Genomic DNA, 144,179 nt, shown 5'->3' with positions numbered 1-144,179 from the left:
GACCCGAATTTCAATGGCCATGCGGCCAGTACTAAAATATTTACGGGGAGGGTATTTATTATTACGCCGGTAATAAAGTTTTGAAGTCACGGCCCCCTCAACAGACACTAACAAACATTTCTTTCTGCGGGCAGCCGACCTCCTGTTATTTCATATCTTCTACCAGAATGATGAATTAAAATATGATTGGGCATGGCTGCATAATTCGGTGGCCCAGAACGAAAGAGTTACAATTCAACATCTATGCTTTTCAAGAGGAGAGTTTAGAGATTTAGCAGTTTATACATTGCTTCTCAAAAATTGACATGTTTCATAATTTTTATGAAAATTGGTGTGTAAGCGAATATGATTTGGTTGTTATAATGTGGAAAAGAGTTACAACTCTTAAGGCTAGCCTTTTGAATGAAGAAAAGCGACGAATTTCAGAACAATGAAAACTGTTTGAATGCATTAGATGTTGTGTTATTATTTCGGAGGTTGTAGAGGTCGGCATATGGTAGACATTGACATAAAAATCTCAAAAATTCATGTTTTGAATTGTAACTCTTTCGTTCTCAGCAAGTAATAATATCTTGGCTGTTTTGCCTTTTCGTTTCGCCCATATCGGGTGCCCGTGCTGGACAGAAATCAGTTCGTTGGGTTTTCGAACATTGAAGCATCTCATATTTTCCTCCTCACAATTGGCAATTGTATTTCCCCGAACAAATTGAACAAGCTTGCGTTATTCAATTTCTGTGGCTGTCTCGCTTGTCCTTTTCTTTCTCACACAGTGGGGCCCTGCTCTTTGTCTACCTCAGTTGAGAAACGGAGCCTTCCCTCGTTGTGGGCTACTGGTTCACGGACTGATAAATGTAATCGGCGCGATAAAAGCACTTTGTATTGGGTCATGGGATCATTGCCTGGTCGAGTTCAATAAATTCATTAAACTTCTATCAGTCTGACGTAATTTTCTCTTGGTGAATAACGAGATTTTCTCTTTGCTTGCATCGAATTTTTATGTAGCTTATTAGTAAGGGCATTCGTACTGAATTGTCCGCATGGCGCGGGGCTCTAATACCACCTCATCGTATAGTTACAAGATGAGGCACTTAGTTTAAAGCTACGTTGTGATAGGCAGAACATATCGGTTAACTCTCACAAGTTGTTAACTCAATGCTAAGGATTCAGCTGCTATAACATTACCTGAGTTCAATCCCAGGCGTACCAACATTACATGGAAACATACATGTTTGTTGTGGCAATATGATGGGCAAACTTAAAGGTGAAACGATATATATTAAAATGTGGGACAATTCGCGGCGTATTACTCATCCTGCACAGCCTGCACTTACTACATGAGCTACTTGTAATACGCAGAACATTACAGCAAAATCACTCAAACCATTTATTCAGTAACTTCTTAATAAGTTGCCTTTACAAAGGTACAACCCATGAGTTCAGAACATTTGTTGGACAAAGACCGATTATGGAAGTTTTCCATAATCTATAACGCGACTGGAAACATCTGGTGTTATAATTAACACAATTGAGAAAGTAGTGAAAAAATAACAGCACACCGGAGATGGCAAATATTTGAAGTGTTGTGCAATGTGATCAATAAAGAGACGAATTCTTAAATGACGGTAAAGTACCTTTCACTTTCATAAATTTCATCGCAATATGAATCTTGTCTTGCTGTTAACACATCAGATTTTCTCTGCTAATGTACCTACATGTGTAGATGGTGGAGACAATTACAGTGACACAGCTATGAATTCGAAGACCGTACTAACAAGGTCCGTAAGAATGAAATATAAGTGTACTTTATCGTAATATTTCTCCTACTTGCAAATCTTCTGGAGGACACTGACTAGTTCGCTACACTCATCATAGAACACCCAAGTCTCATTTAACCTGGAACGTTCCGGCATGCTCTCAAGTGATGTTTAAGAGAGGACGAGTAGTTGAACCTTCGCTATTTTGCAGTGAAGTTATGAATTTTCACAGTCAACATATGTGTTGCCACACGAGGAATCTTCAAATGAGAGGACAGACTGTCTTGACACGATCCTCACCGATGCTGGTTAGTCTACGTGGTTCATTCAGGTGCACCTAATCTAAAACTCGATGTTAGATATGATATTATGTATAGGCTGTTTTTTATTTAATTATTAATTTAGTCTGATTTGCTCGCATAAGGGACAAAGTATCTACGTTGTATGCATTAAGCCTTACTCTTTCGTTTTGGGTAGCTTTGAGTTGTTGATGATTATCAGTCCAGGTAGCAACAAAACAGATCACTCCATCCCACTATGACAGCCAATAATACACAAAGAAGATGAATAAACGTAAGTATTTTCCTTTCAACACTATTCAATGTTTTGCCCGGCTTAATGGCTCAGACTGTTATGGTGCTAGCTTTCTGAACCCTACTTGGTAGGTTCGATCCTGGGTCATCGCGTGGTATTTGAAGGAGTCCAAATACGTCAGATTGCTGTCGGAAGATTTACTGGCACGAAAAATTACTGCGGGAGTAAATTCCGGCAACTCGGCGCCTCAGAGACCGTAAAAGTAGTTAGTGTGACGGAAAGCCAATGATATTATTATTATTATTTCACACGGACAAATTGCAGTTGACCGCGGAGCCCACAGTTGAGATACCAAACCTGCAAACACAACAGATCATATCCTAACAGCTGGCGACTTTATTTATAAATATAAACTTTATACCTGCAATCTCGTGCGAGGAGATTTGATTACCCAACAGCACGTAGGCTTCGTAATTTCTCTCAAATAGGTTTTTGTGTAAAGCTTCAGTGCCGTGTTTAACATTCAAGCTGACAACTACTGGAAATGTAATCAGATGTCGGAGGAAAGAACATGAGCGGTTCCGTGAGAATGGATAAAATGAACACTCGTTCTTTTCATCTTGGATGCTAGGATAAAAATCAGCCCTGCATGTTTCATACGGCCACTTTGCAGTTATTTTGTGACCAGCTTTTACACTGAGAAATAAGTATGTAATTAGTGCTGTCTAGAAAGCAATTCCCAGCGTGATCTTTTCCTTGTGTGCTACAATTTTAAGTCTCGTTTGGAATCTGTTGGTATTAGTTGTTTCAGTATTCCCTTTCCAACAGTCATTGTTGCAATTTCAGTTCTTTATATATTTGGGTAAATGGCTGCTCGGAAAAGAATGCCTGATAGTATCGCTGTCCACAAGAGCTTTCCTCCAGTCGTGATGTGTTCAGAGAATATATCTATTGTTAAAATAATGACCTTGGCGTTCAGATATTTTTGATGTGCAAATTGTAATTTCGGCGCAGTTTCAGCACGCACCTCCACAGTGAGTAATACCTTTTTATTCAACGATAAAGTTCTTCATGAAGAGAGATTTACTCCTTTGCAGACTGTACACACAGCACGATTGTCTAAATAAACTAACACTGTAAGTTGTGTGATGCAGGTTATAGTGTGTGTGTTCCGCACTGAATACATTCCGCAAACACCAAGAGAGTTCATTCTGTAAACGTAATCGGTTATTCAGCTTGTTTATCAATACGTGGAGCCCCTGTCTCCCTTGATCCTGTTTCTGTGCCTGTAGGCACCACGTTCTACTCGTTTTCTATTATTTATATTTCTATTATTGTGCACTTGTAGAAATGTAGTCAGGTGTAGGAGGAAAGAACATGAGCGGTTTCGTTAGAATGGATAAAGTGAACACTCGCTCTTTTCATTTTGGATATTAGGACAAAAACTTGTCACTGAATGGTTCATATGGCCGCTTTGCAGCGAGAAGACGGAATTTGTGTTGAAAAGTGGAATGAGCACCGTAGTGTGGCGATGTTACTGTGGTGCTAACTGCAGACGCAGTCCGCTGCACCACAGCCATACGCCAAATACGGCGGTCCTCGCTCTCGGTGGAGCCCGGTCTTCTGGTGAGCGTACCTTGTCGGAACAATGCTACCTGCACGCATGCGCAGTGGAGACATTCCGGCCTAGTCGTTCTGCAATAGCGCAGAAGGAAAATCCATCTTCACGAATCCCTCTTATTCGGCCTCCATCAACAGTGAGCTGTTCCTACTGGCCTCTTCGTCGTCGTAAAGGCATTCTTGACCCACTCACAGTCACTCTGTCCAATCTCACAGGTAACTAACGCTCTCGCACAGTACAGCCTGTAAAGCAACCTGATGTGCAAAGTCATATGCCCGCTACTAGGGCCACGCTAATGCGATTTGCGGGGAATTTTAATCACCTTCATTTTTCACATGTGTAAACACGTCTACCATCAGTCGTTAATATAGCATAACTCCTTCTTGGTGTTTGGATATTTTAATTCCACCATTGCATAACAATAGTTTTACGCATTTATATCACCTTTTACAGTTTTTAGAGATACACCGAGTGCAAAAATACCTTCCCTCAGTTCCTTACCTTGAATAAAAATCTAATACACGAGACTGGATGATTTGACCTCCAGCAGACTGAAGTAGGAACGTGTAAACAAACACTTTGTGTATTTCTTACATTATTTTTGTCGTTCACATTGTATATTTCAGTTCAATATAACAATGCGTATTACAGTATAACCTCAAATTATATATTCGAATGCCCTATTTTGCCTTAGATACCGTTATTATTGATTGTACATTTCCTATAAATTCTGCTGCAAGCCTCAACTAATGCTGTATACGGAACTGATAGCAATACAAGGTAGTGGAACCGGGGATATAGGGATCTTGAAGTGTATATCCATCAGTGGTGGGCGAATTCGCTTGAATCTATATTAGAAAGTCAGCTGGTTGCGGTGGTGATTTTTGTTTCGAGAGGAATTTCAACTAGGTAATCAACAGCTCTGAACAAATTAAGTGAGAATAATGTGGTGATGAGAAGGCTGAATATATGCCTATCAATCCCAGTACCCCTAGGTTATGCGCATGTTGTTCATTCACTTCCAGAGAAAGATCCAACGGTGAGCTGCTATTGAAGTGTATTCTTTTCCCTGAAAAGTGTAAGATTAGGCCTAATTATAAACGAACTGAAATTTTCCTCTATCCTGCATTTCCATGATTATGACTCGTGATGCGGCTCCAAAATATTGTTATATTATTGTAAGATTTTATGAATAAATATGTAAAAATTCCTGGTATTTTTAAACTGGAACGCCTATTCTTAAATAGTTACGTATTCATTCCAGGAAATTGGATGCATTTTACAGTTGATTTTCATGAGAAGAACTTGGGTAGAAGAAAGTGGTTCAGTAGTGTATCAAATACAGCTCATTATAGATAATCTCTCATCCTAAATAGCCAGCGGTACAGTACACCTCTGTTCCTTTTGTAAAAATGTCCAATCACATGAATTATTGAAAGAAACGTATTTTATCTGTTTAAATATGTTTAAATATTTATGAAAATATTAATCTAATATATCCTGGATATCATAAAATACAAGGTCACTCATTAAAGAAGAAAAACGTCATCCAAGTCTTTACCAGGTCGTAATATCTCAAGAATGGACGCATTAGAGCTATGATGTTGCGCTGAATAAGATTAGCAGTTGATCGCGTATCGCCGGAAATACGAGCATTCCGTTGGCCAGTCTCTTTGATAAAATTGAAGACCTCGTCACCCCAAATAGCAGTCGTTTCAATGGTTACTGGCACGAAGAGTTTGTCCAACAAATCCCTGTATTTTATTTTTTTAGCATATTTCCTACTCGCGGGTGCTCCTCCAGCAGTCAGTGATGAAAGGGGAAGATTATACTGGGCAAATGTGTCGGCACAGGTAAAATCGCACAAGAGAGATTTACCTTTTTACCATGGCACAATTGTCATACCATCTGGCTATTCATCGTCTGAACGGCAGCAGCTAGTAGGGTCTCGCACAGGAGAAAAGTCTGCTGAAACAGAACCCGCAAGATGACATCGTTTATAGTGGAGTGGCCTATGTGTCTTCCCAAAAGGAAAGGCCATGGAGGCCATGTCAATCAGCACAGGCACAAAAGCTGAGCACCGGTGAGGTTAGAAGACGGCTGCTCCCAAGCGTAAAGCCACAACTCTCATTGGAGAGATGAAGACCAAGAGAAGGCGACGGCTATGCTTGGAGCAATGCAGCAGATTCAGGAGAAGAAGCAGCGAGGAGAAAGGCTTTGTCTTGAAGACTACTAGTTGGCTGCTGCAGAAGCGAGTGGTGATGACTGATAACAGCAGCATCCCAAACAGCTTGAATAATTATTTTGCCAATATCAGGGGGAATTACGCCAACCAAGCTTGACCACCAAGATGCGCTCTCTTGTAGGGCAGCACCAGGGTCCACGCATCCACTAGGTAGAAGATGAGTCTCGACAAGGCGAACAGAAACGTGGAAAGACGCTAAAATGGCAGAATCGCCATATCCGCAGCACGACAAATGCCGAGGCCTTCAGAACGAAGAGGAAAACAGACGGTGGCCAAGCATTTCCACTCACGGAGCACTTGAGGATGGTTTCGCGCCCAGTTTTTAACACAAAATCGAATTCTCCCAATATTGGGGTCTCACGTTGAGACGGCGAACAACGCGGGAAGTACATCAATCACAGGTTGGAAAACGAAGTGCGGAGCAAGAAGAAGGCTTAATGTGACGAAACCATGGAAAGACGTGATAAAATGCTAAAGTTTCGTCGTACTTTCAGCCAATAATTTGCACAGAGCTCCAGGGGATAGCGCTGCGCCAACTGTGAAAGTATCGGCTGTTATTAAGAGACGAATTCAAGGTGAAGAAGCATTAAACTTCTCGTACGATGGACGCCCAGAAAACCCACTTCGCTCATAGAAAATTTAAGATGTAGACCAATGTTTGCAGCTTGTGTGGGAATGTAATCCAGAGATGAAAGGACATAGTCAGGTTCATCATCAATGGTAACTTCATCCAAATACCAAACGTTTAACTCGGTATTAATGGAGTTGACAATCGACTGAAGAGTAACTGCGAAAAGAGCAGGACCGAGTGCGTCACATTGTGAAGGGAAAGATCACTTGTCTGTTAGCTGCACTGCACTGATATACACAAGGACGGATGGAAGCAAGGAAAGTCATTCTTCGCTGCCAACAACATAGCATCACGATGGAACTCGTTGAAAGCATTACTAATTTAACGAAAGCTTTCTGGCAATGATGAGGAGCCTATCCATAGATATGTGCGGCACGGAAAGCATTGGGAACACATACCCCAAGTGTGTCCATAGCAGGTATACGAATTCTGTAACCTAAGACTTTCGCAGCTAGTCGACCCAAACCGGTATCGACAGCAGTAGGGCGAATGCCACCACATTTATTCTTCAAAGCGGTGAGTGAGGAACCAAAAAATAGAGGCGAAGCTCGAATGGGACTCCGCCAGAAATGATGAAGTCAAGTAGACCTCGGGAAGATCTCATGAGTTGCTCCTTAGAATCATACTTTTGACATTGGGGAAGGTATTTCAGGACCAACGGATGAAGGCAATCCATTCCACCAGCAAATCCAGAAGGAAAATAAGAAATGGCATAAAAATGTTCTGTGGTCGTTTAAACCGTAATAAAATTCTGCTTTTGGTGTTCTCGTGGTCTGGAAATTCGGCACGATATGTGAAGTTGTTCCGACACAGCGCTATTCGTGTGCTAAAAGAGAAATGGCTTGTCATGGATTGTGCAAGAGATGATTGCGACGGTGCTATATAACAGTCAATAGTTCGAGTTCTTGCCAACTTGCTGATGCCGTATTGTTTTGTATTACTCTTCACTTTGGAGCGCGGCTTTGTAGATGATTATCTTCCAAGTGTATGATGAATGTCAAAGAAGAGTTAAACAATATTTCTGCACTTCAGGACTCGGAACAGTTGGAAGAAATTAACGGAAATCTCGTCACTAATGCCGCAGGTAATTTAAATAACACCAATACACGTGAAAAACTAACTTATACACCAGGAATTGTCAAATGCCTTTAAGTGAGCAACCATTAGTTGAGTATGTCGTGTATCAGAGTGATAATGTCGTTTATACATGCCATGTTCCCCGTCGTGTTTTTTATTTCCCATTCCATGAGCTGAGTGACTGATACATGATAATTATCTCCCTGAAAGCTACTGGTAACAGCTAAATGTTTGCTCAACGTTGTCCGTTTTCAGCTTCCCTCGTGACAGTTGAAAGTATCTGTCATTAGTGAGCGATGGCTCAAATGAAGTGTTATGTGACGGTTAAGCCATGATGAGAAATATTAAAGAAATGTGAGGTGTATATCATTTGAATAACTGAAATCTACTTCCAGAGTATTCGTGTACAAAGTAAATTTTACACATTTTCACAACCATACAAACAACTTAATTATATATTGTTAAGCCTTTCAGCATTCAGTCGGCAAGCCTTGTAACCTAGATGACGTGTGTTTAGACCTCTCCCACTATATCTTGGAACCGGAAATATCCTCTCCGCCCTACGAGGTATGCTTATCTTTAATGTATCATATATTTAATTTACTCACGATGAGTAATATTCTGCGGTCCCGCGTCTCATTTGGTACGCTTGGGCAGGCTTGGAGAGGCTTCTGTTTGGTATGGGCTAGCATGCCGTGTTGAGTGAACGATCAGCCATGATGCGAGTGAGATGGGTTTGGTGGGCACATAAGTGTCTGGCTTCAGTCTACATTACGAACCCGAGATAAAATCCGTTCTTCCATGGACACAACTCTTCAGCAAGACTGGGTACCAAAGACTTTAAAAGTAGGCTTTATTTCATTCATCACGGGTGCAAGAAGTTTATATTTATGCTGAAACGAGTCTTCATTGATTTGTGCTTTTTTATATTTGCACAAGCATTCCAGACACAAACCATGTATTCGGTACTCATCTGTTGACAACAAGTGGAAATAAATAGCTCACACAGCTTTTTGCATTGCTTTCACATCGTGTATGTTGTTCCTGATTGCCATACCATAATGACACTGAATATAATGTATTCTCTTGACACTGAGTCTATTTTTACCACAAAGTGGCTTCCCATCTTCCAGAGTTTCCCCTTTCGAAACAGCTACCGCCTTCCTCACCCTACTTCCCATCAGTTTAATATGCTGTATGCATTCCGGTTTTTCAGATACGCAGTCAGTTCCACACGGTTGGCTTTCACACACTGCCTATTAAACACTGGAGTCGCCATCTCCGAACTATTTTACACACCGAACACTGTACTTTTGGACAGAACGACTAAATATTGCTTTCATTCCAGCAGTCTCCATACTGCCACTTCAACCATTTAACTTTTTACCACAGGTCACTTCATGTATCTTGCTCTACTCGATTTCCTATTACTTGTCATTATGTTTGTTCCTAACAGCACACATAGGACTGTGCTTGCGAATTGCTTCTATGTCCGACACTTTGCCTCTGTCCACAGAAACTACCCTCGATACACCATGAAGGGACTTCATCCATGTGCCACCACAAGATGCACACAGTCATACTCTTCTCACAAACAACACTGACACTCTTCCGAATGGCAGTTCTTAGAGCAGTGAATCTTGCACGAGTTGGTGGCATATTCATAATGCCACAAAATACTCCAATACATCTCATTCCGTACACAAATCGAAGTTTACTTTATATTGCCAATTAGCAGACCTTGAAGTGTTCACTGACTTACTACCTTTGCAGTTATTGCACACTGTTTGGAGATTACAAGCAAGACCTATTCTATGGTCAACACTGTGTAAAACAACATGCAATATTTATAGCAGAGAGAAGCTCAATGTCAACTATTTAGGCCTATGTCATATTTCACACGCTCTCCGAACAGTCCAAGTTTCAGTTTCTGATGGGAGGAATTTGGTGGTGTGGTTTTCACTGGGAGAACGATATTTCCAGCATTGTCTCCACCAAAGTCACCCCTCATTGGTAAAGTAGGATTTCTAACCTCATTTGGGAAACGGGTGTTGTTTCTTGATGTAATATTCCCTATTTTAGTCTTCTTAACTTTCTTAAAAATCCTAGATGATCAACCCATAGCTGATTAACAAATACACTGATAGCAAAATATTTTAGCTTACGTATTTTACTTGATATTTACATGGAAACAGTTTTAACCATAACAAATCACGTAAGAACAAACACACAGCCTTCTAGATCATAGCCCCAGTCTTACCTGCAAGAATAGTGCAAAGAAATAACACTTTTTGAAAGTAGTACCTGCAGGAAATGGGAATACAACTTACAAGCAGGCAATTACTCTTTTTCAGGTAGGCGTGGCAGAAACGCACGTACGTGAATTTTCATTGTTTTGCGGCACTTAGGTACATTTTTTCGCCACATAACTTTGGGAATATGTTTATGAGACTCTGTGCTATGAAAAAATAATTTCTTTGAAAAATGTATTTTCGAGTCATATATTTTTCCTACCTCTCCCCTAGGAGGCAAATGCGACGAAGGGCATAAAATTAAAGACTCCCTATGTATTCGCAAACCTAATACCGTCGTGGACGGAGAAGAACAAGTGTTGACCAAGGGAGGTCAGGTAGGATAGATGAAAGTGAAGAGACTCGCACAAGTAAGTGGAGGCAATACCTGGACTCAGCTAAAAGCCCTGTGGTGGCCAACCCACAATCCAAAATGAAGATCACGTTGGGCGCCCTTTAGTCAGCTCTTACGACCGGCAGGGGATAGGTGGTTGTTATTCTACCACCCCAACTCACAAAGGGTGCTATGAGGTTGCATTCGGGAGATAATGTGTTCGAATCGAACAGTCGGCAGTACTAAAGATGGTTTCCGAAGATTCTCATATTCACGCCAGCCTATACCTTAATTCAAGGCATTGCCACCTCCTTCCCAGTCCTAGCCCTTTTCCATCTCACCCTCACCGAAAACCTTCCATGTGACGTCAAACAAGTAGCAAATAGTCCGATATCGTGAGGAGGGTCACTTACATTGCTACTCACGGGAATGAAATATGGTCCCAATGAGGTTGTAACCTATCGTAGGTCTCCTTCATTTTTAAAGGATTTCCGTCACAAATACTAATTTATATTGACATTTACTCTTAACCGCAACAGCTATGCAGGATTCCGATTTCGTGGGCTGATCGTATGTCACTGTATGACGATAATTCTTATGTCCTTTCCAAATGGTGCTAGAGGATGAAACGGCGCTGTTCGCACTATATGATTGCAATGCTCTAAGCTTTCGACTAATGGTCCCTAATTCTTCACCCGTGATTTGTTAATGTATATTCTTAACATTTTTCGTCATTCGAGAACCACGTCCCTTTGATTACGTGACCACAGCAAATATGGAGGACGTACGTTAAGTTAACTTCAGCCAGAAAGCACTTCCGCCTCTCTATGTTATTCTAGCTTACTGTAACTAGCTCTGAGGCCTTGATTAGGTCTATACCTCTTGTCATTAAATTAATGGAAACTCAGTCTAACTATTGGTATTATGGTCTCCTACTACTTCTCCTACATTCGCCTCACATGACCCCTCAACTGAAGGTGCTATACGCGTTTCCCTTCATCCATAACAGTTCATTCATAACGTAGACTTTATCTCCTCCCTCTAACTCCCTGCCATTGTTACCATCTACCGATTATTCTCGCTACCTTCATGTGTGTTACTTATACTTTGTATTCACCCACCACTCACTCCCGTACAACAAAACTGGTCTGCAAACAGACAGGCACAACGATAGTGTTGTGCGGGACCTGACTTTCACCTTAGAGAATAATTCCAGTTCACTGCACAAGCTTTGTTGCACCCCGATTCTATCTCAGAATGTTAATTTGCTACCTTGAGAGTTGTGCAGGCCATGGATCTGTATAAAGGGAGATGAACACGCAATAGAGGCTCTCCATCAATACTTCACATCACACCCTGCACGGTTGCTAGATTACCATAAAATATTTTACTGAATGACATATTTATACACACTTTATTTCAACAGAGACAAATTTAAGTACCTTTTTTAAATACTCATTATTTTCCACTCGTGAGAAACCTTTTCCCGAAAATGTGCAATTCTTGAATCAGTACTTCACTGTTGTTTGATATCTGAGAACTTGGCAACTATTATTTTGTCATGTTATTACAATGACGGAAACATTGAAGCTTTTTCAGAGTCTGTTTGGTTAAGCTCGGCTGATTGTGATAATTTTTAGGATATGCACACTCTCATAAATCATAGCCTGAGTGATGACCTTCATAATTGTCACATGTTGACAGGTCCTTAAACATTACATGTTCAGTCTGTTGTTGTATGCAATTATCACACAAATTTTAAGCTCCCATTCTTCAGCAGGATTCAATTGTGCAGGATGTTAGGTCTTTACCCATGAAATGATTAACAGGATTAAGGGATACAATTTGCTGCAATGAACCAAATAAAGAGGCACTAGGAATGCCACAACACTTTTTGCTGCTGATGTATAACACAAGCAATCCCATTGAGCTCACCACCACTGTAGACTGTAGTCCGCATTACATACCCAAACTTCCTATAAACTAGCCACATATTTTTCACATGTACCTAGTGCAATTAATGCTGGACTTTAAAAGAGACAAGTTTTCACTAGGATTATGAACAGCCACATTCATTGAGATGAATATTCGCTGAAATGTTCTGGGCATGATTTTGGTTTTAAATTACGATAACTACTGGCTGACTAAAAAATTATTTTTTTAAACACAGCATCATGAGAAGTGAATAATTTCATAGCAGATAGAGTTTAGTCCTGCTCATCGCCGGAATTTTGTGAGTTTTACCACAAAGATACGGTATATAGATTATTAACATCAACTAGAATTTACAAATTGATCATTACTTTCTTCATAAACATCTAACAAACAAGAGTGAGTTGAGTTTTATGTCAAGTGCAGCTTTAAATGTAACCTAAAAGCTTTTCAGTCAAGTTCAATATAAATATTACACTACGACATACCACATTATTAAACAAAGAATGACATGTTTCATGTTTTAGTGGTTGTAAGTGTTTGTAAGTCCTGCCTAGCAGGCATTGTCTCGAACGTGCGCTTAATAATAATAATAATAATAATAATAATAATAATAATAATAATAGCAATGATGATGGCTTACTTACTTCTGTCATGCTTTGCACCTTATTCCCTGCTGTTTTCACACAACCACCTGCCACTGTCTGTACATGTCAGGCATGCTCTCATGAACACCGCAAAAGAGAATATGTACGGTACCAAATTAGTCATCAGTTTCCTTTCTCACTGGTAATCTATCACATATTAACCTTGATAAGTCATGAAATATCTAATAATGTCTTGAGTTACTGAAGATCACCGCTGTGGTGGAGGCTGAGACGTGTTCTATGATTCTCTGACGTCGCAGGACATCTGAAGTGTTTTATTCAGTGTAGTGTTCATACTATTCTTATTCATTATATCATGACAAAATCTGCGAAAGCCCCGTGGACCGCGGGTTTCCAACCCCTGGTCTAGACTATGGAGCAAATAAATCAAAGCAAGGAAATTATAATAAGCCTACCAGATGAGCAAGCACACCTATAATAAGAAGAAACTCTCCATCAAAACTAAAATCAGGCACTACAAGACGTTAAAGCAGAAAGTCTCTATGCTACGGAGTATACGTTCTCCATGAAAACAGCAGGGTCAGGGGGTGTTATGGATAAACAATGCTAATAGCAGTAGCGTATCCAGTATTTCAGTTTGGAAGGGTGCCCATTAAGGTAGGTTTTCATACAGAATTTCATTTTGATAGTTGTCCAAACTTCCAGAGAGTCTATGTGATAGACAGTACCTATTAAGGAAATGAGTGTCCTCGGCTCCAAGTAAGAGCGGTGGGTTGGGGCGGACTCCGGATGCTCGAAATAATAATATACGTTATATATAAAATGCTTCATAAAAGTACATTCGTTAAAACTCCGGTTGTGTCTCGACTCCTTGGACCCCCTCCCAACTCTGGATACGTCCTTGTCTTAATCTGTTATTCCCATCCCCACATAACTGCAGCATTTCATCCTCGTATATTCCGAATACAAGTGAGATGAATGTCAGAATAAAGAGTTTGAGTAAAGATGTAATATTCTGGTTTAGAATAAATACGGTAACATTTTTGTAATAAAGGTCGTGTGATAAGCTATAAAGAAGCGATGTTTTATACAAATGTGGCGAAGAAAGGCTTATAGGTGTAGATATTCTGTTAGTTGGTAAAGAAAAATACCTATCACAACCTATGCTGGGTAGGGTTCACCTCGTCCCATTAGTTTCCTTCGGAAGCCTGGGATACAGAATATAGTAGCATAAAGTTACGGTTTTGCGACGCTAATATACGAGTGCCGTACTTTCTACTTATAAATGTCCCGCATAAACTAATGATGAATGGGATGTCTACTGACTGATTTTCACAGGGGCGCTACTACCAGGAGGCAGATTACGTCAGAAATAGAAGTGTTAACAAACGGACGGTCGTCGCAACATGTTCCTCAGCGCTAGTCGTCTAATGTAACCCCTGCATTAATAAATCTCGTTTCTTACCGCACAGTACTAGGCTGGTGTATGGTACAGCGGCACTGCACTTACTGTCTGCATATCGGCAGTGGCTAGTTTGTTTAGCAACGACGAATACACAGACATCATTTTTATTTATGGAGAATCTGGTCGGAATGCAGCCGAAGCTCCCAGACGATATGCATAGGAGTTTCCATATAGACGTCTGCCTTCTGCAATCGTATTTCGGCAAACAGTATTAGTTTCATATAAACAACTCTTTATATAATGGAATGTCTGCTCGTGTAAAAGTAGTTATAAAATTTCCTTTTCTGCATCTTTAGTGTATTTACAAATGCACCCCTGTTATGGAACGTGTGCGGTTAAATGACAGCTGTTCCTTGCACAACGTCCGAAATACAGCACGTTGTAGCACTCCTTCGAAAATGCTGCAAGTGATTAGGCATCCCATGCATCAATAGTGCATGCGGGATGTTTGTAAGTAGAAAGTACGGGGTTCGCGAGCTGCCAGAAACCAACGACACGGAGCTGTTGCTATGACAACACCCTTTTAAGGGCTATCTTCCCAATCCGGGATTTGAATCTGCGAACTCGGACTCAGAAGGACAACTACACAACCAAATGAGCTGCATCAAAAAGATGAATTTCTACTGATTCTTACAAATATAGGCAGTTCGTACTTTAGAAATGTTTTATGAGGAGAATTTTGCAACTACCCTAAATGCACGAGACCGGACGGAAGAACTAGCTGGAGACTAAAGAGCCTTGCTTTTCCAAGTCGCAGCGAGAGCGCAATGTTATGTCTGTAGCGGGATCAGATAGTCATTTTTCATGCTGTGATATCACAGCTCTGTCAGCAGGATACATGCGCGTTCGGTTATGTAAAGGTAAGCAGGCATTTTTAAATCGCCCGCAGTTATTACGTCACAGCTCCGCCACTACTCCAAGGGGGAGACGACAAAGTGTCTGTGTGAGGTTAGGCCAAGGTTCGGTAACATACGTGTTGACCACACCTACACGTCACCTTACTAGTTTGACTCCGCCAAATGGAACACGTCTGAGGTTAGGTTAGCGTTCCTCGTAGCGATGTTAGGATAACACGTCAAAACCTCAACTACCAGTCACCTAACCGATTGGACTCCTTCAAGGAGAGCCTGTGTGTGAGGTTAGGTTAGCGTTCGTGTGCAAGGTTAGGTTAACACGTCATAACGACATCTTAACCTCACCTGCAGGTCACCTAACCGATTTATGGCACCTCTACGGGCGCTCGATTGATTCGGCTCCTCCAAAGGAGCCCGTGACCTTTCCAACTCAGCTCCTCCAATGTGTACACGTCCGATCCGTCTCCACCAAATTGGCCCGTGAGGTTAGCATTGCCCTCGTACGTAATGGTACGACGTCATAACCTCACCTAGCGGGCAAAACCACTCCAGGTTGTCCAATAAAGTTAGAAATGCCCTCGTGCGTATGCGTATGACGTGATAACCTCTCCTAGTGGTCGAAAGCACACCATACATTCCCTGACCAATTAGGCCTCTCCAATGGAACCTGTGAAGTTAGGCTTGCTCTCGTACGCAAAGTTATGACGTTATTCCGCGTTCAGTGGTCTATGACCTACATAGCCTTACTACTCAACTAGGGATCAATGACCTCATGTTAGAATCGACATAGCCTTACTACCCAACTAGGGGTCAATGACTTCGTGGGAAACTGCTGTCTCGGCACCCATCGTTTTAGAACATACATAGCTCATACTCCTAGCGGAAGAATTTCTAATTAAGAGTGGCTTTCCTTCCGTGTGTGGATATGTTGACGGTATTCTCGATAGTTTATGTGCTCCTACTGAGCATGACGATAGAAGATGTTGATAGACATGGGCATCATTCTCTCAATGTTATTTTTTAAGTTGCCGAAAATAATGTCCCTTTCTCCTTTACGACTTCTTGTAATTATCGGTCTTTCGCATTATCTAAAATCAATGCTTTAAAACTACCGTTACGGCAATTATATCGTCTTCACCTTAAAAAATAAAATAACATCGTGGAGTATTATAAAGTCTGGGGCCTGTTCCACGAAAGAATTTCGCAACTTTTCAACTTAGCACTTCGCACTTTTCAATGATTGCAAAGTGCAAAGTCTTTCTGGTCTACCCTGATCTAGGTATTACTTTTCAATTTCTTCACAAAGATAAAAGTCTTTGCGTAAGAAAGACTCGATGAAGATTACTCCATGAACAAACGTTATTCTATTCCATGGTTATGTTTCATTTTTTACAGTGAAGGCGAAATAATTGTGGTACCGGTGGTTTTAAAGTTTTAATTTTTGAAAATGGGAAAGAAGGATAATTACAAGAAGCTGGCTGTGCAAGATAGAAGTTGTTAACGAGAAACGGGACATCCTTTCCGGCAACTTTAAGAATAAAATTTTGAAAATTATGCCCATGTCTATCAATATAAACTTGTGTGTGCTCAGTAGGAGCATAAAAATTGACACATAAGCCACCATTCATTAGAAATTCCTTCGCTATTTTATGTTGATTATCAGGACTACGTACTATGGTAGGAAATATAACATTTAGTATAGCATCTCCGATTTTAGTAATAGTCCTGCAATTTTTTGTTGCTACACCGTAGAGCCGGGCACCATTTCCTCACCAATGTAAGCATACAATTATTCTTTTCTTTTTCCGAAAGGGATTGACTTCCTTCTGCTGCAGGTTTCAATAAACGACCAAACATTTAAAGAATATAATCAGCTTGTATTGGTGTGAGACGGAAATACTCGCGAAATTCCGTCGAAGTGATGTTATGAAAATTAATCCTGATTTTTGTAGATTCTCTTTTAGGATTCTTAATCACTATCCTCACTCGATGGTAAAACAATCTCTCGTCGTAACACGTTTTTACCACAAAATCAAATTCTACGCCAAGAAACGAGTGTAGATACTTGTTAATTAACAGCTGAAAAGGCAATCGATTCTATGTTTACTTCATTTCATTGCACTTTGTACCGATGAAGGAACATAACAGGCTTGAAAAGTGAAAATATTCCTAACTTTTCACTTTGCAATACAAATATGAAAATTGATGGTGGAAAAAAGCATGAATTGAAAAGTGCAAAGTGAGAAATGAAAAGTTGCAAAGTTGGTTCGTGGAGCAGGCCCCTGATTATGGACTAAACTCTTACGCAAAGACTTTTCACTTTGTGAGGACATTGTAAAGCAACGCCTAGATCATGGTGGAACAGAGAGACTTTGCACTTTGCAATAATTGAAAAGTTCGTTGATGAAACAGGCCCTTGTACCGTCGTTTCAAAAGTATTGCCCCGCACTGTTGAGACAACCCACTGCGACACAAGGCGGTGAATTGCCGTCTCGTGAAATCATTGGGGCTGCGTTGTGAAACAGTTCAGATGACTCCTTGACGTCGTCATCCGAGCTAAATTGTTTGCTCTCGGAGCATTCTTTAGCTCACCTTGGATTTTTTCGTTGGCGGCGACCTGGCATGCTTCCACTGGAGGCTTTGTCGTTGTGAGTCGAGTTCGAAGTGATAGCACCATGTCTCATCCCCAGCGACCATTCGTGCCAGGAACTCATTCCCTTCCTTGCATAGCGCAGCAGATGTTCCAGAGAGAGATCCATTCGACATGCTTCCTGCGCTGGTTGAATACTGTGAGACACCAATTGGGCGCACTTCTGGCGAAATTTCAATCTGTCCTTAATGACGGTGTGAACAATTGTGATGCTCATTCCGAACTCTGCGGCAATGGCTGCTACCGTAACTTGCCGGTCATGCATAGTGAGGGTATCCACATGCTGGACAATGGCATCGGTAATGCGATGTGGCGTTCCAGATCGTACGTCATCGGCCAACGACATCCGTCCTTCCCTGAATCGCTTGAACCTTTCAACGGACATTCAGCGTTCTCCGTACATTTGTGTCTCTATTTCAATGTTTCCAGAACGACTGTATGTAGTGCGCGTGCTCGCTCTTGTGAACCCACGTCCCACCAGCAGCCAGTTTAGGACCTCAGCACTCTTATGGGGTTCCCACATTTTCTGCAGGGAATTGAATTGCGATCCTTACATCGGTTTTCATTTTATAGTCTCCGAGTCATTCCCTTTTGAATGGCCGTCACACATGGTAACAAGCAAAACCATCAATATCTACTGAAGATCCGTCAGCGCACTCGGTAGGACCGGCTTTCTTTTTATACTCCCTCCCAAGGAAAAGTCGTATATACCCTACAGGCCTGGACCGACTGAAGTTATTTTCTGGTTACGCCACTGCATCATCTCACTATTTAAGGTACAAGGTAAGCCCGAAGAATGGTTGGATACTCAATATACACAGCCATAAATGATGTGGATATGGTTCAAAAGTACTAAAGAAAGGGAAATGACGGGATCTGCGGTTTTAAGTAGAATCAGAATCAATAGAACGTGAAATCCCATTTTAAAAATGTTTGCATGCATCGGCTGGGATTCAAGCCTCCGCCGTCTTGATGAGACAATGGAACCACTGGAACTGAGTTATCAGGCCCGCCAATTACAAAATAGTTACCTGCACTTTTGATTGTTCAATTTCATGTTCCAATTAGTCCCCGGGCATTTGAGAAAACGAACTGGCCTATCTATACAACCTAGGCACTCGTCCGCGATCATTTATTACTAATACATGCTAGTGCTGCTGTTAGAATAACTTACCGAGGATGTATATAGCTTTGAATTCTTTATGACAAAATGGTCCAAATTACAAAAGTCACCAACATGGCACAAAATGAGGAACTAACGTGCAGCTGACAATTCTGTCACAGTCTTCCAAACATTGCAACTCAAACACAGCACATGATTTTCTCAACCACGGTACAAACCGGCAATCGCGACCGCGCTGTGCAAGTGTCCCTTGGATGTTTTTGTTTCTTGGAACCGATGTACAAAAGCTTACGCGACGTCGTAAGCTTGCAACTGTTTCCTACCGTGGTCCCGTGGTCACGTACCGGCCCCTACAGCGTAATCGCTTGCTAATTGCCCTTCGCCTCATCTGTTGGCATTTGTGAACACAAGGTTATATTCCGAATACTGAGGCCTCCAAGTAAATATTCCCGCGCATCATAATCCTACTTTTCTTTCATTCAAGCTTCTTCAAGCAATACAGACATGGGAGTATCACGTATAGCCCTACTGAGCCTTACTGGCAGATTCTTTGTCTCTACGTTTATTTTAACATTTCGGCGTAAGTTCTTAATTTATTCGTACTATACGTAAACCAACGGCTAATCCTCTCTCTAGTTCACGAAACCTTTCTTTAGGGGGTGGGGCGGCCCAAGGACAACAAGAAAGGCTGGCGCGGGCGCGCTCACGAACGAGCGAAGTCACATTACCCGTACAGTCTTTGCCAAACAACTGCGCTTATTTGAATTATCCTTGGATTGGCCTTCTTTGTTTTACAAGAATTCGTACACTGTAACAGTAATCTCTGCATCATATATGGCCAGCTATATTACGAATCGTGAGCGACGGGAAAAGAAGTAATCGTCGTGAAAATGCAGAGGAAATAAACAGATAATTTGAGGATTGAGGGGTGTCTCTTAGATATTTATATTTTAATCAAATGATCACCACAATTCTTTGTGATTGAAAATTTTACTTTTTAAGTAATTTGAAATATACTGATTAGATCAATTAATTAAATTTATTTCATACAATACACTTCCTTCACATTTGTTACTACATGAGATAACACAAATAACTTACCAACTTACCTGAGTTTTCCATTGTCCTACTTTCCTCCTCGGTCCTATTGAAGAACAACGTGAAATAACGGCTGTATTAGTTCATATATATTTCCATGAGTGAAGTCATTTATGTTAAATACACTACAGTTGATGACCCTGACAGCGAAGTGGGATGTGTGGAGAAGGTTTTAGAAAATGGTAAAATAATTACAAAGGAAACAAAAGCAGAGTTGAGAACCAAAATCAAACTCAGAAGTTTGAAATATTCTACCAGTTTTCATATGTAACTCATATGTTAATTCATGACAATGTGGGCTGAAAATATTATGACAATGAATTTTCTTCCCAACTCTGGTAGCTATTTGAGTCAGCATTCATGCTGAAGTAAAACAATGGCATTTTCTGTACGTACATTAATTTACAATCTAAATGGCCATTCCATATGAAATTCAGCCAGGGTCATATACAATTTCAAAGTAAAAATATAGCCACCTCCACATCCCGTGTTAAGCTTTTTAAAAATTTCATAAGTTTCCTGCCAGCATTACACATTTTTTCATAATTTATTTAATTATTCAATATTATTTTACAACCATTGTCACTAATATTTACAGATTTTATGGCCACTTTGAAGGAACAAAAACAATATTCTTCAAATCCCATTCTAGTATTGAAAACTTTCATACAGTTGATCAGTGTCTGTGAAGTCGATTTCTGTACAAGTCCCAGCTGATTCATGCAAACTAAAATTTGCCCTTAAAATTATCAAGTATGATCTGAATTACTAACCTTACAACACAAATTGCAATGAAAGATAGTTCCGAGGGTAACATAAGCGTGCCTCTGACTCAATTAGTTTGAACTCAGGTGGTATTTCAACATTCACAGTTTTCTTACTTCGCAGCCATGAAACACACAATTCACAACTTTGTTGACATATTTCTTGCCTGCAATCTGACTTAAAATTGGAAGTACTTCATCCAGATATATGCTGTATTGAAAATTCTGATTTCAAACCTGAACTGAATGGTGTAATGGGCACAGAGGTATGTGGTTCATCACAACATGGTAATAGTGTTGTTCAAGAAACATTTCCATCCTTGCCTGCTAACAACACTACAGACTTAAACCTGAGATTCCTCTTGCTCTCAGTTAACTGCAAGAATTATATGTGGTAGTTAGCTCCACTTAACTTCTGTAGCATTCCCTGTAACACATCCTTCTGAAACTTACTAATTAGTTGGTAATCTATCTTGTATGCAAAAAGCATATACTGTATGAGATGAATGAACGAATCTACAGTTATAACGAATGCCTGAAAAGTTTCTGCAGAGAGAAATTCATTAATAGACATATTATTTCTCCATGTCTTTAACCACAATGGCAATTTTTGTAATAGTGCAATTGAAAATCCCCACCCTCTCTAAATGGTTCTCTAAAATTGTCATTTAATTTTCCCCTTCAAATACGCATTTTACATTTTCCACCATGAACAAACAATGTGTATAAACTGCAAAGTACCTTCAAATCCAGGAAGAAAAATATTTTCCTTAGACACACATACAAGTGCTGCAATATTTTTTCCACGAAAATGGCCAGAGCTGGGTTTATATTTTATTTTTCTATTGAGTTTGGATATAAAGCCTTAATGATGAAGTATGTCCAAACTTAACAAGTCCATTATTTCCATTTTGATAGAGTTTTTCCAAATGTTTGAATTTGGCATTAGAAATTTCATTAAAATCATTGAGGCAATTACTCACATTTCTTTTACTTATCCAGTTGTTACTAATACATTTAATTATGAGCACAGCATCAAATACAAATAAGAGTTTCCTGTCACTACAGATTATAATTACTGACTGGCAGAAAGGTGTACCTTGAGGTAAGCCAATATAATCATTTTGAAAGTAGCGAGGGCAGTGTAGGTAACTGAAAATGCACAAGTACTTGAATTAAAAGTGAAATAGTAAATTAAAAGAGAAATTACTTAATTAAATATATCAAGGACTGCATTTGTCACTTAAAAGACTCAAGTACCTCTAATTTAAAGTTCAAAAATAATTTAAAATCAGTAAATTAATTGATTCTTAAATAACAAGGACTGTTTTAGTCAGACCAAAGAAACAAGCACAAAGGAAAAGACTTCCTCTAATTTCAAGCACAAAAATAAATTAAAATCAGGGAATTAATTAATTTAATACAGAGGACTGTGTTAGTCAAGGAAATGAAATGAGTACAAAGGAAAACCCTCCTCTAATTTATAAGGAAGGAATGAATTAAAATTAAAATTTAATCAACAGGTAAGTTAAAGAGCTAATGAGAACTTCTTACAATATAATAAGCTTTAACAGGTCCAGATTCACCAACTGGCAGAAAGATTTGGTAGAATAAATGACTCATCTCAATGAACTGATTCCTTTCAAGGTTATGAATAATTCCAGTTTTCACCAGTATTTCTTCTCTTTTTGTCCACATCAGGACATAGTAAGGGAGGCCACAGAGATTTTTCCAAGGGATCGGATCTCAAATGTACATTATAGAAACGTAAATTAACATAGAATATATCACTTGTCACAAAGACAAGAATGGGTCAAAAAGAAAAGGAAATTAATAAAACAGGTCACAATAAGGACGGGAACATTCACCAAACTTCACTAAGAAGTAAGAGCAGAACTAGCTCAAATCTTCACGGACACGCCCACACCAATCAATTATCAATAATCATCAACATCGGTTGCCATGGAGACGACAACACACACATAAGCCACCGAAGTGACCAATCACAGAATAATATAAGCAATATGGCGAACCCAAGGCGGAAACTAAGAAACACAAGAAAAGAATGTAATAACAGCGAAAGAAAATTAAAGAGAGAAAATAATAGCACAAAATCTGAAACTGAAGTAGAGATTCCGATTCCTGGACAAAATCCCCTGTGGTCTCTATAACTTTAGTGGATGACACCCAGTAAGCAGCTTAATTACATCCAAGATTAAATAGGTACCATAAATACATTTTTCTTAATCACATTTTTTCTTTAAGTAATAATAACAGTAATGGCGAAGTATAATTTCCCAGAATAATGTAGTAACCTTAACAGATTTCGAAATTACCAGCCCCTTTAGTAGGTTTTAACAGTATAAATGAACAAGCAGTTACGTATTTATTTTACAATTTTTAAAATAATTTATTTAAACTGAAGTTCGAACTAAGGTAGCAAAATTTCATAGAGGTCCCGAAGTCGAAATCATTTCTTCTGAACAAATTAAAGCCATTAGTCGTTTCTGACCAGCCCCAGGAGGAATGATAAACTTGATATAGGTAACTTACATGGAGTCTTTGGAATAATACATGCAGTTACTCACTCCTGCCAAGATTACAGGATAAAATAAATAAAGGTGAGGACGTCCACAGACTAAATAAGAATCAAAGAACTGAGGGCATAAAGCCCTCGTACCAAATGACTTATCCAGGCATAAAAGCATAGGCCGAAGCCATACACTCAAGCGTCGCAGGACTGAAACGCGTCCGCTGGTATTTTTATTTATTATTACACGACCTAATATCCCCAAATAATTATCATAACGTCATTTAGTGGTCGTGAAAGTCTACGTATTAGGATTACATCCGTATTCCATCATGGCTAACAATGAACTTAGCTCGGCCGGCTAGGCCACACGAAGCAGAGGCTACTCCAGATCCCGGCAAGAGATTTGATTGGCAGAAGAGAAGACGAGCCTCCAGACAGACTCGCACTAAAGGTGACCCGAAACGGGACCAGAAAAATAACTCATGGCGAGTAGTGACATACAAAATACATTAAAGGTAGAATATAACTCCTAGAGCGGAGAGGATGCAAATGAAACTTAGCGACATAGAGCTGCACAGAAATTAGCAGCGGAAAACAAGTAGGAATTACATTCCCAAACGCCACAGATTTCCCCGGCGATACAGAATGTAGTGGGAGAGACACGGTGACACCGTACAAATGTCATGTGGCTAACAGGTACAATTGTTCCTACATCTTTATAATTTGAAATTACAAAAGATAACAAGCATATTTGTGCATCTTTAGCTACACAGGTTGGATTGTCTTCACTGGACCCGAAAATTGTGCCTGCATTAAAATTAAGTTTAGGATTTACATATATCTCATCAATATATACATTCACAATGAACTCATTTTCGTTCAGCAGTCTTACCTTACTCTTTAAGTAGTTCAGTACTCCAGTCAGTCAGAGAAACGGAACCTATTAGTTCCCCAATGTTCCTCGGGTGGTGTAAAAGTAACAATTTTCTATTGTACAGAGCGATATAAGCAGCTGTTGAATGAAGGAAAGGAGAAAAACCAAGTGACATAGTGTGACCTATATATTGCTTATTGTTGACTGACATTTTCCATAAAAACAACGGCTCTTTCAGGAAATCTAAAGTTTCACATTTGCTATCAATTTCTGATAATGTTTTAACCAAATAATCTATTAGAGTACCACTGTTACAACTATTGCTATATTGTTTTCACGAACTCTAAAAGCTCATCAAGTATATCCACTGAACACATTATATTTTACCGATATGTGTACCGAAAACATTAGCAGATATGGAGGAAGACGAACTCAATGTGGCAATTGTAGCGAGCCTGAAGTCAAACCTAGAATTTATTAAAGGTGAGCTGATTTCTGGTGTTGATGATGTCTGTCTGGGAAAGGATGGAAACTGCAAGTTCATGATGGAACCGTTTATTTGCTTTTAACAGATCTAACTGCAGTATGTAATGTGGTTATTATGAACAAAAAATTGGGGTTAGATAAGATCCCAATCATTTACATACATTACGTTCAAAGTTGAACGTGTTGATAAAGTCATAAAGGCGGTTTGTGTTGCATAATTTTGTGAGATACAACACTTTGCCTGAAAATAATGTAGATGAGGACATTGTCAAAATGTTTGAGAACCAGTTGCTTCCATTGGCACACAACAAGGGAAGGAGTGCATCCCGTGCTTTTATAGAGAGACAGAAGTTTACCAATTATTTAAACACGGTAGGAAGTGTGTCGTGGCAAGCGTATAAAGTTTCAAGAGGGAACTGCCGACTTACTACGATGATAAGAAATTCCGGGTGACCTACATTGTTACCCTTTCTCAGTCTTATATGCAAAGTCAAAGATATACCTGGGGAAGCCGTACTTATTGCCTTGTGTGCTGGCATATTCTTCACGTTGTATAATTGTTTTTAATGTTCTTATTTATGAAGATGATTTATTGTATTACGATTATTCGTTTTATGCACATATATGCAATTTCCTGAACTATTTTCTAAAAAGTAATTTGTGAATAAATTGTTTTGATAGTACTTACCATTGTTAGCATTCACTTCCTTGGCAATTTCGCTCGAAATAGCTAGTTTTAATTTACAGTGGTCTGCCAAATTATTATACTCAGAACAAATATTTGCCTTTTTGAACAGTAAAGCAGTTATATTTTCCATTGTTAGTTCTATAGCTTGCCCATTCATGAGTTATTTGTTCTTTGGAGGCTGCTACATATATCAAGACGTTGGCAAGTCCTCAAATAGTGTTGTGTCATTGTTGGTCAGCCTGGAACTTCAGCCTTATTGGCGTGCAAGTTGTGTATTACTATTGTCCTTTGGTTATTGCGGTCTATCTCTTCTATTTTAAGGTTAGTAATTACAAGTTACTTTTACAGTAAGGAATGCAGAGTACTTAGTAATAAAAAGGTGTGTGGAAAATGCATTTAATCCGTTGTTATTCTCTGTTTAGGGATTCTAACCTACAAATTGAGATGGGGAAGCGTTGTGACTTAAGCCCTCGCAAGAAAGCCACAATTTCTACACTATTATCCCACTGTCAGTATAACCAAAGGCAGATTGCATCAATCGTGGGAGTTTCACAGTCATCGGTGAGAGATATTGCCAAAAAAATGAAAACAAGCACACCTCTTGACTCATGCCGCAGAGGTCGGTGTGGCAGAAAGAGGATAACTTCGCCTAGAACGGACAGAATAATTTGCAATTATGCAACAAAAAATCGTCGTACACCTGCTAAAGTGTTAGCCAATAAACTTCGGAATGCTGGGATTGCTTTATCGCAAAGAACTTTAGAGCGGCGTTTCAAAGAGATTGGTCTGAAGTGCCGCCGCCCTTTAAAGAAACCAAAGTTGACAACTGCTATGAAACAAAAAAGGCTTCAGTGGGCTAAGGATCACAAAAATTGGTCAGAGGAAGATTGGAATAAGGTTTGTAAAATTGTACATGCAATTTCTTGTGTTCTCATGATATAAGATAGTATATATTAATACTTTCTTACACTGGCATTTTATTTTTCAGGTGCTTCTCAGATGAATCTTCCATACAGATCCTTGATGATAAAACCGAGTTTGTTCGACGCCGCACCAATGAAAAATTAAATGAAGACTGTGTTGTGGAACGGGTGAAACATCCTCTCTCCATAAAGATTTGGTCTGTGATTAGCAGCAAGGGTAATGGCCCTCTGTATATTGTTCAAGGCACAATGGGGAAGGATAAGTACGAGCTGGTGCTAAGGAACAAACTTCTGCCTCAAGTCTCAGAATGGTTCCCAAAAAATGATTTTACCTTCATGCATGATTCAGCACCATGCCACAAGGCTAAATCGGTAACAGCATTCCTACAGAATCAAAAAATTAATGTATTGGACTGGCCAGTCAACTCGCCTGACATGAATCCTATAGAAAATATGTGGAAGGCACTGAAGAAAGAAATTACTAAAAAAGGTGTCATTACAAGCAAGAACATGCTCCTAGAAAGACTTAATGAGGTTTAGAACAGCCCATATATGGAGGAACAGGCAAGGAAATGCATTTCAAGTATGCCAAGAAGGGTCTCTGCACTGATTGCGGCTAAGGGTGGCTTCACAAAATACTAAACGTTTGATCATTACAAAGGCAATTGTAGTTAAGAAACTGTTTTGTCTATGGAAAATGGTAAATAGAATATGTAAAATATGAATGAAATAAAGAAAATGCACGAAATTTTACCAGAAATATATTTATTTTGCCAAAATGTTAGCAAATCCATGTATTTTCAATCTGAGTATAATAATTTGGCAGACCACTGTAGTCTTCACGTAGTCTCCACATCGTATAAAACAGGCTTTCGGTTCGGAAACATATTATTTCAATCTGTCGGCATGGGTTACAAGCATATAGCTTGTGCAGGAGAGGGCTACTATGCAAGATGTTTGCAAAATGCTGACATACTTACCTACTTATACTATGGTTCAATGATCTTGCATTGCTCCACTATTAGACCTCGGGTGCTGACTCTGCATAAAAAGTGTTGACTCATTTCCGCTGCTCGCCTCAGAAGATAGCAGAAGGTGCGCGCGCACATGTTGATCTAAGCATTCTCTAGGTATAAATACGAGTGTAAGACAATGCATCCTTGCTTGCCTCGTAAGAGGCGGCCGTGCCCTGCCCCGCCCCCCCTCCCCCAGGGCCATTGCCTTTTCTAGAGGAGACATCGCTTCGGCGGTAGGCCTCTAGGGAGCCTATACTCCCCCGAAGTCAATAAAGCATGTGGATGGGGCCGGTAGAATAACACCCACGGTATCCCCTGCCTGTCGTAGGAGGCGACTAAAAGGGGCCCCAGGGGCTCTGAACTTTGGAGCGCGGGTTGGCGACCACGGCGCCTTAGCTGAGTCCTGGCTTTGCTTCCACTTACATGTGCCAGGCTCCTCACTTTGATCTATCCTATCCGACCTCTCTTAGTCAACTCTTGTTCTTTTCCGACCCCGACGCTATTAGATTTGCGAGGGCTAGGGAGTCTTTCATTTTCACGCCCGACGTAGCCCTTGTCTTCTTTTGGCCGATACCTTCATTTTTCGAAGTGTCGGATCCCTTCCATTTTTCCCTCCGATTAGTGTTATATAGAGGATGGTTGCCTAGTTGTACTTCCTCTTAAAACAATAATCACCACCACCATCAGTCAATAAAGCATAATCATTTACTTAGGTTAGCCTAAGATAAGAGCCGTGGAATTTCAAAATATCGCGCCCCCACGTGTCTAAGGTAGCATGCATGAGGTTTAGTGCCGTCAAGATGGCGGTACAGAGGTTAGCGATGCAAGATGGCAGCTGTGAAAAATGCACGCGGAATTTTTCAAATTGCCGCCACCACAAGATGGCAGCACTGCGGTTAGCGATGCAAGATGGCGGATGACAGCTGTCAAAAGCACGTGGCTTTGTTTAAAAACAGGAGCACGTGGAATTTTTCAAATTGCCCGCCACCACGTGCCTAAGGTAGCAACTATGAGGTGTATTGCCCTCAAGTTTACATCAGTGAGGTTAGCGATGCATTGTTGTCCTAAAAAGTAAGATTGGGGACCGTCAAGATGACAGCTGTCAAAAACGCACGTCGTATTGTTTACAAGCAAGAGCACGTAATAATGACGTCACGGGGTCAATAACGTTGACCAAGAGATGATTTCACGGTCACGTGACCTGGGTGAATGACCTTGGGGTCAATGCCTTTGGATGACCTTGTTGACGTCAGCAAAATGATGACGTCATTGCCTGGATTGGGATGTACATAGCCCTACGACTGACTAAAATGGTTACAGCCGTTTTTCGGAAACAATTCGCGTTACCCACTCAATTGTCTTGTTGGATACTCAATCCCATGCCCACTACGGTCGTAGCATTATCGAATTTCCTTTCTGACACCAACACATTCCTTAATTTCGGTCCCTTTGTCCCTCCCATTGAACTATAGGTAATACTGGAATGCTGACTGCAGTGGTAGCTCTCCCAGAAAACTGCTTCCTGTTCCGTGGCTAGTCACGCCCCCTCGTGTACGGCAAAGTTGACAAGATATAGTACACGAACTTTTTCTTGAGCCCTAGTTCCCATTCACCACTATGGAGTTCAGGGCTCAAGAAAAAGTTCGCGTACTATAGAGAGCCTGGAAGTTAGCTGATGTGTTACGTTTGATGGATTCTTTTGGTAATATCTGACCGTACGTCAAATTTGTGATTTAATCAAGATTCTTATTTCATGTGTAGCATACTGTTACACTAACAGGCAGCAGAAGAAAACAGGTGTGAACTCACAAAAGCTTCGTTTCCACAAGTAAGCAGTCTAAGCACTATCTCACTGCAAAGCTATAAATATGGTATTTTAAAACGATAATTACTATTTTCTTCCGGTTTGGCTCTTGTCTTGTATTCTATGTTTATCGAGATATCTTACATGATATTCTGGCATATTAAATGTCTTACGTTTTATAGGTTATAGTCAGAAAGATACTGTTATAAAATTTATAACTGAAATTTAAAATCCGTGGGCGCCCACCTGGTGGCCATGATCCTTAAGGCGCTGAAGTCTAAACGGTCTGACACCGAGGTTAGCCGGTTCGAGTCCCGTTGGTCGAAAAAATTTTCACCATCAGAATGTTGGCCGGCAGGGTAGGGGAGGTGGTGGTATACAATTTCTAATCACTAGACTGCGTGCCAAAAGCCTGTATTAAATTCCAAACCTCTCCGCGGTGCTCATATGGAGTGAGGGCACAGGACGCTGTTGGTGATTCGTCTGCCGGATGGAGACGTTAAACCTTGAGCAGACCCCTCGGTGCTATTCGACAGGAGTAGGCTATGTGCCGGCACCGGGTTTCACCCTCTCCCTACTACCATATATCACGTCATTCATTTCATCTCATTAACTCCTCTGGTGAGGTTGACGTCAGGAAGGGCATCCGGTCATAAAAACCCGACAGGACATATTCATCTCACCTCATACCCGACCCCTAGCGAAACGGGACAAGGGTTGGACAAACAAACAACAACGATTGTAGATTTCCGTAGAAACGTACGGAAATATTTAAAAAAATGGGTTATAGCTTTGAGAAGGATAGATTGGACTCTAAGAATGGGAGATGTTCGATATATTTTAAACTTCTTTGGAATCATTTCAGAAAAGACTAAAGAAAAACCGATAGGGAATCTGCCACCTGTGCGGGTGCCCTAAATGCAGATCAATAGTGATTGATTATTTTGTTTACTAAGTGTATATCCCAACATGAAGTTGTGTATTGTGTATGAATATATACACGCATACGTGTGCTGCCTTTGTCCTGATAATAAATTTGGTTCAAACCTGATTACAATGTATTTTCAATTGACCATCATTCGCAGATATTTCCCGTCTAAAATCACTAGGCTATAATTTTGTATTCATATGTTTCGTTCGTATGGTGTCTATTTTATTGCCTTTTTAGTGTAGGTATCGGTCTCTAAAGCCAAGAATAACGGCCGACAGGATTCGTCATGCTGACCCCACGACACCTCATGATCTGCAGGTCTTAGGACTGAGCAGCGGCCGCTTGGTAGCCCCTGGCTCTTCAAGGCTGTTGCGCCAGGGGTTTGGTACTTTTTTAGTGTAGATATACGTATTTACTGTATTGTGATATCTTAAAGAAAATTGTTTGAGAATAATCAGGCCTAGAAAATATTTCCATTTTCCCCAATATTCCTAGCCATTTTCGGTTTCAAATTGCTATTAATCTTCTGAAAGATATATTTCACCGCAAATGAGGTGAAATTTGCAAGAGACATTCCGCCTAAATGTTTAAAATTCGCTAAGATACCTGTGTCTCGTCTCATGTACGTATACGTTAGTCATGCTTCCATGCCGTACAGCTAGTCGCGCCCATTGAACTATAGGTAATACCTACAGTTCAGTGGTCGCGCCTGGAGCCGCAATTCGCTCCCATACAGTCAGCGTTCCAGTATTACCTACAGTTCAGTGGTCCCTCCCTTTTGTGTTGACCGGTCATGTTCGTGTGGTAGAAAGTCGCCGAGATAGGTCATTCTGGCGTGTAGCTTTGTTTGTACCTTCTGTCCTGGTGTTACTTCTGTGTGTTGTAGATTAGTAGTTGAATTCATAACCTGCATTTTAACTTTATCTCTTGGGTTTTGGCCTCTTATAGGGTCTGTGACTGTTACACCGCTATCACGCGAAGCCCATCAAATTATCAAGACAAGACTTTTGACTTCTATCTATGTGCAGTAGTTAGCTGGAGATAAGTGAGTTATACCGGGTGTGTATTGCCCCCTTTATGCCGGGCTCAGCTCGCCGGAGAGCTAGGGTCTCAGTGGTGGACCGTTCGCTATCGGCTGTGCAGAAAATTTTAAAGGCAGGGATAGATGAAGGACTAGCGACAAATGAAAGGAGACTAAAATAGGTTTACACATTTATTAAACTAACACTCTTTTAAAGAAAACAATTAAATTCACAAAATCTGGGTTTGATTCTTGAAAAACATCTTCTCCTCGTGCTTTCATTCATGAGGGATCTCGCTCAAATAAATTTTCAGTGATTGTTCTTTTCTGCAATAATAAATATAGAAATCATTAACTTACTGAAAAATTGATTGAAAAACAAAATTATATATGATATCCTTCTCCTATGATGACAATCCAATTATTAAAATTAAAAATCTTCCCTCCTGGGTTTCACTTATTTTCCAAGAAAATGATTATTTTCTCCTCCTTATTTAAATTATTGAAAATTATTTAATTCATTAATTTATGATTAACAAGTCTTCCCTAGACTTTCCTTTCCACAATTACTTCGTTTTTATAATTATTGATTGAATAAACTTCTTCTAATAAATTTTACTTGAACTTATATCATCCTAACTTTTGCTCAATTTTATGCAGAAAGTGACTGTACAATATCTAACAATTAAATCTCGTGACATCAGTCCACGGACGTTGCCTTCTCTTATTCACTTTGAGTTAGTAAATTAGGCCCTAATCAACCTTAAATTACGATAAAATCTTCTAAAGATTCAAAATTGATCCAATTACGGACACGCGAAGTAATACAAGTCGGTCAAAACTTTGACGCACATAATGAAAATTACCTTCACAAAATCGTACATGAAATATTCAAAAAACACAGATTAGGATCAAATTTCACATCACACATTCACACATGGGTACACGGCATTATTATAACATTATTTACACGAACACTAACCCATTATTATTAATTTTAGGATTTACTGCAAATTAGGGAAATCATTCTCTAGATGACACTATCACACACATCCCAGGTATCAATTCAGAATGTGATAGAATTAAGGTTATCACTTATACAAAGAAATTAACTATACAACGATGTTCAAGGAGTATTTTAAACAGAAATCATCCTAATTTAGCGAGTAGAATAATTATAACACAGGTCAAAATAATAGAATACGCGCTTACGGTACATGAGTTGCGGCATTTATTTTTTTATTCATCATAATGTCGTGGCTCTCAATTATTCTGCACTGAAGCTCGAAGAAATCATGTCCAGTGACACATCTCTTCCCAAAATTGACTCTAATGGGTGCATAAATTATTACTCAAAATATAATGCCCATCTGCAAGTCATACACAAATTCATAGCGCAGAAATTTACCTATAATTCGTCGATACTCCGTCAGGAGAATTTGCCATGTCCCAGGCTTACTTTACATAAAGTGAGCACACGATAATACTTTCCAAAAATAACTAACTTTAAACTCATGACCTTATTAAATCATTTTAGCCCGTAATTAGCTTTAATTATTTTTACTCATTATTATTATTATTATATTCCTGACCGTGCATAATCTCATTCGCAAAGTCGTCGTGTGAAGTTATTCGGATGACTCTAAATAAATTCGAACCCATAAACATGTCGTACAATCGTAGAATGAAATTCTACACGAAGAAAAACACTAGAACACTGTCCTAATTTGTTTCAAATAACTTTCAAATTATTTCAAAACTAATCAAAATTAACGCGGGGTTCATTTAATTTTTATCTCTCCTGTCTTCTAAATTCTTAGGACAGTTAAGGTCTCTCTCGATGACTCACACTCATTTCTAACTAATAGAGCAAACACACACTCATTCCAAGGTTCAAACTACCTCTCACCAAAGAAAGAAGAATGAAAAATCAAACTACTGCAAAACTAATAGAAATCTAAATGAATAAGTAAGGCTACGCTTACAAATATTTACAAAGATAGAAAGCAATTGAATTCTTAAAGAATACTCATGTGACTGGTGTGAACTGGATTGTGGCTGATGACCTAGCACGTGGTCACATCACCTTCCATCGAACGAAGTCTCGCCCATGTCCGATGCCTTACATGTTTAGTGACTCATGGAGGCGTTGACGATGTGCAGGAACTTGCAGTATTCTTCGTGGAGCTGGATAACCATCTTGCCGTAAACTCGAACTCAGGACCTTTCTTCTTCCAAGTTCTTGTAGAAAGCTGAAACTAACAAAAAGTCTTAGAAATAGCCCAGGATTCACTCTCGATGCTTTATAATTTGGCTGAAGACACTTATCTTAGGACAACCCTAAATAAATCGTAGTGAATTTTTCGAGTGTCTGAATTGCTGTTTATACAGTCCTCGATGCCTTCTCCAATGTAAAGTCTTCCGATGAAGCAAACGACGTCCAGTCTCTTCGGTTGCTGCAGTCAGAGTAATGCTCAAATTTAGCGTTCAGAAGTATAAAACCCTCTACCAAATTTTCCTCTGGAATTACCATTAATTTCCTGTCGTAAGACATAGGTGTGTCTCTTAATTACATCTAATTGGTGGATTTGTTGAATTCCAGTGAAGGTTGTCACTTTTATTGGCTGCTCCAGTTTTACGTCACTTGACTTTCCATTTATTGATCGATTGAGATCTGGCTGCTCGCCGTGTCACGTGGTACGCACACATGTGTCTGAAGGCCACATAACAGGAATTACACCCTGCTTCCTCGTTCTCTCTGTAGGTCGGTAAAACCGGTTCGCGAAGTAACTAGCTCGCACTGGCACGAAATACAGAATCTCACCCTCTTGTCGATTAAAATAATGTCCCAACACGCTGATGAAATAAATCATTTTCTTTTTAATAAATTATTACCACTTTTGAAGGGGACAGTATGTATACGGTCGAGGAACGACGCACTGGTTATATATACATTTTTTAGGGTTGTTTATAGTCGCTTTAACTCCAAGGTCTTATCGCGACTCTTACATATGATTACAGAATAATAGTAAATATAATAATAATATTGTAATTATAAAAATGTAAAGAATAAAAGTATAATGTAATTACATTTTGGAGTGCAAGCCAGTGTCTTTGAGGAAGTTGATGACTTGATGACTCAGTGCTGGAGAAGACAGTGTCAGTTCCATTTCCTTAGGTATGTTGTGGTGTTGGCGCCAATGATCATACAGTTGACATTCTGAGATTATATGCTTGACATTGAGAGAGCAGTTACATTTGCTGCAGGTGGGAGGTTGTTTCTTTTCTAGGAGATAGTTGTGGGTGATCTTCGTATGTCCTATTCTTAGTCGATAGATTAAGACTTGTTCATGTCTGGTAAGGATATGTTCTCGTAGATATCATTTTAATTTTTTGGAGGTTGCTAGTGGAAGTTTTAAGCCAGTTCATTTTCCATTGTTCGTGTAGTTTGATTTTGATATAAGCAATGATATCAGAATGTGGCGTGGCATTTTGACGGTCGTTGATTGGAAGACTAGTAGCTTCTTTTGCTGCTTGATCAGCTGATTCGTTGCCTGGTATTCCTCTGTGAGATGGTATCCACATAAAAATAACATTTTTTCCTGCAATCTTGATCTTGTGGTACAATATACTATACTGCCATAATCCAGTTTGGCTCTGATTGTGGCTCTGTATGTGTTCATTAGGACATGGTAGTCTGCTCCCCAGTTTTTTTGCTGAGAGAATTTTCATGATATTCATTCTTCTTTGACACTCGTTTTTAAGGTGAGCTTGTTATCAAATAGAAGTCCTAGAATTTTAATAGTTTTAACTGATTCAATTTTATGGTCTTCCATATATAATTCAGGGTTAGCGATGGTATGTTTATTTTTGGAGAAGAGAATACATTTGGTTTTAGTTTTAGAAAATTTGAATCCTGTGGTTTTAGTCCAGTTTTGAATATTTACAATTGATTCTTGTAATAGGAGTTGAGTCGTCATAATGTTTTTCCCTGGGCAGAAGATTATCAAATCGTCAGCAAAAAGGCAACACTTGACTAGTGAGTGGATGTTAGAGACTATACCATTAATTGCCACAAGAAACAGTGTTACACTGATAACTGATCCTTGTGGGACTCCATTGTTGATTACTTCTTCCTTTGACAGCATTCCATTTACTCTAACTTGAATTCGGCGCATTTGGAGAAAATTATAAATGAAATATAGGATATTTCCTGATATATTATGTGTCATTAGTACTTTGATTACATAGTCTTTCCATACCATGTCATATGCCTTATTAATATCTAAACTGACTGCTATTAGGTGTTGGTTATTGAGGAACGCTTCCGGTATTTCAGATTCCAGACTTATCAAAGTGTCTGTTGTGGAGTGTGCTTTACGGAACCCGTTTTGCACATTACTGAAGAAATGTATGTGCTCGAGATACCAGCGTAATCTTTTGTTGACTATTTTCTCCATGAGTTTACACATCGCATTAGTTAAAGCAATAGGGCGATAATTTTCTGCAATTGTGTTGTCTTTCCCTGGTTTGGGTATTGGAACTACAATGGCATTTCGCCATTGGTCAGGAAATGTCTTAGAGCTCCATATGTGGTTGAAAATGGCCAGAAGATAATTTATTGCACTTAGTGGAAGCTGTTTTCGAAATTCATAAGGGACCGTATCTGGGCCAGGACTAGATTTGCCACATTTTTCAAGTTCAGTAATTATTTCCTGTAGTTGAAGAGCATCGTTTAGATTATAGTTGGGGTCAGAGATGGCTTTCCTTAGATCAACGGATTCACTGGATTTCTTTGTATGGAGAAATTCGGGATCATAATTTTTGTCACTAGAGATCTCGGCAAATGTGTCAGCTAATTTATCAGCGATGTTTTGAGGTTTGTCTATGAAGGTTCCATCAACAGAGTTTCTGAGGGAAGTAATGTAGAAGTGATTATATTTGCCATTTATTCTTTGAAGTTTATTCCACATTTCCTTTTGTGGGGTTTGGGAATTTAGCGAGGAGACAAATGTTAGCCATGAATTCTTTTTGCTGAGTTTAATTTCTTTTCGAGCGATTGCTCTATACTTCTGAAATTGAGCTTTATTTTCAGGTGTTGGTTTTCTTTTGCAGAGGTAGAAAGCATGATTCTTATTCTTAAATAGCCTGCTTACAAGTGTCATTCCACCAAGGTACTGTTTTCTTAAAGAAATTTGAGATTACTTTTGGAACACTCATGTCCGCAGATTTAACAAGAACTTACGTGAAATCTTGAACAATGGTATTTATGTGCTTAGAAGGGAAATCATTTGGAGGGGTTAAGTCTTTTAAGTGATTATTGACTGTCTGCCTAAATTTCGTCCAACCTGCCTTATTTATGTTCCATTTAGAGTTGTTAATAAATGAGGAGTTGACAGACGAATTTTCATTATTGATTAGTATCGGGAAGTGGTCACTATTTCCTTGGAGTGTTGAATAAACAGACCAGTTGAAAAGGGTTGCTACGTCCGGTGTGCAGATTGTTAGGTCTATACTACTACAGGTGCCGTGGGCTATGTCAAAGCAAGTTGGAGCAGTAGAGTTCATTAGAATTAAATCAAATTCATCAAGTATCTTTTCTATCTCTTTTCCTCTTGCATCAGAACTATGGCTACCCCATAACGTGTTGTGGCTGTTGAAGTCTCCTACTAGGATGAATGGTTTAGGTAGTTGGTGGATAAGGTTTCGTAGATCGTCACCTTGAAACAAATAACTGTTTGGAATATAAACATTGCAGATACATAGAGAAGGTGTTAGATGGACCGAAATTGCTACAGCTTCCAAATTAGTGTTAACAGTAATTTCTTTGGCATAGATATTGTTGTTGATATAAGTAGCTACTCCTCCACTCGCATGATTCACATTATTTCTATTTTTGTGGTAGACACTGTAGAGTCTTAGACTGGCAGCAAAGTCGTTCTGAAAGTTTGTTTCTTGGAGACAGATAACAGATGGTTGGTGTTTGTTTATTAGGAGTTGTAGATATTCTAACTGTGATCGATAACTGTTAAGATTCCATTGGAGTAATGTTGCCATAATAATGATCAAAAGCAGAATGAGGTTATCTCCATTGTTATACTGGGAAGGAATTGTCGTCACTGGAATAGTCTGGCGTTACATTGATATGCGTTGGGTCTTCACTTTGACTGGCGGATTTCAGTAGTTTTTTTACTATTCGAGTGCTTTTGTTTTTTATGCTTTTATCGGTATAGTAAGGATAGAGTTTTTGAAGGGCTTTAGCAAGACCTTCTATGTCTTGTGTGTAGTTTGAAGCAATTTCTGATATGTCCTTGGCACCAACTGGAGCTGTAGGTAGCTGAGGGGGAATATTGATGGGTCGGCTTCCATAACTTGTTTTACTGGCAGGAGCAAATCACTTATTGATTTTTGCGTGTCTGTCTTGGGTTTCTTGGAAGTGTGATTTGTCTTACGGTTTTCGATTTGTTCAGGAGAGGCCAGTATGGATTTGTTGCTATCAGGAGGATTTGGATTAGTTGTTTCACTGCTAGCTAGTGAAATTGGCCTTTCACATCCAGGAAAATTCACTGTTGTAGGGGTGGCGTGTGTTTCCATAGGTGCTGCAATTTCTCTCTCAATTTGAATTCTGGAGGAGGGAGGATCATTACAGACTTGGCTAAGTGCTAAGTCAGGGTTGGTCATTGAAGTGGCTTCTTGAGTAGGCCTATCTTTTGGGAGTGAGCTAGAAGAGCTAGAAGTACCGATGTCTGTTTTGGGGTTTTCGACCTGTGACTTTTGTGAAATCTCTTGGAGCTGAGGAAAATTATTCGAAGAGGATTCATCTTTTGGAAGTGATACGTTGTTAGGACAATCTTTGGCCAGATGTCCTTCGGTATGGCAAAGAAAACAAGTGGGTGAGTCGGATGATAGGTAGATCCAGTAGTTTGTACCATCGTATTCGAGATGAAGGGATTCGGGGAGTTTATCAAAGTCTTCATTTTGAATGTACATTTGTCTTCGAAAGCTTAAAATGTGGGAGAATCCTGGAATTGACAAACCGGCTCTGATTGGGTTAATTCTAGACATGATTTTCACACCGAGTTGTAACAATTCCTCTTCAATAATATAGTTTGGGATCACAGGACAGACGTTGGATAATATAATACGCTTGTTTTTTGTTAGAAGGGGTCGTATTTCCAGTGATACATTGTTTATTAAGATCTTAGGGTTTGTCAAAAGCAGATCTTCGACATTTTTCTTACTAGAGAGAAAGATGCATATCCTTCCGTTCGATATACGTGAAACAAACCGAATGTTGCTAGGGGTTGTAAGTTTACCTATAGCTAGCACATAATCCTTGATACTGATCCCGTCATGAGATTCGATTACAATAGCTTGTTCTTTGGAGGGGTACGACTGTATTGCAGCAGAATAGCTTAACCTTGAATTACGTTCGATACTAGGCCTACTTATGACGGTTGTCATTTGGTTACCTGATGCACTGTTAGGATGTGGAGGGTTATTTACGGTGTTGTTATTATTATTTGTTGGCTTGCATGGTGTCTGTTGAGGAAAAATATCATTGATTTTTCATTCATTGAATTCGATAGATGCCGACCTCTATCAACAGAGGTGGCCATTTTGAGTAGGTCAACAAGGGTTTTAGGTTATCTGTATAGTTCTTCACTAAACACCACTGCCTGCTCGATCTGCATCCGATGGCTGCTTATACTGCCTGCTCATTACAACATTTTAACATGGCACTAAATGAAACACTCCGTTTACAAATACCCACAGCAGGTGGCAGCACCAACCGGCTCCAGACCTGTCGGAATGAAATAGCGGGAAATAGGATAGACTATACTTGTTTTCAGTGAAAATGGTGTACTGCTTCGTGCCTTTCTGCAAATCAAAGAAAGGGAAACCAGAATGCCGTGATATTTCATTCCATGATATACCTTCAAGTACACAATTGCGTCGAAAGTGGTTAAGTATTATATCCAGAGAAGGAAACAAGCAAGGGAAGTAAATGGATACCTTCTGATTATTCCGTGGTTTGCAGTCTACATTTCGTAAATGACGATTTCAAAGTGACCAGCAAAACGCGAAAATTAAAAACAGGATCTGTACCCAGCCCTTTCCCTGATTATCCAGCTTATAAACAACCGCTAATTTCAGCGATGATTAAGAGAAGGGATTCAAGCACAGAGACGTCTAACAAGAGCTCTTCAAACACCATTGCAGAAAATGGTAAGCGTAAGGTTTGAAGTATTACATACTAAGTAATATAATATCTGGGGACACTGTACTGTTAATGTGAAGGTACAAAACAGAATAATATGCTGTCATAGATTCCATTGTCCGCCTCTGTGGTGTAGTGGTTAGTGTGATTAGCTGCTAACGCCGGAGGCCCGGGTTCGATTCCCGACTCTGCTATGAAATTTGAAAAGTGGTACGAGGGCTGGAACGGGGTCCACTCAGCCTCGGGAGGTCAACTGAGTAGAGGTGGGTTCGATTTCCACCTCAGCCATCCTGGAAGTAGTTTTCCGTGGTTTCCCACTTCTCCTCCAGGCAAATGCCGGGAGCTTCCTTCACACTTCCTTGTATATCCCTTCCAAGGCCCCTGTTCAGCATAGCAGGTGAGGCCGCCTGGGCGAGGTACTGGTCATCCTCCCCAGTTTCATCCCCCCGACCCAGAGTCTGAAGCTCCAGGACACTGCCCTTGAGGCGGTAGAGGTGGGATCCTTTGCTGAGTCCGAGGGAAAAGCCAACCCTGGAGGGTAGGCAGATTAAGATTCCATTACGAGTCTTTTGCTAGCAGTATAAATTCGTGTCAATATACTGCTCTTTTTATTACTATTATTTACGCAAGTAGGGCCTATTTAGTTAATTGGTTAATTCCAGTGGCTCGGGGGCTGGGGTGGGTGTGGCATCTTCAGCATTAGAAATCATCCTAGGTAGGGCTTTCATCTTCACCGATATGCAAGTCGCCTAATAGGCCGTCTATTATTATTATTCCCTGAATATGTACTTGATTTACTGGAAGATTTTCGTGAGCCCCCTGAGTCAGTGTGTGTCACTTCGGAAACTGCTTACCAGGAATTAGTGTGTGGTTATTTAGTGCGTGTAATCGAAGAAAAAACAGAATGCAGCACGTGCTTGAATAACGTTTCTACCTCATTTAATTCATCCCCATTGATAGCTGCGCTAGCCCTAGCAACGATTTATTGGCCTAATTATGAGGCTTCAGAAATTTATTGAGGCGGCTCTACCGTACTGCAAGAAATCTACAAGTCTGCTCCAGATTATAAAAAACTATGTTCTACCTTCTTTGTGCCAATGTAAGTTTTTAAAATGTTTTAGTAACAATAAGCACCAGGAACTTGTGTCAGAAACTGTGGTGGCCAAAGTCGTGAAACCTCTACTTAGTAATGTAGGGAAGTACCATATAGACAAAGTTTCCAGGTTTTCTTGTTCGTCGAAACCTCTTTCTCGAGAAGTGCTGAAGCTATGACTCTCTAGAGCACCACTTTATACGTAAAATTCTTTAATATTTCTCTTACTTTCAGATTTTAAATTTTGCTGGTATGCTTATCTAGTTGTATTCACGCGGTAAATGGGTACGTTTGCTGCTGCCATCTAGCGGCAGATTGTTTGTAAGGCGTGTTACACGTTTGAGTATGGAATGAGCAGGCAGTTTAAGCAGCCATCGGATGCAGATCGAGCAGGCAGTGCTAAACACAAGGACCACGGAAATAATGTCAGGTATCTTACAAGAATATAGTAGGTGATCTAAATATTTACTTCTGATCACTCTTACACTAATGTAACGATTACGAACCTCTATTATATACCAAAACTTGAGCAAGGTAATTACTCGCGAACATCATCAGTCACTGCCTTCTCGATCCTTGCCGTATTCGCCAGTTCCGGTTTACTTTCGAAGTGGTTGGCTTGTCGTTATTTAATGTTGGAGTTAATATTTTGTTTTGTACTGTGCATCTCGGACATATTGCGGCTGCGTTTGCAGGTTTGTTCTGTGGATTGTGCTGTATCTCTTAAGATTTTCTACATCAGGTAATTGCAGTTTATAACGCTTTACCCCGTGTCCAAAGGAGTCTAAGTCTTGTACATCCCCATAAGGAACTTTATACCGTACTTTACGTGATAGGAAATAAGGTAAGCTTTATTGTTCAGTTAGCATTTAAACATAAAAGATCAGCGGCAGATAAATCTGTTTTTCAGCCGACTGTAGGCTGTTTACATTAAATATATCTGAGCTACCATTCTTAGTGATAATACATGCAAATTTCTTCCTACATGGTACCGAATTGATTCTGAATAGTCTGCTCATGAGCAGTAGTATACACTGGCACCAAAAATATTGGCACACCTACCATTATATATACATTCCACATAAATAAAGGTGATGCCAAGATTGAAATGTACAGTAGTAAATATAAGCTTCCTCGGGTATAATTGGTTTTTCATAACAAAAATAATAGTTTGCGAAACAAAATCAGTTGCTCTACACATCAAAAAGTATTGACACAGCTATACACAAATGAATTTAAAGTCTCTGGAATTCACGCAATTCAAGTCTAGTAGCCTGTGTGCCTACCGTTGGCACTGATGACAGTTTGTAGATGTCTTGGCATGGAGGGAACCATGTTGGGAGTTATCTCTCCTGAGATCATTGACCATTGCTCCAACAACACCGTCTGAAACTCGCGCTTCCCTGTAGAATGACATTTCCAAACTTTTGTCTCCAAGTGAGCCCAAAGATGCTCTATTGGGTTAAGATCAGGGCTCTATGTGGAGCGAAAACTCTTCTTGTTGCATTATATAGTAACCACTCCCGCATTCACAGAGCCATATGTTTCGGGTCGTCTTGTTGAAGGTAAAAGATGCCATCAAATCCAGTTTCTGTGCACTGCTGCATAAGTGGCTTTGCAACACATCGGTATATTTACGATGATCCATGACACTTTAAATAATTGCCAAGTCACCAACACCAGAAGTTCCCATGCATCCCCAAACCATTATGCTTCCTCCCCCATGTTTAGTGTAGGTAGGACATGTTGTAATTGGAGTTCTGTATTTCGTTTGCACCACACTCTTACATTTCCATCAGATCCAAAGAAGTTCAACTTGGATTCGCCAGAAAATATCACAGAATTCCAAAATTCAATCGATTTACTGACATAATCTTTGGCGAACTGGAAGTGTACTCTTCAGTTAACTTCCAAAATAAATGGGTTCTTCCTCGGAGAACTCCCACGGATATCAGCTGCGTGCAAAACATTCCCAATAGTTTGAGCACTGACCTGTTTGTTGTACGTGGACTGGATGTCCGATACAATTGACCCTGCATTTTAAAGGACTCTTTTAGCGCAAGACGAACTATGTTTTGACGCTCCCTACTTATAAGAACTCTTGGACGTCCAGATCTGCGTTTATTGTCTGTTGTACCAGTCTCTTGAAACTTCTTGATGATTGCCCGCACTGTTGAATAAGTAACAGAAAGTTCTTTACCAATTTCATGGTAACTTTTACCCTCCAAATGCAAGAAAAGCTCCTTGGTGCGGAAAACAGGGAATGCTCCTTCGCCTTCGGATTCATCAATAAGTGAATGACCCATGCACGGGCGTCAGGCAAGCGACTGAATTGTTTGTCAACATCGATTGCACAAATCTGGTACACGCGGCGCTGTCCGTAAAGCTCAGTAACAAACGACGTACAGTGTGCCAAACTTTTTTGAGCAGCAGAAAACCCTAATTGAACAGATTACATATGTTTATGTTGTGTTTAGGAAATGGTTTAATATACTAATTCTTTCCTTTATTGAGTAAGGTTAATGTTATACATATAATGTTCCTATCATTAATACTGTTTATGCAAAAAGGTGTCTGTGCCAATAGTTTTTTGTTCCTGTGTACATGCTTTTCCAACAGAAATTCAGAACTGCTTCTGAACTGTGAGCTCTCAATTCATGCTGTTCTAATACATTCAGAACCATTTCAGAGCCAATGCCAGCAGTGCGCATTCAAAACCAGGGACTGCATGTTCTATACATGCACATTTGATTTGACCAGTAAATGGTGTGACAACATGCAGTACTTCTCATTGGAATAGTGAGGTCATCCATCATCCATTGTTTAACATTTTGTAACAATTCGTAGATGGCGTCAATACAGTTCACAAATGCCATTTACTGATTCCAAAAAACCATTATTAACAATCACTTTTGGAAGCATTCTTATTCATGTATACTCATTAAGATAATTTTGAAGGAGTTCATAGAAAGTTGCATAAAAGTAGTTTATGGCCAGTTCAGAACTCTTTGTTGTAACAAAATAATTTATAGCCAGTTGGGAAATGTTGTAACGAAGGAACTATTTGTTGTAACAAAGGAGTTCAAAGCCAGTTCAGAACTGTTTGTTGTAATGGACATACAGTATATATTGTAGCATAATCGGTAATGGTTGCAGCTTTCTGGATAAAGTTGCCAATGAGTACCTGGCTATCCTCTATCAGATAATTTGTTTGATCAATAACGAATCTGGCTAAACTGCTACTGAATACAACTTATTGTATGGTAGCTTATAAAGGGGCTGCTAGCCTAGATTAGTACTGTGCATTGATAGAAGGTCTACGGATAAATCAGTGTAATAATCTGGCTTATTAAAATACATAAGGCACAGGGCTTACCAACAATTGTCATTAACATCCAGGATGATTTACATAATTTGTAAGTGTGGTGAATAAGCCTGGGCTCACCACTTACTATCCAAAGGTTTGTGGATTGAAAACAAAACTGAATGTAGCATATCAGAACATTCCTAATAGTGACTTTCAAATTCTATATTGTGTCTATATCACCGCTGGACTCTAGTGAAAAGAGAGTAAGGTTAATATTGAGCAGTGCAAAATGTACACGGCCAATAGAGTTAGCGGAGGGACAGGGCATGGGGATTGTGTCTTCACAGTGGCTAAAAGCGGATCATTTGTCCTGGAAGTTGAGCAAGAAACTAATAGTTTGGAAGGTTTGGTTGTAGAATTTCCTTTTTTTTTTGTTACAATAGGCTTTACATTACACTGACACAGATAGGACTTATAGTAATGATGGGATAGGAAAGGGCTAGGAATGGGAAGAAGTCACAGCCCTAGAGATAGTTTTCTGTGTTTTCCCATTTTCAAACCAGAGAAATGTTGGGACTCTATATTACTCAAGGCCACATTCACATTCCTAGTCATAGTGCCATAAGTTCTATCTGTGTCAGTTTGATGTAAACAAATCATAAAAAAAGAAAAAGGTACATCAAACCAGTCATTAGACTGCCAGTGTAGTGGGCGATGTGTAAGTTGCATAGTCACAGGCTTTTCACAAGGGCTGTGCAAATTAATCCCATTCTGTGGGTGTGGGATGTTCTTTCATTGAAAATGTTTATCCATGAGGTTCAGTTTCGAGGTAAAACTGGAGGTACTGTGGCTATGAGCACAATATCAACAGTCACCTAACACTACAGACTTGACTACAAAACAGCAATAATAGTGTTTGTTGCTCATGTTTCAGTGCAAACTGTGGAAGTAATCTATATCCCAAAACCGTCCAAACCTTCACACGCCATTTAAAATGGACATGGAAATAAAGATCAAAGAGGAACCAATCTGCTTTGAGGAAACATCAAATACTTCATGCGTAAGTATCATTCTCGACAACTTTATAGTGATTACAATTAAACCCTTAGCAGTCGTCTGAGTTTGACTGGTTACATTACTCTACTTTTATCTGATGTTCAGGAGGTATGTGAGTGTCTTACTCTCTAATCTTAAGGCACATATATATTTGTATACTAATCTCAAATTGACAAAGTATTTTTTTTTACGATTACACAAATGCCGAATTTACAGGTATGGACCTTTTATTTGGTACAGCATGTCTGAAAGCTGAAGAATTGTGTTTTTCTTCATCTCTCTTTGCTTTGTAGCTCTTGTCAGGAAAAATGGTAGTCTGAGTAGTCATGTTGTGGAGGGCCTGTCTTCTGGTTTCAAGTTGGCATGTTAATCCTTTATCTCCCTGATGGTATTAAAAGTGCTCAAATACATTAGCCTCCTGCAGGAACGATTTCTGTCATCTTAGTGTTTTGAAACCTTTAAAGCTAATTTGCACCACATAGAATAAATAAGTGTTAGGCTGGTGAGCGAGTCTTCCTCCACTTCAATAATTTACAATAAGAAGAGCAATTTTTAATAGCCACGAATTCATGTTCATGACAGTATGTTTGATCCATTCTGTCAAATTTCCAGCCCAACACCAACATAGAAAGGTTTCATCCGATATGATATATTGAAGTACACCTTTAGATCTTAAGGAATCAAATAATTCAATGGTAAACCATTTCATTCTAGAAAGTGTTCTAAGAATAACAAGGCAAAAATACTCACTTTGGTAGTATAATAGTTAAATATTTAAAAGGCCTACTCTTAAGTGGGCTACAACAGAACAAATAGTAGCAAAAAACATTTTATCACTGATTGATTTTTCTAATACATGATTTAAAGTGTTACATAACATAAAAATAACCTGTTATACTGTTTATAAATGTTCCAAAGTGTTCCATTATGTTTTAAAGTGTTCCATTACAAGGTTCCAGTGACAACAAGTATCCACTATTTCCAATAACAATGAGTGACATCCAGCACATAATATACTATGGACGATGGTTTGGTCTGCCATATCAATATATTATCAGTTTTTAATTTTGTATAATTATTTCACACTTACATGTTTCAGGAGCCCCAACTCACTTCATCAGTGATTTCTACATCATAAATCAATATTCCCCATATTTTAAAGTCTAACATTATTGACGTTATTGGTACCGGTACCAACTGATGAGCCCACCCTAGCACACGAGGGCGAAACGTTGGCAATCAGGAATGAGTTAGCTGGAAAATTTATAATGTCCAATAACGGACCATTTATATTGGTATTATAAATTTACTCATTCAGGACAAATATTTCAGATTCCCTAAGGGAATCAACATCTATATCATCTGATGGCCAAGCAGGCCTCAATTTTTGATAATGAGACAAAGTCTCTCATAGTGTATTGGCACTGCCAGTGGCTGCAAGTAGCCTACGCAGTGGCCTCCATGGTATGCACTAGCCATGCATCTTGGTGGGTGTGCTATTTACCAACTGATGAGCCCAACTTAGCACACGGGGGCAGAACGTTGGCAACCAGGAATGAGTTAGTTGGAAAATTTATAATGTCCAATAACGGACCATTTATGTTGGTATTATAGATTTACTCATTCGGGACAAATATTCTGGTTTCCCTATGGGAATCAACATCTATATCAACCATAGTACTTTTTGTTAAAAGTGAGAAAATGTGCTGTTTTTCATTTTATAGAATATTTCATATGACAGCATTACTTTTAATCATGACATTCATAATGATGTCATTGTTATGACCTATGGTGACTTCAGTTGGGAAAACTATAAGGACATTCTTTCTGAGAATTCCATAGCGAAGCACGGGTACAACAGCTAGTTATTTGATACTAATAGCACTGAGCTTCACATAATTGCGTGCAATATATTAATCTATGCTTTTGCTAAGTAATGGTATCTAAGTACATGACTGATTCACACGTGTGGAACACAAGTTCATACTATTTTCGGAAGGCTTATCACAGACTGATCATCTCACACATGTACTTCCTGTGAGGTAATAGAGATGTGTAATTTTTAGCCTTGTACTCTCACACAGCAGCAGTCAGGCTTTGAGACGATCAGTGTTACAGATATATCATAGTACTGTATTGCACAAGACATGAAGAATAAGCAGTTTTGACCAATTGTTTCTTCTGATTTTCCTGATTTTCATATCAAAATCTCCTGATTTTTGGTTTTGTAAAGTTGGCAGGTATGCTTCCACTCCTAGCCCTTTCCTATCCCATCATCACCAAAAGACCTCTCTGTATCAGTGCAATGTAAAGCAAGTTGCAATATCCCTGTCAGCTGACCATATGTACTCGTACCTGCACAAGGAGCACTGATGTCAGGCATACAGGCCCTCTATGATATTGTAGATAACCTATAGGGTATGGTTTAAATTGTTTAGGGCTTATGACTTCCATATGAGGTGGCCTGCCCTACTCCATTTCTGGTGAGATACTGTGTGCTCAATACCTGTTGTCTTCTGGATTGGCCCAGAACAAGTTTGTCACTTGTATTTTGGGTCTCAGTCTCATTCTTGGCTCTTACGATATGAAAGTGACTGAGATATGAGCAGTACGGGCAACACCATTCCTAATACAGCCAGATCCTATAGGAAAAGGTGTGAAATAGCTGGTCTGTGTGTACAGTACCGTGCTCATGAGAGACTGGTATGTAACAGCACTGTCTGGCTGGAGGAGGAACGCAATGGAAAGCTACCTTACTCTTCATTTCCTTAGTTTGCCTCCTCAGTGACACCTAGCTCTCTATGCCATTTGATGGTAGGGCTATTGAGGATCTTCCCTGTCTTCAAGCTGAACACTTCATATAGAAGAGGAAATATGGAAGATACATTTTCCTGCTGAGCTGTATTTGTTGGTACAAGACATGAAAGATAACAGTGATAAATTGTGAAGTTCTTAATATTTCAGTATTGGTTTCTTTATAATGAGCAGATTATTTGTAAGTATGTCTGTACATTTTCTTGATCATTCGGTGTTAGTTTAGAGGATTTTATTTTATATAATTGTTCTACTCTTCAAAATTAAATATGAGCATTTAAACAGGACATTCCTCCACTCCTGAAGGTCTCTTAATTGTCATGCTTTTATGGATACTCAACATGGAGATTTTCTGATAAACGATAGTTTAAGATTTGAAACTGAAACTGTCTTATTTACTAGGAAATGATGAATTGTTAAGCCCACTCATATATAAATACATTTCCAGATGTGTCTGAAAAATTTGCCTAATATATTAACTTTTCCACAGGACAATTACAAAATTATATCAGAAGAGATGCATTTGAAAGAAGAACCAAAATCAGAGTTGGCAGTGTCAAGAGAAACACAGGTGAACACATTTGAAGTAATCTAATATTTTTATGTCATTTTTCTGATAATGGAAATTCTAACAAACTGCTGAATAGACTTAATTGGGCAACTCCTCATTTTTAAGCAGACATTTTGAAGATCCTTGGAAAGATGTATAGTGAAATTTCCAATATTTGAAACGATTTTCGTAATTTCTTCAGGTAGCTCGATATTTTATGCTAGTTAATATATAGCAGCTATTATTGTTCAAAGTGCCTCCAATGCATGGCATCTGATGGCTGGTTTCTTCACTGTTACTGGTACCTTATCCTAACTGGAATTTGGCTACAAGCATGGCTATCTTCCTTTTGTCATGTGCCAAAGAGCTCCAACCCATTCAAAATATTGATCCGAGATGTCCATCTTATTCTAAGTCCTCTTCTGCCTAAATTTTTTCCCCAAAATATTACTTGTAACAGTCCTCATAATGTGATACGTGTATTTCAGCCTCTTGAGTTAAATTGTCTTGATAAGCTGAGGTTGACAGCTCTTTGTGTGGGGTACCCAACTGGCGGCAACCCTGAAGATAGTGTTTATCATTTCCCATTGTCATGTCATTAATATGTTGGGGCTGTACCTTAATTCAGGCCACCACTGCTTCCTCTCTACTCCTAGCCCTTTCCTATCCTTTTGTTGGCATAAGACCTATCTCCATTGGTGTGACATGAAAATAACCCACAGGAATTACACAATTTGCCATTATACATCTATATCTTGAAAGTTTGGATTCTCTTTTCTGTGGATAATAAATTATATAGGGCTCTACGGTATTTAGTAGGGAAGAGAGGATACAGCATTTTGTTATTGTCTTTTTGAGCTTGATTCTGTGATCGTTTCAGGATAGGTGCTGCCACTTGCTAATGAAGATAGTCTCTGGTTTCTTCAGCATTTAATTACAGCACAATGGTCCTATGTTACTCCTTAGATATACCATACTTTTTACCCTGTCTGCCTGTATGTTGTACAGCAGGAGGGTTCCTAATGGTGTAGGTTTCTTTCTTATACTTTTGTTGTGTTGAGGACTGAGTCACAATCTTTGGGTACAGCTTTTGCAAATTGTGGAGAACATTAATTTAAGTGCAGGACGGGAAGTGCGCTGTTGTGGAAGGTGACAAGGACTAGGTTCGAGCATACACAGGAGAGTATAAGTGAAGGATATTGTACAATGCATGCCTTATGAAATGTACAATCTCATCATAAATTATAGTATTCCTGTTAAGCCTTTCAGAAATCCTTCCAATAATTACACATATAACAGCACATTACACATAACTCAGTATGTTAATCACTTGATAGAAGACAATGGATCATTCACTGTCACTATATCTAGGCATAGATAATGCCCCTCCCACTGTTTCATCATATTCTCTATTCATGCCTATTTCACTTCCGCTGGCAGTGTTGTTTTATTACCACTTTCTCTTGGGATTTCAGTATTGCTTCCATCACTGTCACTATAATCAAATAAATCTTCAGTTGAAATTACTGATGTTCAAATTAATTTACGTGCTCGCAAATTTTACTTCCAGTCCTCTTTTGTAATAGAAGCAATTTGTTCACCATAAATGATAGAAATGCTTCCATTCTGTACATCACATTTTGTTCAGAAATGCCCTTCTTGACACTTGACTATATCAACTTAATGGGATTCAATACTGGGTGATATGAAGAAAGGTGTAATACAGTATGACCATGTTTGGCTTAAATACAGTCTATTTTGTAAGTGCACTGGACTGGCTGGTTCATCTTGGTTAATGAATATAACCGGGTTCTCAACATGTCCTCTTGGAAACAAATTGCAGTCACTGTTAACCAGGACACAATTTCTCACATGGTATTGTTTGAGAGTCATCAGTCCAAAGTCTGATGTGATGCAGCACTTCATGTGCCCCTATCCTGTGGTGTCTTTTTCATCTCTAGATAACTACTACATCCTACATCTCCTCTGATCTGCTTGTCATATTCATATCTTGTTCTACCCCTACTGTTCTTACTGACTACAATTCTCTCAAGAACCAACTGAACAAGACCTGGGTGTCTTAAGATATATCCTATCATTCTATCTCTTCTTGTCAAATTTACTGATATTGATCTCTCACCAATTTAATTCTGTACCTTTCGTTCATGATTCGATCTACGCAACTCACCTACAGCATTCATTTTTAACACAATTTAAGGAGCTTCTACCCTTTTTTTCTGAGCTAGTTAGCATCCATGTTTTTCTTCCATACAACACCAAGCTCCAGACAAATGTGTTCAAAACATCTCAGTAATCTGTTTATCACTGTTTGAAAGGTGCAAATTTGTTTTCTGAAGAATGGCCTTCCTTGCTTGTGCTAGCCTGTAATCTACATTTTGCGTCCTCATTACTTTTGCTGTCGTTAGTTTATTTATTACCCAAGTAACAATATTCATCTGCTACCTTTAGAAGTTCATATCCTAATCTCATTTTTCTTCCGTCAGCTGACTTTTTTTCTACTGCACTCCATTACTTTTTTGGGGGGTTCTATTTATTTTGGTCTTGTACTCTTTCCCCCAGACTCTGCCTGTACCATTCAACAATTTCTCCAGATCTTCTGCAAACTGAGATAAAAAACATTATCATGAGCAAACTTGAGAGCTTTGATTTCCTCTCCTTTGATTGCGATACCCTTTCCAAATTCCTCTTTGATTTTCTTTACTGCTTCTTTCTTCTATATAAACATTGTGAAGGAGGGGGAACCTCCAGTCCTGCCTGACTCTGTTAAGGAATACTGCTGCTTTCTCAATGTCCTCGATTCTTATCACAGCAGACTGATGTTTTGCATATTGTAAATTGTTCTTCTTTCTTGGTATCTGACAATGAATGCCTTTTGTTTTTCTATGGATAATAGGTATGTGTGCCGGTCCCTCTTAATTCAATCCTCTAAGATCAGGATTGCTTCATGTGTTCCTACATTTCTTCTGTAGCCAAATTGATGTCTTCCAACTCAATTGTCTTTCCATACTAACTAATGGTACGATAGTTTTCACACTTGTCAGCAGTGGCTTTCACAAGAATGGATATAACATCATTTTGCCAAAAATCATATGGTGATTCTCCTTTTCCATGTATCTTGCACAATAAAGCGAATAACCTCACCATGCTGGTTTCTCTTACGGCAGTCAGTAATTCTGAGGGTATGTCATCAATTCCTGGTGCCTTGCATATACTTAGTTCTTTCAAAACTTCTCAATTTCTGACTTCAAAACTGGGACTCCCATTTCATCAGCATCAGCAGCCTATTTTTCCAGATCGCTATCATCTACTTCTTTACCTTGATAATGGTGTTGGATATGTTCCTGTCATATTTGTGCTTTATGTTTTTTTGTTAGATTTTCCCATCTGAGCTCTTGTTGAGGGGCAATTGCTCGGATAAAGTGGGAAAGATGCACATATGAAATGAGCCCGATTGTTGGACTGTAGTTTCATAGGATTATCAGCAAGCTGTTGACTATGTTCCTCCATATCCAATTCATCAGCACTGTTGTGTCACCCATCACTACTCTTTCTTACCTAGTTTTCCTTTCTCCAAAGGCTTCATTGATTTGTCTGCATGCATTTTCTACCTTTCCTCAGACCATAAAGCCTTGAACATCCTTGCACTTCTCTTTCAGCCATTCTTCCAAAGATATGTTTTTGTGGTTTCCCACTTTTAAAGCAGCAAAGTTCTGAAACTATACTTTAAATAACCCATTGGAACCTGACTACTAGTCTAACTTGCAGGGACAGAAAACTATTTAGTTTAGAAAATTGTGTTTTAATTTTGTATATTGATGCTTGGTCAAAAACTGGCATTTTTTTGAAGCTATATACTTCACAAATCAATGCCTAACTGTTCATTAACAGTTTCTCAGTCTTCAGTAGTGAATCATTGTGTGATAATTTTTGAAGCAGCTCTCCAGATGGAGTAATACCACATTTTTCACATAGTCACCTCTCTTCGGACCTTATTTTATGACCCTTGCAAACATTGCAGGGCCTAGAAGGAAGTTTCTTCCTTTCTGTTGGAGGAACAGGCACTGGAAAATGCCCCATACATTTGCCTGAATTCTTATGTGGCTGTGTTGACTGGGCGTTCTTCCTTTTGTTGTCCTAGGCAGGAGAGCAACAATTGCTTGGCAAATGCTCTGAGAAATTCTGTATAATGCAGCCACCTGCCAGTAACCTTCATGAACACAATGTATGAATTGAAGATAGCCATATACAATAGATACAGCATAGTCCATCGCGTTACAGGGAAATATGCAAGGGCTTGGTCTTGACGATATACTGTATTCATTTACTGGTTGTTATCTTCCAGTACCCTTGGGGTTTTTCACTACTTCCTCTCCTCAACCTCATTTTCTTTGAATTTTCACATCAAAGTCCAAGTCCTTATCAACAGGTGAAAGTAAATGCACATCCTCTCTTTCCATTATATGGCGAGAATATTATTAGCATGGATTATTTCCACCATGTTGATTAATCCTGTCCGTATTGACTTATAAAACACGTTCCCGCCTTGTCAGTACTTTACATATTTTATTTAACTTAATTACCGTACATGTTTCTAGAGCTAACTACTCTCTTCTTCAGCGGTGCCAAAAATTCAATAACATTTGGACTTTGTGCATTATGACAAATATACGTATCAACAGGACAATTATATATAATTCTTTGAAATTGTTAAAAATTTCTTTGTGTTTTAACTTTACTTACTTACTATGTTATTTATTACAGACTTTAAAATAGAAATTTTCAAATCATAATTGAATAAAATCTATTAAATTAGTCACTATATGCTGAAATTTTAAATCTGCTCTGCTCTTGGAACTCAAATCCTTATTTAAATCTGAAAAAGAATAAAATGTTTCTTTGTGTTTGCTTTGTCCTTTAATAAAACACTTGAATTAGAATAATTTTTGATTCATAAATAAATAAATAACACCTATTAAGTTAGTCACAATGTTGAACTTAAAATATTTTCTGCTCTCTTCTTGAGAGGAAAGGAGAAATTTTCCAGAAGAGAGCAGGAAATATTAGCCCCAAAACAGCTCGTGCTAGACAGAAATCTCAACACACTTAAGGCTAATGCGACAAAAAATGGGTACAAAAAGCAAAATAGAAAATCATAACAATTTAAACAACTTGATTGAGAAATTTCACCCTCCCATTATAAATTTGTCAAAAACAGAACTAACAGAGCAGTAAAACAAGATACTAGAAAAAGGTCCGAAACACAATTCGTCGAACATGAATATAATCAATGCCACTACCATAATGATTGTTGAGTCGGAAGTAGCTCTTAATGAAATGCCCCCGGAAATACAAGATGAGGTCAGATTCGATAATAGGAGAAAACTGAACAAAATCCATGTATCAAAAAGAAAAGCATTATCTACAAATAACAATAGAAACCAAGAATATTTTGTAGAACGGGAACAGGTAATAAACCTCAAAAAAAAGGAAATTTACGGAGCTTGATAGCTGCAGTCGCTTAAGTGTGGCCAGTATCCAGTAATCAGGAGATCATGGGTTCGAGCCCCACTGTCGGCAGCCCTGAAGATGGTTTTCCGTGGTTTCCCATATTCACACCAGGCAGTTGCCGGGGATGTACCTTAATTAAGGCCACGGCCGCATCCTGCCACTTCCTAGGCATTTTCCATCCCATCGTCGCCATAAGACCTATCCGTGTCGGTGCGACGTAAAGCAAATAGCAAAAGGAAATTAGAGAAAAGAACCTCATTATCACTAGGGCAGATAAAGGGAACACGACAGTAATAATGGAAGAAACAGATTACACCAAATATGAGGAATTTTTCAAGAAAAGCTCTTTTACAGTGACTAAAAAGATAACAAGTAACTATTCTCATTTTGGTTCCATATTGAAGATGACATATATAAAAAATATTATTATAATATTTACAGATCCACTGGATTGACTGACCATTCTACTTCTAGCTAGCGTTGCTGGAACAGCCCGACGTACTTAACACGCACTGTACGAGTAAGTACTACCTTAGGCATTGTTGACTTACAGGAAGTCTCATGCACAATACTATTTAACTAACTCTCTTTAACATTTTGTATCAGGTAAAACTCGATCATTTCTTCAGCAGGGTTAATAACACCCACTTGACCATCTTTTGGAGCCAAATGATTACCGTACTAACATAAATAAACACTGACAACAGCTAGCTTTGACACAACATTTTAGCATTAGCAACGCCTCCACAAGAAGTCCCATCTTCTTTTCTAAGACTTTCTGATAAATCAACCATATATATTTTAATACATTTGATACGTGCACACTTATGTTTTAAATAACTGACATTGATTTTATTATCTTGAACTCATGCTATGGGAATGGAGTAAATATCCCCCTTGGATGATAGTGCTTTTTCACTCAAGGCCGTCACAGTCCTAATGATGTATAAGAAGAGAATCCATTTCGGTTTTAAACGCTCAAATATTCATGATTAACCACGTTATAATCTTCAAAAACTGTTAATTCACAGTATTTTTTAACATACATTCTGTGCAATATCCCAATTTTACATGTTACAGTACAACATTTTATGAGATCGTTGTCCAACATTTTATTCTATAGTTTATAAGATTAGAAAGATCCCATATCCATTAATTTTTAAGATTGTTATAGGCTGATGATGCCCATAAAAAAGAGGGGAAACATATATCTGTGAATTGTGTATTATTATTTATATATTTTAACCATGTAAAATAGTGGATTTTATTGCATTTTATTGAACAGGTGGATCTATAAATATTATAATGATATTTGTGATATACGTCATCTTATACAGAATCAAAATGAGGATAGTTACTTGTAACTTAGTAGCCAACCAGGCAAAACTCAAATTAAATAGGTTTTTTAAATCTCAAAATTAAAATATGCAAGTTGTCTAAGGATATAACATTTTTGAAGCAAAGTTTAAAACTAAAATTGATCCCAAAATTTTTGAAACCTACACAAAGAAGAAACTTAACCATTCCATGTATGAACAAAATGCAAAACAAAGTAATTGAACTATGGTTAAGGAATGAAGCTAGGTCACTATACGAAAAGAAATTGCAATTGAACTTAAATCTATATAAAATTCATTTAACAGTGACCCAGGCATTGCTCCCATTAGAATGGAACTCTTTCCAACTGCACGTAGACTACAAAATGATGGTTTTACTGGACAAGAGACAGACTGCATTAGTTAAGAAATTAACGCATTTAAAAGAATCCCAAACACAGTTCATTGTACAGAATGCAGATAAACAAAAGCAAGTACTCCGCGTGTCAACACACCTGCAATTGTTAACTTAACCAGTGTTGGATATAATTACCGCAGTAGCTGAGGTAGAGGCTAACATTTCTAAACCCCCCTTTGAAGTTCAAACTGACACTAGATTTGACATAATAGGAAATTACGAACCCTAGCTAAAGGACTTAACGCTAAATGTGATTCCAATCAAAAACAGTAATACGTATTTTCAGAACTAAAAAGAAGATAGTTACATCTTAGTCACAGAAGCTGATGAAGGAGGGTCTATCGTATTATTGGATGAGGACAGTTACCTAAATAAAACTAATTTTTTAAGGATAAGATCTGTACAATCGCTAGCAAAGATCCTATTGTAAGAATACAACGCAATTTAAAATCTATAATGAAGAACACCACATTCTTTCTTAATGAACAGGAACAACAGAGACTTATCAACATGAACCCCAGCATTTCAGTAGCCAGAGCCCTACCTAAAATCCATAAGAACAACATTCCCGTACGTCCGATTATTAATTGCCGTAATAGCCCTGCCTATAAAGTTTCCAAATATATCCACGGTTTTCTAAAACAACATTATTAGTTTAATAATAAACATCCTTTAAAGAATTCAATCAAATTTTGCGATATTTTAAGTAGATTTGACTTACAACGTAACCACATAATGTGTTCCTATGATGTCATAAACATGTATCCAAATATACCTACTAAAGAAATGGTCGAAATTATCTCTGACAATATTTCAAAATGTAGCAGCCTGAGTAAGGTGGAAATTTATGAATTTATGAAGATATTGAATTCTGTATTGAATAACAACTTTTCTCCTTTAACGGAAAGAGTTATCAACAGACTGGCTTAGCCATGGGTGACCTTTTGTCCGGCATCTTGGCAGACATTTCATGGATTCAACGTAGCATACGGACATCAAAGCGCATATAAAAGCTATATGTTTATGGCTAAGATTCGTGGATGACACCTTTGTGGTTATTGACAAAAATGTTACTAACAGTGACGAAGTTTTAGAGAAATTAAATAAAATTGACCCTAATATAAAATTCACTAAGGAAGACGAAGTTAAACAGTCCGTAAATATTCTAGTTATAACGATCACGCGCATCAATAATACTTTTGGATTTCAAATATACGGGAAGGCCACACAATCTCCTATAACCATAAATAATTCCTTTTTACATCCCAATACTCATAAACAGGCGTCATTCTATAATTTAATACACAGAGCTTTGAAAATCCCACTCTTCCCTCACAGCTTAAAAATTGTTTTAAACTATATAAGGAACTTCGCTAAACTTAATAGGTTCAAAGTTGAAATGATTAAGCGGTTAATTGATAAAGTTAAATAAAAACTATCCACGAATCTCATTCCGGATAAACCTAAAAAACTAGTTATGCCACGTTTACATACAACAACCCAGCCGTCCACCAGATCGCAAACACACTGAAGAAATACAACATTAATATTGCCTTCAGAACAGTAAATACAAATCAAAGTATATTTTTTAATCATAATAAAGTCAATTATAAAAACAGCCGTTTTTCGAGATCTGGTATTTACAGACTAACTTGCGCTCAGTGTGGATTTAGTTACGTTTGTCAAACTGGGCACAGCTTCTATACGAGATATATGGAGCATTACAATGCCTTCAAACATAACAAATATCCAGCGATGAGCTCACATATGTGTGAAACAGGACACCAGTTTACATCAATTGATAAGGATCTCACTATTCTAACATGTATAGGCAAAGGAAAACTTATGAATGAATTAGAAAGTCTTTACATCTTTTTAGACCAAGCCTATAACAAAGACCATAATCTTAATGATGCCACAGAGGCAAAATATCCTTTATATGAGCTAATATTAAAGTTATTAGGTATTGTGAAGTCGAAACAATACAATCCTGCAGACTTTTAGAACTTTTTGTTCTAAAGTTCCCACCACCTTGCCAAATGTTAGGCCCGCCCATTCTGCTCCTAACAGCCCTCAAACAACAACACCTGCGCGCAAGGATCCGCTCCCCTTCCCCCCCCCCCCCCCCTCGTGTCCTTCACCGCGTCAGCCACACCGGTATAATACTAGCAGTAGAAAGGTTGCCGGAACAGCCCGACGTACTTAACACGCACTGTACGAGTAAACACCGCCTTAGGCATTTTTGACGTACGGGAAGTCTCATGCACAATACTATTTAACTAACTCTCTTTAACATTTTGTTTCAGGTAAAACTCGATCATTTCTTCGTACAAATGTTTCAACAGGGTTAATAACACCCACTTGACCGTCTTTTGGATCCAGTTGATTACCGTACTAACATAACTAAATACTGGCATAAGCTAGCTTTGACACAACATTTTAGCTTTAGCAATGCCTCCACAAGAAGTCCCATCTTCTTTTCTACGACTTTCTGATAAATCAACTGTACATATTTTAACACATTTGATATGTGCACACTTCTATTTTAAATAACTGACATTGATTTTACTATATTGAACTCATGCTATGGGAATGGAGTAACCATCCCCCTTGGATGATAGTGCTTATACACTCAAGGCCGTCACATTCCTAATGGTGTATAAAAAGAGGATCCATTTTGGTTTTAAACGCTCAAATAATCATGATTAACCACGTTATAATCTTCAAAAATGGTTAATTCACAGTATTTTAACGTACTTTCCGTGCAATAACCCTATTTTAGATGTTATAGTACAGCATTTTATGAGATCATTGTCCAACATTTTACTCTATAGTTTATAAGATTAGAAAGATCCCGTATCCATTAATTTTTTAGATTGATATAGGCTGATAATGCCCGTAAAAAACGGTAAAACATGTACCTAAGGCCTTTATGTATTATGTATATATTTTAACCACATAAAATAGTGGATTGTATTGCATTGTACTGAAGAGGTGGATCTATAAATATTATTATAATATTTGTGACTAAAAAGGTCCGACCCAACTGATACAACGTCTCCTAAAATCAGTCCCATAATACCTCGTTTTTATTTACAGAACAAGAGAAGATAAAACTAATAAGTATGAACCCCGGACTGCCAGTAGCGAAAGCTTTACCTAAGATCCATAAAGCTGGCGTCCCCATACGCCCCATCATCAATTATAGGCCAAGTCCATTGTATAAATTAACACAGTTTATCCAGAAATTTCTAATAAAGAATTATCCTTTTCTGTCGAATAATTCTGTGAAAAATACCATTGAGTAAATTAAAAAGCAAGAGAGCTTTGAAATACAGCCTTTCCACTCGTTGCATTCTGTCAATACAACAAATATGTATCCGAGTATCAGTACAAAGAAACTTTTTCCTATTATCCAAAATAATTTAAATAAAAATAGTAACCTCAGTAAATTTGAGATTCTAGATTTCATGGAAATTTTGAAACTAGTAGTTAAGAGTAATTTATTCCTTTTTAATAATTGCATGTATCTGCAAGATGGTTGGCTATGGGGTCGCCAGCCTCAGGGATATTAGCAGAAATATACATTGACTATTTAGACGATACGGCAATTAATAACAATAGTGACTTTGCGAACATAAAATTTTGGGCCAGATTTGTAGATGACACTCTCGTTATCCTTCACAAAAGAATTACTTATGCAGGCTCCACCCTAAACAATTTAAACAATATTGATCCATAGATAAAGTTCACTCTGGAATCTGAGTAAAATGGAAGCGTACATTTTCTAGATCTCACGTTAAACAGACTTCCTACTTCGATAGAATACAATATTTACAGGAAACCGACACAGGCCGCTACTGCCATCAATAAATATTCATTCCATCCCAAAGTCGAAAATGTGCTACCTACAGCAGTATGGTAGTTCGGGCATTCAGTATACCGCTAAATAGAGAAAATTGGAATAAAATATTAAATACAATTCGATCCATAGCTGGCATGCCAGTCGTACCGGCATTTACTCGTACAAGTAAACAAAGAGCAAGAGATAGCAAATATTCCTTACTTAAGAAGGAAAACAGAGAATACTCACCAAATAGTTCAGTAACAGGCCATAAACCAGAGGCAACTCACACCGAACCAAAAGATTTGCACGGTAGGAAATATTAGAAACCATGAAAGAAAAATTTGCGAGTTTTTCAAAAAACTAAATTATTTAATTTCTGCTATAAAAGAAAGTTACATATGATAGGAAAATAAAACTCCCTTGAAACTACAGGTGCACCTTCACAAGGACAAACAGTTTAACTAATTAAAGTGGTAAATTGATCAATAAAGTAAATACTGAATTGGGATAACAAATTAATATGATAATTAGATTATTAATATGATAATTAGATTAAATTAGATAAATGCTGAATTGAATAATGAATTAATATGATAATTTGATGAATTAAATAAACTCTGAAATGAGATGACGAATTAATATTTTAAATGGGTTTATTAAATAATTCTGAATTGAGTAGAAATGTATACCTAGTGTCAAGGGGCGCTTTTCAATTTAATTTATAGATAGACTTAAATCGAGATTAAATTACAAGATAATTGGTTGTCAGAAAATGTCCATGGACTAAACTTTACTGCGTGCCTGGGAGGCTCAGTCTTAATCTTTCAAAAATTTACTTGCGTACAAATAATTAATTGCATCCTTTCTAAAGGAATCATTATGTACATTAGGTGAAACACTGCTAAGGTGAGGCTGCGAGATCATCCCATGAACCGGGTCGCAATAGGCACAACAGGAAAATTAATTAACATTCACAGAAAGCATATCCAAAACCAAAGGCGCTCACAAAGATAGATAGACATTAAACAGGTCACAAAACGACCCCAAAAATTCACCGTGCTTCGAAATGGAAAAACAAAATAGTACCAGAATGGTAACGTGCCCACCAAAAATTAGAAATCAATCATTAGTTGTCAGAGCAAGCAGCTCTAATCAACAGCAAAAAAAAGCACACATAGAATGAAATCAGGATGAAGAGCAATCCAGCTCAAACCACCAGGAAGAACTCGCACATTCTATTAATAAATCAACTAAGGCGAAAAATTAAGAGCCAACACCTCCCAACTTAATGGTACGCTCCTCACAAAACTAATTAATTCAGCAATATAATCAATCCTTATCAATAATCCAAAACAGTAGTTCCCATGGACGACGGTTGCCATGGAGACGACAACAACAGTAAGCGTTACTGAAGTGTAAAAGAAAGACAGAAAAGATAAAATTTAAAGAATGAAATACATCCCGATCCACGGAGATAATCTCGCGATCTCAATCCTTTTAATGGATGACTTCACATTATTAAATTATTTCACTCCTAACTTCTTTAACTAAATCCGAAACGGGAACATTATTTAGTGCCAAGAACATCTCGTCGAAAAGGTTTTCTTCTACTCATAGTAGGTTAAAACGGAGCAGACAGTAGGCCGAAAATCAAACATGTTACAACATTTTAAAATTTGTGAGAACAGAAGAACCATCAATTCGGTATTTCTCCGAGAGCATGCGACTGCAATTTTATATAAACTTCCAAGACGAGGTCATCGAGCTCCAGGAGAAAAGGAAAATAATATCATCTTGATGTAGACTTACATTTTGGTCCATGAGTGGAAACTAACGCATGGCGTCATTTGGGATGTAGGTTACTTACAAATTCATAGAGATAGAATTAAGTAGAATAAGTAGCGGACGTCCACTCCAGGAAAGAAAATAAGATGAAAACAACACTTCAGGGCGTTAGCCCTGATCCTTTACATGCTATCCAGGCATGTTGAGGTAGGTAGACGCTCTAACCAAGAGCCACCACATTAAGCTTCCGACCTTCATGGCGCTCGACAATCAACTGACTTCACGCTACCCGGCGATGTACAGTAAAAGAACTTAGGACAGCGAGCGGGCCATTTAAGACTCTATCTCCGGCTGGTCCGACATCAGACCGGTAGACAAGAGACATGAGATTAGGAAACATCGTATATGAACGATGGAATATAGCCCTGCGGGTGCAGAAGATGCAATTACATTTAGCGACCTAAGTCGCAGAGGAAAAAGGAAAAGGAGCGAGAAGGAATAAAGTGATACAGATTTCAATGGCAAGTTAGCCAGGCCATAAATTCAAATGCAACCGTAGATATGATAGAAAGGTTTGAGTATTTGTACATAAACAGATCAACATTAACAGTGTATCAAGTGATTGCTATAAGTTTTTTTTTTACAATTTTATTCAGCACACAGTGTAAATAAGCGATTCAAAAGACTTTTATACGTCGATAACATGTCAAATCTTTTTCTTTTTTTATTCTTAAAAGGCTATGTATTTATTTATGTATAATGTCAATTTTAATTATCATGTCCTTTCTCAATTGTGTGATTAAAGTATTTATGGCTGATGATGACATTTAAATATTGAAACCGGCACCTTTATTCAATAAATCTCAGTGATATGCACATACCAACCTTACGTGTTCGCTCTGTATAGGAAAGGAGTGTTCTCAGCTTTGACTGGCGGTGTAACCGCAAGGTAAACCCAGCCAGTGCCTGCGCCCAATATTCCCTCAGTCGTGTTTGCCGTGTTATAGTGTGCGAAGTGTAGCCTCATGGTGATCGTGACAACATAAAGGCACAACGACGCCATTTGGACCCCGTCTTGCAGGGTAGAATACTCGGCCACCTGGAAGCAGGCCAGACACGGACCGAAGTCGCCGTATCCTTGATTGTGCCATAAAGTTTCATTTCCAGGTTTTGGAGATGGTTTCAAGACACAGGAAATGTTAGTCATAGGTCGGTACCTGGTCTATCAAGGGTAACCACCCCACAGAAAGACCGATGTCTGGCCTTAACCGCCTTATTTAATGTAAAAAATTTCATTTTTGGTCCATATAGAATCAAGATTTTCATTAGGAAATATGGGTAAGTTGTTCCACCTATACAATACTATAAAGTTGTGAAGTTATTAATACGTCAGATATTTATTTATCTTATTTTATTTTATTTTATTTTATAGTTGCCATCATCAGCCTAAGAAAATTGTTACAAGGCATTCTGAAAACTACACTAATATAATTTTAAAATTTATGTATGTACAACTTGTTCTTCAACTAAGTTTTTGCATTGGGTGTATACCATAAAACTTGTATATTTAAAATACAAAGACTGGAATAATTCTTATGAGATACAATACAATCTTTTGAATATAAAAATATAAATGACGTCAAATTGCTTGTGGGTGTTATAAAGATTGAATACAGCATTGAGTTTTTGTAAATATTCTTCATAAAATATATCTTAATTGGACATTAAAGGCATTCAATTGGCCTTATCAGATTATTAACGTTCTCAATTATATTTAACACAGTAAAATTGGCTGATAAAATATTAAAAGTCATTATACGTGAGGGAAAATCAGATTACAGCACCAAGTTTTTGATAAAACAGCTCCTCGTAGTATATATGTAACAAAGGATTTTCAGTCTGTCAAACACACAGCAAATACAATGTAAATTATAACACTATAAACATACCTGTAAAATATTTATATATGTGGCGTCAAACAAAACGTAATTTCCATACAAGATACAAAAACGCGGTCAGATATAATCGGCTTTCAGCCTTCGGGGAGCACATATACGACTGTTCACGCCATTTCACAAACATCATCACTGATCTAAACATTTTACACTTCGAAAATAAAAGTAAATCTTTGAATATAAAAGAAGCAATAGAAATTTACGTTGCAAAAAATGCTAATACAAATAATCTGAATGAGAATACACATTTAAATAATTCCCCCTACTCGCTCTACTCACATAATATCTGACAAAACCTACTCATTAAATTGCTTTTATAATAATAATAATAATAATAATAATAATAATAATAATAATAATAATAATAATACCGTTCCTTACTTTAAAAATAATTATTAAATTGCATTCATCCATATTGCATAAAGGTACATTTAACATGAAATAGGTCAATAACATCTCTCCCCTCTTCAATGTTGATGGAAGGTTCCACAGCGCTCCAGCCGCTCCGCCCTACTTCTCCCTCCCCTCTCCACGCGCAGCGTGCCCCACCAAAAACTTTCCACGATTACAGTCCTGAGATAGTGTTTGGTGACAACGGACTTAACATCGGCAGTCTAGATAATTACGTAAGTTTTCATTATATTAGTAATTGTATATATTTTATTTTTGTCATTACTGTTTCATGTTATCACTAAACTCTCTATCATTGACAAGTTTACGCTACGTAAACAATACTGTACATATATAAGCTTGTTTTTAAGTGATTTGATAGAATCCGAGGATGTTCTTGTAGAACGAAACATGTCATTCTTTGTATGTTAGTGTGTATTTTACAGGTATGTTTATAGTGTTATAATTTACATTGTATTTGCTGTCTGTTTGACAGACTGAAAAGCCTTTGTTACATTTAACTAAGTCAACACTGGAAAACATGGCTTCATTCAAAAAAAAAAAAAATCATAGTATATATGTTAATGACCTTTGTAGAATGTTCGAGTTTGTCTTGATAGTATCTAGAGTATAGAGACTAATATCTTGTGTGAATACTGTAAATTAAATTACATTAGACTGAGCTCGATAGCTGCAGTCGCTTAAGTGCGGCCAGTATCCAGTAATCGGGAGATAATGGGTTCGAGCCCCACTGTCGGCAGCCCTGAAGATGGTTTTCCGTGGTTTCCCATTTTCACACCAGGCAAATGCCGGGGCTGTACCTTAATGAAGGCCACGGCCGCTTCCTTGAAATTCCTAGGCCTTTCCTATCCCATCGTCGCCATAAGACCTATCCGTGTCGGTGCGACTTAAAACAAATAGCAAAAAAAAATACATTAGTATATTTTTCACGTAATATTGATCTTATATTTTGAAACCTATAGCCATAAATATGCATAAATTTGAGTATTGTAGATTGATGGCCGAGATTTCTTGAAAACACAATATGTTCAGAAGGATTTTTGGAGGGTCTAGAAAGATTTCGAACCAAGGCGTACCTAAAGGAAGGAAATAAATTGCGTATTAGTTTGACGGAAGCGGAGACAACGAGGAATTCCTTTTGTAAATAGAAACTCACTTGAAGCACCAAGTTGACCCGGTGTCTTGGGCCAGCTCACATGCCATATGACATCGAGCAGTGTCCATTAACACGGCAAGAACATGCACTTCCCCTTCACTGACACTAGGATAACCTGGCTGACACACGTCTGCCACTTATTGGCGTCCCTCGTTAAAGGCTTTTACACCGGGCGAGTTGGCCGTGCGCGTAGAGGCGCGCGGCTGTGAGCTTGCATCTGGGAGATAGTAGGTTCGAATCCCAATATCGGCAGCCCTGAAGATGGTTTTCCGTGGTTTCCCATTTTCACACCAGGCAAATGCTGGGGCTGTACCTTAATTGAGGCCACGGCCGCTTCCTTCCAACTCCTAGGCCTTTCCTGTCCCATCGTCGCCATAAAACCTCTGTGTCGGTGCGACGTACAGCTGCTAGCAAAAAAAAAAGCTTTTACTCAACGTGCCACTGTCCTGTAAGGCTATGCAGCTTCGCTGCAAGCTTCTTGAAGACCTTGAGGACACGCTCGTGCTGTACGATTCCAAAACATCGTGAAAACACTGACCTAAATTTGCGCGCGTGTGATGTGAGAAGGTATGCTCTAAGGTAAGGTAGGTATAAAACTAACGTGTGCTGTCAGTGACATTATTAGATTCCATTGCATAGAGTCTCATCAGCAGTATTGTCCCTCTTAAAGTTCGAACCATCTTATCTCCAGTACGTCAGTTTGCCTTCATTTACTAGAGCTAATTAAACATCGTTTCTGTTTTTATCCACCTAAGGCCTACTTAATCTTCATATGACCAGTCCGTTGAAAATATTTTATGGATATATCTGGAGAATCGCCTGTTTCAAGCATGTTTCTTCTCATGAAGTTAATATAGATTGTTGTTTAAAGCTTTGTTGTTGTGAACAAACGGGTTTACCTTTCCGATATAAAATTTTACATTAAAGGCAATATAATTCTACATACATGTGCTTCGTGGCATATCCGTAGATGCAGCCGATCCTGAAGAGACTCATCTGAGATGAATTGAGCCTTGTGATTTTCCAGGGAAGTATTATCCATGTGCTTTGGATCTTTGACTTTTTTGCAGCATTTGCTACACAGGACAATGGGAGTTTCTTCTGTTTTGCTGGTTGTTAGTTTCAAAATATACGACATTAGTTATGATCCTTCAACTGTCATTAGTAAGGTTTAGATTGATGAATTCATTTGAATATTGCTCTATTGATGAAATAATCAATAACATTTAACTAAATTGAATCCTTTCACCTTTGTTAGAACAGTGGAAGGTTCACTTGCGAGGAAGCAAAGCGTAAGGTTTCTCTCTTTCATAAAACCCGAGAGATAACATTAATCTAACATTGCATACAAAGTCAAGTGTAGGCTACTTCACTTGAATGATAATTTTTTTAAAAATGTTAGGCATTTCGGGTCATGTCTAGAAAACATACTAGGTAGTTTTAAACTCTCTGAACAGAATCCTTTTAAGACCAAACCAAAACCTGTGGCTCTACAGCTCTGATGGACATTACCCTGTCAAGCGACCCCTGCTCAGCCTGATGGCCTGCAGTTTATAAGTCGGTGTTTGGTGAGCAAGACAAATTTTCTTGGCCATTATTCTTGGCTTTTTAGACTATGGACTCTCTCTCTATCAAATAACAACTTCTTTGTTCTCATACAGCCTGACTGGACCAGCAACTAGCCGTCAGAGTGTGATAATAATCTCTGACTTGTCCGAGAATCAATTCTGTGGCTTCCGGGAATACGGTGTACTTGCTATCTGTAGAGAACACGGCCATCATTATCCTTTAAAATCTGAATGCAAATGTTGTAAGTCTGTATTAATAAAGCCTTCAGATTTTCTAGAGTCAATGAAAAGTTCAACAACTAACTATTTGTTGTACGAAATTGAACATGGTAGGCAAGAGGTAGACCTTTCTTATATTAAGATCCAGTGTATGTCTTTCTGACAATGAGAGTCGTCTGCGGGAACACAAGAAAGAAACAAGTGACCAGTCATTTAAGGACACATAATACGATGAACACGATGACAGGAAGTTGTAGGAAGAGAAGAAAAAATTGCAGAGATTATTGTTGTCCTTCTAGTTTTTCTTCTTCTTTTGCTCCCTCTTCCAGTGCTGTCCTCTTTATCTTTTATGAGTTCCTTTTCTTATTCTTGTTCTTCATATAATTTTGACTTAACACTTGTTTGCTTGTTTCCTTTTTACATTGGGAGAATAAATTGATATTGTTATTGTGCAATCATGCAGTTTATTTTGTCAGCTGTGTCATGTCTTTTTATAAACATTTACTCTAGTTATCTGTTTACTCTACATTTCTTACTTTGTTTTGTATATTTGTTCATTACAGGTTTCCAGCGATATTAAGAATGAAATAACTGTAGACGAACACACAGTAGGTCAGCTGGTCACTTGTTTCAAAGAAGAAGACAAGTAAGTACTGTTGAGCTTAATTAGATTTTTTACTTCCATAAACCTCAACAATATGGAATTTGCTATTTATATGTTGAGTAGCTCTCTCTGCAGAGAAGACGTGGGGTGAAGTCCTCAATATCTCAATATCTTGGGTTCAAGGCAGCACAGGTCCATGCATATCGTTCTCGAATTCTGTTTCCTGTACTTCGCTCATGGTCTAAACTTGTTGGTTTGATCATGGCTCGTGAGAAAATTACACGAAATTAAAGTAAGTCAGCCTGTGATCAGCAGGCCGCCTAGTTGGCACCAATATAAAGGTCCCTAATTGGACATTATATATTTTCCAGCTAACTCATTCTTGGTTGCCTACGTTTCGCTATCGTGTGCTAAGTTGGGCTTATCAGTTGGTACTTAACACACCTACCAAGATGCAAGGCTAATGCATACCGTGGAGGCCACTGCATAGGCTACTTGAAGCCACAAGCAGTGCCAATGCACAATGAGACACTATGTCTCACTTCCAAAAATTGATGCCTGCCTGGCCATCAGATGATATAGATGTTGATTTCCATAGGGAACATGAATATTTGTCCTGAATGAGTAAATTTATAATACCTATATAATAGTCCGTTATTGGACATTATAAATTTTCGACCTAACTCATTCTTGGTTGGCTGCGTTTCGCTCTCGTGTGCTAAGTTGGGCACATCAGTTGGTACTTAACACACCTACCAAGATGCAAGGCTAGTGCATACCGTGGAGGCCACTGCATAGGCAATGTGCAGAAGCATTAGCTCCCTTGGAGCGGACCTTGGAACAAAATTTCGGCTACACATTGTACTAATGAGACCAGGCACGTGGTGTAAGGCTTAATACATATGCTTTACTCATAGAGGGGAAAGATTGGAGGGTGATCTTCGAGACTTGGTGCTGGACTTCGAACAAGATAGTGGCTACACATTTGCTAATGGGAATACAGAGATGGTGTAACTTTTATACTCATAGGGACATAACGGAAGGCAACCTGAGGGAATCAGAGTTGAACTTGTAGTTCTGTACATGATAGTGTGTATACATTGTTTATTTGGGACTAGGGATATGGGTAAGGCATAACATATTTGGATTGCTTATATGGATGTAATGGACGTCAATTTCAGAACTGAGCGACCACGGATTCACTCACTTGTTGATTTAAAATTTTTGAGCTCATAGATTTGAAATTTAGAGACTTCTAATTGCATACCATAATGTTTACATCACCTAGAGATTAAAGTTTTGGCTTCAGAATTTAAATATATGTTGAAAGATACCTATCAAGTCTGTGTAGACTAACTTTGGAAGTTAGCGCTCCACTGTCATCAGCCTAAAGGGCTGATCTGTGGATCACTGGACAGAGGTGATATTGTAACATTGCAGCCTTTCACGTCTGTGTAGGCTAAAATAGGAGGTGAGCGCTCTACTGCCATCAGCGTAAAAGGCTGATCTAAGAATTATAGTCAGAAGTGAACTTTAAAAGTAGCATTATATTTATTTATTAAATGTGCCACCAACAGAGACACACTCCAATTATAGGTAGCTTTTACCAATTATTTGACACAAATCACACAGAAATACCAAAAAGAAGAAAATATGAAAATGCTATGTAAATGAGATGATGAAATGGATGAAACAGCTTCACATAAATTATACAGAAGTCTGTTACTACATTTAAAAAATAAACTATAACCAAATAATTTAAATATTATACATATTAACAAATCACTTTGATGAGTACAATTCTTTTAATATATTTACATATGTGTCACATTCATACACAAAGTCAAGATCTATATGATATGTATTAATTATGTTATTGTGTTTCACACATATTGATAAATGGAGAGCTTAGAAAATACAGTTTCGGAGACTGGAGTTATGAACAATTGCCAGAATCTGAAATGATTTTTTCTAACTTTAAAGGATAACTCGTGAAGCAAACTATTGTCGTCAATTAATGCATTAACAATCTTAGAGAGATAAATTTGATGAGCTGTTACACACCCACTGGCTAGCGATACGTATTTAAGTTCATTCAACAAAAATTATTTTGAAACATAATTTCTAAAAGGGAATTTCTAATATTTTTAGAATAAAGATATCTTTAAAAGCGTTTCTGCGCTCTTTCAACTTGATTTTGATAATATTTATATCATGGAGACCAAATTATACATGAATACTCAAGTTTTGATCGGATAATACTGTTGAACAATAAGTCGAGTACATACGTGTTAGTGATGCCTCTTGAATTTCTAATTAAAAAACCATGGAGGATATTTTATCTTTGTGTGAAAATTCTTCATTGGTACCGTTTCACAAAATACAGTGTGTACCTGAGCAAAAAAGCACTCAACAGCCTGGTCAGCATTAGCCAATTCTACAATCTTAGACCAATCCATTTTCTCAAACATTTTATACATATGAAAGAAATTAACCCCTCTAACGTCAAATAACCACTTAGATTGTTTAGGTTGTTGTGAAATGTGGTTACGCTCTCTGTTTAATATTAGTGTGACTACAATTGCAGGATGATAACTATCCTTCTTAATGAAGGGGCACTCATCTATGTATACTGTTAATGTGTTAACATTCGTAATTATAAGATCAAGTGTATTTCCATTTGCATTAAGAATATTATTATTTACAGTGTTTGCAGCAAAAAATTGCACTACATGACATCTTATGGAAGTCTTGCTGTACCCCCAGAGGAAGGTTATTCCTCAATCCTTGCAAATATAACCCCGGGTGGCTTGTTTCATGGTAGATATTTTCCTAAAGGCAGAGAGAGGCAAAGAGAGATGAACCAATCTTCTTAGTTTAATAGTTATTTCCTTCTCCCCACTACAGGAGCGAGCCATCAGTCTAACAAATGGACTCTTTGGCCAATTACATTTACAGATATTTGTTTCAGTTATGGTTGTGTGCTAATTTCACATGTTTTATGGAATTAAATTAAAAACTTTTCTTCTGCTTTTGTAAAACACGTTGTAGGAAATAAAAATAATTTTCTTGTCAAGGTATTGAATCACTACAAATATAATAACAGAAAAGAAAACATTGTTTTTCTCGAAGTGAAGCAATGTTAAATATATTTTATATCTTTATTTAGATACATTTATATATATTTTAAGTTTCAGTATACAATTGATGACATAAAATTATTAATGAATTCTTCTTCATGTGACTAAGCCAAGTTGACATAATTTCTGAGGAAAAAAGTAACAATGAGAACCTCCCCCAGAGGTGAGCGATCTGTATATGTCCATAATTCCCTTTTGAGTTTAAATGTATCTATGGTCTGACTCGGAAGTGGGAAGCGGTGCTTGGTAGGAGGTGTGATTTGTACGCCTTTTAATCCTCAGGTTTGACCTGACAGCCAGGGGAGGATCTGTATCTTGTGGGATACCTCTTTATAAATTTGGTCCAAATGTACATCCCATTGAAAATTATTTTGAAACGTTATATCTCGGTAGGTTAGTGAGGTCGTTACAGCAAGGGGTTGATTATTTAAGGTTAGAAAGGGTGTTAGTGGGACGGCATCTACATTTATTATTAGGAAAAAAAGTACTTTTTTTGCTGACATTAATCTTGATTTGTCAGAGATTGAGCCATTGTTCGAGTTCATTTAAATTGGTTTGAAGACGGGATTGCAAGGATCAGTTATTGTATTCCACAGCCAGTAGTGCTGTGTGTTTAGCAAACTGACACAATGAAAGTGGGGATATCGGTTGGGTAATATTGTTACAAAACAGGACACACAAATGTGGTGACAGTGGGAACCTTGTGGTACTCATGCCTTAATTAGAGAGTTGTAGGTAAATGTGTTTTGGACATTGATTTTCGCTAGGAAATTGGAGATTGTCTTTGGAACTCGAAGATGATGGAATTTATATATCATTCCTTTGAAAGGCATTCTCAACATCAAGACAGGTAAGGGCTGTGCATATTTCGTTAGGTAAATATTTTGTGATGGATACAGAGATATGAAAGACATGGTCATATATGGAGTGCTGAGGACAGAAACTTGCGTATTACTGAGGTATGAGATGGAGGGAGTCGAGATTTTGTGTCCACCCTTTTCAATACTAATTCATTGATGTGAATTATACCGCATGTGGTTCATAAAAGAGTGGTACTAGTTTCGACACTGATTACCTGTCATCATCAGCCAGTGATACACTTGAACAAAATACAAACATTCAAAAAGCAGTATCAAACACATGGCACACATGCAATAGTGATTAAAAACAAGTAAAAATTATGGTACAAAATTATGGAATGGGATTATGGTGCATCAGACCATGAAGTAAATTTCTTTAATATCTAAGGTGAGAAACTCAGTTGTTAAGTCCGTACACACATGAGAGATGATCGAGCTTGAAGCATATAAGTCACAAAATGTTTATCATTTTGTCTTGTTAAAATAGAATTGCAAAATATATGTCCATGTGAAGAAAAACTTGTTCGTATAAGTGTAACATTCGACGGTCTTAACTCAGATGGTTCCAGAGAAAATACTATAGTCATATGAAGGTCTTTGAAACCATGCTTGATTCCCCTGCCTCCCTAAGCACTCCAAATATTAAAATATTCCCATGAACATTACAAGGCACACCTTTGAACCTGTGACCCATATATTCAGGAAGGGAAGAGTTCGAACCTTATTCTACTCTTCCTTGCGCGTTTGTAATTCTAACATGAAAAAATTGGCATTCATCATTTTTTAATTTTTTCATCAGGTTTCAGGAAGAGTAGAATAAGGTTCGAACTCTTCTCTTCCTGAATATTTGGGTCACAGTTCCGAAGGTGTGCCTTGTAATGTTCATGGGAATATTTTAATATTTGGAGTGCTTAGGGAGGCAGGGGAAGTTTGTGTAGACGGGAGGTGTGGTGAGGAATGTGGAGTCGGTTGCCAATAGTTAGCGGGGATTCTAATTCCTTAACTTTATCACGTAATTAATGTTGTGAAGTAGGTAGTTCAATATTGCATATTATGTCTGATATTGTTTGTATGCTACCCAATAGGTATGACTGAGGATGTTGGTTATCTTGCTATGGGTTTGATAGTACATTCTTATGGTTTATAAGGCAGGGACATTGTCACTTCCCATTGAATGTAGTATGGTGATGTCACGGTTCATTGCTAGGTTAAGACAGAGGATCAGAAATACAGGGCTCGTATCTGATTTAGAGCGGGTTGGGGGAAGAGAAATGTAAGTATATTATGTAACAGTTGATCGTAAATAGCTTGTAGTTTTTGTGTATATGAAGTAATTTTAAAATCTGTAATCGTGATGTAAGTACTGTATTTAGATCAGTATTTTGTACAATTTTCTGTGGTGGGGAATAGCCAAGAGGTATATAAATATTATTTCTAAAGCTATTATGTGAGTTCCAACAGTGATTTCTATCTCTAAGTTTTCAGATAGATATTCGTTTAAGGAATGATCATGTAGTTCTTAAGGGATGGATTTGTGAATACTAATCGCTACCCCTCCGTGACATCTATTGGGGCAGCAGTCACTTGACCTTTAAAGAACACACATTAGTGTAATAAACATTCATTTACTAGAACAGTGGACTAGGATCAGGTAGAAATAATGCACAGTGCATTCACGTCGCCGAGAAAGTTCCGCCAAGGTGAGTCTGGAAGATCAATCGCACCGCTAGCTGGATCTGATACAGAACATCAGGACATTGGAATGGGACAATATTTTGGAGCTCCATAGTGATGGTTTTCAGAATGGTCTCAGTGCAAGGAGGGGAAGAGTGGAAGGGAAGGTAGGGGCAGGGAAGTCAAGTGGTGTGATAGGTAACACTTTTCCCGGCTGAGTGAGAGAAGGTTAAGGTTTACCCTTACATTTAACCGAGATCTTCACTGCAAGTGATCCCCTTCTCGTGCAAGCACTGGAGGTGTGTTGTCCACTACAAATCGCACATTTTGAAGTGAGCAATAGTAGGATGATCAAAGAATTCGCAGCGATCGCAATGTCGGCGCTGTGGTCAAGGTGACCAAGAGGCCTCCACATGATGTCGCTTCACGTAGATCAGCAAACCATCCCTCAGAAACTGGTTCATGGTTGCCATAATCCGGGACAGGATACGCGTCAGTGAGGTGTGTCCGTTTAGAATTCCGGATCCGAATGGCCCGGAATGTTTGATGTCCCTGTTTCTGAACGTGATAACGTCCTCCGTGTAGCTGCTATGAATCCCATGTACCACCACTGACCAGGTGAAGGCTGGACGCAAAGGCGGTTAGTTGTGCAGCATTGTTGAGCCTGGTTCTGTGCTGTAGCTTGTGTCCAAAATGTGCCAGTCCTATTTTGTTGACTTGCACTCTATAAATATTTTTAGAAATTTTGATGGGGTACCCATCTTTGCTGTGCTGAATTTCTAGGAGATAATCTCGTATGGCATTGGGCAGAAGCTTGGTGATTATATTGTAGATTTGGAGCAAGTGGTTGATATCCTGGTTCAGATTTCTCATCTTCACTGTGTAGATTGGGACAGGCAGACCAGTGTTTGTTGTTGTGCCACTGCGTTGTACCTTGTGTGAGCAGTGCAGGTTTCTTGCTTCCTCTGCTTAGATCCTGATATTTACTGGCGGTAATATCGTCGATCAGTCCGCAGCTGGTAAATGGAACGGCGCTAGAATATCACTCTCCCACCGAGCTCGATAGCTGCAGTTGTTTAAGTGCGGCCAGTATCCAGTATTCGGGAGATAGTATGTTCGAACCCCACTGTTGGCAGCCCTGAAAATGCTTTTCCGTGGTTTCCCATTTTCACACCAGGCAAATGCTGGGGCTGTACCTTAATTAAGGTCACGGCCGCTTCCTTCCCACTCCTAGCCCTTTCCTGTCTCATCGTCGCCATAAGACCTATCTGTGTCCGTGCGACGTAAAGCAACTAGCAAAAAGATTATCATTCTGATGTTGAGATGTGATGTGCCGCAACATTGAGAGTGGAGTGTGTGTTCTGCCCGTCAATACAAACGGGATTTATTCCTCTGGAGCAATAGCAAGCTACGTGCAATTATTTGGGATTGGAGAATCGCTGTCTTCCAGGCTCCTAGCCTTCTTCCCTGCATTCTTCTCCATCGCAATTTGTTGTCCTCATGTGGTGGTGATGGTGTAGAATTTGCGGATATCATGGAAGAAGCTTTTCCCGCAGGTGGTATATTTCTAACTGATGGTGCTCTCTGTTGGTTTCTGTTGAAGTTGTTATGTCGCAGCTCATAGTTGCTTTGCCATACTACTCAATATCATAGGATATAAATTGGTTGTTTTTGATCCGTGTTGAATTTTTATAACAGTAATAATTAAACTTATCTTTTAGTGGTCCACCCTTCCAATACTATATAGTCGATACACATTGCATAATATAGGATTGAAAATGTGGACCATTAAAACATAAGTAATTATAATAGTGACACTAATCAATAGTCGAATCTCATGATGAACCGATTCTATGTAAAACGATTATATCAATATCCGTTTTCAAGTGAATATGAGTGGAGTTTTTGTTGTAGTTTTTGGGGTTCAAATCTCTTTCTCAGAACACGCAGAGTCAGCGTTTGTTCCTTAATGGTGGTGGTGAGGAAGGCATTTATTTGAATGTGAATTGATGAAGTATAAATTTTAACAGCAATTCATTTAGGTCTATTCAATAAAGGTGTATGTTTGGTTGTCTGTTAAGAGGTCCGAGAGATAAATCTGAGGTTTTCTCAATTTTGTAACGGTAATGAGTACTAGGTAGGAAGAGGTCATACAGTACTCTGTCAATAAGGAAGAGGTTAAGCACTACTATGGCTTTGAGGAGAAGGAGTTTCACAGTACAGTGACATGTTAACCAGCTTGGTATGAAAATGTGAAACCACGTTAAAACTATCTTCTTAACTGTGGATTCGAACTTATCATCCATCGGGTGGATGTTCTTGGCTATAGGACCTAAAAACATGTAGCAAACTCGCTCTTTGGAGGAGGAAAGCACGCTGACTCCGGGATGCAAACAGGCTGATGCAGCATTGAGCGTTGGGACTCCAAGCTAAGTTGCATGTTTTATCCTAAAGTTCTTTTTAATCCTACCCTGCATAGTGAAGTCCTTAAAGCATTGTCATTTGGATCCACTGATTGTTTTGAATTCATGCTAATTCTTCACCATCATTTTCTTTAGAATCTTGTCGATGAATACATGTTGATGTTTTAATTATTGTTTCATTTTGTTGCACCTCAAACCAATAGGGTCTGGTTACCTAGCGGGTAGGCCCCTTTGAATAAGAATTATGATCATCATCATCATTGATCTAGTCAGTGACCGTGTTTAGTCCCACTGTGTGAGGAACACCATCGGTCTGTGTTACATTTGAGGGGTGGCATTATATATGGCATGCCCTGCGTCTATATTACCTGTGATTAGTACCACCATGAGGGGAACGCCACGAGTACGACATGTGTGATTTGTACCACTATAGGAGGAAGGCCATGGTTCTACATTACCAGTAATTAATTGTATTGCAAGGATCAGTGCATGGATTTTGGACCCTTGTGGACAACAAGCATTATTTCCAAAAATAAGGCATTGTAAATTGGCTCCACTAATTTTCTTTAATTCATGGCCCATTTGTCATTGTCATTTGTTTTATATTTTATTACACAATACCAACAAGAGCATTTCCTTTAACGGTGAGTGTTGAAAACTTGATAATCATAGCAATTCTGATTGTAGAAATTTCAAACAAACATTAATTATCACTGCAAGTTTGTGAGGGAAAGTAACCTTTGGTATCTATATTTTTTGCTTCTCATGTATTTAAACAGTGTAAGTGACACAAGTGTCCCCGGTACAATGGACCCCACACCTTATTGGTTTGTAAAGAACAAACAATTCCCAATAATGATATACCTGTTAGAAGTTCTGGAATTGTGCCAGCCCCCAAATATTTAGTTAACCAAAACGTGTATAGCAGTGAAGAACTGTTCAGGAGAGATTGTACTAGTTGAAGATTTTTTTGGACTGGGGGAGTCATTTATTCTTAGTATCTTGTAGACTTGTCACGAAAGGAGAGATTGTACTAGTTGAAGATTTTATTGGACTGGGGGAGTCATTTATTCTTAGTGTCTTGTAGACTTGTCACGAAAGGAGAGATTGTACTAGTTGAAGATTTTATTGGACTGGGGAAGTCATTTACTCTTAGTGTCTTCTAGACTTGTCATTTGTACTAAGGTTTGTTGACTACCTGTGTTTGGTATAGGCAATACTGATGTATCGCCTGGATGATCCACATGCAACCTTGTTTCGTTCTCTAATGTGTCAGATTATACATTGAAGTTGAACTGTGCAGTTGTGAATAATCCACAAGCCAACTTCCTGCACAACAAATTGATTGTTCCAGTTCGTATATTGCTCGTGATGTCGTTTTAAGTGTTACAACATTTAAGCAGCGTTCTTCCTCTTATATCTTGCGAAGAGTTGAAGTCTGTTATGATATTTTGTCTTCTAATACCTTGCATAAGGAAGGTTATCGCACTTTGTTTGATGACCAAATTTGGTTGGGGATTGTCAGGCACCATCCCTGATTTTTACGTTAGAAATAACGCCAAAGTTTGGTGTGCCAGGCTGATAAATCTCGATTCTCTTTACACAAAATAGCAGAGGTTTTGGAAGCTTGAAGAACGCTATAAACCATTCCTTACTCCTGAAGAAAGCGCATGTGAAGAACATTTTCTGAACAATGATGAAATGGATGATTCTGGCAGGTTTAATGGCAAATTTCCTATTCGTTCTGAAGTGTCACCTCTACCTCAGTTTAAGCATAATGCTGTTAAAATGCTCGAATACACTGAAAATAAGTTTGCTTGGTAATGCCAGGTAATGTAATGTAATGTAACGTAATGTAATTTTCATGCGTGAATACAGTGAAACGGGACACATGGAAAATATACCCCTTATGACTTCTAACTCATCAAGCATACATATGCCCCATCATTGTGTACTCAAAGATTCTAGCGTGAAAACCAACCAAACTGTTGAGTTTGACAGAAGTTATGAATATTGAAATGAGATAGTTTTGAACCCTTCGTAAACGGCTGACCCTGAAGTTTAGCCTGACTTCCTGTCTATTTTTTAAGATTAATAACCCATCTTGAAACTTATTCAACTGATGTTCCTAAGATATACAAATTTGTGTTATTACAACCTGACCACAGGAGTCTTCGGAATATTGTGTGCTGTGAATCCTAGCGTGATGAAGAGAACTATCACCGTACTACTGTTATAAGTTCTGCCCGATTTCTTGCTCCGAAATTTCTAGTTCAGCTTGCTGACGAACACAAAGAATCGCACTCTACTACATATTCTTATTTGTACCTTGATAAGTTGACAGGTATTAGCTCAGATGAAGTAACTGAGGGGCTTCAGTCAGAAAGATGATTATCTCAGAAATTGGACGTCAAATTGGCCAGAAGCCCTTGCCAATGTCCAGTAGATGATACATAAATCCTGACAACATATAATCTCACTAAGGATGAAGCCATTAAATTATTAGTTATTATTTGGCATCATAAATGTAATGAGTCTCAATTAAAATGAAGTTCCGAATGCAGGTAAGGGGAGCATTTACTACAATAATTGCTTCCATATAGGACCCTCTTGAATAGTTTGTCTGTGCTGTGGTTATGTGCAAACTTATCATGTATTCTATTAGGCAAATGGAAATTATATGGGCTTGTGTGTTTGAGACTTTATCTAAAATTATTGAGGTTTGGTCTGCTATGTTATGTGATAAGAAGCAGTCTTGGTACATATATTGCGTTTGCTTCTGATTGTTGTATTTGATTTAGTCATCTTAATAATAAAATTTAATAACTTATTTTTTCGTTTTCTAGATTTGAGAATGTTCCATTAATTACCGGAGGTCCGGTGGGTACGTGTAACAGTAGGTGCAAGATAACTAAGGAAGGAAGTAAGGTAATGTGCACGTTGCCCGCTCGTACTGAATGCAACCTACACATGTTCTGTGACTCTCAAAAAAGTCCAATCCATCCTAATAGCGAATGGGAACTATGTTGTAATGAATGTGGATCTAAGTTTTCTCGTAAATGGCACCTTCGGCGTCACATTGCTACACATATTAGTGTGCGTCCGTATTCCTGTAAACAATGTAGCCTGAAGTTTTCTCACAAATCGCAACTTAATTATCACTTTTTTACACATACTGGTGAGCATCAATATTCCTGTCAACAATGTGGAAAGAGGTTGTCTCAGAAGTCAAATCTTCGGCGTCACCTTCGTATACATACTGGTGAGCGTCCATATTCTTGTAAACAATGTGGTAAGAGGTTTTCTGACAGGTCTAATCTTCGGCGTCACCTTCTTCAACATACTGGTGAGCATCCATATTCTTGTCAACAGTGTGGTACAAAGTTTACTCGGAAGTCAAATCTTCGGGGTCACCTTCGTATACATACTGGTGAGCGTCCATATTCTTGTAAACAATGTGGTAAGAGGTTTATTGGTATGTCTAATCTTCGGTGTCACCTTCTTCAACATACTGGTGAGCGTCCATATTCCTGTGATAAATGTGGTTCTAATTTTACTGAGAAGTCAGTTCTTCGAAAACACCAGTTAACACATACTGGTGAGCGTCCATATTCTTGTGATAAATGTGGTTCTAATTTTACTGAGAAGTCAGTTCTTCGAAAACACCAGATAACACATACTGGTGAGCGTCCACATTGCTGTAAACAATGTTGTACGAGCTTTTCCCAGAAGTCGAGTCTTATGCGTCACCTTCGTACACATACTGGAGAGCGTTCATATTCTTGTAAACAATGTGGTAAGACGTTCTGTCACGAGATGAGTCTTCGGCGTCACCTCCTTACACATACTGGAGAGCGTTCATATTCTTGTAAACAATGTGGTAAGACGTTCTGTCACGAGACGAGTCTTCGGCGTCACCTCCTTACACATACTGGAGAGCGTTCATATTCTTGTAAACAATGTGGTAAGAGGTTTTCTCAGAAGTCACATTTTCGGCGCCACCTTCTTACACATACTGACTAGTGTCCTTATTCCTGTAGACAATGTGGTAAGACATTTTCTGAGAAGACGAGTCTTCAGCGTCACCTTATTCATATTGGTGAGCGTCCATATTTTTGTGATCAATGTCCTTCTAAGTTTACCGTAAAGTCAACTCTCATTAGGCACGTAGTTACACATTCTCGTCAGCGTGCACATTTTTGTAAATAATGTGGTAATAAGTTTTCTAATGATTTTCATCGTGAGCGTCCAGACAAGGCGACTAGCAACACCTGCTTATCCATACTAAAGAGAGTCCCCGTTCTGGTAATGACTCTGCGAAGAAGTTTTCTAAAAGGCAGTTCTTCGACAACATACGCTGACGGATACTGGGGTGCGTCTACATTCCTTTGATCAGTGCGATATTTAGTTTTATTACGTATTGTAGTCTTCGAGAACAAGAAACATTGCATCTCTCCCACTTGATTGAGATCGATGTGCGTAAACGCTTTGGCCAGAAGTCTGAGTTGAATATGCACTTAGTTATAGAAATCTTACTTGCGTGTTAAAAGGCAGCGGTTTTTACACACGTCCACAACATTTTGTTCAATGTGGTAATATTTCAACCTAATCTGATAATCGACCACACATGTTTGCGATTTTTGGATAGCGCCCACATTGTCGTAATGGATGTGGTAGGAAGTATATTGAAGAGTGCATATTGGGTGTACTATAGTATATGTTAGTAACAAAACATCGTCATATGACTAAAATCAACGAATCAAATATTTAAACACCTCATGCTGGTTGCCATTTTAAATGTTATTGTTTCCTTAGTCATCAGTCAGACTGGTTAAATGAAGTTCTACATGCCACCCTCTCTTTTGCTAACCTTTTCATTTCTACGTAACTATTTTATCCAACAACTGCACTCATCTGCTTGTCATATTCTTACTTTCGACTACCCCTAACGTTCTTACCACCTAAACTTCCTTCAATAACCAACTGAATAAGTCCTGGTTGTCTTGAGACGTGTCCTGTCATTCTGTCCCTTGTTCTCGTCAAATTTACCCATCGATCTCTCACCAATTCGATTCAGTATCTCTTTATTTGTGATACGATCCATCCATCTTTCAGCATTCTTCTGTAACACCCCATTTGAAAAAGCTTCTATTCTCTTTCTTTCTGAGCTAGTAGTCAATTTTTCACTTCCATGCAAAGCCACGCTCCAGATAAAGGTCTCCAGAAACATTTTTCTAATTCCTATCAATGTTTGAAGTGAGCAAATGTCCTTTCTTAAGATAGCTCTGCCTTCCTTGTTGTAGTCTGCATTTTATGTCCTCTTTACTTCTGCCATTGTTAGTTATTTTACTACCCAAGTAACAATATTCATCTACTTCCATTAAGCCTTCATTTCCTTAATCTAATATTTCCTGCATCACCTACCTTCGTTCGACTGCATTCCATTACTTTTGTTTTGGACTTATTTATATTCATATTCTACTACTTAACCAAGACTTCGTCCACAACAATCAGCAGCTTCTCGAGATCTTGTGCAGTCTGAGATAGAATAACAATATCATCAGCAAATCTCAAGGTCTTGATTTCCACTCGTTGGATTGTGAATCCCTTTCCGAATTCCTCTTTGATATCTTCTGTCTGTTCTATGTAAACATTGAAAAGGAGGGTGACAAACTGGAGCTTTCCCTCAACACTTTCTGGATTGCTGCTTCTGATCCAAAACCCTCTGCAACGCCCAAGCCTATACACAACAATGATCACATGAAATGACAAAGTGAGCACAAGACGCAAAATACCTTTGGGGGCTGCAACATTAAACGTTCCGACGTTGAGGACCCAGAACCTAAAGGATAAGATGACAGGATCTTAGCTTACTACTTGAGGGGTGGCCATGTCAATATCGCTAACTACTAAATAAAAGCGAAATTAAAATTCAGAAAATAAAATTTTACGTAAAAATGAGGAAAAGAAAAAATATGATTGATACTTAAATAAGATTTAAAACTTTCTGCAATATATTGAAAAAAAACAAAATAAAGAGCAAATATTTTTTTGCTAGGGGCTTTACGTCGCACCGACACAGATAGGTCTTATGGCGACGATGGGATAGGAAAGGCCTGGGAGTTGGAAGGAAGCGGCCGTGGCCTTAATTAAGGTACAGCCCCAGCATTTGCCTGGTGTGAAAATGGGAAACCACGGAAAACCATCTTCAGGGCTGCCGATAGTGGGATTCGAACCTACTATCTCCCGGATGCAAGCTCACAGCCGCGCGCCTCTACGTGCACGGCTAACTCGCCCGGTAGCAAATAATTTAATGATAAAATCAACCCTTTTAATTATGCATTAAGTACTCAGTTTTTTACATAAATAAAATTATGATTGCGCACTCAGATAACAATGTAAAATAATCCTTACGATGTAATAAAATAAGCAGTTTGGAGAACTTATACCCCCAAAAGCAAGTTTTTCTTATTAAATTAATGAATTCAAATAAGAGACAAAATTCTTATTTAAACAAAATTAAAATTGTGAAAACCCACTCACAACACAAACTAAAAGTAAATCTTACAGTACAGAGAAATGAGTGTACTCTGAAGCTCGCATCAGAATAAATAGGTGACAAATATTAAGACGGATCCGCACGTTAAGAATTAAATACACCACTGGCCAGTTTTTAATAAACATTTCAAACATCCCAGAAACACGGTAACACGCACAATTTTAAAACCAAAGGTCGCAAACCAAATTTTCCATACATAAATAATTAAATGAAGAGACAAGAGAATTGCAAAAATCCAAATAAAAATATTTCCCAAATTAGTTACAAATTACGAAGGGAAACGATATTAAAATTCCACAGTTAACTGAACAGTGGTACACACGATGAAGTCTACAGCTTCCCAAGCCGAGCTAACATAAAATCATCAAGCAACAGCAAGGCCCACACATTTGTAGCGTAGAGGGAAATAAGATAAATGACACTTCATAGTGGAAGGAAAAAGGAAAACACGGATATGAATAGTCTGGGGGCGTAAACGTAAGTATCTTTAAGGAATATGGGAAACAATTTTCAGTTCCCTACAACCACGATTTTGGAATAATAATGTATAGAATTTTAAATTTGTCATTGAGACATTATTAGGAACTTTAGCTCCTTTCGCAGGTAAATTGAGATTCGTGTCAAATTATGAATAGAAACGAGTGTGCATCGCTGCGCAGCCTGTTGGCGTTCCTCGTTAATAACTCAGCCAGTTGGTGGCGCACCGCGCAGCTGCCAGTGGGAACTCCGACAATGAGACAAATAGTTGAACTGGACAAATGAATTATGACCTCTGTAGTCGAGCAAGATGGTTTCTGATTCGGAAGCAAATTGGGTTGTGTGACAGAAAAGAATGTGTGCAGGAAGGATTTTTGATCCTGGATAAAAACCCCTGTGGCTTTTCGTGTTTTCATGCTGTTTTCTTCAAGTCAGCACTAGCAGTTATTGTTTGATTTACCAAGAATATTACCTTTCTTTAATTGCAAATCATTTCCATCCGTTTCAAGTGCCCATGTGGTAAACTATTGCATTCAATTTCCATTTTTAATCAGGTAGTGTTGTGGTCCGAACCTCAAGGTAAATATATAACCTTTTTGTATGCTGTGAGTTAAAATTTATGTGTGGAACTGATTCCAGTGGCCGTGTGATTGGCTGATATGCCACATCTGTAATTCGCAATTATTCTGTTTAGAATTCTTAAAATGTGCTAAAATGATAACCTTAATTCAATAATCATCCCTTCTAGTAAGTTTTAAAAGCTATATCATGGCTCTAGTTCGAGGTTAAGATTATTAAAGGTGTTATGTGAACATCGCAAGATGAGTGTAGGCCTAAAAGTTCACATTTGCATTTCGTGGTATTCTTCCCTAATGTAAACGAAACCTCAAAATTATCAATGGCCGTAACGCTGGATTTCTTTAAGCTTATTGCCTTGCCTATTATCATGGCCGGTTGCCCGGTTACGAGTTTGTTTGATGATGATTTTCTTTTTCTCTGCCCTATCTTGTTGAAAAATAGATGACCGTCTCCGAATATTACTCATAGACGGAATTGTGCTTAATGGCTGTCATTTATTCTGCTAGCTAGTCAGTTAAATGTGGAATCTATTTATTGAATTAATTGTGCTAGTCAGTTTTTTTTAATATTGCCAGTTGATTGTGCATGTTAAGTACCAAAATTCATTTTTATTTAACAATATTCCTTTCCTAGTAAACCAAGGCCTGTTCTAATTCTGAGGTTCCGGACACTGTACACACTCCAATAATAATAGTGATAATAATAATATATTAGGGATATAGGTAAGGTTGTTTTGAGGTACCTCAACCTTCAATTTTTATCTTGATCTAAGAAATATTTCAACTTCTGGTTTCAGTTGTTTCACAATATTAATTTTAATTGACAAGATATTTCTTTTCATTTACTTAGTAGAATTTCAATTGCATCTGTAGGTATGAATGTGTTGATTAATATATTTTAACTTTAATGGTGTGGCTCATTTCACATGACATGTTAAGGCAGGTTAAACCTTTAGGTGAGTACTTGTTCCCGGCCTTTTGATGAACCTACTCTTGGAGTGGGCTACTCCCTTCCGCGTTAAATATCGTCATCGGTAAGTATTTTATGTGCGACAGTCATTTCCTCCAACAAACTATTAATAGTGGATTAAAATGCCGGTTACTGAATTTAATTTTCAGGAGGTCTTGGAATGCGGTAATGTGCGAATAAGACAGGAAATAAACGATCCCAGTAAGGAGTTAAAGACTGATCCCATCACGAAAATTATACTAGCACACAGCATCATCCAATGCATTGATAACAGTGCTATAGAGACCACAGCACTGAACCAGGAAATATAGAAAGAAATCCACCAACTAAATTAATAATAATAACAACCTCATTAACTTTAAGGAACAGGAAAGGTATCACAACGACATTCTCAATGAAATAAAATGAATGGAGAAATTTGCCTCCCATCCGCGCATATACCGAGTTCCAGAATTACCCCATTACCAGTTACAATTGGAATATTGAATTTTACAAACAGTTTACATTTTAAAATCTTGAGGATAGAAAAATCCCACTTTAATTTAACGAATAAACCGTTGCCGACGGGTCTTTGAAAAAGTAGGCGTAATTTCAAATTACAGTTGGGGGGTTTGCTTGATACAATTCTGACAGCGTTGCCGAAATTTCCCCCAGTATTACTGTCAATGATAGCGTGTTACTCAGACTCTTCTTCTCCAAATAACAAAAACAGTTTCGAAACAATTAAAAGGATACTTGTACTTACATCCTTGGGTGTCCAATTTAATATAATCCGATAGCTTACGTTGTTACGTCATTTTGCAATGAAGCACGTTCACGCAGATATTCCAGTCACTTATATACTAAAGAACGGTAAATAAAAAATATGAAAACACTAAATATACTGCAACTAAGGCAAATGCCTTGGTTTACATGGCTATCAGCCAGGGGTATCGCGCTCCATTCCACACTCTCAATCGCATCTTCCACAGAACACGGTTAGTAATAGCGTCCATGATGGCACTTGGCTACCAAGTGACTCGTTTGCAGCGAGCAAGAAGCACATCGCTTAGTTCAGGGGAATAGTGCGCCAGCGCACGCAAATCAACTAGCTTACTGAGCGAATGAGAAATATCGAAGCTACTGACGAATCAATAGCAGATTACATATTGAAATATGCATAGTTCAGTCATAAATTAACTGCAATTCAAACAATGGGCGATAATGGTAGATGAATTCCCCACACACAAATACCTATGTCAAATAAACGAGGTTAGCTTTAATTCATGTCACAGATTCCCCCCTCCGAAAGCCAAAACACGGGAAGGCGAAAAGTTGAGACGTTGGATACAATATTACATGGTACGATTTCAATGTCCAAATCAAATCTTCACACGTTGATTACAGAAGATGACAGTCCAACATTTTAGGTACAGTAAACATGGAATGGTCTTACTTGGTTGAAGAATAGCAGATCTTCAACATATGCCAGTAGATAAACACGTTAAGTGTGACCAGAAAGAGATGCAACGTGGCCAGCGCTCCACCACACATCACACAAGTTGACAGCAACCTTATCATACCAGTACAAAGTGCAGTAAACAATTATAACTATCACACATATTCTTGCTCATCAGATATAGTTGCATGGATGGAAAATCGCGCAAAACTGTCTATAGCAGAAATATGTGCGAGCACAGAATATTGTTCTACAAGACCAAAAATAATTTTTCAGGCCTAAACACACAAACACGCATTAATCGCGTAGGTGCAAAATGCATGGCGTCACTCGAACAGTCAAAACGAAACAGCACCGGAAAATGTTCCAAGAGGGATTCCGTGGATAATTTTGACGCACAAGTTTCAACGTGTCGTGATGTTTTCCGACACAATAATTTTTATGAGCCAACCACTAATAGTAATGAATTACAATACATCGTGTGGATGGGTAAGTTACCAAATTTAGAACAGAAGTAGTAAATGTAAATTTAGAAGTAAATACAATGTATGTATGCTCTGCACATTCTTTTGGCCCTTAACATTATTTTTGTAGGTCGTGTTCGTGCTCCTTTTAAATCTACTGTGAACGTTCTACGAATAGTTATTTCCATTAGTGAGCTCTTTGATGCGTAGGAGTATACATTTTGGGGGCTGATGTATAGTTGTAAAAATAAGAGATATAAAAGAAGGGAGGTGTGATATAAGGGAGTAGAGATAAGTTGAGTAGATGAAATTAATAATTGTCGGAAAATTAGACCACCTTTTAATGAACTGTGTGTATTGCGTCGTGTTTATGTGGGGATAATCTGAATGCAATCGCACGCTTATAAGCGGTTCAACTGATTGTAATATAATTGGATTCTGAATGATGGTATACCGTCGCAGTGACACTGTTGATACATCCCTGTAAAAGGGGATTTACGTGTATACAGTTTTCATATTGATTATCTTTCCCTACTTTCGAATTCATTTATTTTCTCCACTTACTCATTTTATTATTTCAATAAATGTTTTCTTGTTATTTGTTGAATTTTGTTTTGAATACTAGGCTCATGCCGAGAGGTTCATTTCCAGCTCAAGTCTTATAACATCTGGCCTCTCCCAGTCTCGATCCCCGCCTCATGACGTTATATTAGCTAATGACGTTTTATTAGGCACGTTGAGCAGGTTTTGTGGCTCAAATGGTAGCAGTCACGCTGTTAGACTGGGTAATCTCCTTCGAATAAAATTGGGAATAGGTTGAGCTGGGGATGAAAATGTATTCAGGGCATGTTAAATCACTTCCGAGTAACCCCCTGTCTCCACGTGTGATGTCACCTAATTTTAGGTATGCTTACTTATTTACGAAGATCCTTTATCCTTTGCGTGTCTGTTGCTGCTGAAATTCCGTCCTAATTATGTAATAATAATAATAATGTTATTTGTTTTACGTCCCACTAACTACTTTTTGTTCTTCAGAGACGCCAAGGTGCCGGAATTTAGTACCGCGGGAGTCCTTTCACGTGCCAGTAAATCTACCGACACGAGGCCGACGTATTTGAGCACCTTCAAATCCCACCGGACTGAGCCGGGATCGAACCTGCCACGTTGGGGTCGGAAGGCGAACGCCTTAACCGTCTGAGCCACTCAGCCCGGCTCCTAATTATGGAAAGAGATAATGGCTTGAATATGGGCAGTGAGAGTGAAATTTTTAATGGAGATATCTCCAACAATGTAAAAGATATGGGTCATGAATTAGATAACATTAACACGTGTTCCGTATCTGCTAGTGAGAGAGCTAGATACCTTGAAGCGAGGGATCCGATTGCCAGTGGCGAAAATGCCCTCGTTGAAGTACGCGTGAACTCTTATTCACAAATTACTAGTCCAATTAGTGACCGTATTCCTAATATTAACCCGGTTTTTGACATTGTCCATAAATGGAATCTGAATTTTTTGGGTGAAGGAAATAGGTAATAGAACCGGTTGAAGATATTGCCGAATGTAGCTCCTTATCTCCTGGATTCTGGACACTTTGATTACAAAGTATGTGAGGACAGCAGGGCGTAAATTATTTATAGCAGCGATCGACTTAGAAAAAGCCTTCGATACGGTCAGTAGGGAGGCGCTATTTTTGAGATTAAGGGAGGTTGGAATGTCGAAGAAAATGAGGGTGGCAATATAAATTATTTATGAGGAAGCGTTTGTGATGATTAAATTGCAGGATGGAAGGTTGAGTAAGTGTTTTGAATCGAAAAGCGGGGTGAGACGGGGGTGTAAGCTACCCCCGATATTATTTATATTATTTATAAATAATATTTTAAAGGGGCATGGTCGAGACGCATTGCAATGCCCCTGGATAGGGAAAATGGAGGTTCCGGGGTTGCTATTCGCGGATGACTTATTGATTTTGGCTTTGACGGCAAGTGGGTTGCAAAAAGGGTTGGACAAGGTAGTTGAGTATACTAGGAAATGCTCTCTCAGAGTAAATGTAAGAAAGACTCAGATAATGGTGTGTAGGAAAAGGGGTGGGAGAAAGAATAAGGAAGTTTGGAGGCTAGATCAGGAAGAAATTAGACCAGGGGGAAAGATTGAGTACCTAGGTGTAATAATTAGTAAGAATGCTTCTTGGAAAAATCAGTGTAAGGTGGCAAAATTTAAAGGAAGAGGAGCGCTTGCGGCAGTAGGGGTATTAGAAAAGAAATTTCCAGACGTTAAATACAAAATTCAGAAAACAGTGTTTAAATCACTGGTAATGTACAAAATGCTATTTGGGGTTGAAGTATGGGGAATGGAGGAGGGCAGGGGTGAACTAAACCAGGTGGTGGCGAAATTTAGTAAGATCATGATGGACCTCCCAAATTGTACAGCCAATGCCGGTGCCAGATTAGTCTGTAAAGAATCGGTAGAGGTTGAAATAGCTAAGAGGGTGTTCAAGTACTGGATTCGTTTGGAGGAAGGGAAGGGTGGGGCATTAGTACAAGAAACGTTTAGTTTTCAGAAAGGTATGACGAATGAAGCTTACTGGATGAATAAGTGCAAAAAAAATTACAAAAGATTGGATTGGGGTATATGGAGAGGTCTGGGGGGTGGTAGGAATAAATGGGTATGGGAAAGGATAAAGGGAAGACTACTAGATATTGAAAGACAGAGATTAATAGGGGAATGTAGAGAGAGAGTCTCTTTATCAGTATTAAATAAATTGGTGGAAGTAATAAACCCGAAAACGGAGTTTGAAGGTAGAAGGGATAAGAGAGGTTTGTATTGGTGGTTATTGGGTGTTCCGAGGAACAGGGGATGGGTAGGGAGTGAGAATAGGGATAGATGTGTGTTATGTGGAGAGAAGTGGGAGGACCTGCATATTTTTAATCAATGCCGAGCTTTAGCGGAGATAAAGATCAAACTACGAAGTAAGAAGGAGCTGGACATGGTAGGGGAAAGCTATAAGATGACATCTTGGTTATGTAGAGAGTGGGAGAAAGGAACGAATATAGCGAAATTCTTAAATGTGGCCAGAGCTATATTTATAAAGAAATTGAGGGAGTAACAGGGGTTGTGCAGATAATGTGGTGCTTGCCGAGGGAGGAAGGGGGTAGGCATTCTGCTCAGAGGAATGGATATCCGCCCTGAGCAGAAGCGGGAGGGGTATCATGGTAACTATGATATCAGAAGAGGGGGCTGTAGTGTTAGGGGAAAGGGGGAGAACACTTTGCCCTGTGGAGAGGTGATCCGCCTGGGGCAAATTGCTGGAAAGTAGATAGAGAAATAGGAGGATGGGAGGAGGTGATTGATTAATGACTTGAGGAATATGAGAGTAGATGTGTTTATGAGAAGAGTTGGTAACAAGGGAAAGCCTGATAAAATTAGGTAAGAGTTGATAAAAGGGGAGGTTGAGTAGGCTTGCGGGTAGTGTAAATTGAAGAAGCTGGTATATAGTTTAAGTTTATCGTGGATAGATGAAATGAAGCTTAGGTGGAAGCAAATATATATATATATAGTGAGATGACTGAGTGAACTAATGGACTTGGAATGGAGCACTGTCTGTTTGTGTGTAAATGAGGAGTGAAAAGAAAAATGGATTGTTTAAGTGTATATGTGGGAGGAGGGGGTATAAAGAAGGTGTATGTAATAGAATTGAGATAGATTAAGTGGGACCGTAGTTAAGGAGAAAATGTTGGCAGTATGGAAATTATGAAAGTAGGTCATATGAAAAAAAATTAAATGGTGTAGATGCCTTGAGGAGGGGTGTACAACTGAGGGATTCTTGATGTTTAATGTACTAAGTTTAATATTATGGAAGAAATGGGATAAGTCTAATAGTCTGATGTAAGTGTGGTCCTGTAGATTGAGAAGACTGAGTGAACTAATGGACTTGGAATGGAAACTGTTGGTGTGTAAGTAAAAAAAAGTTAAATTGTTTTAAGTGCGATGATGAGGGATGTAATATGGTTGTTAGTTGATGTTTAAGTCTTAAGCTTAATAAGGTGAGATGTAGTGGACGAGAATAGTGCGAGAAAGGAGAAGGTGACGTATCAAAAGGAGAGGGAGGGGATGGGCCTTGACCCACCACAAAGAAGTTAGGCTGGAGCACGTCTGCACGGGAAGAAAAAGGAAAGGGAAGATAGAGAGATGACAATGAACACAGTAGGTGTGACGTACATAGCGGAAGTGTGTGGCAAGCCATGTGTTGGGTCTGGTTTCCGCCAAGCTGGCTTGTCACACATGGTAGGGAAGGAATACATTGTCAGCAAGTGTAGGTGAGATAGGAGATCAGTTCTCACGTGGCGAGGCTGGTGGCTGCGATCAAGGGGTTGGTGTGCATGTATTCCATACCAGGGCTGACGCAGCGACCAGTCTACTAACATTTTTTTTTAATTTTAGGTGGTAGGTGAGAATAGGGGAATAGGGTAGTTTGTAGTCTGGTGCTTCCTGCACGTATGCTGGCTATCCGCGTACGTGTAGGAGGGCACTGATTAGATGTAGAGGTAGATAATTTAGTTAAGTAGTTTTAGGAGAGATGTAGTGCCTATTGTTTGTTTGTTCTGTGTTTCGCTCTGCCTTTATTACCTGTAAGCCGATGGTGTTTACTAGGGTGGGTAATAAAGATATGTTTGTATGTATGTATCCTTATCTCCTGATCTGTTCGTGAGGGTCATCTCTGGAATGCTGGAAGGGCCGGCGATGAAATGGTTCAGGTAAGCAAAAGCGAATATCCAATCCTGGGAAGATCTTGCTACGCAAATAAAACAGAGATTTGGTTTGTCCGATATGGACTACTGCTTGAAACAGGACATTTTCAGAAGAACTCAAGCAGTAAGAGAATCCATTGACGACTATGTCACTGGAATTTTAACGCTATTCGACCGTTTGTGTGTCAAGGCCTCCGAATCGGAAGTATTTGATCAGTTTTATCAGAATCTGACCGCCGATTAAGAACTTTACATAAAACAATCACAGGTTGAGAGCTTGAAAGAAATCACTAGTTTGGGTCGCGAGTTTGAGACAACCTCCGCCTCCCGTGCCCTCTGATTGTTCATTCCCCGACGTCATATTCATGCATCGTCAAAAGCTGTCTCCTTTGGTGCGATTCCTTCTTCATCCCCTTCTCCTGGAAGGTGAACTTCGTCTCTCCTTCTCGTCGCACTATTAATGACGTCCAAATTCCAATTGAACTGTTGATAAGAAGACTTATGTAGCGAAATGTTGAAATTTTGGGAAATTAGGTCGTTTCTCCAAGTATAGGTAGTCTGTGTCTTCCTTAAAATGTTATAAATTTGGTCTAAATTGTGCCATGCACAATGTATGTCCTAGGTGCAATTCTGAGCAGGGAAACTAAATCCGAGCAGGCGTGATGGCCCATCGTTAGCTCCTGATAGGCATGTGTGTAAAACATTTGAGGTCTTCCCTCGTCTGCAACCTGTGCCAAACTTTTTTGCGTATCGCGTTGTTAGGTACTGGATATTGTAGTTCCTTCATGAACCAATCTATTGTGAGTGGCATGAATTTGAAATACCTCCAAGATAGTGAGGACTCAGAGCAATTTATGTCAGCTAATGGCCCTCACCATTCTTTTTTCTTGTAGTTCGTGTACGTGCTCCTTTTAAATCTACTCCGCAAGTTCTACGAGTAATTCTTTCCTTTAGTCTGCTCTTTGATGCGTAGGAGTATAGTTTTATTAGTGGGGGGGGGTGACGGATTGTTGTACAAATAAGAGATATAAAAGAAGAGGGGTGTCATATACGGGCGTGGAGATAAGTTGAATAAGTGAAATTATTAACTTTTGTGAAAATGGACCACCATAATGGACTGTGTATTGCGTCGTGTTTGTGTGAGAATAATCTGAATGTAATCGCACGCTTTTGAGCGGTTCAACTGATTGTAATATAATTCGATTCCGAATGGTGGTATACCTCATAGTGACACTTGCTACATCTCGGTAATAGGAGAATCGTGTATGTTTAACTTTTATATTGATTATCCTTCCCTATTTTCAAATTCATTTACTGTCTCCATTTCTTCATTTTATTAATTCAATAAATGTTTTCTTGTTATTTGTTGAATTTCTTGGTATTTTGTTTTGAATACTAGGCTCATGGTATTTTTCTGCCGAGAGGCTCATCTCCAGCTCAAGGCTTGTAGCTTGTAGCCTTTCCAATTCGCGATCCGGGCCCCAGTTCTTAGCTAATGTTGTTATATTATGCACGGTGAGCAGCATTTTGTGCGTGCGGGGTGTGGCTCAAAACTCACTTGTTTAGGATGTAAACTACACTTTTGAAGCTCTGACAAAACAGGGTCTTGAGTCCACTCACGGGCCACATTATTCCAGATATTCTTTACAGCATTCGCAACTGTAAAACCAAAAAATGCCTTTGGTAATGCATTCGACTCTTCTTCATTAAAAGTGTTTATTTTCTTTTTGCATGCATAAAACTTTACGATTGCCCTTTCAACTGCGTTACACTTAGTATCGGATAGAAATGACATGATGTCTTTACTCTACAAATGTTTCTTTCACACTGACGTCATTTCGACACTGCAATTTACATATGTTGTTCACGTCCCGACGTGCACTGCAACACAACCAATCAAAGAGCATTCACACATGCCGCAAGGTCTGTTTAATTGTTGGTCCACTCTGATCCTTGTAAAGAGTTTTAAATGATGGACATCCTGATTCATGCATCTCTATAATTTCACACGCTGATCGCAGATACTCACGCAACCATTCCTTCTTTTCACAACCCTTAAAAAGAACAAGATCTGCTCTTGACAAGTAAGCGTTCATGATCAAACAAAGAAAGCGATAAGGTATTCGTTTTCTTCCCACTGCAGACGTAATATTGGCGCACACAACACAGTGCAATCCAACACAGTCACCTCTTTAAACACAAATTAGTTGCCGTTTATTTTCAAGCCTTATACATCAACTATTAATGTTCTTGTCATGATGGAATAAAGCGCTCCACTCTGTATCACAGAGACTAAAGAAAACTTCACACTCATACTATCTCTAAAGGCTTGAGTTTTCTAGAGAGTGGCCGTGATAACGGACAAGTATAAACATGCATAACCATGTCGACGTCATCGCTGCGTGTTAAAAGCAAAATAATCTTAGTATCGCAGGTGCTCAGTCCCGTCGCAGACAGTCTGTCGGATGGGGGACGTAAAGCCTTAAGCATAAGATCTCATGGTTATGCATGTTTAGACTTGTTCGTAACTGTCGGATGGAGACATAATGCATTGAGTTGACCTCTTTCGCCCTCTCCGAGATGGTGTCGGGAAGGGTGCATGTCGAGAAGGGCAGCTAGGTTTAACACTATAATCTTCTGAGGTTAGGCACCCTCTAAGGCAGTGTCGGGGAAGGGGGCGTCGCGAAGGGCACCCGTTCAAAATCCGCACCAAACAAGTGCATGTGGTTAGGACCTGTCAAGCTGGCAGCTGTCATATTGATAGCTGTTTAAATTCCGCGCCCCATGTTGTTAAGATGGCAGGAGTGTGGTTAGAGTCTGTCTAGGTGGTAGCAGTGAGTTTAGCGACATTCCCCAGTGCAGGAAAGTGAGGTTAGTTTCCGTCATGGTGACAGCTGTCCTCTTGACAGCTGTTCAAATTCCGCGCCCATGTGGTTAAGATACCAGCAGTGAGGTTAGGACCTGTTAAAATAACAGCAGTGAGGTTTGGACCTGTTAAGATAGCAGCAGTGAGGTTTGGACCTGTTAAGATAGCAGCAGTGAGGTTTGGACCTGTTAAGATACCAGCAGTGAGGTTTGGACCTGTTAAGATACCAGCAGTGAGGTTTGGACCTGTTAAGATAGCAGCAGTGAGGTTTGGACCTGTTAAGATAGCAGCAGTGAGGTTTGGACCTGTTAAAATAACAGCAGTGAGGTTTGGACCTGTTAAGATAGCAGCAGTGAGGTTTGGACCTGTTAAGATACCAGCAGTGAGGTTTGGACCTGTTAAGATAACAGCAGTGAGGTTTGGACCTGTTAAGATAGCAGCAGTGAGGTTTGGACCTGTTAAGATAACAGCAGTGAGGTTTGGACCTGTTATGATACCAGCAGTGAGGTTAGCCACGTTTAAAATTCCGCGCCAAACACGTTTACGTGTTTAGGACCTGTCAAGATGGCAGCGAGGTTAGCGACCGCCTCTTGTCCAAAAAAGTTGGGTTAGCTTCTTTCAAGGTGACAGCTGTCAGAACTACGTGCTTTTGTATAAACAAGGCCACGAGCTGGTGACATCACGACGTCATAGGATCAATGACCTTTGCTGGAGTCATTGACCACGGGTGCTGACTCAGCTGACGCCAGTGCCTTATAACATACATTGCCCTACCACTACTGCATTCGTCAAGTGAAATGCCATCGTATCACTTGGCGCAGCAATTATAATATTGACATGATAAAGACTTTTGGGGTTATGCCGTGCGCAAAAGTATATATCATATCATTAGTATAATACAGGGATTCGGCAGCCACCTCCACCTCGGGCTCTCGGGAGAGGCCTCCACCTCCCGCGGGAAATTTGAATTTTGGCGGGAAATTTGAATTTTGGCGCGAGATTTGAATTTGTAAACAAAGCCACGTGCTTTTTGACAGCTGTCATCGACAACAACGCATCGCTAACCTTACTGCTGCCATCTTGACGATCCTAAACTTCAGTGGTACCAACTTAACCTTACTAGCGCGAGATTTGAATTTGTAAACAAATCCACGTGCTTTTTGTCAGCCACGTGCTTTTTGACAGACAACAACCCATCGCTAACCTCAGTACTGCCATCTTGACGGGCCTAAACCTACATGGTACCAACTTAAGCTAACTAGCGCGAGATTTGAATCGGTAAACAAATCCACGTGCTTTTTTGACAGCTGTCATCCGCCATCTTTAAACCACAGAGCACTGTGCTGCCCTCTTTATCGCAGTAGCTGCAAATTCGTCACCTGTCATCCGCAGTGCTGCCATCTTAACGGGCCTAAACCTTAGTGCTACCAAATTAACCTCACTAGCGCGAGATTTGAATCGGTAAACAAATCCACGTGCTTTTTTGACAGCTGTCATCCGCCATCTTTAATCTATAGAGCACAGTGCTGCCCTCCTTAGCTACTTACCTTTCAAATGTGGTGGCGGATAATTTGAAAAATGCTTTTTGACAGCAGTCATCTTTAATCCAGAGAGCACCGTGCTACCCTCTTTAGCTAGATACCTTTGAAATGTGGTGGCAGGCAATTCCACGTGACAGCAGCCATCTTTGAGCACCGTGCTGCCCTCTTTGTGGCGGTGGCAAATTCCACGTGCTCTTGTTTGGAAACAAACTCACGTGCTTTCTTTCTGATAGCTAGCATCCGCCATTTTGCATCACAAACCTCAGTGCTGCACTCTTTAGCTAGATACCTTTGAAATGTGGTGGCGGCAATTTGAAAAATTCTATGTGCTCTTGTTGGGAAACAAAGCCACGTGCTTTTTGACAGCTGTCATCCGCCATCATTAATCAATAGAGCACTGTGCTGCTATCATGCGGGCAATTTCGTCAGCTGTCATCCGCCATCTGAGAGCACCGTGCTGCCCTCTTTATGACATGTAGTAGCAGGCAATTTGAAAAGTTCTGTTAGCTGTCATCCGCCATCTTTAATCAAGAGAGCACCGTGCTGCCATCTTTAGCTAGATACCTTTGAAATGTGGTGGCGGCAAATTGAAAAATTCCACGTGCTCTTGTTTAGTAAACAAACTCACGCGCTCTTTGTCAGCTGTCATCCCCCATCTTACATCGCAAACCTCAGTGCTACACTCTTTAGGTACATACCTTTGAAATATGGTGGCGGATAATTTAAAAAGAAAAATTCTATATCAGCCATCTCTCGACGCTAATTGCACAAGATGGTGGCTATACATGACTCCTTAAAGGTGCTTATGCAAGATGGCCGCTATACATAGGTTCTTATGAGACGCCCTTGGGATGCTTGCGCAAGATGACGGTTATACAAGGCTCCTTATGAGACTCCCTAGGGATGCTTGCGCAAGATGGCGGTTGTTCTTATGAGGCGGCTTAAGGGTCCTTTGCAAAAGATGTCTAGAGATGCCCTAAGGATGCTCGCGCAAGATGGCGGCTATACACGACTCCTTAAGAGACGCTTTAAGGGTGCTTGCGCAAGGTGGCTGCTGCTCTTATGAAGAAAGCTAGCTTAGAGGCTAACGTGTCATGCTAGTTCGATTCATTAAATTTAAATGCAAAATGTGAAATATCTCGAAAACGGTGCATCGTAGAGCAAAACGGACAAAATTTTTCTGCCCAATACCTCGGTTCGCAGAATGAGGAACATGATAGCATAAGACAAACATAATCTAATGATGAGATCAACGGTTCGTTTCCAACTTAGGCCCTTTGGCATTAGCTCTGTTTCAGCTTGTAATGAAGCAAGTCTTCGCAACATGATCAAGTTTAGCTATGGTAGAGAGTATAACGTGCCGTGCAGGTTCGATTAATTAAATTTGGGGCTTAAATGCAAAAATGTTAAATATCTCGAAAACGGTGCATCGTAGAGCAAAACGGACAAATTTTTTCCACCTAATACGTAGGTTTGCAGTATCAGGAACATGATAACATAAGAAAAACATAGTCTAATGATGAGATCGACGATTCGATTCCTACTTAGGCCCTTTGCCATTGGCAGCTATCTATTTCTACAAGATGGCGGCTATACATAGCTTCTTATGAGACAGCTTAAGAGCGCTTGCACAAGATGGCTGCTGCTCTTATGAGACGCCCTAGGGGTGCTTGTGGGAGGTAGCAGCGACAAGACGATGACTATACACAGCTCCTTATGATACGGCCTAGAGGTGCTCACACAAGATGGTGGCTGCTTTGACGAAGAAAGCTAGCTATGCATCGTGCAGGTATCTTTACAGCACTAAACCTCATACCTTTGAAAAGTGGTGGCGGGCAATTTGAAAAATTCGACGTGCTTTTTCTTCACAGCAGCTATCTTTAGACAATAGTGGCTATACATAAGCTGTTAAGGCCTCCTCTTATGTCAAGTCATAGCTCTATCGAACAAGGTTAAACCTGCATGGGAATAGCTAGAGTAAGCACATGCTGCAATGATGACGTCATTAAGCATGCTTAGACTTGAAAATCACAAAAGAAACGCAACAAGACTAGAATCGAACACTGCACTCTATGCCGTGAACTTTATCATGTGATCGGAACATTGATTGAAGTGTTTACAACACTAAATAAGTAATCAAGACTAAAATAGAACACTGTACTCGATACAACATGTGTTTAGAACATGTCAGGGGATACCTTTGTTCTAAGAAGATTAGATTACCGCACATTCCTTGTAGGACTAACAGGCAGAAGGGCTAATGGTCAAAAGGGCTAAAGTGGTAATGGGCAAAAGGTCTAAAGGTATAGGGTCCCTCTCCTCTCTTTATCCGGGCTTGAGACCGGCTCTACAACTTGAGGCGGAGTTAACACCCTAAGGAAGGGAGAATGTTGGGAAATAATCTATACGAATATAGCTACTCGATCGGCTATATACTACAGATGGATGACTTAGGTGAGGGTAAGCGCTTACTTAATAATACCTACACGACGTAATTCATGCTCTATTTCAAAAATATCTTCTTTATACTGTGTGTAACCAGCATCATGATAGGCTCTTAGCAGTTGTATACGTCTTACGAGTACGTTGGGTTCTTTACAGTATCTTATATCTACATAGGGTAACAGAGGCTTGTTGTGAACTTTGAGTCTATATGCAGGTAGTTGATATGTAGGGACTTGTTTTGATGTAATACGTGCTTCAGCAGTAGCGTTTCTAGGTACAAATTTAACTTGTTTCGATAGCGATGAAGCGTTGAAATTTCCTTCTTCTTTACCTTGCATCTCTTCTTGAGATGTTTGCACTGCGACAGAACGTGTAGTAGGCTTAGGAAATGAAGTAAAATCATCAAGCTGTAATGGCAATGAAACATTAAGGTTTTCTTCTTCTTCTACTTTCCCTTTACTACTGTTTTGATCAACATCATTATCCTTATCATAATCATGATCTTGCCTCTCTTTATCTTGAAGTTTGTGCTTAGTAACAGAACTTGTAGCAGGCCTGGACAACAAGGGAGAATTAAAAATCTCTCGCAGAGGTGTACTTTTTAAACATAAATAAGTGTTCGCTTCAATATGGTTGAGCCCTTTGTATTTTGTTCCCAATGAAGCTACATTACACGCGGCTTCATGACGTGGAGCGTTGTATGCGTTCTTGAACTCTCTTCTACAGTGTTTGCATTGAAAAATTGTCCTACATGATATCTCACCCACTGGCCACGAAAACGTTAAGCACCATTTGTAATATAATGTTAATAATTAACCATTGCTACTTGATTAAAATAAAAGCATTTTATTAAAATAATTACTTTATTATCTGAATAAATTACATAATTAAAATTAAATAAATTAATAAAGTAATATTTCTAAATGTCCGTATTATAGGCGCCAGAGTTCACCCGAATGGATCTCTCGAATTTTAATAGAGCATGGTAATTCTCTCCCAGGGCGTGCACCACATAAGGCTGTGTACTGGCACATATTCTTCAGGCCTACCTAGCCCTCAGAAAACGACTTAATAGGTAGGGTGTTCAGCTAGCTTCACCAATAACTCCACTGATTCTAGAATAATTAACCATATTCTGAAAAATATCCGTGATGGGCACCTCATCAAAACACCAAAATATAAAAAAATACACTCACAGTGTATTGCTGGACGACTGCATATTTTCAAAATAATCGACAACAAAACAGTGGCAAACCAAAAGCGAGGCCAAGCCACCAGTTGCAACCAACCCATTAAAGAAAGCACATATGTAAATAAGTACCCTTCACTGTCTCTATGTATCAACACAACTTGCATATTCTCATTATTGGCAGTTGTTATATCACACATATTCTGTACCTTTGAAATACATTGTCCACTGACTCTAAAACACGGTTTAAAGGTACATCACTCGAGCAACACTCGCTTGTTGTTCCGGAACATAAATTGTGGAAAGTCTGAAATACAGCACTCCATACTTCTCATCAAAATATAATACAAAACTGTCTAAAGTGGCACAATAACTAGTGTCCAAGCACTCCACAGTTATACGTTATTACCACACTTCACAAACACAATAAAGCCAGGTTCCTACAAGTTACATCTCCTCTCCTCCCCTGTTTGAAGTCAAGTTTTCTCCACCAAAGTTTGAAGTCCAGTTCAGTATGAAGCCAAGTCCAGTATGCTTCTCGCCATTTGATCACATGCCTATATGGGTTGATCCTGGCCATCCAATCATGTGTAGAAGATCTTGCAAAGAACAGGCCCCGAACATCTTCCGGATCACAGGCCATCTTATCATACTCTGGGCGATTCAATTGACTCATAAGAACTTTCCGAGTACATCAACAAGGTCACCTCATTGGACTCTGATATGTCCGCATATCTCATACAAATTTTCGATTTGTGATTAGCACTGTTTCCCATCCGTTTGTAAAAAACAAATTACTCGTATCACATTAAAATCAGTTAAAATATTAGGAATAAATATACACATGAAATAATGATAATATTAAATAAAAAACCTACAATAATAATATCCCCTAATTTTGAATATAGCGTGAGGGTGTGATATACGCACTATCACTAGACACACACACACACACTGGATGGATATTGGTCACACTCTCATGTTGAACGTCGTAGAACGTTTTCCGCCAATATATTTTTCGGAAACATCTGTCGCCCTAACTGTCGTAACTAATGCGGTAAAAAGTTTCGTGAAAAGAGCATACCTAATGGACACCTGCTAAAAGATATTTATAAGCCTCTCTACTCTTGAGATGAACGTTTCGCCTGCTGTCACTCATTTCTTGACTATCGTAGGGCTTTTCCTGCAAATATGATTTTCGAAAACACCTGTTAATACATACTGTATTTCGCCCGAGCTCCCGTAACTAATGTGGTAAAAGGTTTCGTGAATAATGCACACTTTAAGAGCAACTGCTAGAAGATACTGTAGAGCTTGCGCACTCTAATGGTGAGCTTTTCAAACACACCTGCCCAAGCATATTGCTAAGCGCCAATGTGGCATTACGTAATTCAAGAAATCAGCTGCACTACACTTACTGTCTGCCTAGGTTGTTCAGCGACGACGAATACACGAATCTGGTCGTCATGCAGCCGAAACTCGCAGACGATATGCATAGGATTTTCCATACACAAGCCTGCAATCGTATTTAGCCGAACAATATTAGTTTCATATAGACAACTCGTTATAGAATGAAATGTCTGCACGTGTAAAAATAAGTTGTAAAATTTTATTTTCTGCATCATTAGCGTATTTACAAATGCACCCCTGTTATGGAACATGTGTGGCTAAATGACTGCTGTTTGTTGAACAACATCCGAAATACAGCACGTTGTAGCACTCCTTCGAAAATTCTGTAAGTGATTAGGCATCCCATGCATCAATAGTGTATGCGGGATACTTGTAAGTAGAAAGTACGGCGCTCGCGGGCTGCCTGATATAATTTTTATTAACGTGCCAAAAACCAACGACATGAGCTGTTGCCATTACAACCCCCTTTTAAGGGCCATCGACCCAATCCGGGATTTGAACCTGCCAACTCGGACTCAGAAGGAGAACGACTCAACCAACTGAGCCACATCAAAAAGAGGCGTTTCTACTCATTGTTATGAATATCGGTAGTTAGAATTTTTACAAATGTGTTACGAGGAGAATTTATTAAGACGTACCTCTTGCAACTGTCCTAAATGCACGAGACAGGACGAAAGAACTAGCTGGTGGCTAAAGATTTTCGCTTCTCCAAGTCGCAGCGAGAGCGTACTGATATGTCTATAGCGGGATCTGACAGCCATTTGTCATGCTGTGATATCAGAGCTCTATCAGGAGGAGAAATGCGCGTTTGGTTATGTAAATGTAAGCATGCATTTTTAAATCGCCCGCGCTTATTACCTCACAGCTCCGTCACTACTCCAAGGGGAGCCGACAAAGTGCCTGTGTGAGGTTAGGTTACCGATCGAGGCCAAGGTTATGTTAACACTAACATACGTGGTGACCACATCTACAAGTCACGTCACTAGTCCGGCTCCTCCAAGGGGAACCCGTCTGAGGTTAGGTTAGCGTTCCTCGTAGCGATGTTAGGTTAACACGTAATAACCTCAAGTACCAGTCACTTATCCGATTCGACTCCTTCAAGTGGAGCCTCTGTGTGAGGCTAGGTTGGCGTTCATATGCAAGGTTAGGTTAAAACGTCATAATGACGTCTCAGCCTCATCTGCAGGTCATCTAACGAATTTGTGGCTCCTCCATGGGCGCTCGATGGATTCGGCGCCTCCAAAGCGGTCGGTGACCTTTCCAACTCGGCTCCTCCAATGGGGGCACGTCCGATTCGCCTCCTTCAAAGTGGCCCGTGAGGTTAGCAATATCCTCGTACGTAATGGTATGACGTCATAACCTCACCTAGCGGTCAAAAACACTCCAGGTTGTCCAGTAAGGATAGCATTGCCGTCTTACGTATGTGTATGACGCCGTAACCTCACCTAGGGGTCAAAGGCACACCACGTCATTTCCTGCCCAATTATGCCCCTCCAATGTAATCTGTGAAGTTGGGCTTGCACTCGTACGTACGGTTATGACGTTACCCGCGATCAGTGGTCTATAACATACATAGTCTTACTACTCAACTAGGGATCAATGACATCGCATTAGAATCGACATAGCCTTACTACTCAACTAGAGGTCAATGACCTCGTGGAAAAATGCAGACTCAGCACCCATCGTTTTAAAACATACAGAGCTCATACTACTAGCGAAAGAATTTCTAATTAACATTGGCCTTCCTGTCGTATGTGTGGGTATTATTGACGGTATTCTCGTTAATTTGTACGCTCCTACTTAGCATGAAGGGGTTTATGTTGATAGACATGGGCATCATTATCTCAATGTTATTTTTAAAGTTGCCGAAAATAATGTCTCATTTCTCCTTTACGACTTCTAGTACAGCCAGCTTCTTATAATTATCTGGCTTTCCCCTTAAAAAGGCCAAGGGCCGTAGCCGTGTTGAAACACCGGATCCCGTGAGATCTCCGAAGTTAAGCAACATTGGGCGTGGTCAAGATTTGGATGGGTTGCCACGCGCTGTTGGTGGGGGTAAAGGAATGGAGGATCAGAAAGGAACTGGCCACCCTACCGTACGTAAACTCCGGCTCAGGCACACCTCTGCGGAGGTTCGGACCTGCCTTCGGGCAGAATACACCCTTACCTTACCTTACCCCTTAAAAGAAATTACCGAGCTCGATAGCTGCAGTTGCTTAAGTGCGGCCAGTATCCAGTATTCGGGAGATAGTAGGTTCGAACCCCACTGTCGGGAGCCCTGAAAATTGTTTTCCGTGGTTTCCCATTTCACACCAAGCAAATGCTGTACCTTAATTAAGGCCACGGCCGCTTCCTTCCCACTCCTAGCCCTTTCGTGTCCCATCGTCGCCGTAAGACCTATCTGTGTCGGTGCGACGTAAAACAACTAACAAAAAGTCAGTACTTTATAATTACCGGTACGACAAATATATCGACCTCACCGTAAAGATTAAAATTTTAACATCGTGGAGTATTATAAAGTCTGGGGCATGTTCCACGAAATTTTTTTTGCATCATTTCAGCTTAGCACTTTACACTTTTCAAAGTCTTTCTGTTCCACCATGATCTAGATATAACTTTTCAATTTCTTCACAAAGATAAGATAGTCTCGATCATGTTTATTCCATGAACAATCGTTATTATACTCCATGACTTTATTTCATTTTTACGGTGAAGACCATATAATTGTGGTACCGGTAGTTCTAAAATTTTAATTTTTTATAATGGGAAAGAAGCTGGCTGTGCTAGAATTTGTTAAAGAGGAATGGGACATTATTTTCGGCAACTTTGAAATAAAATTTAGAGAATTATGCCATGTCTATCAATATAATCTTCTTCACACACATAAGCCACCCTCCTTTACAAATTATTTCGCTATATTATGTTGTTTATCAGGCCAGCGTAATATGTTAGCAAATATTACAATTAATATAGCATCTACGATTTTAGTAACAGTCCTGCAAATAGTTGATTCTGATGTCCCCTGCATTGCTGCTACACTGTGGAGCCGGGCACCATTTCCTCACCAATGTAAGCTTAAAAAAAACATTTTTCCGAAAGGGATAGACTTCTTTTTGCTGCAGATTTCAATAAATGACGAATCATTTAAAGAATATAATCAGCTTGTGTTGGGGTAACACGAAAACACTCGCGAAGTGATGTATTGAAAATGAATCCGTTTTTTGTACATTCCCCTGTGGATTCTTTATCGCTATGATAATACAATCTCTCGTCGTGACACGTTGTGCAGATACTTGTTAATTAACAGTTGAAGATTTCTGAAATTTTTCACTTCATATCTTTACATTTCTGTACCGATGGAGGAACATAACAGGCTTGAAAAATGAAAAATTCCTAAGTTTTCACTTTTCACTTTGCTATACAAATATGAAAATTGATGGTGGAAGGAAGCATGAATTGAAAAGCGTAAAGTGAAAAATGAAAGGTTGCAAAGTTGGTTCGTGGAACAGGCTATGGAATAAACTTGATCGATTCACTCCTACGCAAAGACTTTTCACTTTGCGAAGAAATTGAAAAGCAATACGTAGATCATGGTGGAACAGAGACACTTTTCACTTTAAAATAATTGAAAAGTGCAAAGTGCAAAGCTGAAAAGTTGCAAAATTCGTTCATGGAACAGGCCCTTGTACCGTTATTGCACAAGTATTGCACAGCACTGTTGAGACGTCCCACTGCGACACAAGGCGGTGAATGGCCGTCTCGTAAAATCATTGGGGCTGTTTTTTGAAACAGTTGTGAACATACTCCTTGACGTCGTCCGAGGTAAGTAGTTTGCTCTCAGAGCATTCTATAGCTCACCTTGGACTTTTCGTTGGCGGCGACCTGGTATGCTTCCATTTGAGGCTTTGTAGTTGTGACTTGAGTTCGAAGTGATGTCACCATGTCTTGTCCCCACTGACCATTCGTGACTAGAACTCACTCTCTTCCTTAGCATAGCGCAGCAGATGTTCAGAGAGAGGTCCATTCGACATGCTTCCTGCATTGGTTCAATACTGTGAGGCACCCATTGGGCGCACATTTAGTGAAATTTCAGTCTCTCCTTAATGATGGCATGAGCAATTGTGACGCTCACTCTGACCTCTACGGCAATGGTTGCTACCGTAACTTACCGATCTTGCATAATGAGGGCATCCACCTGCTGGACAATGGCATCGGTAATGCAGTGTGGCGTTCCAGATCGTACATCAACGGCCGAAGACATCCGTCCTTCCCTGAATCGTTTGTGCCATGCCTTGACCCTTTCAATGGACATTCAGTGTTCTCCGTACATTTGTGCAACTATTCAATGAATATTCGTTCCCTCACTCCTTCTGCCGTCAGAAAACGCCTTACACGCCTTTGCTCTTATTTTGAAGTCCCCATTTCCATGTCTCCAGGGCGAGAGTGTGTAGTGGACGATCAACGCGTGGTCGCTCTGTCGTCAAGTGGTGTGCACCCACGTCCCTCCAGCAGCCAGTTTTGGACCTCAGCACTCTTATGGGTTCCGCACATTCTTCTGCAGGTAATTGGATTGCGATCCTTACAGCGGTTTTTATTTTATTGCCTCCGGGTCATTCCCCTTTGAATGGCCTTCATACATGGTAACAAGCAAAACCATCATTATTTACTGAAGATCCGTCACCGCACTTGGTAGGACCGGCTTTCTTTTTATACTCCCTCCCAAGGAAAAGTCGTATCCACCCTACTTGCTTGGACATATACCCCACCCACTGAAATTGTTTTCTGGGTACGCCACTGCTTCAACTCACAATTTAAGGTACAAGGTAAGCCCAGAAAAAGGTTGGTTACTCAAAATACACAGCCATAAATGATGTGGCAATTGTTCAAAAGTACTGAAGAAAGGGAAGTGACGGGATCTGCGGTTTTAAGTAGGATCCGAAACAATAGAATGTGAATTCCCATTTTAAAAAAATTTGCATGCATCGGCTGGGAATCAAGAATCGGCCGTCTTGATGAGACGATAGAACCATAGGAACTGAGTTATCACGCCCGCCAATTATAACATAGTTACCCGCAATTTTGAATGTACCAGTTCAGGTTCCAGTTATTCCCCGGGCTTTTGAGAAAACGAACAGGCCTACCTATAGGACTTAGGCACGCATCCGCGATCATTTGTTACTACTACATGGTACTGCTGCTGTTAGAATAAAAAGACTTTTACATAACCTACCGAGAATGTACATAGTTTTGTATTCTTTATGACAAAACGGTCCATATTAAAAAAGTCAACAATATGGCAGAAAATGAGGAACTAAAGTGCAGCTCACAATACTGTCACAGTCTTCCCAACACTGCAACTTAAATTCAGTACATTATTTGCTCATCCACGGTACAAACCGGCAATCGCAACCACACTGTGCCAGGGCCCCTCGGATGTTGTTGTGTCGTAGAACCTATGTACAAATGCTTACGCGATGTTGTAAGCTTTCAACTGTTTCCTACCGTGGCCCCGTGGTCAGGCGCTGGCCCCTACAGCGTAATAGCTTACTAATTGCCCATCGCCTCATCTCTTGACATTTGTGAACACACGGTTATATTCCGAATACTACGGCCTACAAGGAAATATTCTCGCGCATCACAATCCTACTTTTCTTTCATTCAAGCTTCTTCAAGCAAAACAGATATGGAGTATCACGTATGGTCCTACTGAGCCTTGCTAGCAGATTCTTCGTCGCTACGCATATTTTTAACAATTCGGCGTAAGTTCTTAATTTGTTCGTACCATACGTAAACCAACGGCTGATCCTCGTTCTAGTTTCAGGGAACCTTGTTGGGGAGGGGGGCTGCCCAAGGACAACAAGAAACACAAGCCCAGGCGCGTTCACAAACGGGCGAAGTCACTTGACCCATCCAGACTTTGCCGAACAACTCCGCTTTGTATGAAATATCCTTGGATTTCACCACATGAATGACCTAGCTTTCTTTATTTCACAAGAATTCGTACGCTGTAACAGTAATCTCTGTTCCTTATACGGCGAGCTATATTACAAATCGCGAGCGACTAATAAAGAAAGAATCGTCGTGAAAAATGCAGGTGAAATAAACAGATAATTTGAGGATTGAAAGATATCTATAGACATTTTTATTTTAATCGAATAATCACTGCTATTCTTTGTGATTGAAAATTTTTACCTTTTCAGTAATTTGAAATATACTGATTAGATCTATTAATTAAATTGATTTCATACAATACACTTCCTTCACGTTTATTACTACATGAGATAACAAACAATAACTTACCCCAGTTTTCCATTGTCCAACCTTTCTCTTCGGTCCTACTAAAGGAATGCTCACAACGTGAAATAACGGCTGTGTTAGTTCATATATATTTCCTTGAGTGAAGTTGTTTATGTTGAATGCACTACAGCTGATGTCCCTGAGAGAGTAGAGGGATGATTGTAGTAGGTAATAATTGACTGATTTGAAAATGGTAAAATAATTACTGCCAACAATCATTTCTGAAAGGCAGGCGAAAGGTACACCAAAATAAAGTAAACAAAGCAGAGTTGAGAACCAAAATGAAACTCAGAAATTTTGAAGTATTTTACAAGTTTACATTTTAATTTCATGACAATATGAACTGAAAATATTATGACAATGAATTTACTTCCCAACTCGGGTGAGTTATTGAGTCAGTATACCTGCTGAAGTAAAACAATGCTATTTTCTGTACCTACGTACATTTTTTTAATCTAAGTTTATAAATGGCCATTCCAAATAAAATTCAGCCAGGGTCATATAAAATTTGGAAGTAAAAATATATTTATTTAGGATTGCCACCCCGACATCCCGTGTTAAAGTGCTTTAAATTTCATTAGTCTCCTGTCAGCACTACATCGTTTTTATAATTTCTTTAATTATTCAATATTATTTCGCCACCATTGTCACTAATATTTACAGATTTTATGGCCACTTTGCAGGAACACAAACACCATTCCAGTATTACAGTTGATCGGTGTATGTGAATTCAATCTCTGCAGAAATCCCAGCTGATTCATGCAAGCTAAAAATTTGCCCTTAAAATTATGAACTATGATCTGCATTACTAACCATACAACACAAATTGCAATGAAAGGCAGTTCCGAGGGTAACATAAGCGTACCTCTGTCAAGTGCCTCAATTAGTTTGAACTCGGGTGGTATTTCAACATTCACAGTTTTCTTACTTCGCAGCCATGAAACACACAATTCACAATTTCTTGTCATATTTCATGCCTGCTAACATATCATGCAATCTGAGTTAAAATTGGAAGTACTTCATCCAGATGTATGCTGTATCAAAAATTCTGATTTCAAAACTGAACTGAATGGTGTAATGTGCACAGAGGTATGTGGTCCATCACACCATGGTAATAGTGTTGTTCATGAAACATTTCCATCCTTGCCTGCTAACAACACTACAGACTTAAATCTGAGTTTCCTCTTGCTCTCAATTAACTGCAAGAATGATACGTGGTAGTTAGCTCCACTTAACTTCTGTAGCATTCCCTCTAACACATCCTTCTGAAACTTACTAATTAGTAAGTAATATACCTTGTATGCAGAGGTCGTACAGAGTCTTATTCACTTCCTCCACTACACGCAAAGTTCACCTTGAATTAAGCACTGACCTCTCGACGGACAGATTCCTGATGACCATACAGCGATTTATTGGACGTCGGACATTACCTCACACAGTCCTTTCAGACAATACTCAATCTTTCGTTGCACCTATAAAAGAAGTATTCATGCTCCTACAAGACTCCAAGGTACAGCATTACTGTGCACACCATGGAATTTTCTGGAAATTTATCCCGCCACGGGCAGCTTGGTGGTGAGGATGGTGGTAGATGATGATAAGCTCCACCAAGAAATGTATTAGGGCGATCACAAATAGACGAAGAAGGCTTAAACACAATCGTTATTGGTATTGAAGCTCACTTAATTCTAGTCCAATCACTCAAGAGGCAGACATTGATGAAGTCTTGACACCATCTCATAACCTCAACGGCATTCCCAAATGGACCGGAACCATAAATGAAAGGAGATCTCACAAGATAATTTCGCCATATAGGGAACATCGCAGAAGGCTTCTGGCAACGCTGGAAGAAGGAATATCTTCTGTTGTAGGGAAATTACCACGAGCTCAAGTGACAAAATGACTACACAAGCGCAGAGTCGGAGACGTCGTACTTCTACCAGTAGATGTTAGACCCAGACACGTGTGGAAGAGAACACGGATAGAATAAGTACGGAGAGGAAGAGACAACAAGTTCAGAGTGAGATTCTCCGCCGACCTGATGGAACCAAGATTAGCCATCCTATTCAGCTGGCGATCCATCTGGAGACTGACGAGTGTGGGGAGGGTGTCGCGGATTGATAAGTCTTTGGTGTTACTGTACATTGGACTGAATATCGATATTAGAGTTTGGTGTATGTGTATATTCTTTGTATTATGTTCCTTGGGTTAGATACAATATGGAGTCTGAGTTGTTGTGTTACGAGATCTGTTGTTATTGAACGCCCCCACATTTGGAGAGCCCCACGTGTGCTAGTCTATTAGCTTGGCCAACCAGGTAAGTTGACGTGCTCACCAGACGTCTTGGGCCGCGCCAGCTTTGGCTAATACGAGAACGTACCGTGGCAGGTGTCAAGTCTTCCACCCAGGTAGACCAGGCGGACTGGTAAGCTCTCCCACCCGCCAATTCCTCCCTCCAAGGGTTGCACATCGGGGCGACTAAACACAAAAGGGGCAGGTAGTTCGCGTATAGGATTACTTTTTCGGTCTTTTAAAATTGTTCGTTTATCGTAATACAGAATTTTTACTCTCATGACAATGCTATGACCCTGAATACGAAACATTATTGTTAATATTACAAACATTAAAATTGTTATTCGTAATTTTATTCAGGCACAGTATTCATTAATTCCAAATTACACATTCCTAACAGTAATAGCAGTAATAAATATAACGAAGGTAACTGACACATTGCGTTCACCTCAGAGTAATTATAGGGACGAGATGGATGCAGATTTGTTGATAATATTGAGCTCTAATATATGCATATTGATGTCACTGGGTGTAGCTATAGTAAAGTATCTGTAACCAACGTCAAATGACAACATGCCCGCCACTTCGAAATAAAGGTGGATTTGATGAACAGCTTTTCCAACAGATCATTAACACAGAATGACCATATCTCCTGGTTGAGGACTTTTTGTCCCAGTTTCCGAGTCCAATTTTCTTTTAGAAACATAGAAAGTTCCAGATTGTAAACACGATTTTTTTATAATGACAAATTTTGTAGGTAACCAACGAATTTTTAGTCACAAAATATGTGAGATTACGGCTAGCAACAGTAGCTGAAACTGAAAATGTCATTTGTATGGAAGTAGCATGAAACTATAGCAGACAATCGCAGATTAATCTGATAAATGAACGAGTTTTTGAAGTGTAATAAGGAGATTCAAATGTCGATGCAAAATGCAAAATGCAGGACTCTGAACAAACAACGAGAAGAAGGAAACGAGGGGAGAAACAAAAGAACTGAAACAATATATTTATTTCTTTAATCAGTTTACCTTGCCGTGTTGGTTTTTCCCCCGGTATCAGAGAGGGATCTCACATCTACCACCTCAAGAATAGCGTTCTTGAACGTGAGGCATATTTGGTCGGGGATACAAGTGGGGACAGTGGCGCTTATTTGGGGGTGGTAGGCGGTAAGGCAATTTCTGCCACCCAGAAATGATCCATGATATTTCAAGAAAAATAGTGCTGCATTGAACGAATTACCCAGCAAGATAATGGCATGGGAACTTATAAGGACAACAAGTATTTAAAAATTATGACCTCACAACTGTGGTCTTCTTACACTTAAACGTGGAGTTCTGAGCACCGCGTTGTGGACTACAGTGTAACATGGTTAGGAAAAAGTACCAAGTTTGGTTCTCTCATGTATGCTGCGCGATGGGACGAGTAAGTCCTAGATTGTCCAGTGAGCTCCGACAATCCGTACCACTTGAAATAATGGGACGTATTCCGAGTGCATTAAGTCTTAAATATTTGATTACAGAATACTAAGTAAGTCATGTGCCTTTGCTGGCAAGACCTAGTGTTTACAGTGCACTATGTCTTCTGGTATAGGCTAGAGCAATTTTGTTACTTTCATTGATCTGTCTCAGTCTTATACTTGGCTTTGACAATATGAAAGTGACTGAGGTATGAGCGATGCTAGTAATGCCATTCCTTATGCAGCCAGTCCCTGCTATGAATGGTGTGAAACTATTGCTCATAGGGTCGATTGGTGCATGCATTTCAGTGGGCTTGGCAGACTGATATGTAATAGCAACTTCTGGCTCAGTGAGGAAAGCAACGGGAAACTACCTCACTCCTCATATCCCTAGTACGCCTCTCCAGTGATGCCTAGGCCATCTATGACAGCTGATGGCGGAGCTGTTGAGGATCCAACCAGCCTTCGGGCTGATGACTAAACATACATACAAGTAAGTCATTTGTAAGAGAAACTGCCCTATACACTATAGGGTACATTACAGTTACTGAGGTCCCGGAGTTGGTGTTCATAGTAACCTTTTGGTGGCATCAATAACGTCATAAACTTTTCTCGAGAAAACGGCTGATGACAATCTCGTTAAATTTTGCCTGGAAATAGTGTTGGTCATTTAGGTGGTCCATATCGATTGAGTTTTTGAATAGTTTTCTTGTTGAGAAGTAAAGATAGAACATGTTGAAGAGACGCTACGGCACGTATGAACGATACCAGCCTTTTATATAATTATTATTAAGTCCTTTACATCAAACCTTTTGCTATACGGGTTTTGGACCGGCGAAATGTTTACGTATAGTTTACAACCATTCTGTCTTGTTTTAAATAAGCTGTGGTTATGCTCTCATTTGTTCATTGTTCGAATTTTGTGTTTTATTTTGACGTTGTTTAGTGTTTCTTGGCGTTTTTCTCTCCAAACAATGAGCTAGTTCGTCAAGTTCTCTCAAGCAGGATCTCATACCGCTTCATTATTCGTACATTTGGCCGGGCTGTGTGGCTCAGGCGATCGAGGCGCTGGCCTTCTGACCGCAACTTAGCAAGTTCGACCCTGGCTCAATCCGGTGGTATTTGAAGGTGCTCAAATACGTCAGCTTCATGTCGGTAGATTTACTTGTACGTAAACGAACTCATTCGGGGCTAAATTCCGGCACGTCGGCATCTCCGAAGACTGTAAAAGTAGTTAGTGCTTCCCCACATAGATTTCCATTGCAGCAGTATACCATGTCATAGAGTCACACACCGTTAGTATTTTAATACCATATTCGCCGGGTTTGAAAGGTATGAACTGCCAAAAGTGGCATTTATCCCGAAGAGGAACAAGCTGTTCATCGATAGTAACAAATTCAGAGAGGGAGTAACAAATTTCCTGTGAAAATTGTGAATACCTCCTGGATGGCTGCTAACTTATCCAATTCACTACGCTGTTTTGGTTCATGAATGTTCTCAATCCTTAGGCACCTCATCAAAAATAAAAATATGTCCAGTGACAGAGTAGTATGGAATATTTCAATCCCTGAGCCACCACTTGAGAAAAGATACTCCAAGTTCAGTTTTGCTGTCCGATAGGAACCGGCAACAAACAGTAGCCAATGAAGGAATGTATTTCGACCTCTTTTGTCTTCCTTCACTTGCTCTTATTGGTGTAATTTGACGGAATTTTATCAATGTAGATATTTGTGCACTCTGTTTACTATCTCTTACGAGTACATTAAAACAATCAAGTGGAGTATAGATCTGTACCTGGTAGATGAGTTATTGTTTTATTTCCTGGTGCGGACATTACCAGCTGCTGCACTTCTTCCCCATTTAGTTTTATTGTCCTTCCCTAGCATGTACTTTGGTGTTCTTGTAGTTGATGGCGATAGTATGGAACCAGGAGTTCCATCAGGGCCTTCAGCACTTTCAGAAGTGTGGTCAGTAAATACACAATCATCAGAATAGTCCTCTGAAACTCCTGATCCGTTCCTGCACTTCATCTAAAGCACAACACAGAAGCGACAGCTCAATTTGTGAAGTAGAAACCAACTAGACACGATATGCAACGTAACTGGGTATGCGGGGTGCAAATGACGTTATTTTATGTGCTGATTTCCTCAACAGTCTGTCAGAAAAAAGTGAATATTACACGTGAGGTGTTCTCAACACCCCACATACCCAGTTAAAGATAAATCATGCCCCTCCTCCAATACTTCCTCGAAGTCGGCGCGTCTGACTTCGGAGTAGGCGGCCATCGTGCTATGCTGACAAGGGTCCTTGTGGGGGATGGGAAGGAAAGGGCAAGGGGTAAGGAAAGAAGCGGCCATGATCTTGAAAAGGAAAACCACTTCGAGGAAGGATGAGGTGGGAATTGAACCCTCTCTACTCAAATGACCTCCTGAGGCTGAGTGGATCCCGTTCCAGTTCTCGTACCGATCTTCAAATTTCGTGGAAGAGCAACATTCGAGGTGAAGTAATTTAGAGGTGTACTGCAAGTAGTAGGGCAATGTATGTTCTAAACCACTGGTTTCAGCGTGTTTTCTGCTGAGTCAGCACACGAGGTCACTGACCCTATGAGGCCATGATCACGTGACCGTGAAGACACAAACACGTGGCCTTGTTTGTAAACAAAAGCACGTGCTCTTGACAGCTGCCATCTTGACTGACATTAATCCCACTTTTTGGACAAGAGAACGACGCTAACCTCACTGCTGCCATAATGACAGGTCCTAAACACGTGGCCTTGTTTGTAAACAAAAGCACGTGCTTTTGACAGCTTCCACCTTGACTGACATTAATCCCACTTTTTGGACAAGAGAACGACGCTAACCTCACTGCTGCCATATTAACTACGTGGGCGCGGAATTTAAACAGCTATCAAGATGACAGCTGCCATAATGACAGGTCATAAGCACGTGTACTTGTTTGCCGCGGATTTTCAAGGAGTGAACGTCGCTAACCTCAATGCTGCCATCTCGACAGGTCCTAACCCCTCTGCTGCCACCTTAATCACTTGGGCGCGGAATTTGCATACATAACTACCCCTTTAGTTTTACCGAATTGTCTGAATTCCAGAAGAAAGACGATGAATGTATCCGTCTAGCCGATAGACTTTCGAAGTAGGAACAAGGTTGGGAATCCTTTGAAAAGAAAGGGGCCTTTTGTGTCACAAAAGTCTTCACAACCGTACTTCTAAAATTTTCGTCCCCCAGAATCTGAGACCCATGATCTTAAATTATTATCACGATTCTCATTTAGGCGCTCATCTCGGTCAGTTAAAAACCTTTCATAAAATTTCCCGAAGTTATTACTGGCCGAACTTAAAAAAGGAAGTCTTCGAGTATGTCAAAACCTGTGATGTTTGCCAAAAATGTAAGCCTGCTCAGAATATTCAGATCGGTTTTCATTCCGCCGACGTTGCCAATTCTCCTGGTGAGAAACTATTCATTGATTTCTTTGGACCCCTAACTCGATCTCAATCTGGCAACGTGGGTATCTTATCTGTTATCGACGGTTTTTCTAAATTCATTTGGCTGTCCCTGTTCGTAAAATTAATTCTAACGTCACGGTGAATTTATTAACTAAACACATCTTCGGAGTTTTTGGTCCACCTAGGACGCTTGTCTCTGACAATTCTTCGATCTTTACCGGCGCTAAGTTCCGTAATTTATGCTTCTCCTGGGGTATAAAAATCCGTCTAAGCCCTCATCACCCTCAACCGAACCTTGTTGAAAGTTTTCATCGAAATCTAAAAATCTGTTTGTCTGCCTTCCATTATAACACCCAATCCCTTTGGGATTGCTATCTTTCTTTTTTCAGCCTAGGTTTCAACACTGCCATGCACGAGTCCAGCCGGTTCACTCCTGCCGAATTATTTTTGGGCAGGGTCCCCAATGATCCACTCTCTTTGAAATGGAATGTGGAGTATCTCTCCGAACCCTCCCGACGTCTGGACGTCCTGGAGAAATGGAAGATAGCCTCCGAGCAAGTGATTAAAGCCAGAGACAGGGTGGCCCAGAGGTATAACAAGGGAAGAATGCCTGTGCCTTTCCGCGTCGGAGATCTGGTCCTGGTAAAGAGGTTCCCTGTCAGTTCTACCATGGATCACATTAGTAAAAAGCTGTGTCGAAAGTGGTCTGAGCCCAGAAGGATCACTGAGTTTCTGGGACCTGTTACGGTAAAAGTGGAGGATCTCTCCGGCCATGTGCAATCAAAGGCGCACGTTTCCATGTTAAAAAAGTATTACTCCAGAAGTTCGTAGCATTCATTTATTTAGCACCCTTAAGATGTATTGGACTTGATAATATGGAGTTAACTTTGACTTGTTGCAAGCACGTATGCTTATATTGTTTTGTGTTTCAGGTAATGATTGCCCTGTGAGAAACACTTGTATCGTAAGGAAAAGAAACGTATTGATAGCTCGACCAAATTCCTTCGCAACCCACCCTTAGAGACAGAGAAGAGGTCGGAGTGTGTTGAAGTACTGCGGTCTGAACTTGTTTAATTCACTGGATTATTATACGACAGATACATATGTTTACCTGACTCGCCACAACTCTCTTTTGAGTCAATTATCACTCGGTGAAAGGACACTGACGCCTGCATAATTCTTAATGAATCTGTGTTTGATGACGAAAGGACGTCCATTATATTGTATATCTCCAAAATAAGGTGTAACTATGACGTGTGTATAGATGTTTTCATATTCTGTTGTACATTTTTAATGTCTGAAGTTATTGTTTAATTGATACGCTTAGTTGGAGGGTGTGTACACACTTAGTATTAAGTTTCGCCCGTGGTAAAATGAGCCCTTCTTGCCTGATCACCAAGTAACGACTCATTTTCGAGGGGGTGTGGGGAAGATGTGCCGCACCAAGTTTCCCTTTGTGGCGCACTCCTCTGTATGTAATACATTCTTTGACCGCTATCGACTTTTGGGTCGATCTATTCCCTGGACGTGACGTATGACTCGTTTTCTCCTTGACAGAGTGCGCTTCCGGCCATCAGCCGAAGTGCCCTCTTAGTGAGCCTTGTGTCCGCCTTCTTTGAAACAAGTTCGCATGACGGTTGTAGCCGACATGGCGGTCGATACAACAATGTACATTTTGAGATACGTGATCTTTGACCTGTGCCGTTTATTTTTCATGCAGTGGATTTACCTACTTGAATGCCCGACTCTTGATCTCTGTCGCTATTTTGTGACTACCTAATGCTCAGAGCAACGCCCGACTATCAAGGTAACTATTTTTTGGCTTGCTATGGTTGCGTGGGCGTATTAGTTATGTACATTTAACCGTTAATGCTGCATTTTGCCTCATTGCTAGTTTTCTCTGATCTTGTGTGTTCTGTTTTTTGTATGACTTAAACCTTTAATGATGGAGGATGGTTTTAGTCAGTGGTGTGTTTGTTTGGCGTGTATGTGATCTGAAGTTCGAGACCTATTGCCATGTTTTTTTAAATTCGTCGATTTTTCTCATGGCCGAGCTCTTTATGCGTGACGTTGTGTTTTACGCTATGACTGGTATTCATGTTCGTCCGTGCTGAGGCGATATGAATACGTTGCAAGCGTGATGGTTACGATGAAGCTACTGTGAATTATGTGGGGATATTACTTGCCTTGATGCGGCAATCCTTTGTTATTTTACGCGTCTTGTATTGAGCTCATGAGTCCATGAAAGCACTGGTCTTGCTATGCGGATCTCCCTTTGTTCGTTATGTGTCTGGACAAAACTGGTTATTCTACCTGTATACATTTCTTTTGGGTCTCTATGGTGAGTGTGTACGTGTGGTTGTGCTGTATGCTTGCCTGATTGACAGCATTCTCCTTTTCTTACAGTGTTATTTTTTTAAGTTTTATTTACATTTTCTTATTTTCATTCCTCGGGCTATTTGCTGGCCTAATTATATATTTACGTTTGTTGCTTTCATTTGAATGAGTCTTCTTTCATTGTTTGCATTGTTTACTCGTCTCGTAACTATGGCAGCCATGTTTATTCTTTGATTTTTTCTTTCTTGCTGGCATGCTGTGTTTTTCAAATGGGGGATTGTTGCGTGATGGATCTCTTCTCTGGGATGCTGGTCCATGTACATGGAGATATGTGAGATGTAACGTGTATGTTTTTATTTGATGTGCGTGTAAGTTCTTTCGATGTATGTCCACTGATATTAGTTCATTGCGAGGACGAATGTGTCATACGTCGCGTGTATGAAGTTATGTGGAGGAAGTAAATAGTATGTTACAAGTTTGTGATTGTAAGAAGCTTGTGTGGCCATGTTTGATATGTTTTCAATCTGCCTCTTTATATGATTGGATGAATAACCTACACGATAAGTTTCTACGCATATCTCCGTGAGTAATGTTTCAAACTTGAATATTTTTATTGCCTTATCTTGCTTTATTTTCATTAATAAACCCCCATGTATTTTGACCCCGTTCTTTTATTTATCGGGTAGGGTTCTGGGTTCTTTCCGTCTCCCGCTCCTCCCTTTAGGTTAATTTGGTTCGAGTCCAGCTCCAGACTGTTTTAGTCTGTTCCAGCCCGTCCACGGCCTCGTCTCATGAGGTGAGTTGGTAAGTATTCACGGACCTCTTGGTGTGTGTATGCGTACGTGTGTGCGTATGTGCGTGTGCGTGTCTTCGGTAGCAGAGTGTGTGTAAGGTATGAGTGAATGAGTGTGTGTGCTGCGGGTGTGGGGGTGCAGCCCTCTAGTTAGGTCTGTACGAATAGAGTACAGCAGCCCTTGCCTCAGTTCTCGAATGTTAGGCTGATGAATGTAATAGGTCATAAGTTACAAGTTGTAAGCCCCTGAGGCAGCTCTGTAAAGACAGGCCTATAAGAGCAATGTATCTCCATTAGCTCCTGGTCAATCTCCTTAAAGTTGGCCTCTAATAACCAATGTATAGCATCCACCTTACCTCGGGCGCCCTAGCACTAGGAAGTTGTACGCAGCCGCCATCTTGCGCAATCGCCCGTAGGCCGTCTCCTTAAATCCTATGTCTCCCCTGACCAGCTTTCTCCATAAGAACCTATTTATAGACGCCATCTCGCGCAGTAGCCTCTTGGCTAGCTTTCTCCATAAGAGCATGTGTATAGCCGCCATCTTGCGCAGTAGCCTCTGCTTGGCACGTAGTGATCCTGGTATTAATAGGTTATATGCTGCATGACATTGCTTATCGTCAAAACAATCCTAAACTAAGACGTGTATCGTAAAGCTCTGCAGCGTGTGTCATCACCTAGTGCTTCGGTTGCTGAGAAGATAGCAGCACTTGTCGTTGCCTGTGCAATAAAAGGAAAACTGTTACTAGATAGTGGCATTAAACAGTGAAGACTAAAATAATATATGTAAAAAAGGTCAGAAGTGATTTACTTGAAAAATGTATACATTCTAAAAATAAATACGAATTGTAAAACTTGTTTGCAGGTGCTGATTTAATTGTTTAATATTAAACATACCCTTCAGTATGTTCTAAATTATCTAGTAGAAATAATTTTGACTTTCATGTTTAATCCTGCCTTAGAACATAGAAGGAATGAGAGGTATAGTTTCGAGAATATGCAACACAATTCTTAAGGTACATCACTTTCTTACTCCATGAAATAAAGTTGTTATTAAAACCTAGCCATTTAACATATAGTTTCTTTCCACAACGACGAATAACACATTCGATTAGTGAGTAGGATATTTCGTTTCCTGCAGTTCTTCGATGTAGGATCCTCCTTCAATAGGCTGTTCTCTGAAATCGCGAAGTAAATATGTAACTGGATTAGTGAGCTTAACACTCCTGATTTGAAAAATATCTGTGCTCCAGTTAGGGGTGTATACTTTCTTAAACATAGACTTGTGTTTGTTGATGCGAACCGAATGAACATTTTGAAGCGATGACGGCGCGGATCAGCTGTTTTTATCACAAGGTGAACAGCATCTATGCGTGCTGTATTCTTTGCAAACTGACGTGAATTTGTCCCGACAGTGCGATAAGTTGTATCGTTGTAGGGAGACACGAGTCTAGGTAGCAGTTCAGTCCAGCTATATGGACGTTGAGCTGTAAATTCTCGCCACACCATTATTTTGTGTGCACGATTAAAGCGTTCTACAACACTTGCCTTGATATTGCTCTACGTAGAGTAGTGATGAATGTCAAGTAACTTGAGCCAAGAAGAAAAATCGTTGTTGTAAAACTCCTTAACTTGATCGGTTGGAAGAAGCCTTGGGCAGCGTTTCGGTTGTTCTACAATATGTTCAAATGCGTCTTTCATTTGAGCTACTGTCTTAGAACGCACCGGTTGTGCAAAAGCAAATTTGGAGTACACATCGATGACAGTAAGTCGATACATGTACCCATTATTGCTAGAGGTATTTGGATTCATTTTTAATAAGTCTGCTTGCCAGAGATCATCTTTGCCGTGTGTAATAACGCGTCTGCGACAGTAGGTGCGGCGTGCTGATTTATGTAAATCGTGTGCGATGCTTATCCTTGCAGGCGAGGTCTTATCCTGACGAGCCATTACCGGTACTGAATAATACCCCCATGTCGTAATTCTTTCTCTATTTCTAGAATTCCTCATTCATGAACTGTGTGACCAACATATTGTGAAGCTCTTAGAACATATAATCGTTCAAGGAGTAAGTTACGGTCATTCAAGTATCTTACGTCTACATACGGCAAGAAAGGCTTGTGGATAACATTCCGATCACGTGATGTTGGTTTATGCGACGTAAACAGCTTAGAAATAAACTCTCGATAATTGTAATTCTTATTTGCATTTATAGCTTCTGTCCTCTTGTAATTACGTCGTGTTACGTCTTTAGCAAATGTATTGCTTTATATTTGTAAGAACATCTTTTAAAATTATATCCTTGTCAGGTATTCGTGAGAAAAGAAGTTCTAAGAGTACTTTAGTACGTTTATAGGTAACACCTTTTACGGCGAGTCTCTGTCAGTTAATCTTTACATTTGCATTACTATCCAGAAACAGTCGTCTTCGTAGCGAATACAGTAGGTTGTGTCAGTTTGTCCTGTAAATAGTTTTTCTATATAAGGAGCCAAGAGAGAACCATTGGTATTTCGAATAAAAGTCTTAAACTGATTATGAAACCTTTATTTAAAAACTTAACACGCTTAGATGGTGAAGTATCGTTAAGTTCTTCTTCAACATACTCTTCTTCCTCATCCTCTTCTACATTCCTATCCTGCTTCTTTTCTTCGTTATGCTTTTGTTGTTTATGCTGCTATTCTCCTTCATGCTTTTCTTATTCGTATGACGTTTGCGGAGAAAAAAACCTGTAGTAGACTGGGGCAATGAAGTGCAATTATAAATGTCTTTCAGTGGTGTACCTAGTTGCGTTTCCAAAAATAAATCAGTGTCTGCTTGAATAAGTTTAAGCTCTTTAAATTTCCGTCGAATATTGTTTCGAGCACGAATTATATGTTTTGATGATGGTTTTTGATCAAGTGGTGACTGTAACGCTGTGTTAATGTATATGAAATGATCAAAACCCATGGGATATCATCCATACTGATCATCACTTTCTTTATCAATAACTAAAAAGCCGTAACGATGTGATGACCAACATGTAGCACGCATACGAAAAACGTCATTAAATGTCATATCAGTGTTAATGTGATAATCATACACATGCCGCATATTGCGTTCATCTTGCCGAAAAAAGCACAATAATATTTGCGTTGTCGCGTATCAACTGCTTAGACACACGAGAATTGGTTTGACATAAATAGTTGCAATCTACATATTTATTTCGCCCCGTACTAAAATATGCACGAATAACGTTTTGCTGTTCTGTTGCGACATCGTCAAAGATCATAAGAGAATTGGAAAGCACATCATCCGTTGATGGTACTTACTCACGTGAACTAGAGCGTGCATTACATTTTTAGAATAATATATAGCGCTTGATAGAGTGACTTCACGAAAACATAAATATTCTCGAAGTGTATGCCATTTAAAGAGGTAATGAGTGTAAGGAAAAGATATGTCCTTACACATCCCGATGGGCCTGATATATTACATCGAATAGTAACAGGAAACGTTCCGTGGCGTTTTCTTGTGGTTGTACTAGAACTAGGTATGAGATGTGGCACGCTCTCACTAACAGGTAGTGTGCCTTGTTGTTTTATAATATTCATGGTAACTGAAGAACAAAATAGGCAATAGTAATATATATATCATCCGAAACAACAAGTAACTGTCAGTTCGTAATTTGCTCTTCACGAGTAAAGTCGTGTACAGAATTGTTAACAACGATATCCAAACGAAATGAAGAAGAATACTAAAACTGCTCAATGGAAAGGTGTTGTTAAGGCTGCACGAAAAGCTATTCTTGGGAATTCAATCCGCGTGTAGCTATTACTAAGTTTCGCGCAGCAAGAACGAAAATTTCTCCAAAGTACAGAGCAATGTTTTGTACACGTGCATGAATTATTCCAGTACCAAAACGAGGAGGATTTTTTCCTGCGCTGTTTTCTGGACTAGCAGCTTTAGGGACCTTCCTGGGTGGTTCTAGTGCTGTAGCAGGGACTGTTAAGGCGGTAGAAGAAGCGAAGTAACAGTTGAAAGAGGGTGAACGTCGTAAAAAGACAATGGATGCAATTGCATTTCGAGGCAAAGGTGTACACGTGAAGCTAACGCCATACAAAAAAGTGTTTGGCAATTACATATCTCCAAAAAACGTCTACTGAATGCACTGCTACATCGAGCTCTAACCCACGAAGAAGCTTTTATGTTTGCTGAACAACAACTTAGCCAACAGTCACGGGCCTGGAAATCAATGCGTTGCCTACATAAAACGTAAATCCAAAGTATGGTATTTCGATAGCTATGGAGACATACCTCCTCCATTTGAGGTCATACGCTATTTCGGAAGCAGTGCAGACATTGTTTACAATAAAAACCGTGTGAAAAAATTCAATACACGCTTGTGCGGACGATTATATCTAATGTTCTTATATCAAACCCAGACAGTAGACAAAGAGCATTAGTGTGCACGTAATGACTAACGGTGAAAGAACGTTCGCTGTATTTGGAGAAGGATCTGAAACAACTGCCTACTTCAATCCACCAATCGAACTCGGTTATCAGCTACATAGTTTTGGACTTGTGCCGTTTGAAAGCTACAATAAACTGTATAAAAGGCGTGACGGTGTAAACAAATTCTATTACGATGTCTACGTGCTTACGCTACCATCAGGCAGTTATTCATTAGACGTTATTCATGACTACGTTAAAAGCACGTTAATTGAACAGTTTACTGAAGAGTGTTTTAGTAATAATAAATCTAATTCTCATTTACTGTAAGCAACATCACGTATAAATGTGTTAATGGGCCATCATTTAAGATTGCCTTCAGATCACAACCTGATTCGATTGGACTATTGCTTGGTTTTTTACCAAGGGAGCTCATACCGAACGTTACGAGTCTGACCAACATATAACACCCTTCGATGATCATCATGTGAACATTACTTATAATATTATTGCAGTCCTGAATAGTAATCTTGCACGACCTTATTATTACAGAAGAAAGTGCTTATACTATTCGCGAAAAACCGTCAGTATTGCTTTATCATCCTGTGTCTGTAAAACACAATTTTAACACGACTCTTAGGCTTGTGATTAAACATAATCAGCTTACTAATTTAGATCGGCAAACCTACGCAGCTTACAAACTTCATATTAAATCAGTATGAAAAAACTATAAAACAAGACATACTACAAGCTTGCGAAGACTCAACGAGTTAACAGATGACCATAAGCAGATACTCCAAGATTTAGGTTATACACTACTACAACAAAATGGAAGAAATAATACACATTATGAACACAGTAGAAAATTGTGAAGGTGTAGTACGAAGTGACCTTCATTTTTATCAACCTTTTACGTTTGGACTGAATAACAATGATGAAATTCGCTTTATCATTAATCAGCAAGATATATACACCCTACTACACGAAAGCTACCTCTATATTAAAGGACGACTGGGTAAGTCAGATGGAAGTTGACCAAGCACATCTCAACTAAGCAACTATGGTGCAGCTTTCCTATTTTCTGAAGCACGATATGAAGTAAATAATGTGGAAATAGATTTATCGAAGAATGTTGGTATTACAAGTGCAATCTTCTTTTAGTGATGAAGAAAATAAACTTTTATGGATGGCAGGATGGTGTCGAAAAGCTACTAACTACTGGATGATTAATGAGGACAGATCTTTTACAGGTATATTTTCATTGGAACATATTATTCGTTTCGCATAAGACTTTAGATGTATTATAATCAACGCAAAAGAAGAGGTAATTCTGATCCGTGATCGAAATGATTACAATTCGCTTCAAGCAGCAGAAATACCAGTAGCCTCGAAAATTACACTTCATCTTTTATTGTGGAGGATTCCACATGTAACCTTATCTGATCGAGAAAACGTCGATTGTAGAAAATGATGCGCCATTTCCTATACGTTGGGAGCTCCACGAATATCCAGTGTTATCACCTGAAAAGGACCATAGCTGGACCGTTAAAACATCACGTTTCGCAGAAAATCCTTTGTATATTGTTTTTAAATTTCAAACCCATCGTAAATTCAACCATGAAGAAGATCGTTCACAGTTCGATCACTGTAAATTAAGAAATATTAGACTATATGTCAATGGAATTGCGTATCCCTACGAAAACATAGACATGAATTTTGAGAAAAATAAAATTGGGTTGTTCTATGACATGTTTTGTAAATATTCCTATCATGGTAATATCAGAAAGAAGATCGTCTGCTGTTTTCGCCAGAAGAACTTAACCTCTTACCTGGGGAGTTTCCACTGAGAAATGAACATTCGTAGCGGGGAATATACATTTTGACTGAAAACGAGTTAATTCGTCACGTCCATTATCATGATGTCATTACACGATTGAGTAACAACTATCGGTAGGCGAATTAACTCGTCACGCACGGTTAGGAGATTAAAAGTAATGAACCGATTGTAGCCCACCAGATATAACGTACCACACAACACTCCACCCACCAGTATTAGTCCGTATCTTCTCACAAACTGTAGTTACTCAACACACTGTTCAAGGTGAGCCAGATATACCGTATATTACACACACTTTACATTGTACAGGTCCATTGCATTTTAATACTTATAATTCCTTCATTTTGATTTCGCATCAGGCTGATTCACATCCTTCCGATTGAACTGGGAAATTTTAGTTCATCTGTATTACATCAGAGGAGAAGACGGAAGGACAACCAATTACCTTTACCTGTTTCTTACTTTGTAATTTTTTAAATACATCATTGTATAATTTTAACGAACACAGTAAGCCAATTCAGACGAGTGTATTTAGATATACTAACGCGTATTTCTCTAAGTTCTTTACATGAACAAGGTGTTGTCAACTAAAATTATGTTTCCACTTTGACAACATTTGAATAACAATTGTCTTAAAGGACGGACAAATTAACGCAAAAGATTCAAATGCAGCCGTGAATATGACGTGATGATTTGAGTATTAGCACATAAACAGATCAACAGAAACAGTGTATCGAGTGATTGTTATAAGTTTTTTACTATTTTATTCAGCACACAGTGTAAATAAGCGTTTCAAAAGACTGTTATATGTCGATAACATGTCAAACCTTTTAAATACTTTATTGTTAATAAACTAAGTGTATATATTGTAACAGTAAATATGGTACTTGGATGAGCATGACAAACGCAGGGCGTGTACCGTTCTGCTTGAAGTGCTTACAGAGGGAGAGGGTTTTTCTTTGAAAGAATTTCTTAAGTTTTTTCTGAGTTTATTAATAAGTTCAAAATTATGTCACCTCTGTACAGAAGAAATCGTGGGAAATGTTCTTTCCTCGTCCTAGGGTTGGCGATGTCCTGGAATTCCGGCTGCTCCTCCTCTCTGCACCATTGAACCATCATTCCTCCCTCGATGGATGTTCTTGAAGATCTCGAATTTCAAGAAGATCCATGCGATGTCTAGAAGATCCATGCGGTGTAGAAGTAAGGGCGTTGAAACAGACCACGCAAATGATAAACGAATACCATTAAGCCTTGGACGTGTTAATGTGAAAGGCGGCTACTGCACAGATGAGAAAAGAATATAGTAACTGGTTTCAACAAGGTTTATAACACATAAGAACTGTATAACTGAAGAATTATCACACGGTAGAATGTCACTGAAATCTATCCAGTGTTATGTCATTAATCATTTGAAATGAATTCTATGCGGCAAAATGTCACTAAGTTCGAATAAGCACACAAGTTTAACTCTCGGAAATTAAACTCTTACATTGAATAGCCACAAGAAACTTGTCGTCGAATGTCAATAAATTCAACCTAATAAATAGCCACCTAAAGTTTGTGATTCTTGGCATAATCTGAAGTTATTCCATACGACATATTTCTTAGCCTGAAGACTGTTCAATGTAATCAATTAGATTGAAATGAAGTAAGAATCTTTCACTCGTGAAGTTAATCTTGTTCACGCATGTTAATTGAAATAAAGTGAGGTTGATCATATATCAACAGTCCTTAGTTCGAATGTTCGTAGAATTGAAAATGCACAGTTCAAATACATAGTCTACAGTCCATCATCTACAAAATATTTACACAGTTTAGAGAATTATCTCCACGCGAAATTGTAAGTTAGTAACGTAGTCACCACGTTCAAGTTAATTCTGTACTCAATGTTTGCCGTTTTGTTTCTCTGCAAACAACAAATGATAAAGGGAAGCGCGAACAAGAAAAGCTTTAAGAAGAAGAGAAGCCTAAACAAGAAAAGCATAACGAAGAAGAGAAGTAGGATGAGGAAGATGGGAAACAGGAACGGAATGAAGACGAGGATGAAGAAGAAGAGGATGAGGAAGAACTGAACGATACTTCACCATCTATGCGTTTTAAGTTTTCAACTACAGATGTTTTTGCTGAAACACCTACCGTACTACATCATCACAAGGTCTACCTTCTTTGTCTGAGGATATGATCACGGCAGAATATCGTAATAAATTTTAGACTTTTATTCGAAGTACCTATGGATCTCTCTTTGCACCTTATATAGAAGAACTATTTACAGGACAAACTGACACAACCTACGCTATTCGTTATGAAGACTACTGTTTCTGGATAGGTAATGTAAATTCTAAGATTAATTGCAACAGATTAATAGTAAAATGTGTTTCCTAGAAACCTACTAAAATACTCTGAATTCCTTTTCTCACGATTACCTGACGAGGATATAATTTTACAAGATGATATTTAAACGTATAAAGCAGTACGTTTTGCTACTAACGCAAGACGGCATAATTCCAAGAAGACGGAAGCTGTAAATGCAAATACGTGTTACAAGTATCTTGACAGCTGTTTAAATTCGGCGCCCCACGTAGTAAAGATGGCAGCAGTGAGGTCAGCCACGTTCACTTCTTCAAAATACGCACCAAACACGTTAATGCGGTTAGGACCTGTCAAGATGGTGTTTTAATTCGCGCCCCCACGTGGTTAAGATGGCAGCAGTGAGTTTAGGGTCTGTCAAGATGGCAGCAGTCAGGTTAGGGACGTTCACTTGTCCCGAAAGGTGAGGTTAGGTTCCAGCTGTACAAATTCCGCGCCCACGTGGTTATGATAGCAGCAACGAGGCAAGGACCTGTTAAGATAGCAGCAGTGAGGTTAACCACGTTCAAAATTCCGCGGCAGACAAATGCACGTGTTTAGGATCTGTCAAAATGGCAGCCGCCATCTTGGCAGCTGTTTAAATTCCACGTACGACGTAGTTAAGATAGCATCAGTGAGGTTAACCACGTTCACTTGTTCACAAAAAGGTAAGGTTAGGACCTGTCAGGATGGTAACAGTGAGGTTAGCGACGTTCGCTTGTCGAAAGAAGTGGGGTTAGGGTATGTCAAGTTGACAGCTATCAAAAGCACGCGCTTTTGTTTACCAACAAGGTCACTTTCTCTTGACGGCACGGTCTCGTGGTCATGACGTTGCAGGGTCAATGAGCTCGGGTGCTGACTCAAGAGAAAATACTGCTGACGCCAGTGATTTAGAACATACAACTACTACATTCGTCAAGTGAAAGATGGAGATATTGATGATTCCATCATATCACTGGGCGCAGCAATGGACACGTATTGAGATGTGTCACATAAATGGAACACACTGGCTTCCGATACGTAAATATGCCACACCGATACCTATGGTTTGTAAGTCTGGTATCAGATGGAAGGCAAATAATGTTCTTCAAAGAAATATGTCTTTCAAAACTCATCAATTATAATATCGACATGATGTAGAATTTTGGAGTTACGCCATGTCTAGAAAATAAGGCATAAGCCCAAAAGCCTATATCATGTCTATAAGTAAGGACAGTGAATACAACAATGGCAAAATCGTAATATCAATCATAACATACAGTGTTGCAAAGTTTAGGCTGGGAGAAAGGAGACGAGCTGCTCGATTATGTGGTATGTCCCGAGGTGTCAGTGGAGAGATAGCGTGGAATGACATTAGTATTTGAATAACTTTGAGTGGTGTCTTTAAAAGTACGAACGATAAAGTTGGAATTCAAGAGGACAAATTGGGGCAAATATTCGTTTATAGCAAGCGGAGTTAGGGATTGGAATAACTTACCAAGAAAATGTTCAATAAATGTCCCATTTCTTTGCAATCATTTAAGAAAAGTCTAGGAAAACATCAGACAGGGAATCTGCCACCTGGACGACTGCCCTAACGGCAGATCAGTAGTGATTGATTGATTGATTGATTGATTGATTGATTGATTGATTGATTGATTGACTGATTGATTGATTGATTGATTGATTGATTGATTGATTGATTGATTGATTGATTGATTGATCGATTGATTGACAATATACTACCAAATTTGCAAACACAAGTTTGACGACAATAAGGATGCGTAATGGCCAATTTGTATGCGAGACAGGCTATGAGTATAGTGGTAATTGGTGGTGTACGTTTCTGATTCCCATTTGTCTTCCGTCTCTCGGTAGGTACGCACGCCATGTATTTTCTGTCTTGTGGTCTAAGTGTAATGGTTGGACTTGGTTGTCCGAGATGTCTTTTGACTTCTATCCATGTGCAGTAGTTAGCTGGAGATAATTGAATTATACCGGGTGTGTATGTATATGTAAACAGACTCTGGGATGGGTTTAAAGAAATTGTTGAAGAATGTGAAAGCAGTTTTGTACCTTTAAAGGTGGTAAGGAATGGTAAAGACCCACCTTATTATAATAAAAATATAAAGAGACTAAGAAGGGTGTGCAGATTGGAAAGAAATGGAGTTAGAAATGGCTGTGGAAATAAGGAGAAATTGAAGGAACTTACTAGGAAATTGAATCTAGCTAAGAGGGCAGCTATGGATAAAATGATGGCAAGAATATTTGGCAGTTATACAAATTTTACTGAAAAAAGAAGGGCATGTATAGGTACTTTAAGGCAGAAACAGGTTCCTAAAGGACACTCCAGAAATAATTAATGAACTAGGAGAGTGTGTATGTGAGGATCTTCAAAAGGCAGAAGTATTCAGTCAGCAGTATATAAATATTGTTGGTTACAAGGATAATGTCCAGTTAGAGGAGGTGACTAATGCTAAAGAAGTATTAAAATTTACATATGATAACAATGATATTTAAAATAAGGTACAAAAGTTAAAAAACTAGAAAAGCGGCTGGAATTGATAAGATTTCTTGGGATATACTAAAGACAATGGGTTGGGATATAGTACCATATATGAAGTACTGATTTGATTATTGCTCGGTAGGAGGAGCTATATATACCAAATGAGTGGAGAGTTGCTATAGTGGCCCCTGTGTATAAAGGAAAGGCTGACAGTCATAATGCTGAAAATTACAGACCAGTAAGTTTGACATGCGTTGTATGTAAGCTTTGGGAAAGCATTCTTTCTGATTATATTAGACATGTTTGCGAAACTAATTACAGGTTCGACAGAAGGCAGTCCGGTTTTAGGAAAGGTTATTCCACTGAAAGACAACTTGTAGGATTCCAACAAGATATAGCAGATATCGTGGATTCAGGAGGTCAAATGGACTGTATCGCGATAGACCTGTCTATAGCATTTGATAGGGTGGATCATGGGAGACTACTGGTAGAAATGAGTGCAATTGGACTAGACAAAAGAGTAACTGAATGTGTTGCTATATTTCTAGAAAATAGATCTCAATTAGAGTATGTGAAGCTTTACTGCAATTCCTCAACGCAGTATTATTGGAACTTTATGTTTTCTTTTATATATAAATGATATGAGTAAAGTTGTGGAATCATAGGTAAGGCTTTTTGGGGATGATGTTATTCTGTATAGAGTAATAAATAAGCTACAAGATTGTGAGCAACTGTAAAATGACCCCGATAATGTTGTGAGAAGGACAATAGGCAATGGTATGGTGATAAACGGGGTTAAAAGTCAGGTTGTGAGTTTCACAAATAGGAAACGTCCTCTCAGTATTAACTCTTATCTAGTCGCGCGAAAATTATTACGTTACTAGTCACGCACGAAAGTAACCTTCGGGGTTAAAAATGCGCGTCCATTTTCGTCCTTTGAGATGTTGCTTTGGCATACTCGTTTGCAGTATTCTTCGGTATAATCAAAAGAAACCCTTTTAAGTACTTGTAGGTTATTTTTACACAGTTTGTTTGATCTAAAAGCAGAATACTGTAGACCATAACTATGTTGGATGATCTTATGATATTAAATTCGTGAGACTCACCATTACTTACGACGATCACATCATATGAAACATGAAATAATATTTTTCTAAAATAAGTTTAGAAGAACAAAACAACAAGGGTGCGCGCGGCTGTGAGCTTGCATCCGGGAGATAGTAGGTTCGAATCCCACTATCGGCAGCCCTGAAGATGGTTTTCCGTGGTTTCCCATTTTCACACCAGGCAAATGCTGGGGCTGTACCTTAATTAAGGCCACGGCCGCTTCCTTCCAACTCCTAGGCCTTTCCTATCCCAACGTCGCCATAAGACCTATCTGTGTCGGAGCGACGTAAAGCCCCTAGCAAAAAAACAACAAGGTCATCGACCTCCGAAATAAACAAATGGTAGAAATTCTGTAAGACATACATTACTTTTATAGCAATATAAAGATGTAATATGATGGAAATCGTAAGTGGAATACCTTTTGGAGGAGCGATGTGTTCACTGCGACAGTTAAGAACCCACTCGCTATCCCCCAGAAGTAATTTTGCTTTTATAACCTAATAGAAGTTATCACGCGCCATAGTCCATCGCCTAAAAACGTATCAGCATTTCCATTGGGTGAGACACTATGGGATATGATGTCACTCCTATCAATGAAGTAAGTGAATTCCGTTACCAACCCGCGCACAAGAAATACATAACTGCACAATAAATACACAGGCTATTGATCGTAGACCAATGGCCTAACCAATCGAGACCAATGCAAATACAGTAGAGACAATGCGCGACACTTACGGATTTCGCCTTGCTAAAATGGGAGACAATTCGACGGTGGCGCTCCTAGTGACTTGACCTGAACAAATCGCGCTAAATTCAAATATCAATGGAAATGTATATACGGAAATGGATAAATAAATTACGTCTAGAAAGAAAGTGGTATTGAGATATTAACTTCGAAGTTACTAAAGCAATTCTGGATAAATGAATGAAGAATTATTTAAAAGGTTATTATTCAAAGACTGAAATTAGACACATAAACAAGATATGAAATGGGCTGCTGTGAAATGGCTTGATCTTTCATTTATGCATTACTTTTTTAGCTTTAGCATTCCTGCCTGAACTTTTACGGTTGGATTAGTCTTTTTTCTCATTTAAAGAACATTGTTTGATCACATTAAGACACTTGTCAATAAAAATATCGTCACATTCCTTACACACATGATGCAATGAATTAACATTTAAAAGCTGGACAATTTTCCTCTTAACATGAAGCCTACTAACAGAAAGAAAATCTATAGAATTCCGGCTTTAATCTGAGAAGAGGGATTAAAGAAAGAAAAGTATGAAAATGTTGTCGATAGTGATGGTTTGAGGAATATTTACGTACAATTAGAGTAAAAATGTTACATACCCTTGGCTGTATAGTCGAGGATTTTTAATGTCGCTGGCCCGGAAATGATCTGAACAGATCTTATAATTCTTATATAAGCGTAACGTCCCTTCTCTCTTGTACACCTTGTCCAAGTCACTTCTGTGACATTTCAAAACCCACAGATCACACCTACAACAACACATTGGTATTGAAAGTTAACTGCTGCACTATACAATTAAATATGCGTATTACATTTTATGCCAGTTAAAATATGGGTCGAGCAGGTCAGAAGATTATGAAGTACTATAAACATCTCTGTCACTGGAAGAATATATATGCAAACACAATATTACTTACACGTTCTTGTCACGAGGGAACCTGAAGAACGACCGCGCATTTTTCTCTACTTCGTAATTACTGCAGCCAAACACAGCACATACCTTTCCCCTCATGTTGAGAGGAGATATCAAGGAATGACACACGCTACTATTTAATTATGTCAACTCACTGAAAGCGCATAAATAACACCAAAAACTTCACACAAAAATACACGTGCTCTTATGAGAGAATCAGTACTGTTCAGGCCTATCCGCTGGACTGAGCTCCAATAGCTGTCCCTCGATATCTCGCTCAGTGTCACGTATTGTCTCTACTGTATTTGACCAATGGCTTTGTCACTAACCTACCCTAACCAATCCAGACCAATGGAGGTGTCACGCGGGATACTAGAGGCCTAGGGCCGCTTCGCGGCTTCTAACCTGGGGACTTACGCTCCCAGACCCCCTTTGCTTGATTCAGACCAATGGTCTAACCAATCCAGAACAATGGCTTTGTCACTAACAAACTGTAACGAGATACGTAAATAAAAGTTCTTTATATGAACAGTTGGCAGCACTGACCACCGCACGATCAAGTCCTTCGCGAGAAGCGAGCGGAGAGAAAAAAATGACAGTGCAATCGCGCCTGGATGCGTGGCGCTGGAAAATGTCAGCTGTTCTGAACTTTTGCCAAAAATATATGCACCTAAATATAAGGTAATTTACTTAATTGCACATGGAGGAAAAGTCCAGACGATGTCACTCGTCAAAACAATTATCCCACACTCGCGCACAGGATGTACGATCGCGCCGAACTGCTGACAGGACGAGTCCAAATGAACAAGGAGAAAGGCTTCGATCATATATCAAATAGACGGCTGATGACGTCACTTTCTTGAAGCAAGGATCTCAATCAGCTGACTGGTGGGTAGTGCGAGAGTTTTGAACATTGTGTTATAGGTAAGAATAGTGATCAGCGTACATAAAAGTGACTTTTAGCTAATGTTAATGAAGCGATGGTGCACTATTGCGTAGCGTATGGATGCAAGGAGACCTTCAAAAAAGGATCTGGCATTTCCTTTCACGGGTAAGTAAATATTTACCTACTGTAAATATGATGATGATGTAAGTGGGTTCATACAGTTGTTGTCAGGTGTCTGTAGAATACGTACAATTACATGTAATTTATTGTATTGGTTACAGTTCCAGTTTCCCGGTTACCGCAATTTTGAATACTGTGCTTTTATTGACTTCAGTTTTCCTGCTGATGAGACGAGAAAAAAGCAATGGGTAGATGCATTAAGAAGAGAGAATTTCTTGCCTGGAAAGCATTCAAGTTTATGCTCTAAGCATTTTTCACCGGAATGTTTTGATAATGAAGCATTTGGTGTGGGAGTTAAACTGAAGCCAAATGCAGTACCAACAATTTTTAATTTTCCACCCCACCTTTTACCAGCTGAGAAGAGGAGAAAACCTCCTGTGAAGAGGAAACTTCAAGTGGATCCTGTTGCATCAACAAGTTGTGTGTGAGTAGATTTTCTTTTTTTACCCCATAGATTTATGCAGGAATGTGGCCTGTCATCCTTATGTGAAATATTTGTGTTTTAGACATTTAACATACTGTTCAACTGCAACATCTATTGCAGCATATTAGGTTATTATATTACACATAGGTAAGACATTTTTGTTGTTGACCCTTATAATTTTCTTATTCTTTCAGTGTTCCTCAGGAAGAGGAGAATGAGTCTCTTCCTAAAACAAAGGTGTTCAGAAAATCTTATGTTGGTGATTACACTGAGGAAATGGTAAAGTCACCAAGGAAATCCCAGACCTTCATGCAGGTTGCCAGGGAAGTTATTCAAAAATCCCATAAGAAGCTAAAATTGAAAGGGCAGAAGTATCAGCGAGCTATTAATCAGCCTTAGTAAACCATCTGAAGGAGAAAATGATGATAACTGAAGATGCTGCTTGCACGCTTGAGGTAAGAAAACAACAGCTTAAATATTTTTTTTCGGTTTCCCTATATCTGCTAGCCTTTGGTGGTGCTTTTTGAGGATCCACCCAGTCTCTGGGTTGATGACCTAACAGACAGACATACATACATAAAATTTGGAGGCTTTAGAAGTCAGTAATTTGTTTTTATTGTATCACAATCTCTGTTAAACAAATATTTCAAAAGTAATGTAATACCATAAATTAACTTGTGAAAAAGCATAATGCACTTCTTAACTTCCATTGTTCCAGAAATGTCTTTCTCCTGCTGCTGCCCAACTTCTGATGCGAACAAAGGATTGTGATACAAGAGCAGAGTATTCTCCTGAACTACGCTGCTTTGCACTTACATTGAATTTATATTCAAGTCGTGCATACAGCTACTTGAGGGATGTATTTCCTCAGGGTTTGCTCCATCCAAGTACACTGCAGAGGTGGTATCAGTCGGTGGATGGTAAGCCAGGGTTCAGTTCAGAGGCCGCAACTGCTCTCATTTCGAAAGGGAAGGAGATGGCTATCAATGGATATCCCCTAATGTGTGCACTGATGATGGATGAAATGTGCATCTGGAAGCACATTGAATTTGATGGAAAACAATTTCTTGTTTTTGTGAATTGTGGTACTGAAATCGAGGATCAGGATTTACCAGAAGCCAAGGAGGCTTTAGTGTGTATGGTGGTCTCACTAAATGGACAATGGAAAATTCCAGTGTGTTATTTTTTGATTAACGGTTTAAGTAGCTCGGAGAGAGTAAACCTAGTGATTGAGTGCCTTAAATTTTTAAATCAGCTAAATGTAATTGTAGTGTCACTTACTTTTGATGGTGCTGCTTCTAATTTATCCATGGCCCGTTGTCTGGGAGCTTCTTTTGATGAAAGTAATATGGTGAACTGGTTTGAAAATCCCTCAAATGAATCTAAAGTGTTTATTCTGCTAGATGCTTGCCATGCTATAAAATTAGTGAGGAATACTTTAGGAGCTAAGAGAACTTTTGCCAGGGGTGATAATGTCATAGATTGGAGGTACATAGAAGAGTTAGAGAAACTTCAGAGTATCGAGGGCCTTCATCTAGGAACAAAACTTACTAAGAGGCACATTCACTGGGAGAAGGAACCCATGAAAGTAAAGCTCGCCACACAAACATTCAGTGAATGTGTTGCAAGTGCAATGACATATTGTGACAGAGACTTAAATCTTCCTCAGTTTCAAGGGTGTGAGTTAGACTGTAAAATTTGTTAGGCTCGTGAACAATATATTTGATATCTTGAACAGCCATAATCTTTGTTCAAAGGGATGGCAGTAACCATTGAAAGCAGAGAATATCCACATTACGAGGGCTTTATAATATAATTATTGCATTTGCTATATAAAAGTGTTAGAGTTTGTAGGCCTATATGAAGATTTCTATGCTTCCTGTGACTGGAATATTTATATAGACTCAAGTTGTTTATGTAAGAGTATGCTGGTGTGGTATGCTAGTTTCACTGATTTATATTAGTGTTCTGCTTTTAGGCATATTCCCTCTAATCATTCTGTCTATGAGTCCAGTGGGTTATTTTTTGATAAACGATTACTTTTATATATTTGCATGTCTTGTTTCTGTACTTTGGGAACAATATTACTGAATGCTTCAGGATTTTTCTTTTCTTCAGATGTGACCTCCTATTTTTAGGCCTACTTCAAATATGGCATGTACATTAGTTTATGTTGGGCTTTAAACTAAGCTTAATTTTGTAGCTGGCAGTGGAGTGAAATTTTACCTGTGTAGCATTTTATGTATCCCTTTATTATTTTTATTATTATTATTACCGGTATTATTATTATTATTATTATTATTATTATTATTATTATTATTATTATTATTATTATTATTATTATTATTATTATTATTATTATTATTATTATGTTGAAGCAGCATACTATAACAGATCCCCGCTTCTTAGGCATAAATAGGTACTACAACCAGTGCCAATTGATATGCAGTTGACCCTACTGTATTGTGAATTTTTATAACTTATGATAAGTGAATATTTCTTGTTATGATACCTGTTTATCATTTACCCTGGAGAGTTCAGTTTGGTTGCCATCTGTTGGTAGTGTGTGGTTCACTTAAGTACCTATAACACTTGTGTTCTTTTCTTTCCATAATGATCCTGTAGGCTATGTGTCACTCTTTGCATCTTGTGTTTGGGCATTGGTTTGAAGTAAGCACGGTAAATACAGTATTTTAAGGTTGTTTGTGGAAGTTATGAAGTGTTTATTGTAGATGTCAGTCGCATTAATATTTAAAATTAGGCTACCCTTCCTTACGGACAACTTTTAGAGGTTACCTTTCAGCTATTAATCCCAATATGATGCGGTAATTGGAAAAAATTACTTGTCTCTTACATTATAATACATAATTAACATTAAACAAATAGTGTTACTCACGGGGATGTAATACTTGCAAAAAGTACGATCATAATGAGGGTGTATCCTATCGTAGGTCTCTTTTGGTTTTAAACATTTCCGTCGTAATTACGCATTTATGTCCACGGTTTTTATTGTAAATTACGCTTAACCACAACAGCTAAGCAGGGTAAATCTCATATTCCGATTTCGCCGCCTTTTCGAATGTCACTGTTTGACAATTTCCTTATATCCTGTCGGACTGTGCTTCGAACTACCCCCCAGTCAGCTGATCGAGATGTTGGCTTCAGGCCGCAACATGGACGATGTGGCGCTAAGCGCACTCTATAGTATTAATGCTTTAAGGAGAAAGGTTTTATCGGCACAATTTATCTTGGTGCATTTACAGCCTAGTGCTGAATCGGTCGACTTAGGCAATCTTCGAGATTCGTACTGGCAACCTTTGAAACACAAACTATGAATCGGTTAAGCATCATTGTGTGACATCTGGCGTACACTTTACATACTAGTACTGTTGTTGTTTACACAGCAAAGCCAAACTATAGAATTCATGCTAGGAACAAGATTTGCATCGAGAAATATTATATAATGTTATATAATGTGTATGTGACATAGTTGTTGGCTGAAGATAATAACGGTTTAGAAACTTCACATCGATCGATCATATTCTCGATTCAATTCAGATTTCATTTTCATTCCGTTGGCAGCACTATCGGAACCGGGACAGCTCCCTCCTTACTCCTCACCCCCGTACACAAATGCACCAAGATAAAGTGTGCCGATTTTATAGGGATGGGGAGAACCACAGTTCAACTGGGAAGTTCAGTGCCGTGCAAAATGTAATCGGCCCCGAGGAAATCCCCGTGAGCGACTAATTAAGGGCTAATTACTGCGTTGATGGGGTGAAAGTTCCTTTTCGGGAACATTGTAAGTATCTGGGTGTTAATATAAGGAATGATCTTCATTGGGGAAACTTTTGGAGCTGATTGCTGATCTATTAATTTCTTGCTATAGCTGAATTCCGATTCTACTGTCACCGTGGAGGCACGTTTGATGCTGCTTTGCGTCTGGTGAAGTAGAGGGACGTTTGATGCTGCAAAGTGAAAATTTTTTTGAACAACTATTCTAATGAATAGACATCGTTTTAAGTCAATCAACCATGCAATCATCTGCTCTCATACCAGTAACACACTAACCCCACACTGTTTTTATTATCATCTATCTTAATTCGTATTTAGTTTTTAAGTGAATCAATGTATTTGTAAATCTATGTATTTTAAAATCTTAACCATTCACCTAAGCCACTATAACAGCTGAGGATGTTCCTAAACAAGGAACGAAACATGTACTGTTAACATATAAATAAAAAATTTGCCAAAAGGCAAAATAAAGTATCAAAACGGTGGAAGATTCTCAATAGTGTAAAAATTTAGTGATTAAATTTTGATACGGAAAATGAAGCTGATTACTTGCAATAAGTGGTATGTTCGAGCTATCAGCGGAGAAATGGCGTGGAAAGACATTAGTAGATGCATACGTTGAGTGGCGTCTTTAAAAGTAGCAAAGATCACAATATGAAGGTAATGTTGGAATTCAAGAAGGCAAAATGGGGCAAATATTCATTTATAGAAAATGGAGTTATGGACTGGAATAACATACCAAGGGAGATGTTCAATAAATTTCCAATGCAATTGAAATCATTTAAGAAAAAGCTAGGAAAACAACAGACAGGGAATCGGCCACTTGGGCGACAGCCTAAATGCAGATCAATATTGATTGATTGATTGAACGACTCACTGGTTGTAAATTCGTAAGGAGCTTCTTTCGCTATTTCCGGTCGGTTTACTTTCGAAGTGGTTGGCTTGTTGTTATTTAATGTTCGAATTAATTTGTTTTGTACTGTGCATCTCGGGCATATTGCGGCTGCTTGTGCAGGTTTATTCTGTGGATTGTGCAGTTTCTCGTAAGATTTTCTTCTTCAGGTGTCTTATGTTTTACACCGTGTCCAAACGAGTCTCATTCTTGTAGATACATAAAAGATCAGCGGCAGGAAATTCTGTTTTTTCAGCCGGCTGTAAGCTACCATTCTAGTGATAAAACATTTTTATTCAAATACATAATATTTACAAGTCAAGCGTTTAAATACATATGGTGTTGGGTGCTGGTAATATTTTGTACAAAGTTATTAGCATGAATATATAAAGGTTGCTTGCTGGTGAGTCCACTTTCGTTTTCATATTGAGCGAGTCCGTGTGGCTCATGCTGGTAGGATCTTAAGTATATACAGATAATATTGGATAATTGGGTCTAACCCTGAACTAGGCTCTCACTTCCTTTCATTCGTGTGCGTTCATACGTCCATTCAGGCTTAGGCTTGTCGGAGTCGCGTCTAATAAGTTGTTTGGTTAGTAGTTAGAGAAGCATCTGGAAGGGGTCTAACGTTCTCCCACCCTTGTGTCCCCATGACCCCTTACAGGCCTAAGTGGGAATGGGGTTAGGTAGAGGTGCCCTGCCCACTGGTTAACTACTAAGATATATTAGTTGAACCCTTCCAGTGCATTATACAGTCGGCCTGGACTTGTCTAGATCTAGGTGACACTAGGTGGCACGACCCCGATTTGCCTATCATTCGCTCGTACATTCACAATAAAATAGGATAATATTTACAGAATGACTTATGGTATCAGACATATGTACAGGACTATACTAATGGGACAAACATGTCTCGTACATACTCGCATTCTCACGTCATTCTCTCACGTCCATGCATTCCCACATTCATACGTCCTGTAACAAGTACAGTAATACTCAGCCACATGTAAGAGAAATAAACATTGAGACATATAGATCAATCACTCACTAGCACGATTCCGTTCAAACAGTTGCGCAAGTGCGCTCCACTTTCTTCCTAAAACTGGCACACGTAGTATTCACTTGATTTCGTTCAGTTGCGCAAGTGCACATCCACTTACATATCACACATCACTAGCACACGCACTGTTATCCCACTGATAGTGCACCACACCACACCGCAGCCGCCTAGGTGTACTGGCGGTGTCCAGTCACATGCTCGATGTAGATGTCTCGAGACCACCGTATCGAGTCTGAGACTCACAGATTGACCATCATCTTGGAGTATGTCTTGCTGATGCCCAAGCTCTGCAGCGTCTTGCCGTTGGCACCGTCCCAGGTACCGAGCGAGCCCACTATGAAGGCGTCCAGGTTTACAGTGTAGCCGGCGTCACGCAGAATCCTGGCAGTTGGCTCGTATTTGATTTTCTTCATGTCGCGAGCCTTCTGAAGTGATTCATACCCGTCGTCAAATGGGATTGTGACGTCAACTATTGATATCACCTCCTTATCCTTGTTGATAACCACTAGGTCAGGTCTAAGGGCTTTGATGTCTTGAGGTATGTAAGTGTCTGACCCAGGGAGTTCGTCGAAGGGTACCTGTTGGTTCTTGCGGCATGTTCCCGATCTGGAAGGTACAGCTTTAGTTAGTCTGTGGAGGATCGCGTCGTGCCGTCTCGTAATCAAAGCCAGATGAGGACGGCAGTGGTTCAGAACATGAGCCGTCGTCTCCTTTAGATCGCCACACTTGCGGCAACGGCGGTCGTTGTTCGCTCTGTCGTATCTCCAGCATCCGTTGAGCGGCAGCACTCCCAGGCGGGCACGGTGGATAAACCGCCAATCTGCGAATCTCGTGTATCTCCCAGATTGTAGGAAGTGGTTGGATGGAACATTCTGGGACGAGGTTCGTATTACTTTCCCCTGGTCGGGTTTCGAAGCCAGTTGGTGGCGGTAGTGCTCTGTAAGGCAGGAGCGGAGGAGTGCTGCCGTGTCACGACGCGATTCTTCATCTGCGACGCTAGTGTTGGATTCTGGATGGGGGAGGTGGAGTTCCCATCTCATTAGCGTCTCGGCCCATCCCCAACGTAGTCCTTGAATTCCCTTCTGCATCCGACGGGTTGCCGATCTCTCATACGACCAAAGTGTGCCTACATCTCCCGAGTCCCTGTTGAAAGGCTCCTCCGTGGACCCGGAGAGATAGGAGGCCATGTCCCTCGGTGTCGGATCCCGTAGGATCCTCTTCTTTACGGCTGTTCGGAGGCTCTCCAGTGCGAGCTTCGCGATGCTTTCACCCTTGGAACTTAACAGCCTGAAGATGTGGTTAATGGCTGCCCAGTCCGAGATGTCGGCGATCGGTGGAAGTCCGGCACCACCCTGGCGTGTTGGGATGAACAAAATCTCAGCACTTGCACGCTGCGGCAGATTGGGGACAGTTTTTGCGCCGGCCTTGATTTTCCTGTCGAGCTGGTGGAACAGGGTTTTCTTCACGCGCGATGACCGTAACGTGAACTCGAGCTGCGGGATGATGAAAGTGCGCAGGGCGTCGAGTTTTTCCACGGCGCGAGAAGGCTGTCGAAGACTGCGTCGACCTCTCGTTCAATCCGCTCAATGGTCATGTTTGGGGGGTTTGATCCACTTTCAGCCCCGTTGGGACTCCAAGGTGTTGGTAGGAGTCCCCTTTTCGGAGAATGGCCATGGCTCCCCCGGAGATGGTAAATTCCGTGGCGAGGGCGGTCTTTCTCTTCATGTGGAGCGTGGCACATTTTTGCGGCTTGAATTCGAGGCCGAGCCAGCGCGCTGTACTGCCCATCCTTTCGAGCATGGATCTCATGTGCTCTTCCGACCTGGCTATTAGGGCGATGTCATCTGCAAAGGCCAAGACAGATGCAGCGTAATCTCTGACGATGTATCCATGGGTCATTCCAACGTCAGTGGCGGTGCGAAGAAGGTACTCTATGACGACGTTAAAGTGTATCGGAGACAGCGGGCAAGCTTGCCGGACTCCGGCGTTGAAGAGGATGGGGCCGGTGTCTCCCGTCGTGGACCGAATCCTGGTGGTGCTGTTAGTGCAAAGATCGCTCACGATGTTAATAAGGTGAGGGCCCACGTTGATGTCGCTTAGTGCACGAAGGATAGTGGAGTGCGGCACTGACCCAAAGGCGTTGGCGAGGTCAAGCCAAGCGATGACAACTTCTTTCCCAGATCTTGTAGCATCCACCAGGATTTCTTGCAATACAAAATTGTGCTCAAGGCATCCTTCTGATGGCATGAATCCCTTCTGCTGCGGGGAGATGATGTTGTTGGCTGCTGCAATCGAACCCAGCCTTGCCGCAATGATGCTGCAGTATAGCTTCCCAACGGTGTTAGATAGGGCTATTGGTCTCCAATTCGATAGGTCATCCTGGTCGCCTTTCTTGAAGATCAGCACAGTCCTGCTTTGCTTCCAGGATGTGGGGACCTTGGAATACCGAAGACAGATGTTGAAAATGGTGGCCAGTAAGACTCCGTCTTTGTCGACCTGTTTCCAGTGTTGGTATGAGATACCGTCAGGTCCGGGCGCGGTGTTAGGGGCCTTGGACAACTTGAGGGCCACCTCTTCTGGTCTGATGTCCTCTATGGAGACGGGGTCCTCGATTCTCGGTAGCTTCGGTACCCTCATTGCGGCTGGGTCGGAGGTGCAGCCATCCTTGGCCCGATGGACTCCCACGAAGTCCTCCTCCAGTTCTTCTTGGGGGCCTGTACAGTAAGGGGATTCCTGTTTCAGAATGTGCCTCATCGCCTTGCGTCGGTCCACGCGGTACAGTCGCTGTATTTTGGCGGCCTCTTTAGCGTCGAATTGTGGTACACCCCTGCGTCTGCGGCGGTTGAATGTTGGGTTCCGGGTCTGCCGTCGGTTATCATCGGCCCTTGGCACGTCCGCATTGGAGGGTGGTTTACAGGTCCTGCTGCGGACGGCTTCGGCGAGGTCACTACAGGCCACCTCAAGGACCTCCCAATCATCAATGTCATGAAACCTTTCAACCCATTCCTGAGTGAACTGGCTTGGTTGTTGGGTGCCAGTGGGTAGGCCGTTGTTGCTCTGGCTGGGTAGAATCGTCGCGTCGGTTGCAGACTCTCTGGTGTCTGGGGTACCATATACTCATCCATCAAGGCCGCCGTCGTTGTTCCCAGACTCGCTCTGCGCTACCCTTTCACTCACACTTCCGCTCACTCACTCGAACTCCCTCGCTCACGTCATGTCCCCTAAACCACCCGGGCCGGTACACCACTGGACCACCCGGGCCGCCTAGGAGCCCTCAGTCACACTCACACTCACTCCCTTCACTCACTCGCCCTCCCACTCCCGCACTCACACACTCACTCACACGCACCCCTAAACTGCGGTGGCGGCCTAGGGTGAGACCGTATACCACCGGGAGCTTTGGCCGCCTCACTGGACCGTGATAAGCGCAGGCTTAGTCGTCACTAAGCCTGCAGTGGCCAGATCATTGGCACGCTCCCGGTGGCAGGCAAGCCACACGCTGATAGCATTAACAGCATTTAGCGACCAAAGCGAGCGCTGATCTTACCAGCCTTAAATTGCACAAAAGGCAAAAACCTGGATTTTACTAAATTGCCAGGGCAAAATTAAGCTGATAAGAACAGAATTTCTTTTTTATTAACAATGTTTAAGATAAATTACAATAAATGAATACAACAACACTACTCTTCAAGATATAAAACCTGGCATGAAAATGTCCAGAATTGTCTTTTTATATCGAGAACACTACACTACACTACAAAACACTTCACTAAGCACTCACTACAAAGCTGTAGTCTGTCAAAATCAGGATAGCAGTCTCTTTCTGCATCACTGTCACAACCACGGCCTCATGTGACCTCACTACCCCGGTATTCACCTTGAGAGGCTGGGGAAAACCGTGGCAAAACCCCAGTCAGGGTACTTGGTCACCTCTGTCGAACACCGGTGATGTGCTCCACATAGATGTCACGCGTGAAGCTAATAGTGTCCGACACACACAGTTTCTTGAATAAGTTCAAATATCTCTTGCTACAGATGGAACGTAGCACTTTGTCATTTGCAGGGTCCCAAGATCCCAAAGACCCAGCTAGGATGGCATCACACTCCACCGATTCAAAACGAGCACGAAGAGCCGTCGCCAAGGTCGCGTACTTCTCTCTTTTGGCCTGTCTGGCATCTTCGAAAGCAGATCTTCTGTTATCGAATGGGATAGATACATCCAAAATTAAAGCTTTACCATTTTTGACAATAACCAGGTCTGGTCGCAAGTTGTCATGTACCACCGGGTTCTCACTGAAGATGCTGTACCTTGTAGCAGCTGCCCTTTTAACCCTGTCGACTACAGCATTGTGCCTCTGCTGATAGAGTGCAGAGTATCTCAAGCAATGGTTGACTACATGAGGCAGGGTTTCATTATCATAGCCACATCTCCTACACTTCTTGTTGCCATCAGATGTAGATCGGCGACTCCCATTGAGCGGTAAAAGGTTTGGCCTAGCTCGGTGGATAAATCTCCAGTCTGCAAATCTGGTGAAGAGACCGGTCCTCAAGAAGTGGGAGCTAGAACAGTCAGCGGGTACACAATCCATGACTTTACCTTAGGTGCTTAGACTGAAGGTTTATTCTAAGGGTCTTTAGCACTTTATGACGGTCATTACTGTACAAGGTCTTTTCATTGATGTTAATGCATGGGACGAAGTCCTCCATTTTCCATGAGACTAGGTTTCTCGTCGATGCCTTTCGAGCTTGAGTCCAGACAGATTGAAGAGGATTAGAGTTCCGTCTGAACTCTCCTTCATTGTTGCCATTTAAGTAAGCAGAAAGATCCTCATCTCTAGCTGGTCTTCCAATTCTCTTCTGGACCAAGTTCTTAAGGTCCTCTGGTGCAAGCTCAGCAGTGCACTGATCAGTAGAGGTTAATAGCTTAAAAGCATTATCGATGAGATGAAAGTCGGAGTCATTTTCCGCTACAGGCAATCCAATACATCCCGACTTCGTAGGGCCATAAAGGTAGTCGTTAGAGGCCTCCTGTGATAAGTATAAGGTCTTCTTTACTTCGGCCTTAATATAGCTGTCTAGTTTCGACCACTCGCCCTTCTGGTGTTGCGCATTCCTCATTAGGAATTGAAGCGAGGGATAGAAGAAGGCCTTCAAGGCATCGATTCGTTGCCAAGGAGCCAGCTTAGACTGTAATACACTGACTGACAGAGCAAATGCAACACCAAGAAGGAGTGGTCAGAACTTTATGCCAATTGCAGGGTAGACTGACGTCACTGAGGTATGCTCATGATAAGAAATGCGCCGCTGTGCTGCGCACGTAGCGAACGATAAATGGGACACGGCGTTGGCGAATGGCCCACTTCGTACCTGATTTCTCAGCCAACAGTCATTGTAGAACGTGTTGTCATGTGCCACAGGACACGCGTATAGCTAAGAATGCCAGGCCGCCGTCAACGGAGGCATTTCCAGCAGACAGACGACTTTACGAGGGGTATGGTGATCGGGCTGAGAAGGGCAGGTTGGTCGCTTCGTCAAATCGCAGCCGATACCCATAGGGATGTGTCCACGGTGCAGCGCCTGTGGCGAAGATGGTTGGCGCAGGGACATGTGGCACGTGCGAGGGGTCCAGGCGCAGCCCGAGTGACGTCAGCACGCGAGGATCGGCGCATCCGCCGCCAAGCGGTGGCAGCCCCGCACGCCACGTCAACCGCCATTCTTCAGCATGTGCAAGACACCCTGGCTGTTCCAATATCGATCAGAACAATTTCCCGTCGATTGGTTGAAGGAGGCCTGCACTCCCGGCGTCCGCTCAGAAGACTACCATTGACTCCACAGCATAGACGTGCACGCCTGGCATGGTGCCGGGCTAGAGCGACTTGGATAAGGGAATGGCGGAACGTCGTGTTCTCCGATGAGTCACGCTTCTGTTCTGTCAGTGATAGTCACCGCAGACGAGTGTGGCGTCGGCGTGGAGAAAGGTCAAATCCGGCAGTAACTGTGGAGCGCCCTACCGCTAGACAACGCGGCATCATGGTTTGGGGCGCTATTGCGTATGATTCCACGTCACCTCTAGTGCGTATTCAAGGCACGTTAAATGCCCACCGCTACGTGCAGCATGTGCTGCGGCCGGTGGCACTCCCGTACCTTCAGGGGCTGCCCAATGCTCTGTTTCAGCAGGATAATGCCCGCCCACACACTGCTCGCATCTCCCAACAGGCTCTACGAGGTGTACAGATGCTTCCGTGGCCAGCGTACTCTCCGGATCTCTCACCAATCGAACACGTGTGGGATCTCATTGGACGCCGTTTGCAAACTCTGCCCCAGCCTCGTACGGACGACCAACTGTGGCAAATGGTTGACAGAGAATGGAGAACCATCCCTCAGGACACCATCCGCACTCTTATTGACTCTGTACCTCGACGTGTTTCTGCGTGCATTGCCGCTCGCGGTGGTCCTACATCCTACTGAGTCGATGCCGTGCGCATTGTGTAACCTGCATATCGGTTTGAAATAAACATCACTTATTCGTCCGTGCCGTCTCTGTTTTTCTGCCA

This window comes from Anabrus simplex, chromosome 10 (assembly GCF_040414725.1).
Source record: "Anabrus simplex isolate iqAnaSimp1 chromosome 10, ASM4041472v1, whole genome shotgun sequence".
NCBI lineage: Eukaryota > Metazoa > Arthropoda > Insecta > Orthoptera > Tettigoniidae > Anabrus > Anabrus simplex.
The sequence above is the reverse complement of the archived record's forward strand: the minus strand, read 5'-3'. Positions refer to the sequence as shown.